The 144,179-nt window shown below is 37.7% G+C and overlaps 4 protein-coding genes and 1 long non-coding RNA gene across 5 annotated transcripts in view; 4 read left to right on the forward strand and 1 right to left on the reverse strand.

Annotated features, from left to right (window-relative positions):
* The first annotated feature begins 12,600 nt into the window (after positions 1–12,600).
* Positions 12,601–39,154, forward strand: LOC125283093 (UDP-glucuronosyltransferase 2B31). Its single transcript, XM_057308914.1, has 6 exons — positions 12,601–13,529; positions 17,791–17,939; positions 25,709–25,840; positions 27,678–27,765; positions 34,617–34,836; positions 38,645–39,154. The coding sequence occupies exons 1-6, from the start codon at positions 12,806–12,808 to the stop codon at positions 38,922–38,924; spliced, it is 1,593 nt and encodes a 530-aa protein (XP_057164897.1). The 5' UTR covers positions 12,601–12,805; the 3' UTR covers positions 38,925–39,154.
* LOC125283090 (uncharacterized) lies at positions 30,929–59,073 on the reverse strand. The gene is made up of 3 exons (XR_007190635.2): positions 58,804–59,073; positions 45,468–45,602; positions 30,929–41,904 (listed from the first exon to the last, which is right to left on the reverse strand). It is a non-coding gene; the product is annotated as an uncharacterized LOC125283090 (long non-coding RNA).
* Positions 53,283–74,310, forward strand: LOC125283091 (UDP-glucuronosyltransferase 2B31-like). The gene is made up of 6 exons (XM_048222071.2): positions 53,283–54,263; positions 57,242–57,390; positions 58,899–59,030; positions 60,893–60,980; positions 68,957–69,176; positions 73,068–74,310. Exons 1-6 carry the CDS (start codon positions 53,540–53,542, stop codon positions 73,345–73,347), a joined length of 1,593 nt encoding a protein of 530 aa, XP_048078028.1. The 5' UTR covers positions 53,283–53,539; the 3' UTR covers positions 73,348–74,310.
* Positions 74,311–87,705: 13,395 nt separating this feature from the next.
* Positions 87,706–115,147, forward strand: LOC125283092 (UDP-glucuronosyltransferase 2B31-like). The gene is made up of 6 exons (XM_048222072.2): positions 87,706–88,621; positions 93,131–93,279; positions 101,045–101,176; positions 103,001–103,088; positions 109,941–110,160; positions 114,004–115,147. Exons 1-6 carry the CDS (start codon positions 87,898–87,900, stop codon positions 114,281–114,283), a joined length of 1,593 nt encoding a protein of 530 aa, XP_048078029.1. The 5' UTR covers positions 87,706–87,897; the 3' UTR covers positions 114,284–115,147.
* A 19,159-nt stretch (positions 115,148–134,306) lies between these two features.
* The window catches only part of LOC113262548 (UDP-glucuronosyltransferase 2B31), a 26,515-nt gene continuing 16,642 nt past the window's right edge, over positions 134,307–144,179 (forward strand). The window contains exons 1-2 of the mRNA XM_048222075.2: positions 134,307–135,215; positions 139,477–139,625. Coding sequence (XP_048078032.1) covers positions 134,492–135,215; positions 139,477–139,625 — 873 coding nt within the window. The 5' untranslated portion in view covers positions 134,307–134,491. The remainder of the gene's footprint in view (positions 135,216–139,476; positions 139,626–144,179) is intronic.

The raw sequence follows: 144,179 nt of genomic DNA on the forward strand, positions 1-144,179 counted from the left end.
GCGTGTGTGTGTGTGTATCTCACATTTTTTTTTTGTAGTTTCTAGTTTTTATTTAAATTCCAGTTAGTGGGGCGCCTGAGTCACTCGGTCGTTAAGCGTCTGTCTTTGGCTCAGGGCGTGATCCCGGAGTTCTGGGATTGAGCCCCACGTCAGGCTCCTTGGCTATGAGCCTGCTTCTTCCTCTCCCACTCCCCCTGCTTGTGTTCCCTCTCTCACTGGCTGTCTCTCTCTCTGTCAAAAAAATAAATAAAATTTAAAAAAACATACAGATTCCTTGGGCCCCTCTCCAAGGAATTCTGCTTTAAAAAAAATAAATACATAAATTCCAGTTAGTTAACATACAGTGTAATATTAGGTTCAGGAGTAGAATTTAGTGATTGATCACTTACATACAACACCAGTTCTCATTACAACAAGTACACTCTTTAATACCCATTCCCCATTTAACCCCTTCATCCAGCCCCCTCCCCTCCAGCAACCCTTAGTTTGTTCTCTATCCTTAAGTCTGTTTTATGGTTAGCCCCTCTCTTTTTTCCCCTATGGTCATCTCTTTTGTTTCTTAAATTCCACATAAGAGTGTAATCATATGGTATTTACTTTCTCTGACTTATTTAGCTTAACATAATACTCTCTCACTCCATCTACATCATTGCAAATGGCAAGATTTCATTCCTTTTTATGGCTAAGATTCTGTGTGTGTGTGTGTGTGTGTGTGTGTGTGTGTCTGTCTGTCTGTCTGTGTGTGTGTCTGTGTGTGTGTGTCTGTATCTACCACTTCTCTTTATCCATTCTTCAGTAGATGCACACTGGGGCTGTTTCCATGATTGGGCTATTGTACATAATGCTGCTGTAGGTATCGGGGTGGATGTATCCCTTTGAATTAGCAATTTTTGTATTCTCTGGGTAAATACCCAGTAGGGTAAATGCTGGATTGTAGGATAGTTCTATTTTTAACTTCTTGAGGAACCTCCATACTGTTTTCCAGAGTGGCTGCACCAGCTTGCATTCTCACAAGCAGTGTAAGGAGATTCCCCTTTCTCCACATCCTCACCAAATTTTGTTGTTTCTGGTGTTGTTGATGTTAGCCATTCTGACAGGTGTGAGGTGATATCTCATTGTAGTTTTGAGCCCTATTTCCTTAATGATGATTGATGTTGAGCATCTCGTCATGTGTCTGTTGGCTATTCGTATGTCTTCTTTGGAAGAGTATCTATTCATGTCTTCTGCCCAGTTTGAATTGGAATATTCACTTTTGGGGTGTTGAGTTTTATAGGTTCTTTATATATTTTGGTTACTAACCCTTTATCAGATATGTCATTTGCAAATATCTTCTACCATTTCGTAGGTTGCCTTTTAGTTTTGTTGATTGTTTCCTTCATTGTACAGAAGCTTTTTATTCTGATGAAGTCCCAGTAGTTTATTTTTGCTTTTGTTTCCCTTGCCTCAGGAGACATATTTAGAAAGCAGTTGCTATGGTTGATGTCAAAGAGGTTACTGCCTGTGTTCTCCTCTAAGATTTTTATGGTTTCAGATTTCACATTTAGGTCTTTTATCCACTTTGAATTTATTTCTGTGTATGGTGTAAGAAAGTGGGCCAGTTAACTTCTTTTGCATGTTGCTGTTCAGTTTTCCCAACACCATTTCTTGAAGAGAGAGTCTTTTCCCATTCGATATCCTTTCCTGCTTTGTTGAAGATTAATTGACCAAATAGTTGTGGTTCATTTGGTGCTTTTTATGCTGTTCCATTGATTTATGTGTCTGTTTTTGTGCCAATACCATACTGTCTTGATGACTACAACTTTGACATATAAGCTGAAATCCAGAACTGTGGTTGCGGATACTAGAAAACAGTATGGAGGTTCCTCAAACAGTTACAAATAGAACTATAACCCAGCAATTGCACAAGTAGGTATTTAACCAAAGAATATGAAACAGTGATTCAAAGGGGCACATGCACCTCAACGTTTATAGCAGCAATGTCCACAATAGCCAAAATATAGAAAGAGCCCAGAGTCCATCAACAGATGAATGGATACAGAAGAACTGGTATATATCCCCAATGGAATATTACTCAGCCATCAAAAAGAATGAAATCTTGCCATTTGCAACAACGTGGGTGGAACTAGAGGGTATTATGCTAAACGAAATAAGTCAGTCAGAGAAAGGCAAATACCACATGACTTCACTCATATGCAGAGTTTAAGAAACAAAATGGATTAATATAAGGGAAGGGAAGCAAAAATAAAATAAGCTGAAAATTGAGAGGAAGACAAACCATAAGAGACACTGAACTCTAGGACACAAACAGGATTCCTGGAAGGGAAGCGGGTGGAGGGGAGGAAGGTTTGGGTGATAGTCATTAAGGTGGCTACTTGATGTAACAAGCATTGGGTGTTATATGCAACTGATGAATCATTAAATTCTACCTCTGAAACTAATAAAAAAAAAAGAATACATAGCCATTTTTAATACACTACAGCAAGAAACTTTATTAAATATATTTATGAACTCAAGTGAAGGTCTGTCACAAGGAAATATATTTTCCAAACCTGTTTCTGTAAGCAAGTATGACTACTTTGTATGAACTTTAAGTTTACTTGCCTTTACTATTGGACAGTTCTATAAGCTTATAGCTAAGGTTCCTTTCAGCTTTCAGAATCAGCATCTCTGATATCTCTCTTCTATATTCAAGTTTTCAGTTATTATATCTCTATTATGTCTTTGATCTAATCATCTGATATCTCCATTAGGAAGGAAAATTGCCTAGTTGTGGACGAGTTGTCTCTGGGCATGTTTAGTATTACTCCTTCCTTCTCAATGGATTAAACATCATCTGCTAGGTAAACCTAAAATATTGGGGATTACATTAGAATTATCAATATCTGTTTTCTGATGCTAGATTCACTACTTCCCCTTGGCTTGAAAAATGAAGCAAAATGTGAGTGTCCAGTATATTTTTCATATCCAAATGATTTCTAGCCATGATTCTGTGAGCACATTCCTTCAATAACAAAAATGTATTGAGCTTCCTCTATGTTTCCTTTTAAAAGGGAAATCAACAAACATTTCTTGAGAATTTACTCTCTGCCGGGAAATGTTTTAAGTCCTTTATATTTTTAACTCATGAAAAACACACGAATTCTTCGACAGGCACTATCATCCTTCCATTTTGTAGATGTGGAAACTAAAATACGGAATGTTCAGGTAGCTTACCCTAATCTCATGGAGAGAAAATGGTGGAGATGGAATTAAAACACAGCAGCCTGGCATCTGGACCTAACAAATTTGCATATTGCAATAAAAAAAAAGAGAGAGATATCAAAACCAAACATACTACTAGGAGAGACACTATTATATAGAAGACCAAGAAAGTTACTTTTTCTTAAACTGAGTGGTCTTTTTAACAGATGTTTTCCATTGTCAGCATAATTTACCAACTACCCAAATTTAGCTTTACCAGGAGAAGTGTTCTTTTATGACCATTTACTCATTTATAGAGAGAACATCTTTTTGTTGAGCAGTATTATAAAAATTTTGGAACCCTAAGAAAAATATCCTTTTCAAATGGAACTTAACTATCCTTAGCATAAATGGCATATTATTCTCAAAGGCTAAAAAGTATGTAAGATTAATTTAAGATTGCATAGAAAATAAGATCTGAGTTATAAAAACATTAACCTATGACTATATATTTTGTATGAGGTTATGGGAGGCAGCAGTATAGAGAATACAAGCAAGACTAAAATCTCTAAAATAAATCTGCTAAAAATTAAATAAGAATCACAGAAGGTCACAGAAAAGAAGCTCTTAGATGAGATTCCAAGGCAAATTCATGCAAGGTAATGTGAAGGAAAACAGGGCATCAAAAGACAAACAACCAAAACAGAAACCTGGATGGTGAGTGAGATGAGAAGGTGAGCAGATCCATGATCAAAACCCAAACCAAACTAAACAAACAAAAACACTAAACAGATCCTACAAAGACAAAATTACTAAGATAAATCTGTTAAAAATTAACCAAGAATCATAAGTCATAGAGAATAATCTCTTAAATAATGTTCTATAAAGGCTTGCACAATAATGTGAAAAACAGGACACCAAAGGGAAACAATCAAAGTAGAAAGATGGACAGTGAGTGAATGGGTGGGTGGGTTGGTGTGTCAATGGGAATAAAAGAGGAAATAAATAATTCAAAGTCACAAAGAAGCATACGAAATGGGTAAAGAAGAAATGGTATATTTATACAATGAAGTATTACTCAGCCCTCAATAAAGAAAGAAACCTTGCCATTTGCACTTAAATGGATGGAGCTAGAGTGTATGTTCAGTGTAATAAGTCAATCAGAGAAAGACAAATACCATATGATTTCACTCATGTGTAATTTAAGAAAAAAAACCAGATAAACATAGGGGAAGGGGGAAAAAAGAAAGGATCAAACCATAGGAGACTCTTAACGCTAGAGAACAAACTGAGAGTTGATGGAGGGAAGTGGGTAGGGGATGGGTAAATAAGTGATGGGTATTAAGGGCACCTGTTATGATGAGCACTGGGTGTTATATGTAAGTGATGATTCATCATGAACTATTCATTTCAAAAAGTCCAGGAATTTCGTCCTGCACTAACCTTTCTTCTGTAAAATATACAAGCAAGGTGTCTGCAAGCTATGGAAGGGAAGGCTTGTTGATTCGTGGTGAGGTCTGCATCATTAGGAAGGACCTTTGAGCCACTGGGGTTTTTCTGCTTGCCTTTCCCTACACCCCTAAAGGACATTCAGCTTCTAGCAAGTAACCTGCCTATGCTGTGGTAGCTGGCTGAGTACAACTGGAGACCAGAATGAGACAAGTGTGATCAATGCAAATTCTCCATGCTGCAGATCCATATTTAATGTGGAAGATCAGTATGAGCTTTAGAAAACAATTTCTTGTTCAACCACTGACATCAACCTTGGGGCATTTCATTTTCGGCGAGCAGCAAAGTGAGTTTCGGAGCTGGGCCCGTGTCCCATGTGAAACTCTGTCACATGAGTCTTCCCCAAAGGCTGAGGATCATCACAAAACAAAACATGCTTAAAATCCCATAGGAGTAAGTAAAAATATCACAAATATCATAGAACAGATAAAAACCAAATGCTGTGGAATGGAAAACAAGATGGCCATTTAGAATGTAATGTTAATCACCCTAATGATCACAGAGAAACATTGACTCAGAAATATAATGTACCAGTTATCTTGAATTTGTAATACATGAGAAGTGACTTTATTGACTATTTGAACCTACACAGGTGCACAGTTGAGAGTATTTTACTAGATATGTGACTCTCTCACATACACGGTTTTCTTTTTCTTTTTGTTGTTGCTTAATAGTTTGTTTAAACTTCAAAACACTGGTATACTTTGAACATCCTATCCTACAGAGACCTGAAATTTTATTACTATATCTGCTAAGAAAAAATAAACAAAAAATCACAAACATATATTTTCATTTCTCTACTTCCTTTCTCAGAAAGACCCATTAAATTATGTGAATTGATGGGGAAAGCTGGTATGTGGCTGATACAAAATATTGGGATTTTGAATTTCCTCACAGCCCCCCCCCCATTACCTAATTTCGAATTTGTTGGAGGATTCCACTGTAGACCTGTCAAAACCTTGTGTCTTGGAAAAAGTTTTCCATCTGCAGTTCAGACGTGTTTTGGGGAAAAAAAATCATGGGGCAATGCATAAAATTTCTTCACACCGTTCCCTCATATAGTAGTGTTTCAGATCTCATTATCACTGAAGATTCTGGGCTACATAATAGTTGTGAAAAGTATGAACGAAATGCAAGATCATGTGGATACAGACATTATAAAACAGTCTTTCGCTGTCCAACATGTAAGAAGGGATAATTTTTTCAACAAATGTATATTCTGTGTCCATTAGACATCAGATTTCACACTGCACTGAAGGACAGTGAATGAGATAGATGCAGTCCTTGCTCTTGGGGACTTATAGACTAGGCAGCTATGAAAACTACAGATGTTAAAGTGTATTTGCAGTTATTTGCAGTAAAGTACAAATAATACTATGATAAGTAAGACTGAGGTAGTATGGGAGCTCTATTCATATTTTATTCAAGTAACTTGCAATCAACTATTTAAAAGTATCACATACTAATAATGTTGTACTACCGTGAAAATATGTGACAGTATTCCATGTCTATGCTAGAGATAAAATGGAATCTGGTGTTTTAATACATGATATTATGATAGCCAGAAAACATACAAAGACCCTAATCCTGGCAGTAATACCTTTCCTATAAAATATGATGTACAAGAAAAAGAGAAAAATAGGAATGAATAAAGGGTTTTACTTACTTAACTCATTGGATTGGTGTGAGAAGAAAAACCTCAAAGACAATTATTCTTCATTATTCACAGATGCCATATTTTTAAACTTGTCTACTCACTAAAATTTATTTGTAACTTCAAAATCAATACTAATGGTGCATCATGGTCACTCATGGATATGCATAGAGCAGCAAAAAATTGACTCACCTAATAGGCATGTTCCCTGTTGAGACAGAGTATTGCCTTGTTGTTGCATCTCATACTGTAAACAAGTGTCCCTTTCCTAGTATATTTAATGACACTTTTTTTTTGCATTTTTATGTTTTTTCTTGGTGATTTCACTGTTTAGAATAGACCCTGAAGACAGTGCTGAAGTGCTTTCTAGTGTTCCTATCAAGAGACAAGAAGATGTGCATCACGGAGAAAATATGTTTGTTAGCTAAACTTCATTCACTGTTGGCTATGCGTTTAATGTAATGATCAACAGTATATATTAAATAAGGTGTCTTTAAACAGAAAAACACATGAAACAAGGTTATGTGTTTATCGACTGATGAAAATGTGAGGAGAAGTTTGCAGAAACCTAACTCTGTATTTCCCCTGGGAACAATGAGACAGTATTTGCTAACATGTTCTGTTTGAGAACATAAACACTGTGAATAATAAGAATTAACTAAATACATAAAGCCTTTACTCAGTGTCAAGAACATAGTGCTCAATAAATATTAGCTATTATTATTTCAATTTTTATTAGCGTTCCCTTGAACAAAAACAATTCATTTTTGAAACCAAAGTATAGGAGAAAATTGTTAAAATCTATTTGAAGTTTTAAGCAGTCTCACCTGTAATCTAAACTAGAAGAATCCCTTCTGATATACACATATGAGATAAAGAATTTCACAACACAAAGCAGCACAGATCATTGTAGCCTGATAATACAATTCATGGAAATAAGCCCCTCTCAGGAATTATTCAGTCAGGTGTATTAGAACTCCTTCAGTAGAGCATAAAGATAATTTTATTTCAATCATTTCAATTGCCTAGTATCACTAGCTAGGCTTGAGAACAAATAGAATAAGTAAAATATCAGGGCGGAAATATTCTGTTTAATATTAACTGACAAAACAAGCCAAAAATGAGAAATATAAATGAGCGTTTTCAATAACGTTATGCCATGGACTCCAATTGGTTTATATATAGATTGATTAGATGTCTTATCCATTAAATCACAGTCTCAAGGAGTAAAATCCACCCAAAATAAAATAGTTTATAAGCAAAATTTGTCACACTCATTATAAGTCATGGCTTTAGTTCCCTTAAAATATCTGGGCAAGGATCAGAAACAGAATCAAATTTATATTCAAGATTTAATCATTTTGTATAAAAATATGTTAACACAGATCATTGTAATTTCATTAGAACTCGTAGTAAAAAATAGGAAGAAACAAAGTTCAGAAAGTTGTGAAAAGTTATTTCCTTCATATGAAATGAGATTAATATACCATGCCAGATATTAGCAGAGCATGAAGCAGAAAGAAAAAGGACATAAAATCTTAAGAAAAGGAAAATTATTTTCATAAATCTGTCTCATCCAGTCAATTAACAAGTAACACCAGAAAAAAAGATTAATAGATAAATCTTAGCTGAAGCTTAAATGTAGGGAGCCTGTTAGTATTGGCAATTTGAAACACCAGAAAATGTTGTGGTTAATAATTTGAGGGTTCTTACTTATGTGCATATAGATGATTTAACAAAAGCACTTTCCTGCTTTTATATGTAATCTCATAATTATGTTTTTCTTATAATAATATTTTTTATATTATCATATGTAGCATTCACAATCAGGAAAACCTACATATCAAAAAAGCATTCATGAAAAATTCCCAGGAAGAAATAAGGGTCAATTTAATAACAACTACATTGGACACAGAGTGACATACAAATTCAAGAAGCTTAGTTACAGATTCCTTCACTTTATTCAAGGATTTGTGTTAGGAGCTCAGGGCTTTTTGAATATATAAGTCAACAGCCAACTCCTCAAAAGAATACCAAAAAAATTTAAAAGTTGATCAAGCAAAGCAGGGTTTATCTGATATAACAAGAAGGGAGACCAGCTCTTTGACAGGATTTTACTATGATTTGAGAAGGAAGTCAAGGGAAGATCATTCTAAGGTGTTGGCTCCTGGGTTGATGATCTCAAGGAAAGCTTTGAAAAGCATGAAAACTGTTGGGAATGGGCAAAGTTTATGACATAACTTTGGATTTCTGGACATAGAGAGGTGAGATCTTGAAATTTAGTCTTAGTGAGAAAGCTGTGTTTTAGTAAGTAAACTATGTTAGTTGGTCACAGTTTTTGTTTAACCAAACCTTGAGGACACGCTTGGGGCATAATATCTTTGATCTGCTTCAGAGATATGACTATAATTCTAACATCTCCTCCCCAGTGGTTTATCAACATATACTCCCCAGCCGCTAGAGCTATAAAAGCAGGTCTTATAGGAAGTGGGGTTGCACAGATCTATTTGCAGCCACCCAAGACATGTTTCTGTCCATAAGTCTCCTTAATAAACCATTTATTGTCAAGCTGGGTTTGTCAGCCTTTTTACTCTGTCTTATGGCTCCTCTGGCCTTTGGAGGTCACTTTGCAAATACCTCCCTTTCCCGGAACACGTGATATATTCAAAATACTGAAAGGAAAAAAACCTACAATCAAGAATACACTACCTGGCAAGGATATCATTCAGAATGGAAAAAGAGATAAAAAGTTTTCCAGAATAAAAAAAACTAGGAATAAATTTAACCAAGGAGATAAACGACCTACTCAAAAATGTGAAACATTGATGAAAGAAATTAAAAATGACACAATCAAATGGAAAAATATTCTAGGCTCACAGACTGGAACATGTAATATTGTTAAAATGTCCATAGTACTCAAAGCAATCTACAGATTCAATGCAATCTCTATTAAAACACCAATACCATTTTTCATAGAACCAAAAGAAATAATACTAAAATGTCTATGGAACCACAAAAGACCCCAAATAGCCAAAGCAATCTTGAGAAAGAAGAACAAAGCCGGACATATCACAATCCCACATTTCAAGATATACTACAAGCTATAGTAATCCAAACAGCACAGTACTGGCACAAAAAGAGACACACAGATAAGTGGAACAGAATAGAGAGCTCAGATATAAACCCACACTTATATGGTCAATTAATCTAATAGGAGGTAAGAATATACAATGGGGAAAAGACAGTCCCTTCAATTGATGGCGCTGAAAAAACTGTACAGCTACATGTAAAAGAATAAAACTGAACCACTTTCTTACACCATACACAAAAATAAACTCAAAATGGATTAAAGACCTAAATGTGAGACATGAAATCATAAAGCTCCTAGAAGAAAACATAGGCAGCAATTTCTCTGACATTGTTTGCAGCAACATTCTTCTAGCTATGTCTCCTCAAGAAAGGGAAACAAAAGCAAAAATAAACTATTGGGAGTACACCAAAATAAGTTTTTGCACAAGGTAGAAAACCATCAACATAACAAAAAAGCAACTAACAGAATGGGGAAAGATAACCACAAATGACATATCCAATATGGGGTTAATATCCAAAATATATAAAGAACTTATACAATCAACATCAAAAAATGAAATAATCCAATTAAAAAAATGGGCAGAGGGGCGCCTGGGTGGCACAGCGGTTAAGCGTCTGCCTTCGGCTCAGGGCGTGATCCCGGCGTTCTGGGATCGAGCCCCACATCAGGCTCCTCTGCTGGGAGCCTGCTTCTCCCTCTCCCACTCCCCCTGCTTGTGTTCCCTCTCTTGCTGGCTGTCTCTATCTCTGTCGAATAAATAAATAAAATCTTTAAAAAAAAAAAAAAAAGGGCAGAGGACCTGAATAGATATTTCCCAAAGAAGACAAATAGATGAAGGGATGCCTGACTGGCTCAGTCAGTAAATCATGTGACTCTTGACCTCAGGGTCATGAGTTCAAGCCCCAAACTCAGCATGGAACCCTCTTTAGATGAAGAAGAAAAGAAGAAGATGGAGAAGGAGAAGATAGGAAGAAGAAGAAGAAGAAGAAGAAGAAGAAGAAGAAGAAGGAGGAGGAGGAGGAGGAGGAGGAGGAGAGGGAGGAGGAGGAGGAGGAGGAGGAGGAGGAGAAGAAGGAGGAGAAGGGAAAGAAGAAGGAGGAGGAGAAGGAGAAGGAGAAGAAGAAGAAGAAGAAGAAGAAGGGAAAGGAGAAGGAGAAGGAGAAGGAGAAGGAGAAGGAGAAGGAGGAGGAGGAGGAAGAGGTAGAGAAGAATGAGGAGGCAGGGAAGGGGAAGAGGAAGAGGAGGAAAGGAGAAGGAGAAAAAGATGATAACAAATAGATGGCCTACAGACACATGAAAAGATGCTCAACATCACTAATCATCAGGGAAATGCAAATCAAAACCACTTGAGATAACACCTTACACCTGTCAGAATGGCTAGAATCAAAAGGACAAGAAAGAACAGTGTTGGCAAAAATGTGGAGAAAAATTAACTCTGTGCCCTGCTGCTGGTACGGCCACTATAGAAAACAGTATGGAGGTTCCTCAAATAAGTAAAAATAGAAGCAAACTGAAGGTTGCTGGAACAAAGGGGGGTGGGGTGTTAGATGAGTGATGGTTGTTGGGTGATGGACATTGGGGAGGGTATGTTTTGGTGATAAGTGCTGTGTATTTTGTAAGACTGGTGAATCACACACCGGTATCCATGAAACAAATCATGCATTATATGTTAATAAAGGAGGGCACATGAAAAAAAAACCACATATTTTGTGTATGTATTATATACTGTATTATTACAATAAAACTAGAGAAGAAAGAGAAGAAATTCCAGTAATTCCTCTATAGGGCATTTCCCCAAAGAAAACAAAAAACTGATTCAATAAGGTATATGCACTCTATGTTTACTGCAACATTATTTGCAATAGCCAGCATGTGGAAGCAACCCAATGTCCATCAATAAATGAATGGATAAAGAAGATGTAGTATATGTAGACAACGCAATATTACTCCACCATATAAATAAATGTTAACCTGCCATTGGTGATAACATGGGCAGACTGAGAGCATATTATGCTAAATGAAGTAAGTCAGAGGGAGAAAGACAAACACCATATGATTTCACTTATATGTGGAATCTAAAAAACAAAATGAATAAACAAAAGAAGAAAGACTCATAATACAGAGAAGTGATGGTTGCTAAAAAAGAAAGAAAAGGAGGAAGAGAGGGAAAGCAAAATGGGTGAAGGGGAGTGGGAGACAGGCTTTGAGTTATGAAATGAACATCAGGAGGATAAAAGGTACAACATAGGGAATATAGTCAAAGTTATTGTAATGGCGCTGTGTTGTGTAGTGACAAACGGAACCTACGTTTGTGGTGAGCATAACATAGCAGATAGACTTGCTGAGTCACTATGTTGTAACCTGAAACTAATGTAACGTCTGTGTCAACTATGCTTTAATAAAAAAGTAATAAAAAAAGATTTTAAAAAGTCCTCACTACAAATATATATATATATATATATATATATATATATATATATATATATATATATATATATATGGTGACGGATGTGTTTACTGATCTTGTGGTGTAAACATTTCACAGTATAAAACTGAATCAAGTAATCATATTGTACACCTTAAACCTGCACAATGTTCTATCAGTGATATCTCAATAAAGTCTGAAAACACATTTTTAACATAAAACATTATGCTAATTAAGGGAGCCAGTCACAAAAGACAACATGATGAATAATTTCATTTATATGAAATGCTCAGAACAGAAAATATATATGAAAAAGTAGATAAAATGGTGACTAGGGCTGACAGATGCAGAAAATGCAGTTTCATTAGAGGGCAAAGGTTTCCATCTGGGGTGATAAAAGTGCTCTAAAATTGATCATCAATGTGGTTGCACAATTCTGGGAATATACTAGGAACCACTGAATTATACGCTTTAAATCTGACATTTGTATAGCATGTGAATTACATGTCAACCACATTTTTACGAACAAAACAAAACACAATCTCTTAAATCATCATATCCTAGAAATATAATTCACCTGTATAATAACTTTAATTCTTGTGTCAAGCACACTACAGACAGTGACCTCTCGCCACTGTCCCTGACACCCTTCCAAAATATATTACATAAGACATGTGACTTGCACATGCTAGGTCATTGGCTCTTAGCTAAGATGATAGAACTTATAAGCATCAAACAAATATAAAACACATTTGTATACAAATGAAATCATCTGCCTTTGGCTTTTTCCACTTGACATCCCAATGCTCTGACTGCTCATATACTGTGTTTACTTTGAAATGTAAGAGTTACACTTTAACTTACTGATTGATTTCTCCTTGGAGATAAGTACAAGCAATGGGAGATGGAAACAGGAATTTGAAAAGAAGCACTGCATTCCACCAGGATGTCTATGAAATGGATTTCAGTTCTGCTGCTGCTACAGCTGAGCTGTTACTTCAGCTCTGGGAGTTGTGGAAAGGTGCTGGTGTGGCCCACAGAATACAGCCACTGGATCAATATAAAGACAATCCTGGATGAACTTGTCCAGAGAGGCCACGAAGTGACGGTTCTGACATCTTCAGCTTCCATTCTTGTTGATCCGAGCAAATCATCTGCTATTAAATATGAGGTTTATCCTGCACATTTACTTGGAAATGATTTCGAGGATTTTTTCGGAAAAATGCTCAACATATGGATATATGACTTGCCAAGAGATACATTTTGGGCATATTTTTCACAAATGCAAGAAATCTTCTGGGAATATTCTGACTGTATTCAAAAGTTCTGTAAAGATGTAGTTTTGAACAGGAAACTCATGACAAAACTACAAGAATCAAGGTTTGATGTCGTTCTTGCAGATACTGTTGGACCCTGTGGCGAGCTGCTGGCGGAGCTACTTAAAATACCTTTAGTGTACAGTCTCCGCTTCTCTCCTGGCTATGCGTTTGAAAAGCATAGTGGAGGACTTCCATTCCCTCCATCCTACGTGCCTGTTATTTTGTCAGAATTAAGTGATCAAATGACATTCATGGAGAGAGTAAAAAATATGATATATGTGCTTTATTTTGACTTTTGGTTCCAAACATTTAATGAGAAGAGTTGGGATCGCTTTTACAGCGAAGTACTAGGTAAGTCATGTTTTTAATTGGTAGCATGAGGTTGTAATTCTTAGCGCCTAGGAAGGTGAGTTTGTATAAATACAAAGTCAGAGGAATTTGTCTTTTATAAATGAAATGATGAAATATAAAATGATCTCTGAAACTCACAAATATTATGGAAAGACTTACATGACAGGGCCAGTTAGAACCCTGTGGTCCATTATTTAGTACCTTACACTCCAGGTAGTCAATGACCACAAATTAAAGCTCTGAGGATTTCTTGAATCAACTACATATCTATTCTTTGTGTTTTTCTTTGTAATACTTCAAAAAATTTTTTTACTTTTTTCTGGATAAAGTGTTTTAACCTTCCTTTGTTATTTATTAAATACAGGGTGAAAATGTTACTTTTGATGTGCTTTACTTTTTAGAGTAATTTTAAGTCACAGCATATTGAGTCAAGTTTTCCTACATAATCCTTGCCCACACACGTGCATAAGGTCCCCCATTACGAACATCCCCCACCAGAGTGGTACATTTACAACTGATGAACCTACATTGACACATTATTACCATCCAAAGTCCATAGCTTACATTACAGTTCACTCTTGGTGTTTTACATTCTATAAGTTTTAACAAATTTATAATGATACGAAAACACCACCATTACATCAAGGTAGTTTCACTGCCTTAAAAATCCTCTCTGCTGTGCCTATTTCCCTCATATCCATTTTACTTTACTTTTTCCTTTTAAAAAAAAAAGGCATTCAAGGACTGCCTGGGTGGCTCAGTTGGTTAAGCATCTGCCTTCAGCTCTGGTCATGATCAGGGTCATGGGATTGAGCCCCATGTCGGGTTCTCTGCTCACCAGGGAGCCTGCTTCTCCCTCTTGCTCTGCCTGCCACTTCCCTTGCTTGTGCTCTCTCTCTCTCTGTCTTACTTATCAAGTAAGATCCTTTTTTTTACAACACATTAGAAACTTCACTATCCTTATGAAGCAGACATGTTAAGTGAGGAGTCACGTATTTCTAGTACAACTGTCTATAGAGCATTGAGGATATTATTTTCACTTGTTTCCCTTCTTTAATTTAAAAATGTAAGTGTTGTGTCGTATTACCTGAAAGAGTCCTTCAAAATTGAAAGAAATGGTGGCTATATCCCAGACTCAGGAATCTATAATACGAAGTTTCTAATGATTACATATTCTTTCACCAGGGCTTATAAATCATGATGTAAAGGCCTAAAATCTTGTTGAAGGGTACACACACACATTAATAGTTCACATTTTTTAAAAACTATGTTACTCCATTAAAGAAAAATGACCCAAAACTAACAGTGCACATATGTATTTCCATACTTGATGAAAATATTCCAGTTGTTATTTGCAAATATTATTTAATACACAAATATTATTAGAGCTCCTAATGTGAACCAAGTGCAATGGTAAGTACAAAGAATCAAGGCATACCTTCAAAACCTCACAGTTTTCTTGGAAAATCTAGGATCAAGGGAATAACTTGCTAAATTATAAAAATGAGACTTAGTACTCTAGAGAAAGGTGTTTCCATTGGTTAATTGATTGGGGAGCTCAAATAATTGTTTACATTTGCATCTGTTACTTTTGCGGCATTTCAGAGTAAACAAATGCATGTTTAATTTGATACTGGCTTAGGTTTAATGATTGGTTATGATTGTGAATATACTACTGTGATGTTAGAAATGAGTCTCTTACACTTTGTCTTTCATATATACGTATGAATGATATATATATAAAGATGTAAATATATATTTGCCTCATTATACATGTTTGTACCATATATGTGTTCCATTATCAAACTGCAAATATTTTGAAACATTTTTGACTACATTATTCCAAACTCCTTTCAGAAAATCCCCTAGTATATTCACATTGCATTACTCTCATTTCCTCTACCTGTTGCTTTTTGTGGGGTTTTCTACTGATTTATTTACTCTTATTTTTCTATTAAGTTTTAATTTTAATTGCAGTATAGGTAAGAGAGAGTGTTATATTAGTTTTAGGTGTACAATATAGTGATTCAGCAATTCTGGACATCACTCCCTGCTCATCACAACTAGTGCCCTCCTTAATCCCTATCACCTATTTGACACATCCCCCCACCCGCTGCCCCTCCAGTAACCCTCAGTTTGTTCTCTACAGTTAAGAGTCTACTTCTTGGTTTGTTTCTCTCTCTCTTTTTGTCTTTTGCTTATTTCTTTGGTTTCTTAAATTGTACATATGAGTGAAATAATATGGTATTTGTCTTTGACTTATTTTACTTAGCATAATACTCTCTAGCTCCTTGCAAATTGCAAGATTTCATTTTTTTAAAGATTTTATTTCTTTATTTGAGAGAGACAGAGAAAGAGAGTGAGAGAGAGAGGGAGAGAGAATCTGAAGCATACTCCACACTGAGCGCAGAACCCCACTCAGGGCTCCATCCCATGACCATTAGATCATGACCTGAGCCAAAACCAAGAGTTGGAGGCTTAACCAACTGAGCCACCCAGGTACCCCAAGATCTCATTCTTTTTTATGGCTGAGTAATATTCATGATAAAAATATACCACTTCATTTTTAGCCATTCATCAGTTGATGGACACTTAGGCTGCTTCCATAATTTGGCTATTGTAGATAATGCTGCTGTAAACACTGGGGTACGTGCATCCCTTTGAACAATTATTTTTGTTTGCTTTGGGTAGATACCTAGCAGTGCAATTGCTGAATCATAGGGTACTTCTATTTTTAACTTCTTGAGAAACCTCCACACTTGTTTCTTGTGTCTGTTGGCCATCCGTATGCCTTCGTAGGAGAAATGTCTGTTCATGTCTTCTCTCCTTTTTTAAATTGGATTATTTGGTTTTGGAGTATTGAGTTGTAGAGTTATTGTTTTGGATACTAACCTTTTTTCAAAGGTCATTTGCAAATATCTTCTCCCATTCAGTACGTTGCCTTTTAGTTTTACTGATTGTTTCCTTCATTATGCAGAGGTTTGGTTGTTTTTCTTTCTTTTTTTTTTTTTTTAACTTTGATGTAGTACCAATAGGTTATTTTTGCTTTTACCTCCCTCCCCTCAGAAGATATATCTAGAAAAATGTTCCTATGGCCAATGTCAGAGATATTACTGCCTGTGCTCTCTTCAAGGATTTTTATGATTTCAGATTTCACATTTCGTTTTTTAATCCATTCTGAATGTATTTTTGTGCATGGTGTAAGAAAGTAGTCCAGTTTCATACCTTTGCATGTAGCTGTCCAATTTTCCCAACACCATTTATTGAATATGCTATCTTGTTTCCATTGGATATTCTTTCCTCCTTTGTCAAAAATTAATTGACCATATAAATGGGTTTTCTATGCTGTTCCATTGCTCTATGTGTCTGTTTTTGTGCCAGTACCACACTGCCTTGATGACTAGAGCTTTGTAGTATAACTTCAAGTCTGGAATTGGGATAGCTCCTGTTTTTTTCTTTCTCAAGATTGCTTTAGCTATTTGGGGTCTTTCGTGGTTCTATACAAATTTTATTGCATTAAATGTATAGATTGCTTTGGGTAGTATATACAGTTCAATATTTGTTCTTCTAATCCATGTGCACAGAATGCCTTTCCATTGCTTTGTATCCTCTTCAATTTCTTTCATCAATGTTTTATAATTTTCAGAGTATAGATCCATCACCTCTTTGGTTAAGTTTATTCCTATGTGCTTTATTATTTTTGATGCAATTACAAATGGAATTGTTTTCTTAATTTCTCTTTCTTCTGCTTCATTATAATTAGTATATAGAAATGTAACAGATTTCTGTACATCGATTTTGCATCCTGTGACTTTAATGAATTAATTTAACAGTTCTAGCACTTTTTTGGTAGGTCTTTAGGGTTTTCTACATATGGGATCATGTCATCTGCAAATAGTGAAAGTTTTGCTTCTTCCTTACCAATTTGGATAGCTTTTATTTCTTTTTGTTGTCTCATTGCTATAGCCAGGACTTCCAATATTATTTGGAATAAAAGTGGTAAGAGTGGATATCCTTGTCTTGCTCTTGACCTTAGGGCAAAAGCTCTCAGCTGTTCCCCATTGAGTAGGATGCGCACTATGGGTTTTCCGTGTAAGGTCCTTATTTTGTTGAGGTATGCTCCCTCTAAACCAACTTTGTTGAGACTTTTTATCATGAATGGATGTGTACTTTGTCAAATGCTTTTTCTGCATATATGGAAGTGATCATATGGTTTTTATCCTTTCTCTTATGGATGTGACGTTTGGTTTTATCCCTTCAGGAAGACCCACTACATTATCTGAGTTAATGGGGAAGGCTCAAATATGGCTCATTCGAACCTACTGGGATTTTGAATTTCCTCGCCCACTCCTACCCAATTTTGAATTTGTTGGAGGACTCCACTGCAAACCTGCCAAACCCCTGCCTAAGGTAACTGATTCCTGTTTCTTGTTTTATTTGCTCTGAGGCATTTCACTAGTATTCTAGCTTAAAAAGACCATTCCTCAACAATGTTTGTGTGTCCCAACGATATCTGCAGGCAAATCCAATGTTTACGTGCTGTCACTCCAACATTTACACCATTCCTCGTCTGAGATCCCAAGGTTTGACATTTTAAAGCATTAAATTGTTTGTGTAGCCTATGAGAACATGTGTTTTCTGCCACACACCTAAGCTGGACAAAATCTCAGTAAAGAACATTGGGGGAGCAGTGTTCTCATCCTTAGAGCTGACTGACAAAATGAGCACAGAGAAAACTACACTGTATATATAATAAGGACCATAAATTTTTTTTAATAATTTTTTTACTATATTATGTTAGTCACCATACAGTACACCCCTAGTTTTTGATATAAAGTTCCATGATTCATTACTTGCATATAATAACCAGTGCTCCATGCAATACATGCCCTCCTTAATACCCATCACCAGTCTATCCCATTCCCCCACCCCCCTCCCCTCTGACGCCCTCAGTTTGTTTCCCAGAGTCCACAGTCTTTCATGGTTCATTCCCCCTTCTGTTTAGCGCCCCCCTTCTTCTTCCCTTTCTTCTCCTACCGATCTCCCTACGTCTTATGTTCCATAAATGAGTGAAACCATATGATAATTGTCTTTCTCTGCTTGACTTATTTTGCTTAGCATTATCTCCTCCAGTCCCGTCCATGTTGCTGCAAATGTTGAGAAATCGTTCTTTCTGATGGCTGAGTAATATTCCATTGTATATATGGACCACATCTTCTTAATCCATTCATCTGTTGAAGGGCATCTCGGCTCCTTCCACGATTTAACTATTGTGGACAATGCTGCTATGAACATTGGGGTGCATATGGCCCTTCTCTTCACTACGTCTGTATCTTTGGGGTAAATACCCAGTATTGCAATTACTGGATCATAGGGTAGCTCAATTTCTAACTTTTTAACAGACCTCCACACTGTTTTCCAAAGTGGCTGTACCAACTTACATTCCCACCAACAATGTAGGAGGGATCCCCTTTCTCCACATTCTCTCCAACATTTGTTGTTTCCTGCCTTGCCAATTTTTGCCATTCTTCCTGGTGTAAGGTAGTATCTCAACGTGGTTTTGATTTGAATTTCCCTGATGGCTAATGATTTTGAATATTTTTTCATGTGTTTGTTAGCCATTTGTATGTCTTCTTTGGAAAAGTGTCTGTTCATATCTTCTGCCCATTTTTTGATTTGATTATTTGTTTCCCGTGTATTGAGTTTGAGAATTCTTTGTAGATCTTGGATACTGGTCTTTTATCTGTAGTGTCATTTGCAAATATCTTCTCCCATTCCATGGGCTGCCTCTTAGTTTTTCTGACTGTTTCCTTGGCTGTGCAGAAGTTTTTTATCTTGATGAAGCCCCACAGTTCATTTTTCCTTTTGTTTCTCTTCCCTTTGGAGATGTGTCATGAAAAAAGTTCCTGTGGCCAATGTCAAAGAAGTTGCAGCCTATGTTCTCCTCTAGGATTTTGATGGATTCCTGTCTCACATTGAGGTCTTTGATTAATTTGGTGTGAGAGAGTGGTCAAGTTTCACTCTTTTGCACGTAGCTGTCCAATTTTCCCAGCACCATTTATTGAAGAGACTGTCTTTTTTCCACTGGATGTTTTTTCCTGCTTTGATTGCTTTATCAAAGATTAGTTGCCCAAAAAGCCAAGGGTCCATTTCTGGGTTCTCTATTCTGTTCCTTTGGTCTATGTGTCTGTTTTTTGTGCCAGTACCATGCTGTCATTGTGATCAGAGCTTTGTAGTACAGCTTGAAATCTGGCAACGTGATGCCCCCAGCTTTGTGTTTCCTTTTCAACAATTCCTTGGCAATTCGGGGCCTTTTCTGGTTCCACACAAATTTTAAGGGCTCCTTGTTCTAGTTCCTTGAAAAACATCTTTATTATTTTGATTGGGATGGCGTTGAAAGTGTAGATTGCTCTGGGTAGCATAGACATTTTAACTATATTAATTCTTCCAATCCATGAGCATGGAATATTTTTCCATCTTTTTGTGTCTTCTTCAATGTCTTTCAGGAGTGATTTATAGTTTCTAGAACATAGATCCTTTACGTCTCTGGTTAAGTTAATTCTGAGATAACATATGATTTTTGGTGCTATTGTAAATGGGATAGATTCCTTAATTTCTCTTTCTTCAGTCTCATTGTTCATGTATAGAAATGCAACTGATTTCTCAGCATTGATTTTGTATGTAGCCACATTACTGAATTGCTCTATAACTTCTAGTAGTTTGGGCGTGGATTCTTTTGGGTTTTCCATATAGAGTATCATGTCATCTGTGAAGAGAGACGGTTTGACTTCTTCTTTGCCAATTTGGATGCGTTTTATCCCCTTTTGTTGTCTGATTGCTGTTGCAAGGACTTCTAGTACTATGTTGAATAATAATGGTGAGAGTGGGCATCCTTGTCGTGTTTCTGATCTTAAGGGAAAGGCTTCCAACTTTTCCCCATTGAGAATGATATTCGCTGTAGTCTTTTCATAGATGGTTTTTATGAAATTGAGGAATGTACCCTCTATCCCTACACTCTGAAGGGTTTTAATCAGGAAAGGATGCTCTATTTTGTCAAATGCTTTTTCTGCATCAGTTGAAAGGATCATATGGTTCTTGACTCTTTTCTTGTTGATGTGATCTATCACACTGATCAATTTGCGAATGTTGAACCACCCTTGCAAGCATCCCAGGGATGAATCCCACCTGGTCATGATGGATAATCCTTTTAATATACTGTTGGATCCTATTAGCTAGGATCTTGTTGAGAATTTTGGCATCCAACGTCATCAGGGATATCGGTCTGTAATTTTCCTTTTTGATGGGGTCTTTGCCTGGTGTGGGGATCAAGGTAATACTGGCCTCATAGAATGAGTTTGGTAGTTTTCCATCTGTTTCAATTTTTTGAAACAGTTTCAGGAGAATAGGTATTATTTTTCTTTGAATGTTTGGTAGAATTCCCCAGGGAATCCGTCAGGCCTTGGACTCTTGTTTTTCGGGAGGTTTTTGAGAACTGCTTGAATCTCTTCATAATTAATTGGTCTGTTTAAAAAAATCAATTTCTTCCTGTTCAGACTTGGTAGTTTATAGGTTTCCAGGAAGGCATCCATTTCTTCCAGGTTGTTTGATTTATTGGCATAAAGCTGTTGATAAAAGTTTCTAATGATCCTTCCCTATTTCATTGGTGTTGGTTGTGACCTCTCCCTTTCCATTCATAATTTTATTAATTTGGGTCCTTTCTCTATTCTTTTGAATAAGTCTGGCCAGTGGCTTATCGATCTTATTTATTCTTTCAAAGAACCAGCTTCTAGTTCTGTTGATCTGCTCTACTGTGCTCCTGCTTTCTAATTCATTGATCTCCGCTCTAATCTTGATCAACTGCTTTCTTGTGCGTGGGTTCTTCTGTTCCAGCTCCAGCTACTTGAGGTGAGAATATAAAAACTGCATTTTAGATTTTTCTATTCTTTTGAGTGAGGCTTGGATGGCTATGTATTTTCCCCTTAGGACTGCCTTTGCAGTGTCCCATAGATTTTGGACCATTGTGTTTTCATTCTCATTGGTCTCCATAAATTGTTTAAATTGATTTTTAATCTCCTGGTTCATCCAATCATTCTTGAGCAGGATGGTTCTTAGTTTCCAAGTGTTCAAGTTTCTTCTAAATTTTTTCCTTGTGATTGAGTTCCAATTTCAAAGCATTGCAGTCTGAGAATATGCAGGGAATAATTTCAGTCTTCTGGTATCAGTCGAGACCTGTTTTGTGACCCAAACTATGGTCTATTCTGGAGAACGTTCCATGTGCACTCGAAAAGAATGAGTATTCTGTTGTTCTGGGGTGTAGTGTTATATATATATATATCCGATCTAGTATATCATTCAAAGCTCTTGTTTCTTTGTTGATTTTCTGCTTAGATGATCTGTGTATTGCTGATAGTGGAGTGTTGAGGTCTCCTAGTATTAAGGTATTTTTATCTATATGTCTCTTTATTCTGGTTAAGAGTTGGCTTGTGTAAGTTGCTGCTCCCCAGTTGGGGGAGTAGATATTTATAATTGTCATATCCACTTGTTGGATACATCCTTTAAGAATAATATAGTGTCCTTCTGTATCTCTAACTACAGTCTTTAGTTTAAAATCTCATCTGATATGAGAAAGGGTACCCCAGCTTTCTTTTGAGGTCCATTGGCATGAAAATGGTTTTCCATCCCTTCACATTCAGTCTGGATGTATCTTTAGGTTCAAGATGAGTCTCTTATAGACAGCAAATGGATGGGTCGTGTCTTTTTATCCAATCTGCAACCCTGTGGTATTTTATGGGAGCATTTAAGCCGTTCACATTGAGAGTGATTATTGAGAGATATGATTTTAATGATGTCATGTTGCCTGTAAAGTCTTTGTTTCTATATATTGTCAATTTCTGTTCTGTATCACTCTTGGGGCCTTTTAACTTTTATAGAACCCCCCCTTAATATCTCCAGAAGGGCTGGCTTCGTGGTTACAAAATTGGTCAGTGACTGGCGATCTTGGAAGGTCCTTATTTCTCCATCAATTCTGAATGACAGCCTTGCTGGATAAAGGATCCTTGGCTGCATGTTTTTCTCAGATAGAGCTTTAAAAATGCCATGCCAATCCTTTCTCTCATTCCAGGTCTGTGTAGACAGGTCTGACATAATCCTGATACTTTTGCCTTTGTATGTGAGAGATTTCTTTGCCTGGCCGCTTTCAATACTGTACCTTGGATCTAATATTTGCAAATTACACCATGACATGACGTGGCGTAGGTTTGTTGTGGTTGAACTTGGGAGGGGTCCTTTCTGCCTCTTGGACACAAATGCTTGTTTCCTTTGCTAGATTAGGGAAGTATTCAGCTACAATTTGTTCAAATATCTCTTCTAGACCTCTCTCTTTCTCCACGCCCTGAGGGATGCCAATGATTCTGACATTGGAAAGTTTCATTGAGTCAGTAATCTCCTGTAACCTACATTCTTGAGATTGGATTTTTTTGAGCCAAGTTTCTGTTTTAACTTTCTCTTCTACCATCCCATCCTCCAATTCACTAATTCGTCCTTCTGCCTCATTTACCCTGACTCTCAGAGCATCTAGTTTTGACTGCATTTGATTCATACCATTCTATATTCTGCCAGATTCACTCTTATTTCCACCCTTAGAGATTCTATATTCTCGTTAATATTTTCATTAATATTTTTTTCAAGCCTACACATCATCTTGACCATTGTCACTCTGAACTCCATTTCTGACAATTTCCTTATATCCATATCCATCAGTTCTGTGGCAGAGGCCACAGACTCATTATATTTTCTTTGCTGGGGGGGATTTCTCGTTCTCGTCATTCTGATGAGGAGAGGTTGTGGGGTTGCCCAGAGCCCAAATTATTGACCAGGAGCCAGGCAGTGTGCATTGTTTTATAGGGACCTTAGGGATGTGGGCTTCTTGATTTTTCAGCCTGCCTTCTGGGGGAGGGGCCTGCCACGCTGATACTCAGGCAACCCTGTTTGGGTAGAGTCGCCCTGTCCCCTGTGAGGGGGGGAAGGGGATGGGCACAATGTAAGCCAGTATTCCCGGGCTTTTGTTCTCTGGCAGCTTGACCTGGTGGTTTTCCGTGGCTCTTCTGAGAATCAGAGCAGCAGTGGCCACATCCTAGCCTCTGTCTCAGAACAGAGAGATCACAGTCCACTTTCCACTGAGCTCTCTTGGCCACCTTAACTCTGTTTCTGTCAGTGCTGCTAAAAACCCTGCAGCGTTCTGGGTTGTGCACCCCACAGGCAGCATCGCAGCCCTCATTTCCAGGGCCCACACGTGTCTGTCCTTTGTGCTTCTAACCCTGCCAGCCACCCCCCCCGATCCCATGTGCGCTCCCGAGTTCTCTGTTTCAGTGTGGTTTGCACACACTCCGGAGCGCCAATTTTCAGTCTGGTCGCGTGAGCACTCCCAAACTCCCGGTTTCAGCCTAGTTCGAGTGCACGCTCCGGAGCTCCGGTTTTCAGTCTGGTCACATGCACATTCCCAGGCTCACATCTCAGTCTGCTCTCTCGCGGGTGCCAGTCCGTGAGTCCACCCGCTCCCCCCTGCAGGTGGCTACTGCTTCCCGGCACCCGAGCACGATGGCTCCCTTCCCCTTCTGTTTCTCTTCCGATATCTGTGAGAGGATTCACAGCTCCCCGCTTCGTACCTCAATACTCAGCGCTGGAGATGTTCATTTGTAGAGACCCAGATGTATCTTCCTGCATCTCAGGCTGATTCCGTGGGTGTTCAGGATGGTTTGGTACCTATCCAGCTCAACTTGGGACCGGCTGAGAAAGGGGACCCCTACTCCTCCGCCATCTTAACTCCTCCCCTCAGGACCATAAATTCTGCATAGTTAATAAGGACAAAATAATTTCAACCACTTATATCTGAAAAAAACCATAGTATAAAATTGCAAAAGAATTCTGTTAGCGTATAAGATGATATTCTTTACGAAAGAAAGCAATAATGTAATCCGTTTTAAGCTGATACCTTTAAGCCATAATTGAAAAACAATCATCTTTCATTGAATGATTTTATGATCTCTTCAACATTTTGTTTGTCTGCCTTCTTATTGGTAATAAGATGAAACTAAGATCTTATTTGATGGTTAACCTAATATCAATTTTGATTACAAATGTGTAGGTGTATATAGTAACTTTCTCAAGGTCTAAATCCTGAGGCAAAGCTAGCAAAAGTTCTGTTCAGTCTAACCCAAGTGTCCATCAACAGATAAATCCATATACAAAATGTATTTTATACACAATGGAATATTAGTCATAAAATAGAAGACAATTCTAACACATACTCCGACGTGGAAATATTTCAGGACATTATGCAAAGTGAAAGGGGGCAATCACAAAAAGACAAATACTGGGTCACCTGGCTGGCTCAGTTCTGAAGTGTCTTCCTTTGGCCCAGGGCGTGATCCTGGCATTCTGATATTGAGCCCCGCATCAGGCTCCTCCTCTGGGAGCCTGCTTCTTCCTCTCCCATTCCTCCTGCTTGTGTTTCCTCCCTCACTGGCTGTCTCTCTCTGTTAAGTAAATAAAATCGTTTTAAAAAAAAAGACAAATACTGAATGATTCCACTGATATGAGGTATGCAGATTAGTCAAATTCACAGAAATACAAAGTATAATGATGGTCACTAAAGATGGTGAAGGAGGGAATGGGGAATTGCTATATAATGGGTACAGAGCTCCAGTTTAGTGAGATGAAAAATTTCTGGTGATTGTTTACCCAACGGTCTAAATATACACGTTATGGAACTGCATACTCAGGAATAGTTAAATGGTAAATTTTTGTGTGTTTTATGACAATTTAAAGATAAAAACAGCCATTACTCTAATAACTCCGGATAATATTCGGTATCACTCTTTAGCTGTTTGTAGAAATTCTTTTTTTTTTTTTTTTTTTTTAAGATTTCTTTCTTTATTTGAGGGACAGCAGTGGGGCTGGGGGGAGGGGAGCAGAGGGAGAGGGAATACCCAGCAGATTCCCTGCTGAGTGTAGAGCCAGACTCAGGGCTCAGTCTCACAACCCTGAGATTATGACCTGAGATGAAATCAAGAGTCAGACGCTTAACTGACTGACCTACCCAGGCACCCCTGTAGAAATTCTTTTCATACTGTTTGCTGTGCTATTCCTCTGTTGTGATGGAGTAAATTCTTTCTTCACAGGAAATGGAAGAGTTTGTCCAGAGCTCTGGAGAAAACGGTATTGTGGTGTTTACTCTAGGGTCGATGATCAAAACCATGCCGGAGGAAAGAGCCAATACGATTGCATCAGCCCTTGCCCAGATTCCACAAAAGGTTACATAAAGTAACTTAGTCCTATACAATTACTTAATATGTTAAACTGTGTAAAGGATCTAATTACCCTTTCCTTCATGACACGGAAACCATTATGATAGTTCCAATTGATCTCAGACATAAGCAAAATATACATGCCAAGTGCTAAAGTCGTACAGAAGGTGTTTTGATGATAACTTTGGCATTAACACTGAGATCAGAAAGAAATATATTTAGTAGGTATATATTTAGCAGGGTGAGGGTAAAGTTTGCTATTATAATGTATCATAGGCAGATACAGAAATCACCAAATTCTGTCCTGTCATTCATTTCTTTTCCTATGGGATTTCCAAGGGCACTGAATATCTCATAGATGTTCTCAGAAAGGAGCTAAATTTCAAGTTGTGTTCAGCAGGAACCGATAAAAGTCTGAAAAGCATCATGCAGTTTACACTTGCCGGATGCTCCAGGTTCCTTTCCCTTCCCCTAAATTTTGGAGATAAGCCTATTCAGTATGTTGTTCAGAGAAAGGATGGTCAGGGCTCACCAAGCTATGTCTAGGCATCCATCCAGCCTAGATGATTTAGAGAAAGAGAAAAACTGACATGATTGGTGGAGTGGGCCCTATTAAGAGTAAAAGAGTAAGATAAATGAAAAGGGGGGAGATGGGTCCCTCCCTCAAGGTGACCCTGTGCTTAGTAATATGTGGTTCCAAAAGGACTTTAACTTATCAGAATAATATCTCCTCCTGATTAAGGAAGGAAATGGAAATATATTGAGTCAACCAGAAACAAGCCTAGCATGGCAAAGTTTTAGATGCCTCTTTCTACATGAAACAGAGAAGTAAATTATTTTCAATATATACAAAACACCTGCAGTATTTTGGTTTTTGTCAACTACTTTTTAGTTTACTGATATAGTTTCTCCTTATACTAATGTTTGCTTAATATCTAAAGTTACTTAAACATTCACATAGCAAATATATGTTAACCAATGTAAATTATTATCCAGTTTATGAGGATTGCTGGGGAACTCTAAAATCAATCTATTTTGGTACTGGGAATGGAAATTGTTTGGGTATAGATCTCATATTAATCAATTGTGTCAATGCTTTGTAGTCCACCATTGACGTGTTAACAATCAATTAAGTAAAATTTAGCAACATCACAGCTTTGGGTTTTTTTCAACAGCTACACTGTTATTTCTGAAGTGCTAACAGGCTCTTCTTTGTAACATTTAAAGAACTTCCAAACCAAGAAATAGTAATAATAATCTGGATTCATGTAAACATGTAATTATTTATATTAATAAATTACTAATAAAAAGAATTATGTATTTTGCACAAGCACCAGATGGCATATTTAGCTTTTTGTATATCAAAAGATGTAAAACTCTAATAAAATAACTCATGGAACAAGTGGATATAAGTGAACTCCGTTCTGTAACACATAAAAAGAAATAAATAGGTTAATATTACATTGGAAGATGAAAGCGATTATAATAGATAAAACAAAACACATGTGTATATCTTAGTAATTTCCCACTGGTTTGAGGTAGAATTATAATAACTGCCTAAAAATTTCTGAAATACTTGAATTTGTCACTGATAATCTCATTTGTCTAATCTCCACGTGTGAAACATCATGATTACATTCATACTTGATTGAATATAAAAAGAAGTAACAAAATGTGGGTATTTTATTATACCAGTGCTTTAGTAGCCTCATTTTTAATATCTTTTGTCCTTATTCTCACTCAGCTAAAGGGGTCTGACTAGATTATCTCTTAATTTCCTTAAAATTCTATCATGCTAGAACTTCAAAGTTCAACTCATGAAATAAGGTATTGTCTTTAACAGGTTCTATGGAGATTTGATGGCAAGAAACCAGACACCTTAGGGCCAAACACTCGGCTGTATAAGTGGATCCCCCAGAATGACCTTCTTGGTAAGAATCTGGAAGACACTGAATTGAAAGTAATTCTAAACAAAATGATAAGAGTTCCCAAGGGGCAAATTGATTGAACATTTATTACTGAAAACCTCAAAAACAAAACTTAACTTCCTTACATTTACTTTGCAGACTTACGGGTGGGGGGGGAGATAAGATACGGCATGTTATTATACACAGTACATTCCTTATGGCCAGAATCAAAGTATCTTTATTTCATGTGTAATTTCTTCTCAAAGGTCATTTTTTTATTTTTTAATTTAAATTCAAATAGCCAACATATAGTACATCATATAGTACATTCAATATAACAGTGCTCATCACGTCACGTGCCATCCTTAATGCCCATCACCCAGTTACCCCATCGCCCCATCCACCTCCCCTCCACAACCCTCAGTTTGTTCCCCATAATTTAGAGTCTCTCATGCTTTGGCTCCCTCTCTGATTTCTTTTCATCTCTTTTCCCTCCCTTCCCCGGGATCCTCTGTGCTATTTCTTATAGTCCACATATGAGTGAAACCGAAAGATAATTTTCTTTCTTTGATTGACTTCTTTCATTCAGCATATCCTCCAGTTCCATCCATGTCAATGTAAATTGGAAGTATTCATCCTTTCTGATGGCTGAATAATATTCCATTACATATATATACCACATCTTCTTTATCTAGTCATCTGACCATGGTATCTCAGCTCTTTCCACAGTTTGGCTATTGTGGACATTGTTGCAATAAGTATTAGGGTGCAGGTGCCCTTTCAGATCAATACATTTATATATTTGGGATAAATTCCTGGTAGTGCAATTGCTGGGTCATAGGGGAGCTCTATTTTCAACTTGTTGAGGAACCTTGAAACTGTTTCCCAGAGTGGCTGCACCAGCTTGCATTCCCACCAACATTGTAAGAGGGTTCCCCTTTCTCCACATCCTTGCCAACATTTATTGTTCCCTGTCTTAATTTTAGCCACTCTGACTTGTATAGGGTGGTATCTCATTGTGGTTTTGATTTGTATTTCCTGGAAGTCAGGGGTTGTTGAGCATTTTATCATGTGTCTGTTGGCCATTTACATGTCTCTTTGGAGAAATGTCTATTCATGTCTTCTGCCCATTTCTTGACTGAATTATTTGTTTTTTTGGGGGGGTGTTGAGATTGATAAGTTCTTTATAGATCTTGGATACTAGCCCTCTATCTGATTTGTCATTTGCAAATATCTTCTCCCATTCCCTAGGCTGCCTTTTAGTTTTGTTGACTGTTTCCTTTGCTGTGCAGAATCCTTTTGTCTGGAGGAAGTACCAAGAGGGCATTTTTGCTTTGTTTCCCTTGCCTTTGGAGACATGTCTAGCAAGAAGTTGCTGTGGCCTAGGTTGAAGAGGTTGCTGCCATGTTCTCCTCTAGGATTTTGATGGATTCCCATCTCACAGTTAGGCCTTTCATCCATTTTGAGTTTATCGTTGTGTATGGTGTAAGGAAATAGTCCAGTTTCATTCTTCTACATGTGGCTGTCCAATTTTCCCAGCACCATTTATGAAAGAGGCTGTCCTTTTTGCATTGGATATTCTTTCCTGCTTTGTGGAAGATCAGCTGATCATAGAGTTGAGGGTCCATTTCTGGGTTCTCTATTCTGTTCCACTGATCTATGTATCTGTTTTTGTGCCAGTACCACACTGTCTTGATGATTACAGCTTTGCAGTACAGCTTGAAGTCTGGCATTGTGATGCCCCCAGCTTTGGTTTTCTTTTTCAACATTCCTTGGGCTATTTGGGGTCCTTTCTGGTTCCATACAAATTTTAGGATTATTTGTTCCAGTTCTGTGAAAAATGTTGATGGTATTTTGATAAGGATTGCACTGAATGTGTACATTGCTCTGGGTACCATTGACATTTTACCAATATTTAGTCTTCCAATCCATGATCATGGAGTATTTTTTTTCCATTTCTTTGCATCTTTCTCAATTTCTTTCGTAAGTCTTCTCTAATTTTTAGAGTACAGTGCCTTTACCTCTTTGGTTAGGTTTATTCTTAGGTATCTTATGGTTTTTGCTACAATTGTAAATGGGATTGACTCCTTAATTTCTCTTTCTTCTGTCTCATTGATTCTGTCTCTCACTGATTTCTGTGCATTGATTTTATATCCTGCCATGTTGCTGAATTCCTGTGTGAGTTCTAGGAATTTTGGGGTGGAGTCTTTTGGGTTTTCCCCATAATGTATCATGTCATCTCTGAAGAGAGAGAGTTTGACCTCTTCTTTGTCTATTTGAATCCAGTTTATTTCTTTTTGTTGTTGTCTGATTGGTGAGACTAGGACTTCTACTACTGTGTTGAACAAAAATGGTGAGAGTGGGCATCCCCGTCATGTTTCTGACCTTAGAAGAAAAGCTCTCAGTTTTTCCCCATTGAGAATGATATTCGCTGTGGGCTTTTCATAAATGGCTTTTATGATATTGAGGTATGTTCCCTCTATCCCTACACTGTGGAGAGTTTTAATCGAGAAAAATACTGTATTTTCTCAAATGCTTTTTGTTCATCAATTAAGAGGATCATATATGGTTCTTGTCCTTTCTTTTATTAATGTGATGTATCACATTGATTGATTTGTGGATGTTGAACCAACTTTACAGCCCAGGAATAAATGCCACTTGGTCTTGGTGACTAATCCTTTTAATGCACTGTTGGATCCTATTGACTAGTATCTTGGGGAGAATTTTGCACTCATCTTCATCAGGGATATTGGTCTATAATTCTCCTTTTGGTGGGGTCTTTTTCTGGTTTGGGGATCAAGGTAATGCTGGCCTCACAGAATGAATTTGGAAGTTTTCCTTCCATTTCTATTTTTTGGAACAGCTTCAGAAGAATAGGTATTAGTTCTTTAAATGTCTGGTAGAATTCTCTCGGGAAGCCATCTGGCCCTGGACTCTTATATGTAGGGAGGTTTGTGATTACTACTTCAATTTCCTTGCTGGCTATGAGTCTGCTCAGATTTTTATTTCTTCCTCTCTCAGTTTAGGTAGTTTATAAGTTTCCAGGAGCACATTCATTTCTTCCAGATTGCCTAACTTGTTGCCATACATTTGCTCATAATATGTTCTTAAATTATTTGTATTTCCTTGGTGTTGGTCATAGTCTCTCCTCGTTTACTCATGATTTTATTAATTTGGGTCCTTTCTGTTTTCTTTTTGGTAAGTCTGGCAAGTGTTTATCAATCTAATTAATTCTTTGAAAGAAAAAGCTTTTAGTTTCATTGATCTGCTCTACTCTTATGGCATCTATTTCATTGAGTTGTGCTCTAATCTTTATTATTTTTCTTCTCCTGCTTGATTTAAACTTTATTTGCTGTTCTTTTTCCAGTTCCTTTAGGTGTAAGGTTAGCTTGTGTATTTGAGACTTTTCTAAAATTTTTTTAAAGAACTCTTGCAATGCTATGTACTTCCCTCTTAGGACTGCCTTTGCTGCATCCCAAAGGTTTTGAACTGTTGTGTTTTCATTTTCATTTGTTTCCTTGAAATTTTTAAATTCTTCTTTAATTTCCTGGTTGACTCATTCATCCTTTAGTAGGATGCTTTTTTATTTCCAAGTGTTTGAGTTCCTTCCAAATATCTTCTTGTAATTGAGTTCAAGTTCAAAAATTTTGGTCTGAAAATATGCAGGGTATAATCCCAAGGTTTTGGTAGCTGTTGAAACCCAATTTGTGACTATGTGATCCATTCTGGATAATGTTACATGTGCACTCAGAAGAATATGTTATCTGTTGCTTTAGGATGGAGTGCTCTGTATATATCTGTGAAATTCATCTGCTCCAGCGTTTCATTCAATGCCCTTGTTTCCTTGTTGATCTTCCGCTTTAATGATCTGTCCATTGCAGTGAGTGGGGTATTGAAGTCCCCTACTATCATTGTGTTATCATCAATGTGTTTCTTTAATTTGGTTATTAATTTGTATATAAAATTGGCTACTCCCAAGTTAGGAGCATAAATATTTATAATTGTTATATCTTCTTATGGTATAGACCCTTTAATTAGGATACAGTGTCCCTTTTCATCTCTTAGTACAGTCTTTGGGTTAAAATCAAATTTGTCTGATATAACGATTGCACCCCAGCTTTCTTTTGATGCCCATTAGATTGATAAATGGGTTTCCACCCCTCACTTTCAATCTGGAGGTGGCTTTGGGTCTAAAATGTGTCTCTTGCAGACAGCATATTGATGGATCTTGCTTTTTTATGCAATTGGATATTGGATGTCTTTTGATTAGGGCACTTATCCCATTTACATTCAGAATAACTACTGAAAGATATGAGTTTAGTGCTATTGTATTACCTGTAAAATCATCATTTCTGTAAATTGTCTCTGTTCCTTTCTGGTATATATTACCTTTGGACCTGCTTTTTTCCAGCCCACTTAGTAAATTTATAATCAGTATTCTGAATTCCAGCTCTGACATTTTACCTATATCGATATTGATTAGATCTATGGCAGAGAGTATTACCCCTGGTTCTTTCTTTTGTTGTGATTTCCTCCTTGTAGTCTTTTTGCCCAGAGAAGAATGGATGAATGAGATAACAAAATAAAAATTATCAACCATGACCCAAACGAAATACACACTAGACAAATGCAAAGAGGTCAGAAATGAAAAAAAGAAAAGAAACAGAAAACAAAGCTGGGGGGGGGGGGAGGGAGAGATTACAATCTCCCAGGTGGACAAACCACGGTGATCTACTTGGTCCTGGGTGTATTTTGGTCAGTTTGTTAGAAGACACTAAATCCCAAAATTGTAAAGAAAGCAAAACTTATATAAATACACAAATAAAATTCAAACAGTGAAAGGAAGCCAAAAACGAAGAATATATCTATAAAATATAAATTTAAAAATGAAAGTTAAAAAAAATACTTAAAAACAAAGAGTTGATAAAATTAGAAACCAATTGGGGTGCCTGGGTGGCTCAGTCAGTTAAGTGACTGCCTTTGGCTCAGGTCATGACCTCCAGGTTCTAGGATCCAGCCCTGCATTTGGCCCCTTCCTCTGCAGGGAGTCTGTTTCTCTCTCTCTCCCTCTGCTCCTTTCCCATGCTCGTTCTATCTCTCTCTCTCAAATAAGTAAGTAAAAATCTTAAAAAAATAAAATAAAATTAGAAACTACTTGAAAAGGAAAAAAAGAAAAAAGAAAAGGAAAATTCAAAATTGAAAGATAAATGAATCTTGAGAAAAAAACCTCGAATTCTATGTACTATTTTCCCCTAGCGCTGGAGTTTCGTAGTCCTGTGTGCTCCACAAACTTGGTGTTCCCCTGTTGTTTCAGCTGGTCTTCTGGGCGAGGGGCCTGCTTCACTGATTCTCAGGTGTCTTTGCCCGGGCACATTTGCACCACCCCTTGCCAGGGGGCCTGGATCAGTATAAGCTGATTCTGATTGTTCTATGTGGCTTTTGTTCCTTGAAGGCCCTCTGTGCCTCTTTAGAGGAAGAAAATAAAAGAGGCTGCACCCCATTTTCCAGCCCTGGAACTGAAAGATAGAAGCCCCCTCTCTTCAGTAAACCCTCAGGAATAAGCAGTCTTCACCTCTGTGTGTGCCAAACTCTGCAGACTCTTGAGGGGCATGCCCACACTGATCCTCCCTGGGAAGGTGGAGGGTTACCACGTTTCTGCCCTTTACAGGATCACACACACAGAGCGGTTGCCTGGTCCTGCACCCTCCCGCACAGCGCCTCCAGAGGGAACGTGGAGGGTCACCATGTTTCTGCCCTTTGGAGGACTGCCACACAGAGAGTGGTCACCCAATCATGCTGCAGTATATGGTTTATTGTGAACCGAGCTGAGAGTCCCCGCCTGGTCTCACTGAACATAACCAGTTTACTGCTCTAATGCTTGGGAATTCTGACAGCTCAGGAACCCCCATTCTGTGACCGTAGGAATCCTGACATCATGCTGTCCCACCTACGATTCTGCCCCACTTCACCACCTGAGCACCTTTCAGGCAGGGCTGTCTCTCCCTGGAGCAGACCTCGAAAGGTTCTGATTTTGCACTCGGGCGCTACATCACTTTCCGGTAGCCGGCTTGGGGAGGCTCCCTTCCCCTGCTGTTTACCTTCTGAATATACCCTCAGATTCATTTCTCTGCACCTCCTACCTTGCAAAAAGTGGTCACTTTTCTTTTTCTAGAATTCGAGCAATTCTTTTCTTACATCTGTGGTTGAATTCATAAGTGTTCAGAATCATTTGATAGTTCTCTAGCTAAATTCAGGGACAAGATGAAATGGGGTCCCCTACTCTTCCACCATTTTGCCTCCCCCGATAATTTTTCAACAATTACCTGGATCATCACTCTGTCTCCTAGTTCTCTCAACCTACTCCTATCCTTTCTCATTCTGCATGGGTATTCAGTGCCACTGAAAAATAACGGCCCCTCTTTAATTACCAGCAACTCTACATGTTCTCTAGGAAAACACCACGATCTTGTTCATGAAGTCATCACACACTTCATGATAAAGTGCAGTCTTTCCTTCCCCTGATTTGAGCCACCACCATCACCCCTACATGTTAAACTCGGTGACTTTACCGTGTAAGAGAATATGTTCTAATATGCCACCTCCTTTTTTCTTTTTTTGAACATGCTATTCTTTATCCAGAATGTTCTCTTTCAATTTGTCTGTCCAGCCATCTTGTATTCATTTTTCAAGTTACAAGTACCACACCAATCTTCATTTACCTCTCCAGCAGATTTATGTGCCTCTTGCTCTGAGATCTGAAAGCCATTTTGATGCTGTTTCACGTGTATAAAAATATATATGCCTTATGTTGCCCAACTCTCGTTTTAGTTCTAAGACTTATAATTAATAACATGCTGAGATTCATCCAATCCTAGGTCATCCAAAAACCAAAGCCTTCGTAACTCATGGTGGAACCAATGGCATCTATGAGGCGATCCACCACGGGATCCCCATGGTGGGCATTCCTTTGTTTGCGGATCAACCTGATAACATTGCTCACATGAAGGCCAAGGGAGCAGCTGTCAGTCTGGATTTCCACACGATGTCTAGTACAGATTTGCTCAATGCTTTGAGGATGGTCATTAATGACACTTCGTGAGTATTACAATTTTTTTCATTAATAGTATTGATAGATAAGTTCTTCTGTCCACGGTGACTATGAGCTTCATCCTCTATTTAAGAGGCTAATTTTAAAATTTTAATATGATTTAACTGATCTTATATCTACTTTTATTTTCAACCAGATATTTATTTCAAAGTTGCATTTTAACCCCATTGATTTAATGGGGAACCAATTACTGCAACAATATTCTACACGAATAAATGCAAATTATATAGGTAATTGTAAGAACACATTTTTAAAAATATGATGAATCCATAGAATTAAACAATGAAGAATTTGCAATTATGTAAAATAAGTTTCAATTCACTAGCAAAAATTTCCAAAACTACAAATCTCTTTCTGCTCAAAAATTTTTATTCTTATTTTAATATATTTAATTATCTGTAATTTATGTACCACAAAATTTAAAAGTATAAAAATCAAATATACGTATTATGTTACGGAATTATGAAACCATTATTATAATCTAAGTTTGGGACATTTGCATTAGCCCAAAAAGGAATCACATATGACTTAGAAGTCATTTCCCATTCCTCTTGCCTTAAGTAAACATTAACCTACTTTCTGTCTCTACAAATTGCTGTACCCTGGCTATTTCATAAAAATTGAATCATACAATTTATGGTCTTTTGCGTGTGGCTTCTTTTGCTTGGCATGTTTTTGAATTTTATTCATGTGGTATGGAAATGCTACAATCTATCCATTTATCAGTTCATGAACATTTTGGTTACTTCTACATTTAGGAATTATAAATATTGCTACACATGTAATCGTGTGAACAGAATGTTTCCTTTCTTTTGGGTAGACATCTAGGAGTAGAATTGCTGGTCAAATGTTAACTCTATTAGGAACTGCCAAATTGATGTCCAAATGAGACGCACCATTTTATATTTCCACCAGCCCAGTATGGGAGATCCAAGTTCTCCACATCATCACTTGTTATCATCTGTTTTATTACAGACATCCTAGTGGGTGTGAAGTGGGTGTGAAGTCTCTCCTTGTGGACTTGAATTGCATTTCCCTTATAGCCAAAGTTATTAAGCATCTTTTCATATACTAGTTGCCATTCATATATCCTCTTTAGAGAAATGTCTATTTCAATTCTTTGATACTTTTTAAATTTGATTATTTGTCTCACCTTATTAAAGAATTTGCTATGTGTTATGGATATAATACATTATCACATATACGATTTATAAATATTTTCTTTCATTCTGGTTGACTTGATTTTTCTCTTTCTTGATTTTGTCCTTTGAAGATAAAACTTTTTAAATATGATAAGATAAATAGTGAAGTTTTCTACATTACAGAGGAAAACAACGCAAGGGAATTTGTAGTGCCTAGCACAGCACCCATGAATTCAGTATCTATTACTACTATCAGTATTAACATTACAGTACGAGGGGATCATCGAAGAAATACCCAAAAAAGTATTACAGAGAAGAAAATAGTAGAACAATCAAATAATAAAAATACTTAAAATAGTCACGAAAGAAAAAGAAATATATGGCAGGTTGTACAAATAGCAAAGAAAATAGAGTAAGACAGTAGATGAAAATACAACCATGTCACTACTTACATTAAAGCTAAACAGACTAAGTAATTTAAAGACAAAGATTGTCAGAATGCGTTTTAGAAACTACATACTGTTCATGAGACATGTTCACATAGAAGTGTACAAGAAGAGAGTCAGTACAAAGGTAGGAAAGGATCTATTTTAGCAGTAACCATTTAAAGATGTTGTACCTGTGCTAATATCAGACACTGTAGTCCAGAATGACTACCAAAAATAAAGATATGTCTTTCATAATGATAAATAGATTGATCTTTCAAAACAATACAAATTGCTAATTGGTGACACCTACTATTAAAACATCAAAATGCAGCAGAAGTGGACAAAAGAACAAACACACAAATCCATAGTCATAACATTGTTATTAAACATCTTTCTCAGTAACAGAAAAAGAAGACAGACAGAGAGAAAGAAAGAAAGGAAGCAAAGAAAGGAGGGAGGGAGAGAGGAAGAAAAGAAAGAAAAAGAAAGAAAGAAAGAAAGAAAGAAAGAAAGAAAGAAAGAAAGAAAGAAAGAAAGAAAAGAAAGAAAAGAAAAGAAAGAGATGGATAAATACCTAAATGTTCTGAAGGACACAATTTAAAAATATAACCTGCCTGACATACATATACATCATTCTATATAAAACAACAGAGAATATACATTTTTCAGGAATGGAATAGATACTGGAATTAACCCTATGCTGGGCCATAAACCAAGAGTAAATTTGAAAAATCTAAATCGTCAAGAGTATATTGTCCAGCCTACTGGAAGTCACTTAGAAATTGTCAAACAGAAAGATAACTGAAATATCTCTAAATTTTGGAAATTAAGCAATATACTTCTACATAATTCAGTCAATAATGAAATCATAATCATAAATACTCCTTTTTCTCAGCAATTCCACTTCTATAATATATACAAACAAAACTGTATAAATATGTAAATCAAAAGAAATACACAAGATTTTTATGACAGCATTAGTGGTAATGGCCAAAAAATTGTTAACACAAATGTCCACTGCTTGTTAAATGAAGAAATAATCTGTGGTATTGCCAAACAATGGACTACTATACAGTGATAGCATTAACCAACAACTGTGACACAAAAGACAAAAGGAAATGAGTGCTACCTTATTATCCCAATATATAAATAATAAAAGCTAATCTATGATGACTAAAAGGCTCGGGGAAGATGGGGTGTTTCCGGGTAGCTTGTGATACTCTATATAAATATCTTAGTAGTAGGTATATTATTACATCCACTTCACAATAATATTCTAGCTAATTTTGAATTTATGACCTATTCAGTTAAGATTACGTGAATTTTTCATATGTAATAAATGTTATATGGAAAATATAACATGTTTTCAAATTCTAGGTTTCAAATAGCAACACACACACACACACACACACACACACACACACACAACAAATGTCTGACGATGCTTTGATAGTGTGGCCCAGAAGCCTTTCTGAGCTGGGACATCCATCAAGAGGTAGAAGCAGCCTTGGAGAGTTGCAGGGAAGAGTGTCCAGCAGAGAGACAGAAGGGACAGAAAGTACAAAGGTGCTGAGGTGAGGACCCGTATGGCAACTTCAGGGAACTGCTAGCAGGTCTCTGTGCCTACAACAGTGTACACGGGACAAAGTGACAGGAGAAGAGGTTGCCAGGGGTCTGTATCTGTAAGATCCTATAGTCCACAATGCATAGTTGGATTTTATTCTAAACGTAATGAGAAGCCAGATGGAAATTTTGAGCAGGGAAGCGTCATGATCTGATATCTGTTTCAAAAGTCACAGTGGCTACATGATGGAAAATAAAGAGTAGAGGGTAGAGGAGTGAAGACAAGGGACCAGTGAGGTGGCATTTTACTCACCATGACACAATTCCCTTTACCGCTTCACGAGGATCATTCTGTAGTTGCACTCCCACCATCTCATTTAGAGCTGTCACAATGGCCCATATCATTTTCTCTGTTAGAAAAGATTAAACTATCCTAACTTAACTTCCACTTTCACTTTTTAAAATATTCATTGATGGGAAACTTCCAATTTAAAAGCCAAATCTCCTAAGAGGACCGAAACAAAAAACATAGCACTTCTATAATTCTATGACATTTATCTTGAATCATTTGTATGACACTTTTCAAAAACCTTTCATGGGAATCACAGGATTAGGCAAACTAGCTTCCTTTCAATGTCACTGTCTTTATGTTTCTCCTTTAGATACAAAGAGAATGCCATGACATTATCAAGAATCCACCACGATCAGCCTATAAAGCCCTTGGATCGAGCAGTCTTCTGGATCGAGTTTGTCATGCGCCACAAAGGAGCCAAACACCTCAGGCCAGCCTCCCATGACCTCACCTGGGTCCAGTACCACTCTTTGGATGTGATTGGGTTCCTGCTGGCCTGTGTGGCAACTGCTGTATTTGTCACCACCCAATGTTGTCTCTTTTGTTACCGGAAGTGTGCAAAAAGAGGGAAGAAGGAAAAAAAGGAGTAGTTGTATCTGGGGCCTCAAGCGGGTATGCCTCAGAGATGGGACTCCTCCAGTTTATTCCAGCAAGAAGTTGTGACGTAAGGTTCCCTTCCTCCTCTGACAAAATGACTTTTCACAACTTAGCTTCTCAGATCAAACTCTGCTCTCAAGGGTTTACTGCCTGTTTGAGAGTTAGAAATATGTCATGCCAACAGAAAAACTGGCAATAATTAAATAAAATGAAAAGCAAACCGTATGGGTATTTATTGAAACTTATTATTCCAAATCAAAAGTCATCCCCCTCCAAAAATTATTGAGCTTAACTGTCTTTCAAACATTGGGCATGGACACAAGAACATTAAGAAGGCTAGTCACAATATCACTATTATTGTGCAAATATATTTTAACTTAATTTTGGTGCAGAATTTTGTAGTTTTGTGCTGTGCTAGCGAAACTACAGATAGTTGAAATTGTATAAAATGATTTACCCATCCATTTTGTTTTGGGAGACCACTAATTCTCCACAGTAAGATCCAGCCTCAGCCTCACTCCTTATCTAAGGACATGGCAAGTTGTTGGCCTTCATCCACTTGTCACTTTCCCGTGGAATGTATGTGAATTTAGAAATATAACAGCTATCTGTTTCCTATGATAAAACTGAGCTATTGGGGCACCTGGGTGGCTCAGGTGCCTAAGCTCTGACTCTTGGTTTCAGCAAAGGTCATGATCTCAGGGCTGTGGGATGGAGCCCTGAGTTGGGCTCTGGGCTCAGCATAGAATCTGCTGGAAGTTATCTCCCTCTCCCTCCCCTCCCCTTCTGCTCCTTCCCCTGCTCATGGGCATGCTCTCTCTCTAAAATCAATTAATAAAATCTTTTAAAAACTCCGAGCTATTTATGACAGATTTCCTTCATTAGCTTATTCTCTTTACCTCACAGTCCTTTAAAAAGATTCACCTGGGGGCTTTCACACTCATTTTACCCTTTTAGAATGGATATAAAGTCTCACTTGCAGGTTGAACAATATAGAACATGCCCCCTAAAGAACTCACTGAACTTTCACTCTCTCCCCTTGTGTGTGTACATATATATGCCTACTTCTTTCGAAACCAGGCACATCATCACTTAGCTATTACAGATATGGTGAGCAATTCCACGTCTTTGTTGAAAGCAATTGAAGTAATGATCATTCCCTAGAACCATGCTTAGTTGAGCATGCCTCATTCTTTCTCTTCCAAGAGCAGTCAGCTTGCTGTTCCATCCTTTCCATTAACATAATAAGGAAACCTTAAATCCTTTAGCATGAAAAAAAAGAATACAATCATTTCCTGAAACCTAGGTACAGGATGACTGACCATAATTAATAACAATGCAAAGAAAACAAAAATATGTAAATTTTATGGAAATAGGGGAATCAAACTACAAGCATTCTCAAGGCCCTCCTGAAACCTACATATCAGGGAATCCCTTTATGATCCAAGTCGTTCAGATGAGAGAAAAACACCTGTCTTTATTGGTCAACAAGACGATCACTGAAGTCTCACAACATTCTCCAGCCTTAGGCTTGAATTTGTTTGCAAAACAAGTTAAAACTTGGATGCGCGGAGGAATTCTCAGAAAAGTTTATCACCAAATTTTCCACACGACTCTTCTAGATAATTGACACATTTTTAACGAAACACACTATAGTGCCGCAGTAGATAAAATATTATTAAACCATGCACGTAGGCTTAATTAATTTTCCTCAAATCGATCCTGTAACACACGTAACAGATAAAGGTAGGGAATCACTGCAGAGCCAGAAATATGACAAATGAGAAACAAAAAAACAATAGAGGAAAATAAATGGAGGATACGAACAGGCAATTCACAGAAGTAAAAATGGCCAATAACATAAGAAAAGCAGTAAAAGGTACGAATTCTCAGGAAAATGTAAATTGAGTCAAGAAGTTGTTTCCCACAGAAGAGACCTCAAACAGAAGAATCTGAGAGGGAAGAGGCCGCCATGGCTACCAGGAGGAAGTACTCGCCTCGTAGGCCCAAGTGGCCCGTCAGGAGGAGCATCTGGCCTCTCTGAAGCAGAGGCTGGTGGCGGGGGTCTGACGACGGGTGCTTGCGGCCCAGAAGGACGCCCGGTGCGGAGGAGATTGTGGGCCCCAAGGCCCGCGGGAGCGCTGTCTCAGCCGGGTGCCCAGCAGCGGCACCTGGAGACGCCTCCGGGCTCCTTGCGGGCGGCCGTGCGCTTAGCCGTCCCTGACCCGATTCCAGGCCTCGGCAGCCCAGCCCAGGCCCCCTGGACCCTGTGCACTACGACGCAGTAGGCATGAACCACCTGGGCCGCCAAGTGCCACAGGGCTGGCACCCCACGGCCAAGCCAGTCTGCACAGCCCCAGCCTGGCTGGGCCACCTCGTTCGGCCAACGGTACACGCCCTGCACGGGCTGCTTCCGCCAGGTCGGCGCTAGAGCTAGTCCGCGCCTGGGACGTGAGGCCCATTGCACAGAGGACCCGCACATTCGCTACCTGGTGTACGTCTCCTGTGTGCTGGCCACGTGGCGTCTGCCGTGGGCCGCTGCCCTGCACTTAGAGGGTCACATCGCAGCACCACTCCTTCAGTGGGCCTTGCCTCTGCTTCGTATCCCCCCAACCACTCCAGCAAAGACGGTGATCAACCGTGCTGATCCATGTCTGGGGACTTGGAGTCATGCTGGGGTCCTCGGCAGTCCGCAAGCTCTGCAAGGGTTGGGGGATCACTGCAGGCCTGGGCCTCTCTTAACGTGGCAGCCTGTTCCTCGTTGATGCCTTCAGAGGACACGTCTGCTGTATTGAGCTGCGAAGCCGCAGTCCCACTATGCAGCTGGCAGGGAACAGCGCACTGTGACTGACTGGTGGCACTGTGAAGCAGTCTGTGGCGCTGGAGCCCTGGATCAGTTACACCTAAGGTGAGCTTGTTGTCCAGTAAGGCATTCTTTGGCTTCTGTTTCTACTTCGAGTGGTAGAATATATCCTACAGAAGTAAGTGTTTTAAATAATTAAAATTGTTTTAATTATCTGGGAGTTGGTCATTCCAGTAAATATTATGAATTAATGCCAAAGTGAGAGAATTACAGTTTAGCAAGATAAGGACATTGTTACCTTTATATTCTGTCAGTTTCTCTTATAAATGGCTGATTTTGTACCCCTAAAATTAGCTTCCGGGGCCACCTTATGTTGTACACCTATAACATTTTCTAAACTTTCAACTGTGGTTTGGATTGGTTTGGAATCTTCGAGTCCAAGTCCTACCCTTCTGCCCTCCCACTGCCCGATTTTTCCTACTCAATCCGTTGGGGTTTTTGGCTATACTTTATGGCCAGAACCCCAAATACAATATCGAATTGAAGTGAAATAGTGATCATTCTTATCTTCTTCCCAATCTCAGTGAAAAACTTGACTGTTTCACCAATATTGCATGTTATTGCCTTACTATACCTGAACACTCTATCAAATTAAAGAAATCGCCTTCTGCTAAAAAAGGAAAAAAGAATCTGAGAAAACAATTTCTATGATGGATAATGCAGAATGATGCTTTCAAATAAAATGTAAACATACTGTTTAACCTTGCAATTCTACATCGAGGAATCAGTCATGTAGAAATACACACGCACATATTTATGTACAGTATGTTCCCTGAAGTACCGAAATATCTATCAGGAAACACACCTCCAATGAAAGGCATAATGTGTACAGGAATTCTAGCGAAGATTTGGTTACAGGCACTACTGTTGCATGTTCCCCACATCACATTGCTAAATCAACAAGTTCCAGGAAAAAACATAAGCATGATACTCTTTTTTGGAAATAAAATAAAATACATATAAATCTGTAGAACACAAAGGATACGTTCTGAAAGTATGTAAAGTCAAATGATAGTAATTTAGACATTTATATATGTCCTCATTTTTTGACATTTCACAACCTGGTTTTTATGTATTAATTATACTGAACAAAAAATCTGTTAAAGAAATAAACATATTGGTTCAAGATAACAAGTTCCAAGATTTTGATAGTGTGCTATCAGTTCAGTAATGTCATTCAGAACACTTGAATGACCAAAATCTTATATACCATCTATTGTTACAAATTTAGGCCCTTTTCTCATGTTCAGCAATGGTGAACTGTTTGGTTTGAACAGAGAAGAGAAATTAGACTGAAAAGATACTCGGGATATAATTTATTAAAAAAACCAATGGGCGATATACTATGTATTTTTTATTTCAAATTTAAGATCAATGAAGGATCGATGTATAATTTTTAAACAGTAATGTTGATACAGCTTACCTTTTCATAAATACTGGCTATTGAATGTTTGGTATGGAGCAAGATTTAACACAGGGAAATGAGCTGAGATACAGTTGCAATAGTTCTTGCAAGAGATTATAGAGATCCAAAGTACAATATGATAGTAATTTTTGAGTAGAAGTGGAGAGATTTGAAAAGTACACTTCTAAAAAGTATTTGTCCTGTAAATATCTTCTGAATTTTGCTTTGCAAATTGCCTTTGTAATCCATGTAAATTGTTTTGTTTTTTTTTTTAAATCTTATCAGGAAGCCCCTTCAAATTAGAAGCAGAAAGGGGAAGACCTGTGTCATGGGATAGATTTGTTTTCCTGCTATCAATAATCTGTTGACTTGAAACGAGAGGAGACTATTTCGTTGCTGTTTTTTTTTAAGATTTTATTTATTCATTCGACAGAGAGAGAGAGAGCCAGCGAGAGAGGGAACACAAGCAGGGAGAGTGGGAGAGAAAGAAGCAGGCTCCCAGCGGAGGAGCCTGATGTGGGGCTCCATCCCAGAACACCAGGATCACGCCCTGAGCCAAAGGCAGACGCTTAACGATTGAGCCACCCAGGGGCCCCCTAGAGACTATTTCTTTAAAAAGGTATGGACAGAAGATTCAAAGCAAAGCATGGTCTACAGAGCTGCAATATCCTTTACTCTTGGTAACGCCCTCTGGTGGTTGTTTTGATGTGTTACCCCGATTCTCCTGTGAGGAATATAGAAATTACTCCCCAGCTGATGGGATTAGAAGCTGACACCTCTCCTCTACTAGCTTTCTTTGAGAGCTGCTTCTGCTGAAGAGAACCATGTAGTCTAAAGTCATGTTTTGTTTTGTTTTTCCCCCTAGAACACCCCGTATCCAATACATGGCCTTCTCATTTCAATTTGGGGTAACTCTTTAAGGTGATCTTCGCTTCACAGCTCCTAGACGGTTGGTTGAGACCTATGCTGAAACTTTATCACCACAGTCTTCCCCCCTGATCTGGGGGGATATGTTCTAAGACTCCCAGTGGATGCTTGAAATCTCAGATAGTACCAAACCTCATATAAGCCATTTTCCCCTATATATACATACCTGGGCAAAAGTTTAATTTATAAGCTAGGCAATAATAACTGATAAAAAATAGAATATTTATAAAAATATACTGTAATAAAAGTTATGTGAATGTGGCCTCCTTCTCTCTCAGAATAACTTACTGTACTGTGCTACCTTCTGGCGATGACATAAGACGATAAAACGCCTATGTGATGAGATGAAGTTAGGGAGTGATGCAGGCATTGTGATGTAGCACTAGGCTAGCATATGCCAGGGCAGTTCTAAAATAATACTGTTATCAGAGTAGTTTAGGTTTCTTGGAAGGAGTTCAGATCAGGCATGAGCCTGGATGTAGCTCAGAAGCAATGAGAACACTGATCTTATAATTTTAGAAAAACAAAAGATTTCAGAGAACGGGGACTTATTTATTTTTTCTAGGTTAGACATGATTCTGCTTTTTTTTTTTTTAACCAAGGGTATGCCTGTACACGCCTACTCCAGCTGAGAAAGTTCAAGTTGTTTACCTGATTATTCAGAACCAATTAGATTGATTGCATCACATTCTGAATGGGCAACTGAGGAGACATTAAATTCAGGAACCTAGGTCCCAACATTTCGGCTGTCATTTCCCACTTGAAACTAGAAAAAGGACTAGCCGTTTTGGACTGCTTTTTTGTTTTTCTCTTCTACTCCACAGAGTGTATGTGGATTCATGGTGGTCCATGAATCTCTCTCAGGAGATACAGTAAGTATCCTAATCCCAAATTTTACACTGTTTTTGGTTTGGGAAAAGAGAGAATATGAGCGAAGGCAGGATTTGGAGGTCATTTTATATCTGGAGTTAGAGCTTGTCCACTCAACCTTTTACCAATTCTACACTTGGTAAGAGGTAGTTGGAATGATAGAAAAGCTTCTCTCTGAAGCTATGTGCAGACTTCACACTTTATTTAAAAAACCCATTGGAATGAAGCCTGGTTGATGGATGAATTTAGAAATTCTCTCACTGCTAGTCATACCACCCAAGTTTCATCCTTAGTTTATAACATAAATAAAAATTTCTGAATGCAATCCTAAGCAAGATTTGCAGAATTTAAGCAAATGTGTACAAATAATGAAAAACGGGCATAAGAAGATCTGCCTACACATGCATTTTGAAATATTACCTCCTTTTGTAAAAAGCAATGTATAGACATGAAAAAGAGCTTAAAGTTTACCTGACTTTCCACAGCATCTGGATAAAGGCCACTGAGCATGTTTCTGTTTTCACCTGTGAGATTTTTGATCATTGATCTCAATGAAAACATCACAATACCATCTTCCCCAGAGGTCTGGGCAAATTCTTCCATTTCCTGTAAAGAAAGAATTTGCTTTTCTATGAGGGAAAGTCATCATAGGGATTTTTTAAAAAATGGGTGCATACACTTGTGAATGGAAATGAAGTATTAATACAGTGCTGCCTTCTAATATGCCAAACCATTAAATCTCTTCAGTTGAGATGGTTGATATAAAACCAAATCCCTTAAACTACAGATAAACAAGGCTAGTAGACAAGTTATGGAAATGGACCATATTCAGCAGGATTCATCAGGATTTATTTAATGTATTACTAAAGCATATAACGTACTTTTTATTAAGTATAATTCACTACATACAGTGCTATGTAAGTCTCAAGTGTACAACAATATTCAACAACTCTGTACATTACTCAGTGCTATCACAATAAGTGTAGTCTCCATCCGTCACCAAACAACCTTATTACAATATTATTGACTATAATCCCTGTGTTGTACTTTTCATCTCCGTGACTTATTCAATAACTGGGAGTTTGTACTTTTTCATCTCCTTTATCTATTTCACCCATCCCCCCCACCTCCCCTGTGGACACCAGTTTTTTCTCTGTGTGTAAGCATCTGGGTTTTGTTTGTTTTTTAGATTCCACATATAAAAGAAATCATACGGTATTTGTCTTTCTCTCTCTGACTTATTTCACCTAGCATAATACTCACTAGGTCCATCCATGTTGTTCTAAATGGCAAGATCTCTTTTTTTATGGCCAAGTAATATTAGTGTGTGTGTGTGTGTGTGTGTGTGTGTGTGTGTGTGTGTGTATCTCACATTTTTTTTTTTTTAGTTTCTAGTTTTTACTTAAATTCCAGTTAGTTAACATACAGTGTAATATTAGTTTCAGGAGTAGAATTTAGTGATTTATCACTTACATACAACACCAGTTCTCATTACAACAAGTACACTCTTTAATACCCATTCCCAATTTAACCCCTTCATCCACCCCTCTCCCCTCCAGCAACCCTTAGTTTGTTCTCTATCCTTAAGTCGGTTTCATGGTTAGCCCCTCTCTTTTTTCCCCTATGGTCATCTCTTTTTCTTCTTAAATTCCACATAGGAGTGTAATGATATGGTATTTGTCTTTCTCTGACTTATTTAGCTTAGCATAATATTCTCTAACTCCAAAAACATCATTGCAAATGGCAAGATTTCATTCCTTTTTATGGCTAAGATTTCATTTGTGTGTGTGTGTTTGTGTGTGTGTCTGTGTGTGTGTCTGTATTTACCACTTCTCTTTATCCATTCTTCAGTAGATGCACACTGGGGCTGTTTCCATGATTGGGCTATTGTACATAATGCTGCTGTAGGTATCGGGGTGGATGTATCCCTTTGAATTAGTATTTTTGTATTCTCTGGGTAAATACCCAGTAGAGTAAATGCTGGACTGTAGGATAGTTCTATTTTTAACTTCTTGAGGAACCTCCATACTGTTTTCCAGAGTGGCTGCACCAGCTTGCATTCCCACCAGCAGTGTAAGGGGATTCCCCTTTCTCCGCATCCTCACCAACTTTTGTTGTTTCTGGTGTCGTTGATGTTACCCATTCTGACAGGTGTGAGGTGATATCTCATTGTAGTTTTGAGCCCTATTTCCTTAATGATGAGTGATGTTGAGCATCTCGTCATGTGTCTGTTGGCCATTCGTATGTCTTCTTTGGAAAAGTATCTATTCATGTCTTCTGCCCAGTTTGAATTGGAATATTCACTTTTGGGGTGTTGAGTTTTATAAGTTCTTTATATATTTTGGTTACTAACCCTTTATCAGATATGTCATTTGCAAATATCTTCTACCATTTCATAAGCTGCCTTTTAGTTTTGTTGATTGTTTCCTTCATTGTACAGAAGCTTTTTATTCTGATGAAGTCCCAGTAGTTTATTTTTGCTTTTGTTTCCCTTGCCTCAGGAGACATATTTAGAAAGCTGTTGTTATGGTTGATGTCAAAGAGGTTACTGCCTGTGTTCTCCTCTAAGATTTTTATGGTTTCCGATTTCACATTTAGGTCTTTTATCCACTTTGAATTTATTTCTGTGTATGGTGTAAGAAAGTGGGCCATTTCCTTCTTTTGCATGTTGCTGTTCAGTTTTCCTAACACCATTTCTTAAAAAGAGTGCTTTACCCATTCAATATCCTTTCCTGCTTTGTTGAAGATTAATTGACCAAATAGTTGTGGTTCATTTGGTGCTTTTTATGCTGTTCCATTGATCTATGTGTCTGTTTTTGTGCCAATAACATACTGTCTTGATGACTACAGCTTTGACATATAAGTTGAAATCCAGAACTGTGGTTGCGGATACTAGAAAACAGTATGGAGGTTCCTCAAACAGTTACAAATAGAACTATAACCCAGCAATTGCACAACTAGGTATTTAACCAAAGGATATGAAACAGTGATTCAAAGGGGCACATGCACCTCAATGTTTATAGCAGCAATGTCCACAATAGCCAAAATATAGAAAGAGCCCAGAGTCCATCAACAGATGAATGGATACAGAAGAACTGGTGTATATCTACAATGGAATATTACTCAGCCATCAAAAAGAATGAAATCTTTCCATTGGCAACAAAGTGAATGGAACTAGAGGGTATTATGCTAAATGAAATAAGTCAGTCAGAGAAAGGCAAATACCACATGACTTCACTCATATGCAGAGTTTAAGAAACAGATGAATATAGGGGAAGGGAAAGAAAAACAGAATTAGATGAAAATTGAGAGGAAGGCAAACCACAAGAGATGCTGAACTCTAGGAAACAAACAGGATTCCTGGAGGGGAAGAGGGTGGGGGAAGGGATGTTTGGGTGACAGGTATTAAGGTGGGCACTTGATGTAACGAGCACTGGGTGTTTTATGCAACTGATGGACCACTAAATTCTACCTCTAAAACTAATAAAAAAAGAAAGAATACATAGCCATTTTTAGTACACTACAGCAAGAAACTTTATTAAATAAATTTATGAACTCAAGTGAAGGTCTGTCACAAGGAAACATATATTCCAAACCTGTTTCTGTAAGCAAGAATGACTACTTTGTATAAACTTTAAGTTTACTTGCCTTTACTATTAGACAATTCTATGAGCTTATAGCTAAGGTTCCTTTCAGCTTTCAGAATCAGCGTCTCTGATATCTCTCTTCTATATTCAAGTTTTCAGTTATTATATCTCTATTATGTCTTTGATTTAATCATCTGATATCTCCATTAGGAAAGAAAATTGCCTAGTTGTGGACGACTTGTCTCTGGGCATGTTTAGTATTACTCCTTCCTTCTCAATGGATTAAACATCATCTGCTAGGTAAACCTAAAATATTGGGGATTACATTAGAATTATCAATATCTGTTTTCTGATGCTAGATTCACTACTTCCCCTTGGCTTGAAAAATGAAGCAAAATGTGAGTGTCCAGTATATTTTTCATATCCAAATAATTTCTAACCATGATTCTGTGAGCACATTCCTTCAAAAACAAAAATGTATGGAGCTTCCTCTATGTTTCCTGTGTAAAGGGGAAATCAACAAATATTACTTGAGAATTTACTCTCTGCCAGGACAGGTTTTAAGTCCTTTATATTTTTAACTCATGAAAGACACAGGAATTCTTGTACAAGAAGAAATAAGGGTCAATTTAATAACAACTACATTTGGACACAGAGTGACATACAAATTCAAGAAGCTTAGTTACAGATTCCTTCACTTGATTCAAGGATTTCTGTTGGGAGTTCAGATCTTTTTGAATATATAAGTAAAAAGCCGAATCCTCAAAAGAATACCAAAAAAATTAAAATCTGATCAAGCAAAGGAGGGTTTATTTGATATAACAAGAAGGGAGACCAGCTCTTTGACAGGATTTTACTACGATTTGAGAAGGAAGTCAAGGGAAGATCATTCTAAGGTGTTGGCTCCTGGGTTGATGATCTCAAGGAAAGCTTTGAAAAGCATGAAAACTGTTGGGAATGGGCAAAGTTTATGACATAACTTTGGATTTCTGAACATAGAGAGGTGAGATCTTGAAATTTAGTCTTAGTGAGAAAGCTGTGTTTTAGTCAGTAAACTATGTTAGTTGGTCACAGTTTTTGTTTAACCAAACCTTGAGGACACGCTTGGGGCATAATATCTTTCATCAGCTTTAGAGATATGGCTATAATTCTAACATCTCCTCCCCAGTGGTCTATCAACATATACTCCCCAGCCACTAGAGCTATAAAAGCAGGTCTTATAGGAAGTGGGGTTGCACAGATCTATATGCAGCCACCCAAGACATGTTTCTGTCCATAAGTCCCCTTAATAAACCATTTATTGTCAAGCTGGGTTTGTCAGCCTTTTTACTCTGTCTTATGACTCCTCTGGCCTTTGGAGGTCATTTTGCAAATACCTCCCTTTCCCGGAACACGTGATATATTCAAAATACTGAAAGGAAAAAACCTACAATCAAGAATACTCTACCTGGAAAGGATATCATTCTGAATGGAAAAAGAGATAAAAAGTTTCCCAGAATAAAAAACACTAGGAATAAATTTAACCAAGGAGATGAACGACCTACTCAAAAATGTGAAACATTGATGAAAGAAATTAAAAATGACCCAATCATTTGATTGTGATCTTCTGTGCTCACAGACTGGAAGATGTAATATTGTTAAAATGTCCATACTACTCAAAGCAATCTACAGATTCAATGCAATCTCTATCAAAACACCAATAGCATTTTTCACAGAACCAAACTAAAATGTCTATGGAACCACAAAAGACCCCAAATAGCCAAAGCAATCTTGAGAAAGAAGAACAAAGCCAGACATATCACAATCCCACATTTCAAGATATACTACAAGCTACAGTAATCCAAACAGCACAGTATTGGCACAAAAACAGACACGCAGATAAGTGGAACAGAGTAGAGAGCTCAGATGTAAACCCACACTTATATGGTCAATTAATCTAATAGGAGGTAAGAATATACAATGGGGAAAAGACAGTCCCTTCAATTGATGGTGCTGAAAAAACTGTACAGCTACATGTAAAAGAATAAAACTGAACCACTTTCTTACACCATACACAAAAACAAACTCCAAATGGATTAAAGACATGAAATCATAAAGCTCCTAGAAGAAAACCTAGGCAGCAATTTCTCTGACATTGTTTGCAATGTCTAGCTATGTCTCCTCAACCAAGGGAAACAGAAGCAAAAATAAACTATTGGGACTACACCAAAATAAGTTTTTGCACAGGGTTGAAAACCATCAACAAAACAAAAAAGCAACTAACCGAATGGGAGAAGATAACCACAAGTGACTTATCCAATAAGGGGTTAATATCCAAAATATATAAAGAACTTACACAAACCAACACCGAAAAATGAAATAATCCAATTAAAAAATGGGCAGAGGATCTGAATAGATATTTCCCAAAGAAAACAAATAGATGAAGGGATGCCTGGCTGGCTTAGTCAGTAAATCATGTGACTCTTGACCTGAAGATCATGAGTTCAAGCCCCACACTGGGCATGGAACCTTCTTTAGAAGAAGAAGAAGAAGAAGAAAAGAAGAAGAAGAAGGAGGAGAAGGAGAAGAAGAAAAAAGGGAAGAAGAAGAAGAAGAAGAAGAAGAAGAAGAAGAAGAAGAAGAAGAAGAAGAAGAAGAGGAGGAGGAAGGAGGAGGAGGAGGAGGAGGAGGAGGAGGAGGAGAAGGAGAAGAAGAAGGAGGAGGAGGAGGAGGAGGGGGGGAGGGGGAGGAGGAGGAGGAGGAGGGGGCAGGGGGAGGAGGAGGAGCGGGGGAGGGGGAAGAGGAGGAGGAGGGGGAGGAGGAGGAGGACGAGGAGGAGGAGGAGAAGGAGGAAGAGGTGGAGAGGGATGAAAAGGCAGGGAAAGGGGAGAGGAAGAGGAGGAAAGGAGAAGGAGAAAAAGATGACGACAACAAATAGATGGCCTACAGACACACGAAAAGATGCTCAACATCACTAATTATCAGGGAAATGCAAATTAAAACCACTTGAGATATCACCTTACACCCATCAGAATGGCTAGAATTAAAAGGACAAGAAAGAAGTGTTGGCAAAGATGTGGAGAAAAAAAGAACTCTTTGCCCTGTTGGTGGTATAGCCACTATAGAAAACAGTATGGAGGTTCCTCAAAAAGGTAAAAATAGAAGCAAACTGAGGGTTGCTGGAGTGGAGGGGGGTAGGGGGGTTGGATGGGTGATGGTTGTTGGGAGATGGACATTGGGGAGGGTATGTGTGGTGATGAGTGCTGTGTATTGTGTAAAACTGATGAATCACAGACCTGTATCCATGAAACAAATAATAGATTATGTGTTAGTAAAGGAGGGCACATGAAAAAAACCCCACATATTTTGTGTATGTATTATATACTGTATTATTAGAATAAAACTAGAGAAAAAAGAAAAGAAAAACCAGTAATTCCACTATAGGGCATTTCCCCAAAGAAAACAAAAAACTGATTCAATAAGGTATATGCACTCTATGTTTACTGCAACATTATTTGCAATAGCCAGCATGTGGAAGCAACCCAATGTCCATCAATAAATGAATGGATAAAGAAGATGTAGTATATGTAGACAACGCAATATTACTCCACCATATAAATAAATGTTAACCTGCCATTGGTGATAACATGGGCAGACTGAGAGCATATTATGCTAAATGAAGTAAGTCAGAGGGAGAAAGACAAACACCATATGATTTCACTTATATGTGGAATCTAAAAAACAAAATGAATAAACAAAAGAAGAAAGACTCATAAATACAGAGAAGTGATGGTTGCTAAAAAAGAAAAAAAAGGAGGAAGAGAGGGAAAGCAAAATGGGTGAAGGGGAGTGGGAGACAGGCTTTGAGTTATGAAATGATCATCAGGAGGATAAAAGGTACAACTTAGGGAATATAGTCAAAGTTATTGTAATGGCGCTGTGTTGTGTAGTGACAAACGGAACCTACGTTTGTGGTGAGCATAACATAGCAGATAGACTTGCTGAGTCACTATGTTGTAACCTGAAACTAATGTAACGTCTGTGTCAACTATGTTTTAATAAAAAAGTAATAAAAAAAGATTTTAAAAAGTCCTCACTACAATATATATATATATGGTGATGGATGTGTTAACTAATCTTGTGGTGTAAACATTTCACAGCATAGACGTGAATCAGGTCATCATGTTGTACACCTTAAACCTGTTATATCAGTGATATCTCAATAAAGTCTGAAAACACAGTTTTAACATAAAACATTATGCTAATCAAAGGAGCCAGTCAGAAAAGACAACATGATGTATAATTTCATTTATATGAAATGCTCAGAACGGAAAATATATATGAAAAAGTAGATAAAATGGTGACTAGGGCTGACAGATGCAGAAAATGCAGTTTCATTAGAGGGCAAAGGTTTCCATCTGGGGTGATAAAAGTGCTCTAAAATTGATCATCAATGTGGTTGCACAATTCTGGGAATATACTAGGAACCACTGAATTATACACTTTAAATCTGACATTTGTATAGCATGTGAATTACATGTCAACCACTTTTTATGAACAAAACAAAACACAATCTCTTAAATCATCATATCCTAGAAATATAATTCACCTGTATAATAACTTTAATTCTTGTGTCAAGGACACTACAGACAGTGACCTCTCGCCACTGTCCCTGACACCCTTCCAAAATATATTACATAAGACATGTGACTTGCACAGCTAGGTCATTGGCTCTTAGCTAAGATGATAGAACTTATAAGCATCAAACAAATATTAAACACATTTGAATACAAATGAAATCATCTGCCTTTGGCTTTTTCCACTTGACATCCCAATGCTCTGACTGCTCATAAAATGTGTTTGCTTTGAAATATAAGAGTTACACTTTAACTTACTGATTGATTTCTCCTTGGAGATAAGTACAAGCAATGGGAGATGGAAACAGGAATTTGAAAAGAAGCACTGCATTCCACCAGGATGTCTATGAAATGGATTTCAGTTCTGCTGCTGCTACAGCTGAGCTGTTACTTCAGCTCTGGGAGTTGTGGAAAGGTGCTGGTGTGGCCCACAGAATACAGCCACTGGATCAATATAAAGACAATCCTGGATGAACTTGTCCAGAGAGGCCACGAAGTGACGGTTCTGACATCTTCAGCTTCCATTCTTGTTGATCCGAGCAAATCATCTGCTATTAAATATGAGGTTTATCCTGCACATTTACTTGGAAATGATTTCGAGGATTTTTTCAGAAAAATGCTCGACATATTGATTTATAATATACCAAGAGATACGTTTTGGGCATATTTTTCACAAATGCAAGAAATCTTCTGGGAATATTCTGACTGTATTCAAAAGTTCTGTAAAGATGTAGTTTTGAACAGGAAACTCATGACAAAACTACAAGAATCAAGGTTTGATGTCGTTCTTGCAGATACTATTGGACCCTGTGGCGAGCTGCTGGCGGAGCTACTTAAAATACCTTTAGTGTACAGTCTCCGCTTCTCTCCTGGCTATGCACTGGAAAAGCATAGTGGAGGACTTCCATTCCCTCCGTCCTACGTGCCTGTTATTTTGTCAGAATTAAGTGATCAAATGACATTCATGGAGAGAGTAAAAAATATGATATATGTGCTTTATTTTGACTTTTGGTTCCAAGCATTTAATGAGAAGAGTTGGGATCGGTTTTACAGCGAAATACTAGGTAAGTCATGTTTTTAATTGGTAGCATGAGGTTGTAATTCTTAGTGCCTTGGAAGGTGAGTTTGTATAAATACAAAGTCAGAGGAATTTGTCTTTTATAAGTGAAATGATGAAATATAAAATGATCTCTGAATCTCACAAATATTATGGAAAGACTTATATGACAGGGCCAGTTAGAACCCTGTGGTCCGTTATTTAGTACCTTACACTCCACGTAGTCAATAACCACAAATTAAAGCGCTGAGAATTTCTTGAAGCAACTACATATCTATTCTTTGTGTGTTTCTTTGTAATACTTTAAAAAAATTTTTTTTTAACTTTTTTCTGGATAAAGTGTTTTAACCTTCCTTTGTTATTTATTAAATACAGGGTGAAAATATTACTTTTGATGTGTTTTATTTTTAGAATAATTTTAAGTCACAGCATATTGAGTCAAGATTTCCTACATAACCCTTGCCCACACACGTGCATAACGTCCCCCATTACGAACATCCCCCACCAGAGTGGTACATTTGTTACAACTGATGAACCTACATTGACACATTATTATCATCCAAAGTCCATAGTTTACATTAGAGTTCACTCTTGGTGTTTTACATTCTATAGGTTTTAACAAATTTAGAATGATAAGAAAACACCACTATTATATCAGAGTAATTCCGCTGCTTTAAAAATCCTCTGCTGTGCCTATTTCCCACATATCCATTTTACTGTACTTTTTGCATTTTTAAAAAAAGGAGAGGGGCGCCTGCGTGGCTCAGTTGGTTAAGCTTCTGCCTTCAGCTTAGGTCATGATCCCAAAGTCCTATTTGTTTCGTTTTTTAAATTCCACATATGAGTGAAATAATATGGTATTTGTCTTTCTCTGACTAATTTTACTTACCATAATACCCTCTAGCTCCTTGCAAATTGCAAGATTTCATTTTCTTAAAGATTTTATTTCTTTATGTATGAGAGAGAGAGAGGGAAAGTGAATGAGAGAGAGAGGGAGAGAGAATCTGAATCATACTCCACACTGAGCGCAGAACCCCACTGGGGGCTCCATCCCATTACCACTAAATTGTGACCTGAGCCAAAACCAAGAGTTGGATGCTTAAACAACTGAGCCACCCAGGTGCCCAAAGATCTCAATCTTTTTTATGGCTGAGTAATGTTCATGGTATAAATATAGCACTTCATTTTTAGCCATTCATCAGTTCATGGACACTTAGGCTGTTTCCATAATTTTGCTATTGTAGATAATGCTGCTATAAACATTGGGGTACATGCATCCCTTTGAACAAATATTTTTGTATGCTTTCGGTAGATACCTAGTAGTGCAACTGCTGAAGCATAGGGTACTTCTATTTTTCACTTTTTGAGAAACCTCCACACTTGTTTCTTGTGGCTTTGATTTTAGCCATTCTGAAAGATGCGAGGTGATATCTCATGGTAGTTTTGATTTGCATTTCCCTGACGATGAGTCATGTTGAGCATCTTTTCCTGTGTCTGTTGGCCATCTGTAGGCCTTCGTGGGAGAAATGTCTGTTCCTATCTTCTCTCCTTTTTTTTTAATTGGATTATTTGGTTTCGGAGGATTGAGTTGTGTAAGTTTCTTATATATTTTGGATACTAACCTTTTCTCAAATGTCATTTGCAAATACCTTCTCCCATTTAGTACACTGTCTTTTGGTTTTATTGATAGTTTCCTTCATTATGCAGAGGTTTGGTTGTTTTTCTTTCTTTTTTTTTTTTTTAACTTTGATGTAGTCCCAATAGTTTATTTTTGCTTTTATTTCCCTCCCATAAAGAAGATATATATAGAAAAATGTTCCTATGGCTGATGTCAGAGATATTACTGTATGTGTTCTCTTCAAGGATTTTTATGATATCAGGTTTCACATTTCATTTTTTAATCCATTCTGAATTTATTTTTCTGTATGGTGTAAGAAAGTAGTCCAGTTTCAACTTTTGCATGTAGCTGTCCAATTTTCCCAACACCATTCATTGAAGATACTATCTTTTTTCCATTGGATATTAATTCTTCCTTTGTCAAAGATTAATTGACCATATAACTGGATTTTCTATGCTGTTGCATTGCTCTGTGTGTCTGTTTTTGGGCCGTACCATACTGTCTTGATGACTAAAGCTTTGTAGTATCACTTCAAGTCTAGAATTGTGATAGCTCCCATTTTTTTTCTTCTCAAGATTGCTTTAGCTATTTGGGGTCTTTTGTGGTCTATACAAATTTTATTGCATTAAATGTATAGATTGCTTTGGGTAGTATATACAGTTCAATATTTGTTCTTCTAATCCATGTGCACAGAATGCCTTTCCATTGCTTTGTATCCTCTTCCATTTCTTTCATCAATGTTTTATAATTTTCAGAGTATAGGTCCATCACCTCTTTGGTTAAGTTTATTCCTAGGTACTTTATTATTTTTGGTGCAATTATAAATGGGATTGTTTTCTTAATTTCTCTTTCTTCTGCATCATTATAATTATATAGAAATGTAACAGATTTCTGTACATCGATTTTGCATCCTGTGACTTTAATGAATTAACTTAAGAGTTCTAGTAGTTTTTTGGTAAGTCTTTAGGGTTTTCTACATATAGGATCATGACATCTGCAAATAGTGAAAGTATTGCTTCTTTCTTACCAATTTGGATAGCTTTTATTTCTTTTTGTTGTCTCATTGCTATAGCCAGGACTTCCAATATTATTTGGAATAAAAGTGGTAAGAGTGGATATCCTTGTCTTGCTCTTGACCTTAGGGCAAAAGCTCTCAGCTGTTCCCCATTGAGTAGGATGTGCACTATGGGTTTTCTGTATGAGGTCCTTATTTTGTTGAGGTATGTTCCCTCTAAACCAACTTTGTTGAGACTTTTTATCATGAATGGATGTGTACTTTGTCAAATGCTTTTTCTGCATATATGGAAGTGATCATATGGTTTTTATCCTTTCTCTTATGGATGTGACGTTTGGTTTTATCCCTTCAGGAAGACCCACTACATTATCTGAGTTAATGGGGAAGGCTCAAATATGGCTCATTCGAACCTACTGGGATTTTGAATTTCCTCGCCCACTCCTACCCAATTTTGAATTTGTTGGAGGACTCCACTGCAAACCTGCCAAACCCCTGCCTAAGGTAACTGATTCCTGTTTCTTGTTTTATTTGCTCTGAGGCATTTCACTAGTATTCTAGCTTAAAAAGACCATTCCTCAACAATGTTTGTGTGTCCCAACGATATCTGCAGGCAAATCCAATGTTTACTTGCTGTCACTCCAACATTTACACCATTCCTCATTTGAGATCCCAAGGTTTGATATCTTAGATATCAACATTAAAGTGTTTACTTGGCCTATAAGAACATGTGTTTTCTGCCAGACACAAAAGCTGGACAAAATCTCAGTAAGGAACATTGGGAGAACAGGGTTCTCAACCTTATAGCTGACTGACAAAATGAGCACAAAGAAAACTATCCCGTGTATATAATAAGGACCATAAATTCTGCATACTTAATAAGGACCAAATAATTTCAACCACTAATATCTGAAAAACATCCATAGTATTAAATTGCAAAAAAATAAAAAAATAAAATAAAATTGCAAAAAATTCTGTTAGTGTATGAGATGATATTCTTCATGAAAGAAAACAATAATGTAATATGTTTTAAATTGATACCTTTAAGACATAATTGAAAAACAATCATCTTTTACTGAATGATTTTATGGTCTCTTCAACATTTTGTTTGTCTGCCTTCTTATTGGTAATAAGATGAAACTAAGATCTTACTTGATGGTTAACCTAATATCAATATTAATTACAAATATGTAGTTATATATGGTAACTTTCTCAAGGTCTAAATCCTGAGGAAAAACTAGCAAAAGTTCTGTTCAGTATAACTCAAATGTCCATCAACAGATAAATACATAAACAAAATGTTTTTAGGCACAATGGAATATTAGTCATAAAATAGAAGAAAGTTCTAACACATACTCTGACGTGGAAATGTTTCAAGAGACTATGCAAAGTGAAAGGGGGCAATCACAAAAAGACAAATACTGAATGATTCCACTGATATGAGGTATGCAGGTTAGTCAAATTCATAGAAATACAAAATATAATGATGGTCACTAAAGACGGTGAAGGAGGGAATGGGGAATTGTTATATAATGGGTACAGAGCTCCAGTTTAGCGAGATGAAAAATTTCTGGTGATTGGGTACCAACAGTGTAAATATACACATTATGGAACTGCATACTCAGGAATAGTTAAATGGTAAATTTTTTGTGTATTTTATCACAATTTAAAGATAAAACTAGGCATTACTCTAATAACTCTTGATAATATTTGGTATCTATCTTTAGCTGTTTGTAGAAATTCTTTTTTTTTTTTTTTTAAGATTTCTTTATTTATTTGAGAGACAGCAGGGGGGCTGGGAGGAGAGGAGCAGAGGGAGAGGGAATACCCAGCAGATTCCCTGTTGAGTGTAGAGCCAGACACAGGGCTCAATCTCACAACCCTGACCTGAGATGAAATCAAGAGTCAGATGCTTACCTGACTGGGCCACCCAGGCACCCCTGTAGAAATTCTTTTCATAGTGTTTGCTGTGCTGTTCCTCTGTTGTGATGGAGTAAATTCTTTCTTCACAGGAAATGGAAGAGTTTGTCCAGAGCTCTGGAGAAAACGGTATTGTGGTGTTTACTCTAGGGTCGATGATCAAAACCATGCCAGAGGAAAGAGCCAATACGATTGCATCAGCCCTTGCCCAGATTCCACAAAAGGTTACATAAAGTAACTTAGTCCTATACAACTACTTAATGAGTCTATTAAACTGTGTAAAGGATCTAATTACCCTTTCCTTCATGACACGGAAACCATTATGATAGTTCTAATTGATCTCAGACATAAGCAAAATATACATGCCAAATGCTAAAGTCGTACAGAAGGTGTTTTGACGATAACTTTGGCATTAACATTGAGATCAGAAAGAAATATATTTAGTAGGTATATATTTAGCAGGGTGAGGGTAAAGTTTGCTATTATAATGTATCATGGACAGATACAGAAATCACCAAATTCTGTCCTGTCATTCACTTCTTTTCCTTACAGGATTTCCAAGGGCACTGAATATCTCATAGATGTTCTCAGAAAGGAGCTAAATTTCAAGTTGTGTTCAGTAGGAACCGATAAAAGTCTGAAAATCACCACACAGTTTACACCTGCCGGATACTCCAGGGTCCTTTTCCTTCCCCTAAATTTTGGAGATAACTCTATTCAGAATGCTGTTGAGAGAAAGGATGGTCAGGGCTCACCAAGCTATGGCTAGGTGTTCATCCAGCCTAAATGATTTAGAGAAAGAGAAAAACTGACATGACTGGTGGAGTGGGCCCTATTAAGAGTAAAAGAGTAAGATAAATGAAAAGGGGGGAGATGGGTCCATCCCTCAAGGTGACGCTGTGCTTAGTAATATGTGGTTCCAAAAGGACTTTAACTTATCAGAATAATAACTCTTCCTGATTAAGGAAGGAAATGGAAATATATTAACGAGTCAACCAGAAACAAGCCTAGCATGGGAAAGTTTTAGATGCCTCTTTCTACATGAAACAGAGAAGTAAAATATTTTCAATATATACATAACACCTACAGTATTTTGGTTTTTGTCAACTACTTTTTAGTTTACTGATATAGTTTCTCCTTATGCTAATGTTTGCTTAATATCCAAAGTTACTTGAACATTCACATAACAAATATATGTTAACCAAAGTAAACTATTATCCAGTTTGAGGATTGCTGGAGAATTCTAAAATCAATCTATTTTGGTACTGGGAATGAATTGTTTCGGTATAGATTGCATATTAATCCATGTTGTCAATGCTTCGTAGTCCATCATTGATGTGTTAACAATCAGTTAAATAAAATTGTGCATCATCACAGTTTTGGATATTTTTCAACAGCTACACTGTTATTTCTGAAGTGCCAACAGGCTCTTTGTAACATTTAAGGAACTTCCAAACCAAGAAATAGTAATAATAATCTGGATTCATGTAAATATGAAATTATTTATATTAATAAATTGCTAATAAGAATTATGTATTTTGCACAAGTAGCAGATGGCATATTTAGCTTTTTGTACATCAAAAGATGTAAAACTCTAATAAAATAACTCATGGAACAAGTGGATATAAGTGAACTCCCTTCTGTAACACATAAAAAGAAATAAATAGGTTAATATTACATTGGAAGATGAAAGTAATTATAATAGATAAAACAAAACACATGTGTAGATCTTAGTAATTTCCCACTGGTTTGAGGTAGAATTATAATAACTGCCTAAAAATTTCTTAAATACTTGAATTTGTCACTGATACTCTCATTTGTCTAATCTCCATGTGATTACATTACATTACATTACATAATCTCCATCATGATTATGTAAATTCATACTTGATTGAATATAAAAAGAAGTAACAAAATGTGGGTATTTTATTATACCAGTGTTTTAGTAGCCTCATTTTTAATATATTTTGTCCTCATCATCACTCAGCTAAAGGGGTCTCACTAGATTATCTCTTAATTTCCTTAAAATTCTATCATGCTAGAACTTCAAAGTTCAACTCATGAAATAAGGTATTGTCTTTACCAGGTTCTATGGAGATTTGATGGCAAGAAACCAGACACCTTAGGGCCAAATACTCAGCTGTATAAATGGATCCCCCAGAATGACCTTCTTGGTAAGAATCTGGAAGACACTGAATTGAAAGTAATTCTAAACAAAATGATAAGAGTTCCCAAGGGGCGAATTGATTGAATATTTATCACTGAAAAACTCAAAAACAAAACTTAACTTCCCTTACATTTATTTTGCAGTCTTCAGGGGGAAAAGATAAGATACAGCATGTTATTATACACGGTCACATTCCTTATGGCCAGAATCAAAGTATCTTTATTTTAGGTGTAATTTCTTCTCAAAAGTAATTTTTTTTTATTTTTTAAATGAAATTCAAATAGCCAACATGTAGTACATCATCAGTTTCAGACGGAGCATTCAATATAACAATGCTTATCAAATCACATGCCCTCCTTAATGCCCACAACCCAGTTACCCCAGCCCCCATCCACCTCCCCTCCACAACCCTCAGTTTGTTCCCCATAATTTAGAGTCTCTCGTGCTTTGGCTCCCTCTCTGATTTCTTTCCATCTGTTTTCTCTCCCTTCCCTGGGATCCTCTGTGCTATTTCTTATGTTCCACATATGAGTGAAACCGTATGATAATTGTCTTTCTCTGATTGACTTCTTGCATTCAGCATAATATCCTCCAGTTCCATCCATGTCAGTGTAAATGGGAAGTATTCATCCTTTCTGATGGCTGAATAATATTCCATTGCATATATATACCACTTCTTCTTTATCTAGTCATCTGTCCATGGATATCTTAACTCTTTCCATAGTTTGGCTATTGTGGACATTGTTGCTATAAATATTGGAGTGCAGGTGCCCTTTCAGATCACTACATTTATATCTTTGGGATAAATACTTAGTAGTGCAATTGCTAGGTCATAGGGGAGCTCTATTTTCAACTTGTTGAGGATCCTCAAACTTTTTTTCCAGAGTGGCTGCACCGGCTTGCATTCCCACCAACAGTGTAAGAGGGTTCCCCTTTCTCCACATCCTTGCCAACATTTGTTGTTCCCTGTCTTATTAATTTTAGCCACTCTGACTGGTGTGGGGTGGTATCTTATTGTGGTTTGCGTTTGTATTTCCCTGATGTCAAGGGATGTTGAGCATTTTATCATGTGTCTGTTGGCCATTTGCATGTCTTCTTTGGAGAAATGTCTGTTCATGTCTTCTGCCCATTTCTTGACTGAATTATTTGTTTTTTTTGGGGGGGGGTGTTGAGATTGATAAATTCTTTATAGATCTGGATACTAGCCCTCTATCTGATATGTCATTTGCAAATATCTTCTCCCATTCCCTAGGCTGCCTTTTAGTTTTGTTGACTGTTTCCTTTGCTGTGCAGAATCCTTTGGTCTGGAGGAAGTACCAAGAGGGCATTTTTGCTTTGTTTCCCTTGCCTTTGGAGACATGTCTAGCAAGAAGTTGCTGTGGCCTAGGTTGAAGAGGTTGCTGCCTTTGTTCTCCTCTAGGATTTTGATGGATTCCTATCTCACAATTAGGCCTTTCATCCATTTTGAGTTTATCTTTGTGTATGGTGTAAGGAAATAGTCCAGTTTCATTCTTCTACATGTGGCTGTCCAATTTTCCCAGCACCATTTATGAAAGAGGCTGTCCTTTTTGCATTGGATATTCTTTCCTGCTTTGTGGAAGATTAGCTGATCATAGAGTCGAGGGTCCATTTCTGTGTTCTCTATTCTGTTCCACTGATCTATGTATCTGTTTTTGTGCCAGTACCACACTGTTTTGATGATTACAGCTTTGCAGTATAGCTTGAAGTCTGGCATTATGATGCCCCCAGCTTTGGTTTTCTTTTTCAACATCCCTTTGGCTATTCGGGGTCCTTTCTGGTTCCATACAAATTTTAGGATTATTTGTTCAAGTTCTATGAAAAATGTTGATGTTATTTTGATAAGGATTGCACTGAATGTGTAGTTTGCTCTGGGTACCATAGACATTTTACCTACATTTATTATTCCAATCGATGAGCATGGAATATTTTTTTTCCATTTCATTGTGTCTTCCTCAATTACTTTCATAAGTCTTTTGTAATTTTTAGAATACAGATCCTTTACCTCTTTGGTTAGGTTTATTCCTAGGTATCTTATGGTTCTTGCTACAATTGTAAATGGAATTGACTCCTTAATTTCTCTTTCTTCTATCTCATTGATTCTGTCTCTCACTGATTACTGTGCATTGATTTTATATCCTGCCATGTTGCTAAATTCCTGTATGAGTTCTAACAATTTTGGGGTGGAGTCTTTCGAGTTTTCCACATAAAGTATTATGTCAACTTTGAAGAGAGAGAGTTTGACTTCTTCTTTGTCAATTTGAATGCCTTTTATTTCTTTTCATTGTCTGATTGGTGAGACTAGGACTTCTATTACTATATTGAACAAAAATGATGAGAGGGAGCATCCCCATCATGTATCTGACCTTAGAAGAAAAGCTCTCAGTTTTTCCCCATTGAGAATGATATTCAGTGTGGGCTTTTCATAGATGGCTTTTATGATATTGTGGTATGTTCCCTCTATCCCTACACCGTGGAGAGATTTAATCGAGAAAAATACTGTATTTTCTCAAATGCTTTTTCTGCATCAATTGAGAAGATCATTTATGGTTCTTGTCCTTTCTTTTATTAATGTGATGTATCACATTGATTGATTTGTGGATGTTGAACCAACTTTACAGCCCAGGAATAAATGCCACTTGGTCTTGGTGATTAATCCTTTTAATGCACTGTTGGATCCTATTGACTAGTATCTTGGGGAGAATTTTGCACCCATGTTCATCAGGGATATTGGTCTATAATTCTCCTTTTGGTGGGGTCTTTTTCTGGTTTGGGGATCAAGGTAATGCTGGCCTCACAGAATGAATTTGGAAGTTTTCCTTCCATTTCTACTTTTTGGAACAGCTTCAGAAGAATAGGTATTAGTTCTTCTTTAAATGTTTGGTAGGATTCTCTCGGGAAGCCATCTGGCCCTGGACTCTTATATGTAGGGAGGTTTGTGATTACTACTTCAATTTCCTTGCTGGCTATGGGTCTGTTCAGATTTTTTATTTCTTCCTGTTTCAGTTTAGGTAGTTTATAAGTTTCCAGGAGTACATTCATTTCTTCCAGATTGCCTAACTTGTTGCCATACATGTGCTCATAACATGTTCTTAAATTCTTTGTATTTCCTTGGTGTTGGTCATAATCTCTCCTCTTTTATTCGTGATTTTATTAATTTGGGTCCTTTCTGTTTTCTTTTTGGTAAGTCTGGCAAGTGTTTATCAATCTAATTAATTCTTTGAAAGAACAAGCTTTTAGTTTCATTGATCTGCTCTACTCTTATGGCATCTATTTCATTGAGGTGTGCTCTAATCTTTATTATTTTTCTTCTCCTGCTTGGTTTGAACTTTATTTGCTGTTCTTTTTCCAGTTCCTTTAGGTGTAAGGTTAGCTCGTGTATTTGAGACTTTTCTAATTTTTTTTTAAAGAACTCTTGCATTGCTATGTACTTCCCTCTTAGGACTGCCTTTGCTGCATCCCAAAGGTTTTGAACTGTTGTGTTTTCATTTTCATTTGTTTCCTTGAAATTTTTTAATTCCTCTTTAATTTCCTGGTTGGCCCAGTCATCCTCTAGTAGGATGTTCTTTTATTTCCAAGTGTTTGAGTTCCTTCCAAATATCTTCTTGTAATTGAGTTCAAGTTCAAAAATTATGGTCTCAAAATATGCAGGGGATAATCCCATTCTTTTGGTATGGGTTGAAACCCAATTTGTGACTATGTGATCTATTCTGGAGAATGTTCCAGATACACTCGAGAAGAATGTGTATTCTGTTGCTTTAGGATGGAGTGCTCTATATATCTCTGTGAAATTCATCTGCTCCAGTGTGTCATTTAATGCCCTTGTTTCCTTGCACTCTTCTGCTTCAATGATCTGTCCATTGCAGTGAGTGGGGTATTGAGGTCCCCTACTATCATTGTGTTATCATCAGTGTGTTTCCTTAATTTGGTTATTAATTTGTTTATAAAATTGGCTGCTCCCAAGTTAGAAGCATAAATATTTCTAACTGTTACATCTTCTTACTGGATAGACCCTTTAATTATGATATAGCGTCCCTTTTCATCCCTTACGACAGTCTTTGGGTTAAAATCGAATTTGTCTGATATAACGTTTGCCACCCCCAGCTGATGCCCATTAGCATGATAAATGGTTTTCCACCCCCTCACTTTCAATCTGGAGGTGCCTTTGGGTCTAAAATGTGTCTCTTGCAGACAGCATATTGTTGGATCTTGCTTTTTTATGCAATCTGATACCCTGTGTCCTTTGATTAGGGCTTTAGCCCATTTACATTCAGAATAACTACTGAAAGGTATGAGTTTAGTGCTATTGTATTAACCTGTAAAGTTACCGTTTCTGTAGATTGTCTCTGTTCCTTTCTGGTCTGTGTTACTTTTGGACTCTCTCTTCACTTAAATGATTCCCTTTAATTGTACTTGCAGGGCTGGTTTAGTGATCACAAAATCTTTTAGTTTCTGTTTGTCCTGGAAGCTTTTTATCTCTCCTTCTATTTTGAGTGAGAGCCTTGCGGGATAAAGTACTCTTGGTTGCATATTTTTCTCATTTAGCACCCTGAATGTATCATGTCAATTCTTTCTGGCTTGCCAGGTCTCTGTGGATTGGTCTGCTGTGAGTATAATGTTTCTACCCTTGTAGGTTACAGAATTTTTGTCACAAGCTGCTTTCAGGATTTTCTCTTTTTTGCCAAGATTTTCAAGTTTCATTTTTAGATGTTGAGGAGGTGACCTATTTTTATTGATTTTGAGGGGGGTTCTCTGTGCCTCCTGGACTTGCATGCCTGTTTCCTTCCCCAGACTAGGCATCTTCTCAGCTATGATTTGCTCAAATATACCTCATGGCCCTCTTTTTCTCTTCTTCTGAGACCCCAATAATTCTATTATTGTTTTGCTTTATGGTAGCACTGATTTCTCAAAGCCTCCCCTCATGGTCCATTAGCTGTTTTTCTTGCTTTTCTCTGGCTGCCTTCCTTTCCATCATCTTGTCTTCTATATCATTGACTCTCTTCTGCCTCATTTACCCTGCTGTAAGAGCATCCATTTTTTTTTTAAGATTTTATTTATTTATCTGACAGAGAGAGACAGCCAGCGAGAGATGGAACACAAGCAGGGGGAGTGGGAGAGGAAGAAGCAGGCACCCAGCGGAAGAGCCTGACGTGGGGCTCGATCCCAGAATGCTGGGATCACGCCCTGAGCCGAAGGCAGACGCTTAACGACTGCGCCACCCAGGTGCCCCAAGAGCATCCATTTTTACTGCACCTCAGTTAAAGCATCTTTAATTTTGGCTTGATTAGATTTTATTTCTGCACTAAGAGATTCTCTAGTGTGTTTTAGGCTTTTTTCCAGCCCACTTAGTAACTTTATAATCATTATTCTGAATTCCAGCTCTGACATTTTACTTATATCCATATTGATTAGATCTGTGGCAGATAGTATTACCTCTGGTTCTTTCTTTTGTTGTGATTTCCTCCTTGTAGTCATTTTGCCCAGAGAAAAATGGATGAATAAGATAACAAAATAAAAAATATCAACCATGACCCAAACAAAATACACACTAGACAAATGCAAAGAGATCAGAAATGAAAAAAAGAAAAAAAACAGAAAAAAAAGGGGGGAGAGAGATTGCAATCTCCCAGGTGGACAAGCCACGGTGATCTACTTGGTTCTGGGTGTATTTTGGTCAGTTTGTTAGAAGACACTAAATCCCAAAATTGTAAAGAAAGCAAAACTTATGTAAATACACAAATAAAATTCAAACAGTGAAAGGAAGCCAAAAACGAAGAATATATCTATAAAATATAAATTTAAAAATGAAAGTTAAAAAAAAAAATACTTAAAAACAAAGAGTTGAGGGGCACCTGGGTGGCACAGCAGTTAAGCGTCTGCCTTCTGCTCAGGGCGTGATCCCGGCGTTATGGGATCGAGCCCCACATCAGGCTCCTCTGCTATGAGCCTGCTTCTTCCTCTCCCACTCCCCCTGCTTGTGTTCCCTCTCTCGCTGGCTGTCTCTGTCTCTGTGGAATAAATAAATAAAATCTTTAAAAAAAAAAAAAAGAGTTGCTAAAATTAGAAACCAATTGGGGTGCCTGGGTGGCTCAGTGAGTTAAGTGACTGCCTTTGCCTCAGGTCATGACCTCCAGGTTCTAGGGTCCACCTTGCATTTGGCCACTTCCTCTGCAGGCAGTCTGTTTCTCTCTCTCTCCCTCTGCTCCTTTCCCATGCTCGTTCTATCTCTCTCTTTCAAATAAGTAAATAAAAATCTTAAAAAAATAAAATAAAATTAGAAACTACTTGAAAAGGAAAAAAAGAAAAAAGAAAAGGAAAATTCAAAACTGAAAGATAAATGAATCTTGAGAAAAAACTCGAATTCTATGTACTATTTTCCCCTAGCGCTGGAGTTTCGTAGTCCTGTGTGCTCCACAAACTTGGTGTTCCCCTGTTGTTTCAGCTGGTCTTCTGGGCGAGGGGCCTGCTTCACTGATTCTCAGGTGTCTTTGCCCAGGCACATTTGTACCACCCCTTGCCAGGGGGCCTGGATCAGTATAAGCTGATTCTGATTGTTCTCTGTGGCTTTTGTTCCCTGAAAGCCCTCTGTGCCTCTTTAGAGGAAGAAAATAAAAATGGCTGCAACCCAATTTCCAGCTCTAGAACTGAAAGATGGTAGCCCCCTCTCTTCAGTAAACCCTCAGGGATAAGCAGTCTTCACCTCTGTGTGTGCCAAACTCTGCAGACTCTCGCGGGGTGTGCCCACACTGATCCTCCCTGGGAAGGTGGAGGGTCACCACGTTTCTGCCCTTTACAGGACCCACATACACATACATGGACCTGCACCCTCCTACACAGCCCGTCCAGAGGAAACGTGGAGGGTCACCATGTTTCTGCCCTTTGGAGGGCTGCCACAGAGAGAGCGGTCACCCAATCATGCTGCCGTTGGCAGTTTATGGTGAACCGAGCGAGAGTCCCTGCCCGGTCTCACTGAACATAAGCAGTTTCCCTGCTCCAATGCTTGGAAATACTGCTGGCTCAGGAACTCCCGTTCTGTGATGGCAGGGATCCTGACACCATGCAATCCCACCTAGGATTCTGCCCCACTTCACCACCTGAGCACCTTTCAGGCAGGGTTCTGATTTTGCACTCTGGGACTACATTACTTTTCAGTAGCCGGCTTAGGGAGGCTCCCTTCCCCCGCCATTTATCTTCTGGATATACCCTCAGATTTTTTTCTCTGCACCTTCTACCTTGCAAAAAGTGGTCACTTTTCTATTTATAGAATTCAGGGAATTCTTTTCTTACATCTGTGGTTGAATTCATAAGTGTTCAGAATCATTTGATAGTTCTCTAGCTAAATTCAGGGACAAGATGAAATGGGGTCCCCTACTCTTCCACCATCTTGCCTCCCCCGATAATTTTTCAACAATTACCTGGATCATCACTCTGTCTCCTAGTTCTCTCAACCTACTCCTATCCTTTCTCATTCTGCATGGGTATTCAGTGCCACTGAAAAATAACGGCCCCTCTTTAATTACCAGCGACTCTACATGTTCTCTAGGAAAACACCACAATCTTGTTCATGAAGTCATCACACACTTCATGATAAAGTGCAGTCTTTCCTTCCCCTGATTTGAACCACCACCATCACTCCTACATGTTAAACTCGGTGACTTTACCATGTAAGAGAATATGTTCTAATATGCCACCTCCTTTTTTCTTTTTTTGAACATGCTATTCTTTATCCAGAATGTTCTCTTTCAATTTGTCTGTCCAGCCATCTTGTATTCATTTTTCAAGTTACAAGTACCACACCAATCTTCATTTACCTCTCCAGCAGATTTATGTGCCTCTTGCTCTGAGATCTGAAAGCCATTTTGATGCTGTTTCACGTGTATAATAATATATGCCTTATGTTGCCCAACTCTCGTTTTAGTTCTAAGACTTATGATTAATAACATGCTGAGATTCATCCAATCCTAGGTCATCCAAAAACCAAAGCCTTCATAACTCATGGTGGAGCCAATGGCATCTATGAGGCGATCTATCACGGGATCCCCATGGTGGGCATTCCTTTGTTTGCGGATCAACCTGATAACATTGCTCACATGAAGGCCAAGGGAGCAGCTGTCAGTCTGGATTTCCACACGATGTCTAGTACAGATTTGCTCAATGCTTTGAGGATGGTCATTAATGACACTTCGTGAGTATTATAATTTTTTTCATTAATAGTATTGATAGATAAGTTCTGTCCACGGTGACTATGAGTTTCATCCTATATTTAAGAGGCCAATTTTGAAATTTTAGTATGATTTAACTGATCTTAAAACTACTTTCATTTTCAACCATTTATTTCAAAGTTGCATTTTAACCCCATTGATTTAATGGGGAACCAATTACTGCAACAAATTTCTACATGAATAAATGCAAAAGTTATGTAGGTAATTATAAGAACACATTTTTTAAAATATGATAGAATCCATAGAATTAAAGAGTGAAGAATTTTTGGTTATGTAAAAGAAGTTTCAATTCAGTACCAAAAATTTCCAAAACTATAAGTCTCCTTTTGCTCAAAAATTAATTTTTATTCTTATTTTAATATATTTATAATATGTAATTTATGTACCACAAAATTTAAAGTATAAAAATCAAATATATGTATTATGTTACGGAATTATGAAACCATCATTATAATCTAAGTTTGGGACATTTGCGTTAGACCAAAAAGGAATCACATATGACTTAGAAGTCATTTCCCATTCCTCTTGCCTTCAGTAAACATTAATATACTTTCTGTCTCTACAAACTGCTGTATCCTGGATATTTCATACAAATGGAATCGTACAGTTTATGGTCTTTTGCGTGTAGTTTCTTTCACTTGGCATGTTTTTGAATATCATTCATGTAGTAGTTTTGTATTGCTGAATAATATTCTATGATATGGAAATGATACAATCTATTTATCCATTTATCAATTCATGAACCTTTTGGTTTTTTCCACATTTAGGAATTATACATATTGCTACACATGTAATCGTGTGAACAAAATTTTTCCTTTCTTTTGGGTAGACATCAAGGAGTAGAATTGCTGGTCATATGTTAACTCTGTGAGGAACTGCCAAATTGATGTCCAAATGAGATGCACCATTTTACATTTCCACCAGCCCAGTATGGGAGATCCAAGTTATCCACATCATTACCAACACTTGTTATCATCTGTTTTATTACAGACATCCTAGTGGGTGTGAAGTGGTCTCTCCTTGTGGTCTTGATTTGCATTTCCCTTACAGCCAAAGTTCTTAAGTATCTTTTCATATACTAGTTGCCATTCATATAGCCTCTTTAGGGAAATGTCTATTCCAATTCTTTGATACTTTTAAATTTGATTATTTGTCTCACCTTATTAAAGAATTTGTTATGTGTTATGGATACAATACATTATCAGATATATGATTTATAAATATTTTCTTTCTTTGATTTTTCTCTTTCTTGATTTTGTCCTTTGAAGATAAAACTTTTTAAATATGATAAGATAAATAGTGAAGTTTTCTACATTACAGAGGAAAACAACGCAAGGGAATTTGTAGTGCCTAGCACAGCACCCATGAATTCAGTATCTATTACTACTATCAGTATTAACATTACAGTACGAGGGGATCATCGAAGAAATACCAAAAAAAGTATTACAGAGAAGAAAATAGTAGAACAATCAAATAATAAAAATACTTAAAAATAGTCACGAAAGAAAAAGAAATATATGGCAGGTTGTACAAATAGCAAAGAAAATAGAGTAAGACAGTAGATGAAAATACAACTATGCCACTACTTCCATTGAAGCTAAACAGACTAATTTAAAGACAAAGATTGTCAGAATGCATTTTAGAAACTACATACTGTTCATGAGACATGTTCACATAGAAGTGTACAAGAAGAGAGTCAGTACAAAGGTAGGAAAGGATCTATTTTAGCAGTAACCATTTAGAAAGATGTTGTACCTGTGCTAATATCAGACACAGCAGTCCAGAATCACTACCAAAAATAAAGATATGTCTTTCATAATGATAAATAGATTGACCTTTCAAAACAATACAAATTACTAATTGGTGACACCTACTATTAAAACATCAAAATGCAGCAGAAGAGGACAAAGGAACAAACACACCCAAATCTATAGTCATAACATTGTTTTTAAACAACTTTCTCAGTAACGGAAAAAGAAGACAGACAGAGAGAAAGAAAGGAATGAAGGAAAGGAGGGAGGGAGTGAGGAGGAAAGGAAAGGAAAGGAAAGGAAAGGAAAGGAAAGGAAAGGAAGGAAGAAAAAGAAAGAAAGAAAGAAAGAAAGAAAGAAAGAAAGAAAGAAAGAAAGAAAGAAAAAAAGAAAGAAAGAAAGAAAGAAAGAAAGAAAGAAAGAAAGAAAGAAAGAAAGAAAGAAAGAAACACCTAAATGTTCTGAAGGACACAATTTAAAAATATAACCTGCCTGACATACATATACATCATTCTATATAAAACAACAGAGAATACACATTTTTCAGGAATGGAATAGATACTGGAATTAACCCTACGCTGGGCCAGAAACCAAGAGTAAATATGAAAAATATAAATTGTCAAGAGTATATTGTCCAGCCTACTGGAATTCACTTAGAAATTGTCAAAAAGAAAGATAACTGAAACATCTCTAAATTTTGGAAATTAAGCAATATACTTCTACATAATTCAGTCAATAATGAAATCATAATCATAAATACTCCTTCTTCTCAGCAATTCCACTTCTATAATATATACAAACAAAACTGTATAAATATGTAAATCAAAAGAAATACACAAGATTTTTATGACAGCATTAGTGGTAATGGCCAAAAAATTGTTAACACAAATGTCCACTGCTTGTTAAATGAAGAAATAATCTGTGGTATTGCCAAACAATGGACTACTATACAGTGATAGCATTAACCAACAACTGTGATACAAAAGACAAAAGGAAATGAGTGCTACCTTATTATTCCAATATATAAATAATAAAAGCTAATCTATGATGACTAAAAGGCTCGGGGAAGATGGGGTGCTTCCGGGTAGCTTGTGATACTCTATATAAATATCTTAGTAGTAGGTATATTATTACATCCACTTCACAATAATATTCTAGCTAATTTTGAATTTATGAGCTATTCAGTTAAGATTAAGTGAATTTTTCATACGTAATAAATGTTATATGGAAAATATAACATGTTTTCAAATTCTAGGTTTCAAATAGCAACACACACACACACACACACACACACACACACACACAACAAATGTCTGACGATGCTTTGATAGTGTGGCCCAGAAGCCTTTCTGAGCTGGGACATCCATCAAGAGGTAGAAGCAGCCTTGGAGAGTTGCAGGGAAGAGTGTCCAGCAGAGAGACAGAAGGGACAGAAAGTACAAAGGTGCTGAGGTGAGGACCCGTATGGCAACTTCAGGGAACTGCTAGCAGGTCTCTGTGCCTACAACAGTGTACATGGGACAAAGTGACAGGAGAAGAGGTTGCCAGTGGTCTGTATCTGTAAGATCCTATAGTCCACAATGCATAGTTGGATTTTATTCTAAACGTAATGAGAAGCCAGATGGAAATTTTGAGCAGGGAAGCGTCATGATCTGATATCTGTTTCAAAAGTCACAGTGGCTACATGATGGAAAATAAAGAGTAGAGGGTAGAGGAGTGAAGACAAGGGACCAGTGAGGTGGCATTTTACTCACCATGACACAATTCCCTTTACCGCTTCACGAGGATCATTCTGTAGTTGCACTCCCACCATCTCATTTAGAGCTGTCACAATGGCCCATATCATTTTCTCTGTTAGAAAAGATTAAACTATCCTAACTTAACTTCCACTTTCACTTTTTAAAATATTCATTGATGGGAAACTTCCAATTTAAAAGCCAAATCTCCTAAGAGGACCGAAACAAAAAACATAGCACTTCTATAATTCTATGACATTTATCTTGAATCATTTGTATGACACTTTTCAAAAACCTTTCATGGGAATCACAGGATTAGGCAAACTAGCTTCCTTTCAATGTCACTGTCTTTATGTTTCTCCTTTAGATACAAAGAGAATGCCATGACATTATCAAGAATCCACCACGATCAGCCTATAAAGCCCTTGGATCGAGCAGTCTTCTGGATCGAGTTTGTCATGCGCCACAAAGGAGCCAAACACCTCAGGCCAGCCTCCCATGACCTCACCTGGTTCCAGTACCACTCTTTGGATGTGATTGGGTTCCTGCTGGCCTGTGTGGCAACTGCTGTATTTGTCACCACCCAATGTTGTCTCTTTTGTTACCGGAAGTGTGCAAAAAGAGGGAAGAAGGAAAAAAAGGAGTAGTTGTATCTGGGGCCTCAAGCGGGTATGCCTCAGAGATGGGACTCCTCCAGTTTATTCCAGCAAGAAGTTGTGATGTAATATCAGACACAGCAGTCCAGAATTACTACCAAAAATAAAGATATGTCTTTCATAATGATAAATAGATTGAAGTTGTTCCAGCAAGAAGTTGTGACGTAAGGTTCCCTTCCTCCTCTGACAAAATGACTTTTCACAACTTAGCTTCTCAGATCAAACTCTGCTCTCAAGGGTTTACTGCCTGTTTGAGAGTTAGAAATATGTCATGCCAACAGAAAAACTGGCAATAATTAAATAAAATGAAAAGCAAACCGTATGGGTATTTATTGAAACTTATTATTCCAAATCAAAAGTCATCCCCCTCCAAAAATTATTGAGCTTAACTGTATTTCAAACATTGGGCATGGACACAAGAACATTAAGAAGGCTAGTCACAATATCACTATTATTGTGCAAATATATTTTAACTTAATTTTGGTGCAGAATTTTGTAGTTTTGTGCTGTGCTAGCGAAACTACAGATAGTTGAAATTGTATAAAATGATTTACCCATCCATTTTGTTTTGGGAGACCACTAATTCTCCACAGTAAGATCCAGCCTCAGCCTCACTCCTTATCTAAGGACATGGCAAGTTGTTGGCCTTCATCCACTTGTCACTTTCCCGCGGAATGTATGTGAATTTAGAAATATAACAGCTACCTGTTTCCTATGATAAAACTGAGCTATTGGGGCACCTGGGTGGCTCAGGTGCCTAAGCTCTGACTCTTGGTTTCAGCAAAGGTCATGATCTCAGGGCTGTGGGATGGAGCCCTGAGTTGGGCTCTGGGCTCAGCATAGAATCTGCTGGAAGTTATCTCCCTCTCCCTCCCCTCCCCTTCTGCTCCTCCCCCTGCTCATGGGCATGCTCTCTCTCTAAAATCAATTAATAAAATCTTTTAAAAACCCTGAGCTATTTATGACAGATTTCTTTCATTAGCTTATTCTCTTTACCTCACAGTCCTTTAAAAAGATTCACCTGGGGGCTTTCACACTCATTTTACCCTTTTAGAATGGATATAAAGTCTCACTTGCAGGTTGAACAATATAGAACATGCCCCCTAAAGAACTCACTGAACTTTCACTCTCTCCTCTTGTGTGTGTACATATATATGCCTACTTCTTTCGAAACCAGGCACATCATCACTTAGCTATTACAGATATGGTGAGCAATTCCACGTCTTTGTTGAAAGCAATTTGAAGTAATGATCATTCCCTAGAACCATGCTTAGTTGAGCATGCCTCATTCTTTCTCTTCCAAGAGCAGCCAGCTTGCTGTTCCATCATTTCCATTAACATAATAAGGAAACCTTAAATCCTTTAGCATGAAAAAAAAGAATACAATCATTTCCTGAAACCTAGGTACAGGATGACTGACCATAATTAATAACAATGCAAAGAAAACAAAAATATGTAAATTTTATGGAAATAGGGGAATCAAACTACAAGCATTCTCAAGGCCCTCCTGAAACCTACATATCAGGGAATCACTTTATGATCCGAGTCGTTCAGTTGAGAGAAAAACACCTGTCTTTATTGGTCAACAAGACGATCACTGAAGTCTCACAACATTCTCCAGCCTTAGGCTTGAATTTGTTTGCAAAACAAGTTAAAACTTGGATGCGCGGAGGAATTCTCAGAAAAGTTTATCACCAAATTTTCCACACGACTCTTCCAGATAATTGACACATTTTTAACGAAACACACTATAGTGCCGCAGTAGATAAAATATTGTTAAACCAAGCACGTAGGCTTAATTAACTTTCCTCAAATCGATCCTGTAACACACGTAACAGATAAAGGTAGGGAATCACTGCAGAGCCAGAAATATGACACATGAGAAACAAAAAAACAATAGAGGAAACTAAATGGAGGATACGAACGGGCAATTCACAGAAGTAAAAATGGCCAATAACATAAGAAAAGCAGTAAAAGGTACGAATTCTCAGGAAAATGTAAATTGAGTCAAGAAGTTGTTTCCCACAGAAGAGACCTCAAACAGAAGAATCTGAGAGGGAAGAGGCCGCCATGGCTACCAGGAGGAAGTACTCGCCTCGTAGGCCCAAGTGGCCCGTCAGGAGGAGCATCTGGCCTCTCTGAAGCAGAGGCTGGTGGCGGGGGTCTGACGACGGGTGCTTGCGGCCCAGAAGGACGCCCGGTGCGGAGGAGATTGTGGGCCCCAAGGCCCGCGGGAGCGCTGTCTCAGCCGGGTGCCCAGCAGCGGCACCTGGAGACGCCTCCGGGCTCCTTGCGGGCGGCCGTGCGCTTAGCCGCCCCTGACCCGATTCCGGGCCTCGGCAGCCCAGCCCAGGCCCCTGGACCCTGTGGACTACGACGCAGTAGGCATGAACCACCTGGGCCGCCAAGTGCCGCAGGGCTGGCACCCCACGGCCAAGCCAGTCTGCACAGCCCCAGCCTGGCTGGGCCACCTCGTTCGGCCAACGGTACACGCCCTGCACGGGCTGCTTCCGCCAGGTCGGCGCTAGAGCTAGTCCGCGCCTGGGACGTGAGGCCCATTGCACAGAGGACCCGCACATTCGCTACCTGGTGTACGTCTCCTGTGTGCTGGCCACGTGGCGTCTGCCGTGGGCCACTGCCCTGCGCTTAGAGGGTCACATCGCAGCCCACCACTCCTTCAGTGGGCCTTGCCTCTGCTTCGTATCCCCCCAACCATTCCAGCAAAGACGGTGACCAACCATGCTGATCCATGTCTGGGGACTTGGAGTCATGCTGGGGTCCTCGGCTGTCCGCAAGCTCTGCAAGGGTTGGGGGATCACTGCAGGCCTGGGCCTCTCTTAACGTGGCAGCCTGTTCCTCGTTGATGCCTTCAGAGGACACGTCTGCTGTATTGAGCTGCGAAGCCGCAGTCCCACTATGCAGCTGGCAGGGAGCAGCGCACTGTGACTGACTGGTGGCACTGTGAAGCTGTCTGTGGCTCCGGAGCCCTGGATCGGTTGCACCTAAGGTGAGCTTGTTGTCCAGTAAGGCATTCTTTGGCTTCTGTTTCTACTTTGAGTGGTAGAATATATCCTACAGTAGTAAGTGTTTAATTAGTTAAAATTGTTTTAATTACCTGGGAGGTGGTCATTCCAGTAAATACTATGATTTAATACAAAGTGAGAGAATTACAGTTTAGCAAGATAAGGACATTGTTACCTTTATATTCTGTCAGTTTCTCTTATAAATGGCTGATTTTGTACCCCTAAAATTAGCTTCCGGGGCCACCTTATGTTGTACACCTATAACATTTTCTAAACTTTCAACTGTGGTTTGGATTGGTTTGGAATCTTCGAGTCCAAGTCCTACCCTTCTGCCCTCCCACTGCCCGATTTTTCCTACTCAATCCGTTGGGGTTTTTGGCTTTACTTTATGGCCAGAACCCCAAATACAATATCGAATTGAAGTGAAATAGTGATCATTCTTATCTTCTTCCCAATCTCAGTGTAAAACTTGACTGTTTCACCAATATTGCATGTTATTGCCTTACTATAGCTGAACACTCTATCAAATTAAAGAAATTGCCTTCTGCTAAAAAAGGAAAAAAGAATCTGAGAAAACAATTTGTATGATGGATAATGCAGAATGATGCTTTCAAATAAAATGTAAACATACTGTTTAACCTTGCAATTCTACATCGAGGAATCAGTCATGTAGAAATACACATGCACATATTTATGTACAGTATGTTCCCTGAAGTACCGAAATATCTATCAGGTAACACACCTCCAATGAAAGGCATAATGTGTACAGGAATTCTAGCGAAGATTTGGTTACAGGCACTACTGTTGCATGTTCCCCACATCACATTGCTAAATCAACAAGTTCCAGGAAAAAACATAAGCATGATACTCTTTTTTGGAAATAAAATAAAATACATATAAATCTGTAGAACACAAAGGATACGTTCTGAAAGTATGTAAAGTCAAATGATAGTAATTTAGACATTTATATATGTCCTCATTTTTTGACATTTCACAACCTGGTTTTTATGTATTAATTATACTGAACAAAAAATCTGTTAAAGAAATAAACATATTGGTTCAAGATAACAAGTTCCAAGATTTTGATAGTGTGCTATCAGTTCAGTAATGTCATTCAGAACACTTGAATGACCAAAATCTTATATACCATCTATTGTTACAAATTTAGGCCCTTTTCTCATGTTCAGCAATGGTGAACTGTTTGGTTTGAACAGAGAAGAGAAATTAGACTGAAAAGATACTCGGGATATAATTTATTAAAAAAACCAATGGGCGATATACTATGTATTTTTTATTTCAAATTTAAGATCAATGAAGGATCGATGTATAATTTTTAAACAGTAATGTTGATACAGCTTACCTTTTCATAAATACTGGCTATTGAATGTTTGGTATGGAGCAAGATTTAACACAGGGAAATGAGCTGAGATACAGTTGCAATAGTTCTTGCAAGGGATTATAGAGATCCAAAGTACAATATGATAGTAATTTTTGAGTAGAAGTGGAGAGATTTGAAAAGTACACTTCTAAAAAGTATTTGTCCTGTAAATATCTTCTGAATTTTGCTTTGCAAATTGCCTTTGTAATCCATGTAAATTGTTTTTTTTTTTTTTTTAAATCTTATCAGGAAGCCCCTTCAAATTAGAAGTAGAAAGGGGAAGACCTGTGGCATGGGATAGATTTGTTTTCCTGCTATCAATAATCTGTTGACTTGTAACAAGAGGAGACTATTTCGTTGGTTTTTTTTTTTTTTTAAGATTTTATTTATTCATTCGACAGAGAGAGAGACGGCCAGCGAGAGAGGGAACACAAGCAGGGAGAGTGGGAGAGAAAGAAGCAGGCTCCCAGCGGAGGAGCCTGATGTGGGGCTCCATCCCAGAACACCAGGATCACGCCCTGAGCCAAAGGCCGACGCTTAACGACTGAGCCACCCAGGGGCCCTCTAGAGGAGACTATTTCTTAAAAAGGTTATGGACAGAAGATTCAAAGCAAAGCATGGTCTACAGAGCTGCAATATCCTTTAATCTTGGTAACGCCCTCTGGTGGTTGTTTTGATGTGTTACCCCGATTCTCCTGTGAGGAATATAGAAATTACTCCCCAGCTGATGGGATTAGAAGCTGACACCTCTCCTCTACTAGCTTTCTTTGAGAGCTGCTTCTGCTGAAGAGAGCCATATAGTCTAAAGTCATGTTTTGTTTTTTTTTCCCCCTAGAACACCCCGTATCCAATACATGGCCTTCTCATTTCAATTTGGGGTAACTCTTTAAGATGATCTTCGCTTCACAGCTCCTAGACGGTTGGTTGAGACCTATGCTGAAACTTTATCACCACAGTCTTCCCCCCTGATCTGGGGGGATATGTTCTAAGACCCCCAGGGGATGCTTGAAATCTCAGATAGTACCAAACCTCATATAAGCCATTTTCCCCTATATATACATACCTGTGCAAAAGTTTAATTTATAAGCTAGGCAATAATAACTGATAAAAAATAGAATATTTATAATAATATACTGTAATAAAAGTTATGTGAATGTGGCCTCCTTCTCTCTCAGAATAACTTACTGTACTGTGCTACCCTTCTGGCGATGACATAAGACGATAAAACGCCTATGTGATGAGATGAAGTTAGGGAGTGATGCAGGCATTGTGATGTAGCACTAGGCTAGCATATGCCAGGTCAGTTCTAAAATAATACTATTATCAGAGTAGTCTAGGTTTCTTGGAAGGAGTTCAGATCAGGCATGAGCCTGGATGTACCTCAAAAGCAATGAGAACACTGATCTTATAATTTTAGAAAAACAAAAGATTTCAGAGAAAGGGGACTTATTTATTTTTTCTAGGTTAGTCGTGATTCTGCCTTTTTTTTTTTTTTAACCAAGGGTATGCCTGTACACGCCTACTCCAGCTGAGAAAGTTCAAGTTGTTTACCTGATTATTCAGAACCAATTAGATTGATTGCAATGCATTCTGAATGGGCAACTGAGGAGACATTAAATTCAGGAACCTAGGTCCCAACATTTCGGCTGTCATTTCCCACTTGAACCTAGAAAAAGGACTAGCTGTTTTGGACTGCTTTTTTGTTTTTCTCTTCTACTCCACAGAGTGTATGTGGATTCATGGTGCTGCATGAGTCTCTCTCAGGAGATACAGAGTAAGTATCCTAATCCCAAATTTTACACTGTTTTTGGTTTGGGAAAAGAGAGAATATGAGCGAAGGCAGGATTTGGAGGTCATTTTATATCTGGAGTTAGAGCTTGTCCACTCAACCTTTTACCAATTCTACACTTGGTAACAGGTAGTTGGAATGATAGAAAAGCTTCCCTCTGAAGCTATGTGCAGACTTCACACTTTATTTAGAAAACCCATTGGAATGAAGCCTGGTTGATGGATGAATTTAGAAATTCTCTCACTGCTAGTCATACCACCCAAGTTTCATCCTTAGTTTATAACATAAATAAAAATTTCTGAAAGCAATCCTAAGCAAGATTTGCAGAATTTAAGCAAATGTGTACAAATAATGAGAAACGGGCATAAGAAGATCTGCCTACACATGCATTTTGAAATATTACCTCCTTTTGTAAAAAGCAATGTATAGACATGAAAAAGAGCTTAAAGTTTACCCGACTTTCCACAGCATCGGGATAAAGGCCACGGAGCATGTTTCTGTTTTCACCTGTGAGATTTTTGATCATTGATCTCAATGAAAACATCACAATACCATCTTCCCCAGAGGTCTGGGCAAATTCTTCCATTTCCTGTAAAGAAAGAATTTGCTTTTCTATGAGGGAAAGTCATCATAGAGATTTTTTAAAAAGAAATGGGTGCATACACTTGTGAATGGAAATGAAGTGTTAATACGGTGCTGCCTTCTAATATGCCAAACCATTAAATCTCTTCAGTTGAGATGGTTGATATAAAACCAAATCCCTTAAACTACAGATAAACAAGGCTAGTAGACAAGTTATGGAAATGGACCATATTCAGCAGGATTCATAAGGATTTATTTAATGTATTACTAAAGCATATAATTTACTTTTTATTAAGTATAATTCACTACATACAGTGCTATGTAAGTTTCAAGTGTAGAACATGATTCAACAACTCTGTACATTACTCAGTGCTATCACAATAAGTGTAGCCTCCATCCGTCACCAAACAACCTTATTACAATATTATTGACTATAATCCCTGTGTTGTACTTTTCATCTCCGTGACTTATTCAATAACTGGGAGTTTGTACTTTTTCATCTCCTTTATCTATTTCACCCATCCCCCCCACCTCCCCTGTGGACACCAGTTTTTTCTCTGTGTGTAAGCATCTGGGTTTTGTTTGTTTTTTAGATTCCACATATAAAAGAAATCATACGGTATTTGTCTTTCTCTCTCTGACTTATTTCACCTAGCATAATACTCACTAGGTCCATCCATGTTGTTCAAAATGGCAAGATCTCTTTTTTTATGGCCAAGTAATATTAGTGTGCGTGTGTGTATGTGTGTATCTCACATTTTTTTTTTTTTAGTTTCTAGTTTTTACTTAAATTCCAGTTAGTTAACATACAGTGTAATATTAGTTTCAGGAGTAGAATTTAGTGATTTATCACTTACATACAACACCAGTTCTCATTACAACAAGTACACTCTTTAATACCCATTCCCAATTTAACCCCTTCATCCACCCCTCTCCCCTCCAGCAACCCTTAGTTTGTTCTCTATCCTTAAGTCGGTTTCATGGTTAGCCCCTCTCTTTTTTCCCCTATGGTCATCTCTTTTTCTTCTTAAATTCCACATAGGAGTGTAATGATATGGTATTTGTCTTTCTCTGACTTATTTAGCTTAGCATAATATTCTCTAACTCCAAAACCATCATTGCAAATGGCAAGATTTCATTCCTTTTTATGGCTAAGATTCTGTGTGTGTGTGTGTGTGTGTGTGTGTGTCTGTGTGTGTGTGTCTGTATTTACCACTTCTCTTTATCCATTCTTCAGTAGATGCACACTGGGGCTGTTTCCATGATTGGGCTATTGTACGTAATGCTGCTGTAGGTATCGGGGTGGATGTATCCCTTTGAATTAGTATTTTTGTATTCTCTGGGTAAATACCCAGTAGAGTAAATGCTGGACTGTAGGATAGTTCTATTTTTAACTTCTTGAGGAACCTCCATACTGTTTTCCAGAGTGGCTGCACCAGCTTGCATTCCCACCAGCAGTGTAAGGGGATTCCCCTTTCTCCGCATCCTCACCAACTTTTGTTGTTTCTGGTGTCGTTGATGTTACCCATTCTGACAGGTGTGAGGTGATATCTCATTGTAGTTTTGAGCCCTATTTCCTTAATGATGAGTGATGTTGAGCATCTCGTCATGTGTCTATTGGCCATTCGTATGTCTTCTTTGGAAAAGTATCTATTCCTGTCTTCTGCCCAGTTTGAATTGGAATATTCACTTTTGGGGTGTTGAGTTTTATAAGTTCTTTATATATTTTGGTTACTAACCCTTTATCAGATATGTCATTTGCAAATATCTTCTACCATTTCATAAGCTGCCTTTTAGTTTTGTTGATTGTTTCCTTCATTGTACAGAAGCTTTTTATTCTGATGAAGTCCCAGTAGTTTATTTTTGCTTTTGTTTCCCTTGCCTCAGGAGACATATTTAGAAAGCTGTTGTTATGGTTGATGTCAAAGAGGTTACTGCCTGTGTTCTCCTCTAAGATTTTTATGGTTTCAGATTTCACATTTAGGTCTTTTATCCACTTTGAATTTACTTCTGTGTATGGTGTAAGAAAGTGGGCCATTTCCTTCTTTTGCATGTTGCTGTTCAGTTTTCCTAACACCATTTCTTAAAAAGAGTGCTTTTACCCATTCAATATCCTTTCCTGCTTTGTTGAAGATTAACTGACCAAATAGTTGTGGTTCATTTGGTGCTTTTTATGCTGTTCCATTGATCTGTGTGTCTGTTTTTGTGCCAATAACATACTGTCTTGATGACTACAGCTTTGACATATAAGTTGAAATCCAGAACTGTGGTTGCGGATACTAGAAAACAGTATGGAGGTTCCTCAAACAGTTACAAATAGAACTATAACCCAGCAATTGCACAACTAGGTATTTAACCAAAGGATATGAAACAGTGATTCAAAGGGGCACATGCACCTCAATGTTTATAGCAGCAATGTCCACAATAGCCAAAATATAGAAAGAGCCCAGAGTCCATCAACAGATGAATGGATACAGAAGAACTGGTGTATATCTACAATGGAATATTACTCAGCCATCAAAAAGAATGAAATCTTTCCATTGGCAACAAAGTGAATGGAACTAGAGGGTATTATGCTAAATGAAATAAGTCAGTCAGAGAAAGGCAAATACCACATGACTTCACTCATATGCAGAGTTTAAGAAACAGATGAATATAGGGGAAGGGAAAGAAAAACAGAATTAGATGAAAATTGAGAGGAAGGCAAACCACAAGAGATGCTGAACTCTAGGAAACAAACAGGATTCCTGGAGGGGAAGAGGGTGGGGGAAGGGATGTTTGGGTGACAGGTATTAAGGTGGGCACTTGATGTAACGAGCACTGGGTGTTTTATGCAACTGATGGACCACTAAATTCTACCTCTAAAACTAATAAAAAAAAAGAATACATAACCATTTTTAGTACACTACAGCAAGAAACTTTATTAAATAAATTTATGAACTCAAGTGAAGGTCTGTCACAAGGAAACATATATTCCAAACCTGTTTCTGTAAGCAAGAATGACTACTTTGTATAAACTTTAAGTTTACTTGCCTTTACTATTAGACAATTCTATGAGCTTATAGCTAAGGTTCCTTTCAGCTTTCAGAATCAGCGTCTCTGATATCTCTCTTCTATATTCAAGTTTTCAGTTATTATATCTCTATTATGTCTTTGATTTAATCATCTGATATCTCCATTAGGAAAGAAAATTGCCTAGTTGTGGACGACTTGTCTCTGGGCATGTTTAGTATTACTCCTTCCTTCTCAATGGATTAAACATCATCTGCTAGGTAAACCTAAAACATCGGGGATTACATTAGAATTACCAATATCTGTTTTCTGATGCTAGATTCACTACTTCCCCTTGGCTTGAAAAATGAAGCAAAATGTGAGTGTCCAGTATATTTTTCATATCCAAATAATTTCTAACCATGATTCTGTGAGCACATTCCTTCAAAAACAAAAATGTATGGAGCTTCCTCTATGTTTCCTGTGTAAAGGGGAAATCAACAAATATTACTTGAGAATTTACTCTCTGCCAGGACAGGTTTTAAGTCCTTTATATTTTTAACTCATGAAAGACACACGAATTCTTGTACAAGAAGAAATAAGGGTCAGTTTAATAACAACTACATTTGGACACAGAGTGACATACAAATTCAAGAAGCTTAGTTACATATTCCTTCACTTGATTCAAGGATTTCTGTTGGGAGTTCAGATCTTTTTGAATATATAAGTAAAAAGCCGAATCCTCAAAAGAATACCAAAAAAATTAAAATCTGATCAAGCAAAGGAGGGTTTATTTGATATAACAAGAAGGGAGACCAGCTCTTTGACAGGATTTTACTACGATTTGAGAAGGAAGTCAAGGGAAGATCATTCTAAGGTGTTGGCTCCTGGGTTGATGATCTCAAGGAAAGCTTTGAAAAGCATGAAAACTGTTGGGAATGGGCAAAGTTTATGACATAACTTTGGATTTCTGAACATAGAGAGGTGAGATCTTGAAATTTAGTCTTAGTGAGAAAGCTGTGTTTTCGTAAGTAAACTATGTTAGCTGGTCACAGTTTTTGTTTAACCAAACCTTGAGGACATGCTTGGGGCATAATATCTTTCATCTGCTTTAGACTATAATTCTAACATCTCCTCCCCAGTGGTCTATCAACATATACTCCCCAGCCGCTAGAACTATAAAAGCAGGTCTTATAGGAAGTGGGGTTGCACAGATCTATATGCAGCCACCCAAGACATGTTTCTGTCCATAAGTCCCCTTAATAAACCATTTATTGTCAAGCTGGGTTTGTCAGCCTTTTTACTCTGTCTTATGACTCCTCTGGCCTTTGGAGGTCATTTTGCAAATACCTCCCTTTCCCAGAACACGTGATATATTCAAAATACTGAAAGGAAAAAACCTACAATCAAGAATACTCTACCTGGAAAGGATATCATTCTGAATGGAAAAAGAGATAAAAAGTTTCCCAGAATAAAAAACACTAGGAATAAATTTAACCAAGGAGATGAACGACCTACTCAAAAATGTGAAACATTGATGAAAGAAATTAAAAATGACACAATCATTTGATTGTGATCTTCTGTGCTCACAGACTGGAAGATGTAATATTGTTAAAATGTCCATACTACTCAAAGCAATCTACAGATTCAATGCAATCTCTATCAAAACACCAATAGCATTTTTCACAGAACCAAACTAAAATGTCTATGGAACCACAAAAGACCCCAAATAGCCAAAGCAATCTTGAGAAAGAAGAACAAAGCCAGACATATCACAATCCCACATTTCAAGATATACTACAAGCTACAGTAATCCAAACAGCACAGTATTGGCACAAAAACAGACACACAGATAAGTGGAACAGAGTAGAGAGCTCAGATGTAAACCCACACTTATATGGTCAATTAATCTAATAGGAGGTAAGAATATACAATGGGGAAAAGACAGTCCCTTCAATTGATGGTGCTGAAAAAACTGTACAGCTACATGTAAAAGAATAAAACTGAACCACTTTCTTACACCATACACAAAAACAAACTCCAAATGGATTAAAGACATGAAATCATAAAGCTCCTAGAAGAAAACCTAGGCAGCAATTTCTCTGACATTGTTTGCAATGTCTAGCTATGTCTCCTCAACCAAGGGAAACAGAAGCAAAAATAAACTATTGGGACTACACCAAAATAAGTTTTTGCACAGGGTTGAAAACCATCAACAAAACAAAAAAGCAACTAACCGAATGGGAGAAGATAACCACAAGTGACTTATCCAATAAGGGGTTAATATCCAAAATATATAAAGAACTTACACAAACCAACACCGAAAAATGAAATAATCCAATTAAAAAATGGGCAGAGGATCTGAATAGATATTTCCCAAAGAAAACAAATAGATGAAGGGATGCCTGGCTGGCTTAGTCAGTAAATCATGTGACACTTGACCTGAAGATCATGAGTTCAAGCCCCACACTGGGCATGGAACCTTCTTTAGAAGAAGAAGAAGAAGAAAAGAAGAAGAAGAAGAAGGAGAAGGAGAAGAAAAAAGAAGAAGAAGAAGAAGAAGAAGAAGAAGAAGAAGAAGAAGAAGAAGGAGAAGAAGAAGGAGAAGAAGAAGGAGAAGAAGAAGGAGGAGGAGGAGGAGGGGGAGAAGGAGGAAGAGGTGGAGAGGGATGAAAAGGCAGGGAAATGGGAGAGGAAGAGGAGGAAAGGAGAAGGAGAAAAAGATGACGACAACAAATAGATGGCCTACAGACACACGAAAAGATGCTCAACATCACTAATCATCAGGGAAATGCAAATTAAAACCACTTGAGATATCACCTTACACCCATCAGAATGGCTAGAATTAAAAGGACAAGAAAGAAGTGTTGGCAAAGATGTGGAGAAAAAAAGAACTCTTTGCCCTGTTGGTGGTACAGCCACTATAGAAAACAGTATGGAGGTTCCTCAAAAAGGTAAAAATAGAAGCAAACTGAGGGTTGCTGGAGTGGAGGGGGGTAGGGGGGTTGGATGGGTGATGGTTGTTGGGAGATGGACATTGGGGAGGGTATGTGTGGTGATGAGTGCTGTGTATTGTGTAAAACTGATGAATCACAGACCTGTATCCATGAAACAAATAATAGATTATGTGTTAGTAAAGGAGGGCACATGAAAAAAACCCCACATATTTTGTGTGTGTATTATATACTGTATTATTAGAATAAAACTAGAGAAAAAAGAAAAGAAAAACCAGTAATTCCACTATAGGGCATTTCCCCAAAGAAAACAAAAAACTGATTCAATAAGGTATATGCACTCTGTGTTTACTGCAACATTATTTGCAATAGCCAGCATGTGGAAGCAACCCAATGTCCATCAATAAATGAATGGATAAAGAAGATGTACTATATGTAGACAACGCAATATTACTCCACCATATAAATAAATGTTAACCTGCCATTGGTGATAACATGGGCAGACTGAGAGCATATTATGCTAAATGAAGTAAGTCAGAGGGAGAAAGACAAACACCATATGATTTCACTTATATGTGGAATCTAAAAAACAAAATGAATAAACAAAAGAAGAAAGACTCATAATACAGAGAAGTGATGGTTGCTAAAAAAGAAAAAAAAAGGAGGAAGAGAGGGAAAGCAAAATGGGTGAAGGGGAGTGGGAGACAGGCTTTGAGTTATGAAATGAACATCAGGAGGATAAAAGGTACAACATAGGGAATATAGTCAAAGTTATTGTAATGGCGCTGTGTTGTGTAGTGACAAACGGAACCTACGTTTGTGGTGAGCATAACATAGCAGATAGACTTGCTGAGTCACTATGTTGTAACCTGAAACTAATGTAACGTCTGTGTCAACTATGCTTTAATAAAAAAGTAATAAAAAAAGATTTTAAAAAGTCCTCACTACAATATATATATATGGTGATGGATGTGTTAACTAATCTTGTGGTGTAAACATTTCACAGCATAGACGTGAATCAGGTCATCATGTTGTACACCTTAAACCTGTTATATCAGTGATATCTCAATAAAGTCTGAAAACACATTTTTAACATAAAACATTATGCTTATCAAAGGAGCCAGTCAGAAAAGACAACATGATGTATAATTTCATTTATATGAAATGCTCAGAATGGAAAATATATATGAAAAAGTAGATAAAATGGTGACTAGGGCTGACAAATGCAGAAAATGCAGTTTCATTAGAGGGCAAAGGTTTCCATCTGGGGTGATAAAAGTGCTCTAAAATTGATCATCAATGTGGTTGCACAATTCTGGGAATATACTAGGAACCACTGAATTATACACTTTAAATCTGACAATTGTATAGCATGTGAATTACATGTCAACCACATTTTTATGAACAAAACAAAACACAATCTCTTAAATCATCATATCCTAGAAATATAATTCACCTGTATAATAACTTTAATTCTTGTGTCAAGGACACTACAGACAGTGACCTCTCGCCACTGTCCCTGACACCCTTCCAAAATATATTACATAAGACATGTGACTTGCAGAGCTAGGTCATTGGCTCTTAGCTAAGATGATAGAACTTATAAGCATCAAACAAATATTAAACACATTTGTATACAAATGAAATCATCTGCCTTTGGCTTTTTCCACTTGACATCCCAATGCTCTGACTGCTCATAAAATGTGTTTGCTTTGAAATGTAAGAGTTACACTTTAACTTACTGATTGATTTCTCCTTGGAGATAAGTACAAGCAATGGGAGATGGAAACAGGAATTTGAAAAGAAGCACTGCATTCCACCAGGATGTCTATGAAATGGATTTCAGTTCTGCTGCTGCTACAGCTGAGCTGTTACTTCAGCTCTGGGAGTTGTGGAAAGGTGCTGGTGTGGCCCACAGAATACAGCCACTGGATCAATATAAAGACAATCCTGGATGAACTTGTCCAGAGAGGCCACGAAGTGACGGTTCTGACATCTTCAGCTTCCATTCTTGTTGATCCGAGCAAATCATCTGCTATTAAATATGAGGTTTATCCTGCACATTTACTTAGAAATGATTTCGAGGATGTTTTCAGAAAACTGCTCGACACATGGATATATAATCTGCCAAGAGATACGTTTTGGGCATATTTTTCACAAATGCAAGAAATGATGTGGGAATGTTCTGACTGTATTCAAAAGTTCTGTAAAGATGTAGTTTTGAACAGGAAACTCATGACAAAACTACAAGAATCAAGGTTTGATGTCGTTCTTGCAGATACTATTGGACCCTGTGGCGAGCTGCTGGCGGAGCTACTTAAAATACCTTTAGTGTACAGTCTCCGCTTCTCTCCTGGCTATGCGTTTGAAAAGCATAGTGGAGGACTTCCATTCCCTCCGTCCTACGTGCCTGTTATTCTGTCAGAATTAAGTGATCAAATGACATTCATGGAGAGAGTAAAAAATATGATATATGTGCTTTATTTTGACTTTTGGTTCCAAGCATTTAATGAGAGGAACTGGAATCAGTTTTACAGCGAAGTACTAGGTAAGTCATGTTTTTAATTGGTAGCATGAGGTTGTAATTCTTAGCGCCTTGGAAGGTGAGTTTGTATAAATACAAACCAGAGGAGTTTGTCTTTTATAAGTGAAATGATGTAAATACAAAATGATCTCTCAATCTCACAAATATTATGGAAAGACTTATATGACAGGGCCAGTTAGAACCCTGTGGTCCATTATTTAGTACCTTACACTCTACGTAGTCAATAACCACAAATTAAAGCTCTGAGAATTTCTTGAAGCAATTGCATATCTATTCTTTGTGTGTTTCTTTGTAATACTTAAAAAAAATTTTTTTTTACTTTTTTCTGGATAAAGTGTTTTAACCTTCTTTTGTTATTTATTAAATCCAGGGTGAAAGTATTACTTTTGATGTGCTTTACTTTTTAGAATAATTTTAAGTCACAGCATATTGAGTCAAGATTTCCTGCATAACCCTTGCCCACACACGTGCATAACGTCCCCCTTTACGAACATCCCCCACCAGAGTGGTACATTTGTTACAACTGATGAACCTACATTGACACATTATTACCATCCAAAGTCCATAGTTTACATTACAGTTCACTCTTGGTGTTTTACATTCTATAGGTTTTAACAAATTTAGAATGATACGAAAACACCACCATTACATCAGGGTAGTTTCACTGCCTTAAAAATCCTCTCTGCTGTGCCTATTCCTACATATCCATTTTATTTTACTTTTTCCATTTAAAAAAAAAAGGCATTCAAGGACTGCCTGGGTGGCTCAGTTGGTTAAGCGTCTGCCTTCAGCTCAGGTTATAGTCCCAAAATCATGGGATTGAGCCCCATGTCGGGTTCTCTGCTCAGCAGGGAGCCTGCTTCTCCCTCTTGCTCTGCCTGCCACTTCCCCTGCTGTGCGCTCCCTCGCGCGCTCTCTCTTTCTCTCTCTGTCAAGTAGATAAATAAGATCTTTTTTAAAAAACACATTAGATTCCCAGAGTCCACAGTCTCTCATGGTTCATTCCCACTTCTGTTTAGCCCCCCTTCATTCTTCCCTTCCTTCTTCTACCAATCTTCCTATTTCTTATGTTCCATAAATGAGTGAAACCAAAAACTAAGGATATACTGTATGGTGACTAACGTAACAAAATAAAAATTATTAGAAAAGAAAAGAAAAACTTTAAAAAAAATAAAAATAAAAAGACATTAGAAATTTCACTATCCTTATGAAGCAGACATGTTAATTGAGGAGTCACGTATTTCTAGTACAACTGTCTATAGAGCATTGAGGATATTATTTTCACTTGTTTCCCTTCTTTAATTTAAAAACGTAAGTGTTTTGTCGCATTACCTGAAAGAGTCCTTCAAAATTGGAAGAAATGGTGGCTATATCCCAGACTCAGGAATCTATAATACGAAGTTTCTAATGATTACATATTCTTTCACCAGGGCTTATAAATCATGATGTAAAGGCCTAAAATCTTGTTGAAGGGTACACACACACATTAATAGTTCACATTTTTTAAAAACTATGTTACTCCATTAAAGAAAAATGACCCAAAACTAACAGTGCACATATGTATTTCCATACTTGATGAAAATATTCCAGTTGTTATTTGCAAATATTATTTAATACACAAATATTATTAGAGCTCCTAATGTGAACCAAATGCAATGGTAAGTACAAAGAATCAAGGCATACCTTCAAAACCTCACAGTTTTCTTGGAAAATCTAGGATCAAGGGAATAACTTGCTAAATTATAAAAATGAGACTTAGTACTCTAGGGAAAGGTGTTTCCATTGGTTAATTGATTGGGGAGCTCAAATAATTGTTTACATTTGCATCTGTTACTTTTGCGGCATTTCAGAGTAAACAAATGCATGTTTAATTTGATACTGGCTTAGGTTTAATGATTGGTTATGATTGTGAATATACTACTGTGATGTTAGAAATGAGTCTCTTACACTTTGTCTTTCATATATACGTATGAATGATATATATATAAAGATGTAAATATATATTTGCCTCATTATACATGTTTGTATCATATATGTGTTCCATTATCAAACTGCAAATATTTTGAAACATTTTTGACTACATTATTCCAAACTCCTTTCAGAAAATCCCCTAGTATATTCACATTGCATTACTCTCATTTCCTCTACCTGTTGCTTTTTGTGGGGTTTTCTACTGATTTATTTATTTACTCTTATTTTTCTATTAAGTTTTAATTTTAATTGCAGTATAGGTAAGAGAGAGTGTTATATTAGTTTTAGGTGTACAATATAGTGATTCAGCAATTCTGGACATCACTCCCTGCTCATCACAACTAGTGCCCTCCTTAATCCCTATCACCTATTTGACACATCCCCCTACCCGCTGCCCCTCCAGTAAGCCTCAGTTTGTTCTCTACAGTTAAGAGTCTACTTCTTGGTTTGTTTCTCTCTCTTTTTGTCTTTTGCTTATTTCTTCGGGTTCTTAAATTGTACATATGAGTGAAATAATATGGTATTTGTCTTTGACTTATTTTACTTACCATAATACTCTCTAGTTCCTTGCAAATTGCAAGATTTCATTTTTTTAAAGATTTTATTTCTTTATTTGAGAGAGACAGAGAAAGAAAGAGAGTGAGAGAGAGAGGGAGAGAGAATCTGAAGCATACTCCACACTGAGCGCAGAACCCCACTCAGGGCTCCATCCCATGACCATTAGATCATGACCTGAGCCAAAACCAAGAGTTGGATGCTTAACCAACTGAGCCACCCAGGTACCCCAAGATCTCATTCTTTTTTATGGCTGAGTAATATTCATGATAAAAATATACCACTTCATTTTTAGCCATTCATCAGTTGATGGACACTTAGGCTGCTTCCATAATTTGGCTATTGTAGATAATGCTGCTATAAACACTGGGGTACGTGCATCCCTTTGAACAAGTATTTTTGTTTGCTTTGGGTAGATACCTAGCAGTGCAATTACTGAATCATAGGGTACTTCTATTTTTAACTTCTTGAGAAACCTCCACACTTGTTTCTTGTGTCTGTTGGCCATCCGTATGCCTTCGTAGGAGAAATGTCTGTTCATGTCTTCTCTCCTTTTTTAAATTGGATTATTTGGTTTTGGAGTATTGAGTTGTAGAGTTATTGTTTTGGATACTAACCTTTTTTCAAAGGTCATTTGCAAATATCTTCTCCCATTCAGTACGTTGCCTTTTAGTTTTACTGATTGTTTCCTTCATTATGCAGAGGTTTGGTTGTTTTTCTTTCTTTTTTTTTTTTTTTAACTTTGATGTAGTACCAATAGGTTATTTTTGCTTTTACCTCCCTCCCCTCAGAAGATATATCTAGAAAAATGTTCCTATGGCCGATGTCAGAGATATTACTGCCTGTGCTCTCTTCAAGGATTTTTATGATTTCAGATTTCACATTTCGTTTTTTAATCCATTCCGAATGTATTTTTGTGCATGGTGTAAGAAAGTAGTCCAGTTTCATACCTTTGCATGTAGCTGTCCAATTTTCCCAACACCATTTATTGAATATGCTATCTTGTTTCCATTGGATATTCTTTCCTCCTTTGTCAAAAATTAATTGACCATATAAATGGGTTTTCTATGCTGTTCCATTGCTCTATGTGTCTGTTTTTGTGCCAGTACCACACTGCCTTGATGACTTGAGCTTTGTAGTATAACTTCAAGTCTGGAATTGGGATAGCTCCTGTTTTTTTCTTTCTCAAGATTGCTTTAGCTATTTGGGGTCTTTCGTGGTTCTATACAAATTTTATTGCATTAAATGTATAGATTGCTTTGGGTAGTATATACAGTTCAATATTTGTTCTTCTAATCCATGTGCACAGAATGCCTTTCCATTGCTTTGTATCCTCTTCCATTTCTTTCATCAATGTTTTATAATTTTCAGAGTATAGGTCCATCACCTCTTTGGTTAAGTTTATTCCTAGGTACTTTATTATTTTTGATGCAATTACAAATGGAATTGTTTTCTTAATTTCTCTTTCTTCTGCTTCATTATAATTAGTATATAGAAATGTAACAGATTTCTGTACATCGATTTTGCATCCTGTGACTTTAATGAATTAATTTAACAGTTCTAGCACTTTTTTGGTAAGTCTTTAGGGTTTTCTACATATAGGATCATGTCATCTGCAAATAGTGAAAGTTTTGCTTCTTCCTTACCAATTTGGATAGCTCTTATTTCTTTTTGTTGTCTCATTGCTATAGCCAGGACTTCCAATATTATTTGGAATAAAAGTGGTAAGAGTGGATATCCTTGTCTTGCTCTTGACCTTAGGGCAAAAGCTCTCAGCTGTTCCCCATTGAGTAGGATGCGCACTATGGGTTTTCCGTGTAAGGTCCTTATTTTGTTGAGGTATGCTCCCTCTAAACCAACTTTGTTGAGACTTTTTATCATGAATGGATGTGTACTTTGTCAAATGCTTTTTCTGCATATATGGAAGTGATCATATGGTTTTTATCCTTTCTCTTATGGATGTGACGTTTGGTTTTATCCCTTCAGGAAGACCCACTACATTATCTGAGTTAATGGGGAAGGCTCAAATATGGCTCATTCGAACCTACTGGGATTTTGAATTTCCTCGCCCACTCCTACCCAATTTTGAATTTGTTGGAGGACTCCACTGCAAACCTGCCAAACCCCTGCCTAAGGTAACTGATTCCTGTTTCTTGTTTTATTTGCTCTGAGGCATTTCACTAGTATTCTAGCTTAAAAAGACCATTCCTCAACAATGTTTGTGTGTCCCAACGATATCTGCAGGCAAATCCAATGTTTACGTGCTGTCACTCCAACATTTACACCATTCCTCGTCTGAGATCCCAAGGTTTGACATTTTAAAGCATTAAATTGTTTGTGTAGCCTATGAGAACATGTGTTTTCTGCCACACACCTAAGCTGGACAAAATCTCAGTAAAGAACATTGGGGGAGCAGTGTTCTCATCCTTAGAGCTGACTGACAAAATGAGCACAGAGAAAACTACACTGTGTATATAATAAGGACCATAAATTTTTTTTAATAATTTTTTTACTATATTATGTTAGTCACCATACAGTACACCCCTAGTTTTTGATGTAAAGTTCCATGATTCATTACTTGCATATAACAACCAGTGCTCCATGCAATACATGCCCTCCTTAATACCCATCACCGGCCTATCCCATTCCCCACCCCCCTCCCTTCTGACGCCCTCAGTTTGTTTCCCAGAGTCCACAGTCTTTCATGGTTCATTCCCCCTTCTGTTTAGCGCCCCCCTTCTTCTTCCCTTTCTTCTCCTACTGATCTCCCTACGTCTTATGTTCCATAAATGAGTGAAACCATATGATAATTGTCTTTCTCTGCTTGACTTATTTTGCTTAGCATTATCTCCTCCAGTCCTGTCCATGTTGCTGCAAATGTTGAGAAATCGTTCTTTCCGATGGCTGAGTAATATTCCATTGTATATATGGACCACATCTTCTTAATCCATTCATCTGTTGAAGGGCATCTCGGCTCCTTCCATGATTTAACTATTGTGGACAATGCTGCTATGAACATTGGGGTGCATATGGCCCTTCTCTTCACTACGTCTGTATCTTTGGGGTAAATACCCAGTAGTGCAATTACTGGATCATAGGGTAGCTCAATTTCTACCTTTTTAACAGACCTCCACACTGTTTTCCAAAGTGGCTGTACCAACTTGCATTCCCACCACCAATGTAGGAGGGATCCCCTTTCTCCACATTCTCTCCAACATTTGTTGTTTCCTGCCTTGTCAATTTTTGCCATTCTTACTGGTATAAGGTAGTATCTCAACGTGGTTTTCATTTGAATTTCCCTGATGGCTAATGATTTTGAATATTTTTTCATGTGTTTGTTAGCCATTTGTATGTCTTCTTTGGAAAAGTGTCTGTTCATATCTTCTGCCCATTTTTTGATTTGATTATTTGTTTCCCGTGTATTGAGTTTGAGAAGTTCTTTGTAGATCTTGGATACTGGTCTTTTATCTGTAGTGTCATTTGCAAATATCTTCTCCCATTCCATGGGCTGCCTCTTAGTTTTTCTGACTGTTTCCTTGGCTGTGCAGAAGTTTTTTATCTTGATGAAGTCCCACAGTTCATTTTTCCTTTTGTTTCTTTTGCCTTTGGAGATGTGTCATGAAAAAAGTTCCTATGGCCAATGTCAAAGAAGTTGCAGCCTATGTTCTCCTCTAGGATTTTGATGGATTCCTGTCTCACATTGAGCTCTTTCATTAATTTGGTGTGAGAGAGTGGTCAAGTTTCACTCTTTTGCACGTAGCTGTCCAATTTTCCCAGCACCATTTATTGAAGAGACTGTCTTTTTTCCACTGGATGTTTTTTCCTGCTTTGATTGCTTTATCAAAGATTAGTTGCCCAAAAAGCCGAGGGTCCATTTCTGGGTTCTCTATTCTGTTCCTTTGGTCTATGTGTCTGTTTTTTGTGCCAGTACCATGCTGTCATTGTGATCAGAGCTTTGTAGTACAGCTTGAAATCTGGCAACGTGATGCCCCCAGCTTTGTGTTTCCTTTTCAACAATGCCTTGGCAATTCGGGGCCTTTTCTGGTTCCACACAAATTTTAAGGGCTCCTTGTTCTAGTTCCTTGAAAAACGTCTTTGTTATTTTGATTGGGATGGCGTTGAAAGTGTAGATTGCTCTGGGTAGCATAGACATTTTAACTATATTAATTCTTCCAATCCATGAGCATGGAATATTTTTCCATCTTTTTGTGTCTTCTTCAATGTCTTTCAGGAGTGATTTATAGTTTCTAGAACATAGATCCTTTACGTCTCTGGTTAAGTTAATTCTGAGATAACATATGATTTTTGGTGCTATTGTAAATGGGATAGATTCCTTAATTTCTCTTTCTTCAGTCTCATTGTTCATGTATAGAAATGCAACTGATTTCTCAGCATTGATTTTGTATGTAGCCACATTACTGAATTGCTCTATAACTTCTAGTAGTTTGGGCGTGGATTCTTTTGGGTTTTCCATATAGAGTATCATGTCATCTGTGAAGAGAGACAGTTTGACTTCTTCTTTGCCAATTTGGATGCGTTTTATCCCCTTTTGTTGTCTGATTGCTGTTGCAAGGACTTCTAGTACTATGTTGAATAATAATGGTGAGAGTGGGAATCCTTGTCGTGTTTCTGATCTTAAGGGAAAGGCTTCCAACTTTTCCCCATTGAGAATGATATTCGCTGTAGGCTTTTCATAGATGGTTTTTATGAAATTGAGGAATGTACCCTCTATCCCTACACTCTGAAGGGTTTTAATCAGGAAAGGATGCTCTATTTTGTCAAATGCTTTTTCTGCATCAATTGAAAGGATCATATGGTTCTTGACTCTTTTCTTGTTGACGTGATCTATCACACTGATCAATTTGCGAATGTTGAACCACCCTTGCAAGCATCCCAGGGATGAATCCCACCTGGTCATGATGGATAATCCTTTTAATATACTGTTGGATCCTATTAGCTAGGATCTTGTTGAGAATTTTGGCATCCAACGTCATCAGGGATATCGGTCTGTAATTTTCCTTTTTGATGGGGTCTTTGCCTGGTGTGGGGATCAAGGTAATACTGGCCTCATAGAATGAGTTTGGTAGTTTTCCATCTGTTTCAATTTTTTGAAACAGTTTCAGGAGAATAGGTATTATTTTTCTTTGAATGTTTGGTAGAATTCCCCAGGGAATCCGTCAGGCCTTGGACTCTTGTTTTTCGGGAGGTTTTTGAGAACTGCTTGAATCTCTTCATAATTAATCTGTCTGTTTAAAAAATCAATTTCTTCCTGTTCAGACTTGGTAGTTTATAGGTTTCCAGGAAGGCATCCATTTCTTCCACGTTGTTTGATTTATTGGCATAAAGCTGTTGATAAAAGTTTCTAATGATCCTTCCCTATTTTATTGGTGTTGGTTGTGACCTCTCCCTTTCCATTCATAATTTTATTAATTTGGGTCCTTTCTCTATTCTTTTGAATAAGTCTGGCCAGTGGCTTATCGATCTTATTTATTCTTTCAAAGAACCAGCTTCTAGTTCTGTTGATCTGCTCTACTGTGCTCCTGGTTTCTAATTCATTGATCTCCACTCTAATCTTGATCAACTGCTTTCTTGTGCATGGGTTCTTCTGTTCCAGCTCCAGCTACTTGAGGTGAGAATATAAAAACTGCATTTTAGATTTTTCTATTCTTCTGAGTGAGGCTTGGATGGCTATGTATTTTCCCCTTAGGACTGCCTTTGCAGTGTCCCATAGATTTTGGACCATTGTGTTTTCATTCTCATTGGTCTCCATAAATTGTTTAAATTGATTTTTAATCTCCTGGTTCATCCAATCATTCTTGAGCAGGATGGTTCTTAGTTTCCAAGTGTTCAAGTTTCTTCTAAATTTTTTCCTTGTGATTGAGTTCCAATTTCAAAGCATTGCAGTCTGAGAATATGCAGGGAATAATTTCAGTCTTTTGGTATCAGTCGAGACCTGTTTTGTGACCCAGACTATGGTCTATTCTGGAGAACGTTCCATGTGCACTCGAAAAGAATGAGTATTCTGTTGTTCTGGGGTGTAGTGTTCTATATATATATATGAGGTCCATCCGATCTAGTATATCATTCAAAGCTCTTGTTTCTTTGTTGATTTTCTGCTTAGATGATCTGTGTATTGCTGATAGTGGAGTGTTGAGGTCCCCTAGTATTAACGTATTTTTATCTATATGTCTCTTTATTCTGGTTAAGAGTTGGCTTGTGTAAGTTGCTGCTCGCCAGTTGGGGGAGTAGATATTTATAATTGTCATATCCACTTGTTGGATACATCCTTTAAGAATAATATAGTGTCCTTCTGTATCTCTAACTACAGTCTTTAGTTTAAAATCTCATCTGATATGAGAATTGGTACCCCAGCTTTCTTTTGAGGTCCATTGGCATGAAAATGGTTTTCCATCCTTCACATTCAATCTGGATATATCTTTAGGTTCAAGATGAGTCTCTTATAGACAGCAAATGGATGGGTCGTGTCTTTTTATCCAATCTGCAACCCTGTGGTATTTTATGGGAGCATTTAAGCCATTCACATTGAGAGTGATTATTGAGAGATATGATTTTAATGATGTCATGTTGCCTGTAAAGTCTTTGTTTCTATATATTGTCAATTTCTGTTCTGTATCACTCTTGGGGCCTTTCTACTTTTATAGAACCCCCCCTTAATATCTCCAGAAGGGCTGGTTTCGTGGTTACAAAATTGGTCAGTGACTGGTGATCTTGGAAGTTCCTTATTTCTCCATCAATTCTGAATGACAGCCTTGCTGGATAAAGAATCCTTGGCTGCATGTTTTTCTCAGATAGAGCTTTAAAAATGCCATGCCAATCCTTTCTCTCATTCCAGGTCTGTGTAGACAGGTCTGACGTAATCCTGATACTTTCGCCTTTGTATGTGAGAGATTTCTTTGCCTGGCCGCTTTCAATACTGTATCCTTGGATCTAATATTTGCAAATTACACCATGACATGACGTGGCATAGGTTTATTGTTGTTGAACTTGGGAGGGGTCCTTTCTGCCTCTTGGACACAAATGCTTGTTTCCTTTGCTAGATTAGGGAAGTATTCAGCTACAATTTGTTCAAATATCTCTTCTAGACCTCTCTCTTTCTCCACGACCTCAGGGATGCCGATGATTCTGACATTGGAAAGTTTCATTGAGTCAGTAATCTCCCGTAACCTACATTCTTGAGATTGGATTTTTTTGAGCCAAGTTTCTGTTTTAACTTTCTCTTCTACCATCCCATCCTCCAATTCACTAATTCGTCCTTCTGCCTCATTTACCCTGGCTGTCAGAGCATCTAGTTTTGACTGCATTTGATTCATAGCATTCTATATTCTTCCAGATTCACTCTCATTTCCACCCTTAGAGATTCTATATTCTCGTTAATATTTTCATTAATATTTTTTTCAAGCCTACACATCATCTTGACCATTGTTACTCTGAACTCCATTTCTGACAATTTGCTTATATCCATATCCATCAGTTCTGTGGCAGAGGCCACAGACTCATTATATTTTCTTTGCTGGGGGGGATTTCTCCTTCTCGTCATTCCGATGAGGAGAGGTTGTGGGGTTGCCCACCGCCCAAATTATTGACCAGGAGCCAGGCAGTGTGCATTGTTTTATAGGGACCTTAGGGATGTGGGCTTCTTGATTTTTCAGCCTGCCTTCTGGGGGAGGGGCCTGCCACGCTGATACTCAGGCAACCCTGTTTGGGAAGAGTTGCCCTGTCCCCTGTGAGTGGGGGAAGGGGAAGGGCACAATGTAAGCCAGTATTCCCAGGCTTTTGTTCTCTGGCAGCTTGACCTGGTGGTTTTCCGTGCCTCTTCTGAGAGTCAGAGCAGCAGTGGCTGTATTCTAGCCTCTGTCTCAGAACAGAGAGATCACAGTCCACTCTCCACTGAGCTCTCTTGGCCACCTTAACTCTGTTTCTGTCAGTGCTGCTAAAAACCCTGCAGCATTCTGGGTTGTGCACCCCACAGCCAGCATCGCAGCCCTCACTTCCAGGGCCCACACATCTCTGTCCTTTGTGCTTCTAACCTTGCCAGCCGCCCCCCGATCCCATGCGCGCTCCCGAGTTCTCTGTTTCAGTGTGGTTTGCACACACTCCAGAGCGCCAATTTTCAGTCTGGTCGCGTGAGCACTCCCAAACTCCCGGTTTCAGCCTAGTTTGAGTGCACGCTCTGGAGCTCCGGTTTTCGGTCTGGTCACATGCACATTCCCAGGCTCACATCTCAGTCTGCTCTCTCGCGGGTGCCAGTCCGTGAGTCCACCCACTCCCCCCTGCAGGTGGCTACTGCTTCCTGGCACCCGAGCACGGCGGCTCCCTTCCCCTTCTGTTTCTCTTCCGATATCTGTGAGAGGATTCACAGCTCCCCGCTTCGTACCTCAATACTCAGCGCTGGAGATGTTCATTTGTAGAGACCCAGATGTATCTTCCTGCATCTCAGGCTGATTCCGTGGGTGTTCAGGATGGTTTGGTACCTATCCAGCTCAACTTGGGACCGGCTGAGAAAGGGGACCCCTACTCCTCCGCCATCTTAACTCCTCCCCTCAGGACCATAAATTCTGCATAGTTAATAAGGACAAAATAATTTCAACCACTTATATCTGAAAAAAACCATAGTATAAAATTGCAAAAGAATTCTGTTAGCGTATAAGATGATATTCTTTACGAAAGAAAGCAATAATGTAATCCATTTTAAGCTGATACCTTTAAGACATAATTGAAAAACAATCATCTTTTATTGAATGATTTTATGATCTCTTCAACATTTTGTTTGTCTGCCTTCTTATTGGTAATAAGATGAAACTAAGATCTTATTTGATGGTTAACCTAATATCAATTTTGATTACAAATGTGTAGGTGTATATAGTAACTTTCTCAAGGTCTAAATCCTGAGGCAAAGCTAGCAAAGTTCTGTTCAGTCTAACCCAAGTGTCCATCAACAGATAAATCCATATACAAAATGTATTTTATACACAATGGAATATTAGTTATAAAATAGAAGAAAATTCTAACACATACTCCGACGTGGAAATATTTCAGGACATTATGCAAAGTGAAAGGGGGCAATCACAAAAAGACAAATACTGGGTCACCTGGCTGGCTCAGTTCTGAAGTGTCTGCCTTTGGCCCAGGGCGTGATCCTGGCATTCTGATATTGAGCCCCGCATCAGGCTCCTCCTCTGGGAGCCTGCTTCTTCCTCTCCCATTCCTCCTGCTTGTGTTTCCTCCCTCACTGGCTGTCTCTCTCTGTTAAGTAAATAAAATCGTTTTTAAAAAAAAAGACAAATACTGAATGATTCCACTGATATGAGGTATGCAGATTAGTCAAATTCACAGAAATACAAAGTATAATGATGGTCACTAAAGATGGTGAAGGAGGAATGGGGAATTGCTATGTAATGGGTACAGAGCTCCAGTTTAGCGAGATGAAAAATTTCTGGTGATTGTTTACGCAACAGTCTAAATATACACATTATGGAACTGCATACTCAGGAATAGTTAAATGGTAAATTTTTGTGTGTTTTATGACAATTTAAAGATAAAAACAGCCATTACTCTAATAACTCTTGATAATATTTGGTATCACCCTTTAGCTGTTTGTAGAAATTCTTTTTTTTTTTTTTTTAAGATTTCTTTATCTGAGGGACAGCAGTGGGGCTGGGGGGAGGGGAGCAGAGGGAGAGAGAATACCCAGCAGATTCCCTGCTGAGTGTAGAGCCAGACTCAGGGCTCAATCTCACAACCCTGAGATCATGACCTGAGATGAAATCAAGAGTCAGACGCTTTACTGACTGACCTACCCAGGCACCCCTGTAGAAATTCTTTTCATAGTGTTTGCTATGCTGTTTCTCTGTTGTGATGGAGTAAATTCTTTCTTCACAGGAAATGGAAGAGTTTGTCCAGAGCTCTGGAGAAAACGGTATTGTGGTGTTTACTCTAGGGTCGATGATCAAAACCATGCCGGAGGAAAGAGCCAATACGATTGCATCAGCCCTTGCCCAGATTCCACAAAAGGTTACATAAAGTAACTTAGTCCTATACAACTACTTAATGAGTCTATTAAACTGTGTAAAGGATCTAATTACCCTTTCCTTCATGACACGGAAACCATTATGATAGTTCCAATTGATCTCAGACGTAAGCAAAATATACATGCCAAATGCTAAAGTCGTACAGAAGGTGTTTTGACGATAACTTTGGCATTAACATTGAGATCAGAAAGAAATATATTTAGTAGGTATATATTTAGCAGGGTGAGGGTAAAGTTTGCTATTATAATGTATCATGGACAGATACAGAAATCACCAAATTCTGTCCTGTCATTCACTTCTTTTCCTTACAGGATTTCCAAGGGCACTGAATATCTCATAGATGTTCTCAGAAAGGAGCTAAATTTCAAGTTGTGTTCAGCAGGAACCGATAAAAGTCTGAAAAGCATCATGCAGTTTACACTTGCTGGATGCTCCAGGTTCCTTTCCCTTCCCCTAAATTTTGGAGATAAGCCTATTCAGTATGTTGTTCAGAGAAAGGATGGTCAGGGCTCACCAAGCTATGTCTAGGCATCCATCCAGCCTAGATGATTTAGAGAAAGAGAAAAACTGACATGATTGGTGGAGTGGGCCCTATTAAGAGTAAAAGAGTAAGATAAATGAAAAGGGGGGAGATGGGTCCCTCCCTCAAGGTGACCCTGTGCTTAGTAATATGTGGTTCCAAAAGGACTTTAACTTATCAGAATAATATCTCCTCCTGATTAAGGAAGGAAATGGAAATATATTGAGTCAACCAGAAACAAGCCTAGCATGGCAAAGTTTTAGATGCCTCTTTCTACATGAAACAGAGAAGTAAATTATTTTCAATATATACAAAACACCTGCAGTATTTTGGTTTTTGTCAACTACTTTTTAGTTTACTGATACAGTTTCTCCTTATACTAATGTTTGCTTAATATCTAAAGTTACTTGAACATTCACATAACAAATATATGTTAACCAATGTAAATTATTATCCAGTTTATGAGGATTGCTGGGGAACTCTAAAATCAATCTATTTTGGTACTGGGAATGGAAATTGTTTGGGTATAGATCTCATATTAATCAATTGTGTCAATGCTTTGTAGTCCACCATTGACGTGTTAACAATCAATTAAGTAAAATTTAGCAACATCACAGCTTTGGATTTTTTTCAACAGCTACACTGTTATTTCTGAAGTGCTAACAGGCTCTTCTTTGTAACATTTAAAGAACTTCCAAACCAAGAAATAGTAATAATAATCTGGATTCATGTAAACATGTAATTATTTATATTAATAAATTACTAATAAAAAGAATTATGTATTTTGCACAAGCACCAGATGGCATATTTAGCTTTTTGTATATCAAAAGATGTAAAACTCTAATAAAATAACTCATGGAACAAGTGGATATAAGTGAACTCCCTTCTGTAACACATAAAAAGAAATAAATAGGTTAATATTACATTGGAAGATGAAAGCGATTATAATAGATAAAACAAAACACATGTGTACATCTTAGTAATTTCCCACTGGTTTGAGGTGGGAAATTTCTTAAATACTTGAATTTGTCACTGATAATCTCATTTGTCTAATCTCCACGTGTGAAACATCATGATTACATTCATACTTGATTGAATATAAAAAGAAGTAACAAAATGTGGGTATTTTATTATACCAGTGCTTTAGTAGCCTCATTTTTAATATCTTTTGTCCTTATTCTCACTCAACTAAAGGGGTCTGACTAGATTATCTCTTAATTTCCTTAAAATTCTGTCATGCTAGAACTTCAAAGTTCAACTCATGAAATAAGGTATTGTCTTTAACAGGTTCTATGGAGATTTGATGGCAAGAAACCAGACACCTTAGGGCCAAATACTCGGCTGTATAAGTGGATCCCCCAGAATGACCTTCTTGGTAAGAATCTGGAAGACACTGAATTGAAAGTAATTCTAAACAAAATGATAAGAGTTCCCAAGGGGCAAATTAATTGAACATTTATTACTGAAAAACTCAAAAACAAAACTTAACTTCCTTACATTTACTTTGCAGACTTACGGGGGGGGGGGGGGAGATAAGATACGGCATGTTATTATACACAGTACATTCCTTATGGCCAGAATCAAAGTATCTTTATTTCATGTGTAATTTCTTCTCTAAGGTCATTTTTTTATTTTTTAATTTAAATTCAAATAGCCAACATATAGTACATCATATAGTACATTCAATATAACAGTGCTCATCACGTCACGTGCCATCCTTAATGCCCATCACCCAGTTACCCCATCGCCCCATCCACCTCCCCTCCACAACCCTCAGTTTGTTCCCCATAATTTAGAGTCTCTCATGCTTTGGCTCCCTCTCTGATTTCTTTTCATCTCTTTTCCCTCCCTTCCCCGGGATCCTCTGTGCTATTTCTTATAGTCCACATATGAGTGAAACCGAAAGATAATTTTCTTTCTTTGATTGACTTCTTTCATTCAGCATATCCTCCAGTTCCATCCATGTCAATGTAAATTGGAAGTATTCATCCTTTCTGATGGCTGAATAATATTCCATTACATATATATACCACATCTTCTTTATCTAGTCATCTGACCATGGTATCTCAGCTCTTTCCACAGTTTGGCTATTGTGGACATTGTTGCAATAAGTATTAGGGTGCAGGTGCCCTTTCAGATCAATACATTTATATATTTGGGATAAATTCCTGGTAGTGCAATTGCTGGGTCATAGGGGAGCTCTATTTTCAACTTGTTGAGGAACCTTGAAACTGTTTCCCAGAGTGGCTGCACCAGCTTGCATTCCCACCAACATTGTAAGAGGGTTCCTCTTTCTCCACATCCTTGCCAACATTTATTGTTCCCTGTCTTAATTTTAGCCACTCTGACTTGTATAGGGTGGTATCTCATTGTGGTTTTGATTTGTATTTCCTGGAAGTCAGGGGTTGTTGAGCATTTTATCATGTGTCTGTTGGCCATTTATATGTCTCTTTGGAGAAATGTCTATTCATGTCTTCTGCCCATTTCTTGACTGAATCGTTTGTTTTTTTGGGGGGGGTGTTGAGATTGATAAGTTCTTTATAGATCTTGGATACTAGCCCTCTATCTGATTTGTCATTTGCAAATATCTTCTCCCATTCCCTAGGCTGCCTTTTAGTTTTGTTGACTGTTTCCTTTGCTGTGCAGAATCCTTTGGTCTGGAGGAAGTACCAAGAGGGCATTTTTGCTTTGTTTCCCTTGCCTTTGGAGACATGTCTAGCAAGAAGTTGCTGTGGCCTAGGTTGAAGAGGTTGCTGCCATGTTCTCCTCTAGGATTTTGATGGATTCCCATCTCACAGTTAGGCCTTTCATCCATTTTGAGTTTATCGTTGTGTATGGTGTAAGGAAATAGTCCAGTTTCATTCTTCTACATGTGGCTGTCCAATTTTCCCAGCACCATTTATGAAAGAGGCTGTCCTTTTTGCATTGGATATTCTTTCCTGCTTTGTGGAAGATCAGCTGATCATAGAGTTGAGGGTCCATTTCTGGGTTCTCTATTCTGTTCCACTGATCTATGTATCTGTTTTTGTGCCAGTACCACACTGTCTTGATGATTACAGCTTTGCAGTATAGCTTGAAGTCTGGCATTGTGATGCCCCCAGCTTTGGTTTTCTTTTTCAACATTCCTTGGGCTATTCGGGGTCCTTTCGGGTCCATACAAATTTTAGAATTATTTGTTCCAGTTCTGTGAAAAATGTTGATGGTATTTTGATAAGGATTGCACTGAATGTGTACATTGCTCTGGGTACCATTGACATTTTACCAATATTTAGTCTTCCAATCCATGATCATGGAGTATTTTTTTTCCATTTCTTTGCGTCTTTCTCAATTTCTTTCATAAGTCTTCTCTAATTTTTAGAGTACAGTGCCTTTACCTCTTTGGTTAGGTTTATTCCTAGGAATCTTATGGTTTTTGCTACAATTGTAAATGGGATTGACTCCTTAATTTCTCTTTCTTCTGTCTCATTGAGTCTGTCTCTCACTGATTTCTGTGCATTGATTTTATATCCTGCCATGTTGCTGAATTCCTGTGTGAGTTCTAGCAATTTTGGGGTGGAGTCTTTTGGGTTTTCCCCATAATGTGTCATGTCATCTCTGAAGAGAGAGAGTTTGACCTCTTCTTTGTCTATTTGAATCCCGTTTATTTCTTTTTGTTGTTGTCTGATTGGTGAGACTAGGACTTCTACTACTGTGTTGAACAAAAATGGTGAGAGTGGGCATCCCCGTCATGTTTCTGACCTTAGAAGAAAAGCTCTCAGTTTTTTTCCATTGAGAATGATATTCGCTGTGGGCTTTTCATAAATGGCTTTTATGATATTGAGGTATGTTCCCTCTATCCCTACACTGTGGAGAGTTTTAATCGAGAAAAATACTGTATTTTCTCAAATGCTTTTTGTTCATCAATTAAGAGGATCATATATGGTTCTTGTTCTTTCTTTTATTAATGTGATGTATCACATTGATTGATTTGTGGATGTTGAACCAACTTTACAGCCCAGGAATAAATGCCACTTGGTCTTGGTGATTAATCCTTTTAATGCACTGTTGGATCCTATTGACTAGTATCTTGGGGAGAATTTTGCACCCATGTTCATCAGGGATATTGGTCTATAATTCTCCTTTTGGTGGGGTCTTTTTCTGGTTTGGGGATCAAGGTAATGCTGGCCTCACAGAATGAATTTGGAAGTTTTCCTTCCATTTCTATTTTTTGGAACAGCTTCAGAAGAATAGGTATTAGTTCTTCTTTAAATGTCTGGTAGAATTCTCTCGGGAAGCCATCTGGCCCTGGACTCTTATATGTAGGGAGGTTTGTGATTACTACTTCAATTTCCTTGCTGGACATGAGTCTGCTCAGATTTTTTATTTCTTCCTCTCTCAGTTTAGGTAGTTTATAAGTTTCCAGGAGCACATTCATTTCTTCCAGATTGCCTAACTTGTTGCCATACATTTGCTCATAATATGTTCTTAAATTATTTGTATTTCCTTGGTGTTGGTCATAGTCTCTCCTCGTTTACTCATGATTTTATTAATTTGGGTCCTTTCTGTTTTCTTTTTGGTAAGTCTGGCAAGTGTTTATCAATCTAATTAATTCTTTGAAAGAACAAGCTTTAGTTTCATTGATCTGCTCTACTCTTATGGCATCTATTTCATTGAGTTGTGCTCTAATCTTTATTATTTTTCTTCTCCTGCTTGGTTTAAACTTTATTTGCTGTTCTTTTTCCAGTTCCTTTAGGTGTAAGGTTAGCTTGTGTATTTGAGACTTTTCTAAATTTTTTTTAAAAAAACTCTTGCAATGCTATGTACTTCCCTCTTAGGACTGCCTTTGCTGCATCCCAAAGGTTTTGAACTGTTGTGTTTTCATTTTCATTTGTTTCCTTGAAATTTTTAAATTCTTCTTTAATTTCCTGGTTGACTCATTCATCCTTTAGTAGGATGCTTTTTTATTTCCAAGTGTTTGAGTTCCTTCCAAATATCTTCTTGTAATTGAGTTCAAGTTCAAAAATTTTGGTCTGAAAATATGCAGGGTATAATCCCAAACTTTTGGTAGGTGTTGAAACCCAATTTGTGACTATGTGATCCATTCTGGATAATGTTACATGTGCACTCAGAAGAATATGTTATCTGTTGCTTTAGGATGGAGTGCTCTGTATATATCTGTGAAATTCATCTGCTCCAGCGTTTCATTCAATGCCCTTGTTTCCTTGTTGATCTTCCGCTTTAATGATCTGTCCATTGCAGTGAGTGGGGTATTGAAGTCCCCTACTATCATTGTGTTATCATCAATGTGTTTCTTTAATTTGGTTATTAATTTGTATATAAAATTGGCTACTCCCAAGTTAGGAGCATAAATATTTATAATTGTTATATCTTCTTATGGTATAGACCCTTTAATTAGGATACAGTGTCCCTTTTCATCCCTTAGTACAGTCTTTGGGTTAAAATCAAATTTGTCTGATATAACGATTGCACCCCAGCTTTCTTTTGATGCCCATTAGATTGATAAATGGGTTTCCACCCCTCACTTTCAATCTGGAGGTGGCTTTGGGTCTAAAATGTGTCTCTTGCAGACAGCATATTGATGGATCTTGCTTTTTTATGCAATTGGATATTGGATGTCTTTTGATTAGGGCACTTATCCCATTTACATTCAGAATAACTACTGAAAGATATGAGTTTAGTGCTATTGTATTACCTGTAAAATCATCATTTCTGTAAATTGTCTCTGTTCCTTTCTGGTATATATTACCTTTGGACCTGCTTTTTTCCAGCCCACTTAGTAAATTTATAATCAGTATTCTGAATTCCAGCTCTGACATTTTACCTATATCGATATTGATTAGATCTGTGGCAGAGAGTATTACCCCTGGTTCTTTCTTTTGTTGTGATTTCCTCCTTGTAGTCTTTTTGCCCAGAGAAGAATGGATGAATGAGATAACAAAATAAAAATTATCAACCATGACCCAAACGAAATACACACTAGACAAATGCAAAGAGGTCAGAAATGAAAAAAAGAAAAGGAACAGAAAAAAAAGCTGGGGGGGGGGGAGGGAGAGATTACAATCTCCCAGGTGGACAAACCACGGTGATCTACTTGGTCCTGGGTGTATTTTGGTCAGTTTGTTAGAAGACACTAAATCCCAAAATTGTAAAGAAAGCAAAACTTATATAAATACACAAATAAAATTCAAACAGTGAAAGGAAGCCAAAAACGAAAAATATATCTATAAAATATAAATTTAAAAATGAAAGTTAAAAAAATACTTAAAAACAAAGAGTTGATAAAATTAGAAACCAATCGGGGTGCCTGGGTGGCTCAGTCAGTTAAGTGACTACCTTTGGCTCAGGTCATGACCTCCAGGTTCTAGGATCCAGCCCTGCATTTGGCCCCTTCCTCTGCAGGGAGTCTGCTTCTCTCTCTCTCCCTCTGCTCCTTTCCCATGCTCGTTCTATCTCTCTCTCTCAAATAAGTAAGTAAAAATCTTAAAAAAATAAAATAAAATTAGAAACTACTTGAAAAGGAAAAAAAGAAAAAAGAAAAGGAAAATTCAAAATTGAAAGATAAATGAATCTTGAGAAAAAACCTCGAATTCTATGTACTATTTTCCCCTAGCGCTGGAGTTTCGTAGTCCTGTGTGCTCCACAAACTTGGTGTTCCCCTGTTGTTTCAGCTGGTCTTCTGGGCGAGGGGTCTGCTTCACTGATTCTCAGGTGTCTTTGCCCGGGCACATTTGCACCACCCCTTGCCAGGGGGCCTGGATCAGTATAAGCTGATTCTGATTGTTCTATGTGGCTTTTGTTCCTTGAAGGCCCTCTGTGCCTCTTTAGAGGAAGAAAATAAAAGAGGCTGCACCCCATTTTCCAGCCCTGGAACTGAAAGATAGAAGCCCCCTCTCTTCAGTAAACCCTCAGGAATAAGCAGTCTTCACCTCTGTGTGTGCCAAACTCTGCAGACTCTTGAGGGGCATGCCCACACTGATCCTCCCTGGGAAGGTGGAGGGTTACAACGTTTCTGCCCTTTACAGGATCACACACACAGAGCGGTTGCCCGGTCCTGCACCCTCCCGCACAGCGCCTCCAGAGGGAATGTGGAGGGTCACCATGTTTCTGCCCTTTGGAGGACTGCCACACAGAGAGTGGTCACCCAATCATGCTGCAGTATATGGTTTATTGTGAACCGAGCTGAGAGTCCCCGCCTGGTCTCACTGAACATAACCAGTTTACTGCTCTAATGCTTGGGAATTCTGACAGCTCAGGAACCCCCATTCTGTGACCGTAGGAATCCTGACATCATGCTGTCCCACCTACGATTCTGCCCCACTTCACCACCTGAGCACCTTTCAGGCAGGGCTGTCTCTCCCTGGAGCAGACCTCGAAAGGTTCTGATTTTGCACTCGGGCGCTACATCACTTTCCGGTAGCCGGCTTGGGGAGGCTCCCTTCCCCTGCTGTTTACCTTCTGAATATACCCTCAGATTCATTTCTCTGCACCTCCTACCTTGCAAAAAGTGGTCACTTTTCTTTTTCTAGAATTCGAGCAATTCTTTTCTTACATCTGTGGTTGAATTCATAAGTGTTCAGAATCATTTGATAGTTCTCTAGCTAAATTCAGGGACAAGATGAAATGGGGTCCCCTACTCTTCCACCATCTTGCCTCCCCCGATAATTTTTCAACAATTACCTGGATCATCACTCTGTCTCCTAATTCTCTCAACCTACTCCTATCCTTTCTCATTCTGCATGGGTATTCAGTGCCACTGAAAAATAACGGCCCCTCTTTAATTACCAGCGACTCTACATGTTCTCTAGGAAAACACCACAATCTTGTTCATGAAGTCATCACACACTTCATGATAAAGTGCAGTCTTTCCTTCCCCTGATTTGAACCACCACCATCACTCCTACATGTTAAACTCGGTGACTTTACCGTGTAAGAGAATATGTTCTAATATGCCACCTCCTTTTTTCTTTTTTTGAACATGCTATTCTTTATCCAGAATGTTCTCTTTCAATTTGTCTGTCCAGCCATCTTGTATTCATTTTTCAAGTTACAAGTACCACACCAATCTTCATTTACCTCTCCAGCAGATTTATGTGCCTCTTGCTCTGAGATCTGAAAGCCATTTTGATGCTGTTTCACGTGTATAATAATATATGCCTTATGTTGCCCAACTCTCGTTTTAGTTCTAAGACTTATGATTAATAACGTGCTGAGATTCATCCAATCCTAGGTCATCCAAAAACCAAAGCCTTCATAACTCATGGTGGAGCCAATGGCATCTATGAGGCGATCTACCACGGGATCCCCATGGTGGGCATTCCTTTGTTTGCGGATCAACCTGATAACATTGCTCACATGAAGGCCAAGGGAGCAGCTGTCAGTCTGGATTTCCACACGATGTCTAGTACAGATTTGCTCAATGCTTTGAGGATGGTCATTAATGACACTTCGTGAGTATTATAATTTTTTTCATTAATAGTATTGATAGATAAGTTCTGTCCACGGTGACTATGAGTTTCATCCTATATTTAAGAGGCCAATTTTGAAATTTTAGTATGATTTAACTGATCTTAAAACTACTTTCATTTTCAACCATTTATTTCAAAGTTGCATTTTAACCCCATTGATTTAATGGGGAACCAATTACTGCAACAAATTTCTACATGAATAAATGCAAAAGTTATGTAGGTAATTATAAGAACACATTTTTTAAAATATGATAGAATCCATAGAATTAAAGAGTGAAGAATTTTTGGTTATGTAAAAGAAGTTTCAATTCAGTACCAAAAATTTCCAAAACTATAAATCTCCTTTTGCTCAAAAATTAATTTTTATTCTTATTTTAATATATTTATAATATGTAATTTATGTACCACAAAATTTAAAGTATAAAAATCAAATATACATATTATGTTACGGAATTATGAAACCATCATTATAATCTAAGTTTGCGTTAGACCAAAAAGGAATCACATGTGACTTAGAAGTCATTTCCCATTCCTCTTGCCTTCAGTAAACATTAATATACTTTCTGTCTCTACAAACTGCTGTATCCTGGATATTTCATACAAATGGAATCGTACAGTTTATGGTCTTTTGCGTGTAGTTTCTTTCACTTGGCATGTTTTTGAATATCATTCATGTGGTAGTTTTGTATTGCTGAATAATATTCTATGATATGGAAATGATACAATCTATTTATCCATTTATCAATTCATGAACCTTTTGGTTTTTTCCACATTTAGGAATTATACATATTGCTACACATGTAATCGTGTGAACAAAATTTTTCCTTTCTTTTGGGTAGACATCAAGGAGTAGAATTGCTGGTCATATGTTAACTCTGTGAGGAACTGCCAAATTGATGTCCAAATGAGATGCACCATTTTACATTTCCACCAGCCCAGTATGGGAGATCCAAGTTATCCACATCATTACCAACACTTGTTATCATCTGTTTTATTACAGACATCCTAGTGGGTGTGAAGTGGTCTCTCCTTGTGGTCTTGATTTGCATTTCCCTTACAGCCAAAGTTCTTAAGTATCTTTTCATATACTAATTGCCATTCATATAGCCTCTTTAGGGAAATGTCTATTCCAATTCTTTGATACTTTTTAAATTTGATTATTTGTCTCACCTTATTAAAGAATTTGTTATGTGTTATGGATACAATACATTATCAGATATATGATTTATAAATATTTTCTTTCTTTGATTTTTCTCTTTCTTGATTTTGTCCTTTGAAGATAAAACTTTTTAAATATGATAAGATAAATAGTGAAGTTTTCTACATTACAGAGGAAAACAACGCAAGGGAATTTGTAGTGCCTAGCACAGCACCCATGAATTCAGTATCTATTACTACTATCAGTATTAACATTACAGTACGAGGGGATCATCGAAGAAATACCAAAAAAAGTATTACAGAGAAGAAAATAGTAGAACAATCAAATAATAAAAATACTTAAAAATAGTCACGAAAGAAAAAGAAATATATGGCAGGTTGTACAAATAGCAAAGAAAATAGAGTAAGACAGTAGATGAAAATACAACTATGCCACTACTTCCATTGAAGCTAAACAGACTAATTTAAAGACAAAGATTGTCAGAATGCATTTTAGAAACTACATACTGTTCATGAGACATGTTCACATAGAAGTGTACAAGAAGAGAGTCAGTACAAAGGTAGGAAAGGATCTATTTTAGCAGTAACCATTTAGAAAGATGTTGTACCTGTGCTAATATCAGACACAGCAGTCCAGAATCACTACCAAAAATAAAGATATGTCTTTCATAATGATAAATAGATTGATCTTTCAAAACAATACAAATTACTAATTGGTGACACCTACTATTAAAAGATCAAAATGCAGCAGAAGAGGACAAAGGAACAAACACACCCAAATCTATAGTCATAACATTGTTTTTAAACAACTTTCTCAGTAACGGAAAAAGAAGACAGACAGAGAGAAAGAAAGGAATGAAGGAAAGGAGGGAGGGAGTGAGGAGGAAAGGAAAGGAAAGGAAAGGAAAGGAAAGGAAAGGAAAGGAAAGGAAAGGAAGAAAGGAAGGAAGGAAGGAAGGAAGGAAGGAAGGAAGGAAGGAAGGAAGAAAGAAAGAAAGAAAGAAACACCTAAATGTTCTGAAGGACACAATTTAAAAATATAACCTGCCTGACATACATATACATCATTCTATATAAAACAACAGAGAATACACATTTTTCAGGAATGGAATAGATACTGGAATTAACCCTACGCTGGGCCAGAAACCAAGAGTAAATATGAAAAATATAAATTGTCAAGAGTATATTGTCCAGCCTACTGGAATTCACTTAGAAATTGTCAAAAAGAAAGATAACTGAAACATCTCTAAATTTTGGAAATTAAGCAATATACTTCTACATAATTCAGTCAATAATGAAATCATAATCATAAATACTCCTTCTTCTCAGCAATTCCACTTTTATAATATATACAAACAAAACTGTATAAATATGTAAATCAAAAGAAATACACAAGATTTTTATGACAGCATTAGTGGTAATGGCCAAAAAATTGTTAACACAAATGTCCACTGCTTGTTAAATGAAGAAATAATCTGTGGTATTGCCAAACAATGGACTACTATACAGTGATAGCATTAACCAACAACTGTGACACAAAAGACAAAAGGAAATGAGTGCTACCTTATTATTCCAATATATAAATAATAAAAGCTAATCTATGATGACTAAAAGGCTCGGGGAAGATGGGGTGTTTCCGGGTAGCTTGTGATACTCTATATAAATATCTTAGTAGTAGGTATATTATTACATCCACTTCACAATAATATTCTAGCTAATTTTGAATTTATGAGCTATTCTGTTAAGATTACGTGAATTTTTCATATGTAATAAATGTTATATGGAAAATATAACATGTTTTCAAATTCTAGGTTTGAAATAGCAACACACACACACACACACACACACACACACACACACACGCACAGAACAAATGTCTGACGATGCTCTGATAGTGTGGCCCAGAAGCCTTTCTGAGCTGGGACATCCGTCAAGAGGTAGAAGCAGCCTTGGAGAGTTGCAGGGAAGAGTGTCCAGCAGAGAGACAGAAGGGACAGAAAGTACAAAGGTGCTGAGGTGAGGACCCGTATGGCAACTTCAGGGAACTGCTAGCAGGTCTCTGTGCCTACAACAGTGTACACGGGACAAAGTGACAGGAGAAGAGGTTGCCAGGGGTCTGTATCTGTAAGATCCTATAGTCCACAATGCATAGTTGGATTTTATTCTAAACGTAATGAGAAGCCAGATGGAAATTTTGAGCAGGGAAGCGTCATGATCTGATATCTGTTTCAAAAGTCACAGTGGCTACATGATGGAAAATAAAGAGTAGAGGGTAGAGGAGTGAAGACAAGGGACCAGTGAGGTGGCATTTTACTCACCATGACACAATTCCCTTTACCGCTTCACGAGGATCATTCTGTAGTTGCACTCCCACCATCTCATTTAGAGCTGTCACAATGGCCCATATCATTTTCTCTGTTAGAAAAGATTAAACTATCCTAACTTAACTTCCACTTTCACTTTTTAAAATATTCATTGATGGGAAACTTCCAATTTAAAAGCCAAATCTCCTAAGAGGACCGAAACAAAAAACATAGCACTTCTATAATTCTATGACATTTATCTTGAATCATTTGTATGACACTTTTCAAAAACCTTTCATGGGAATCACAGGATTAGGCAAACTAGCTTCCTTTCAATGTCACTGTCTTTATGTTTCTCCTTTAGATACAAAGAGAATGCCATGACATTATCAAGAATCCACCACGATCAGCCTATAAAGCCCTTGGATCGAGCAGTCTTCTGGATCGAGTTTGTCATGCGCCACAAAGGAGCCAAACACCTCAGGCCAGCCTCCCATGACCTCACCTGGGTCCAGTACCACTCTTTGGATGTGATTGGGTTCCTGCTGGCCTGTGTGGCAACTGCTGTATTTGTCACCACCCAATGTTGTCTCTTTTGTTACCGGAAGTGTGCAAAAAGAGGGAAGAAGGAAAAAAAGGAGTAGTTGTATCTGGGGCCTCAAGCAGGTATGCCTCAGAGATGGGACTCCTCCAGTTTATTCCAGCAAGAAGTTGTGACGTAAGGTTCCCTTCCTCCTCTGACAAAATGACTTTTCACAACTTAGCTTCTCAGATCAAACTCTGCTCTCAAGGGTTTACTGCCTGTTTGAGAGTTAGAAATATGTCATGCCAACAGAAAAACTGGCAATAATTAAATAAAATGAAAAGCAAACCGTATGGGTATTTATTGAAACTTATTATTCCAAATCAAAAGTCATCCCCCTCCAAAAATTATTGAGCTTAACTGTGTTTCAAACATTGGGCATGGACACAAGAACATTAAGAAGGCTAGTCACAATATCACTATTATTGTGCAAATATATTTTAACTTAATTTTGGTGCAGAATTTTGTAGTTTTGTGCTGTGCTAGCGAAACTACAGATAGTTGAAATTGTATAAAATGATTTACCCATCCATTTTGTTTTGGGAGACCACTAATTCTCCACAGTAAGATCCAGCCTCAGCCTCACTCCTTATCTAAGGACATGACAAGTTGTTGGCCTTCATCCACTTGTCACTTTCCCGTGGAATGTATGTGAATTTAGAAATATAACAGCTATCTGTTTCCTATGATAAAACTGAGCTATTGGGGCACCTGGGTGGCTCAGGTGCCTAAGCTCTGACTCTTGGTTTCAGCAAAGGTCATGATCTCAGGGCTGTGGGATGGAGCCCTGAGTTGGGCTCTGGGCTCAGCATAGAATCTGCTGGAAGTTATCTCCCTCTCCCTCCCCTCCCCTTCTGCTCCTCCCCCTGCTCATGGGCATGCTCTCTCTCTAAAATCAATTAATAAAATCTTTTAAAAACTCCGAGCTATTTATGACAGATTTCCTTCATTAGCTTATTCTCTTTACCTCACAGTCCTTTAAAAAGATTCACCTGGGGGCTTTCACACTCATTTTACCCTTTTAGAATGGATATAAAGTCTCACTTGCAGGTTGAACAATATAGAACATGCCCCCTAAAGAACTCACCGAACTTTCACTCTCTCCTCTTGTGTGTGTACATATATATGCCTACTTCTTTCGAAACCAGGCACATCATCTCTTAGCTATTACAGATATGGTGAGCAATTCCACGTCTTTGTTGAAAGCAATTGAAGTAATGATCATTCCCTAGAACCATGCTTAGTTGAGCATGCCTCATTCTTTCTCTTCCAAGAGCAGTCAGCTTGCTGTTCCATCCTTTCCATTAACATAATAAGGAAACCTTAAATCCTTTAGCATGAAAAAAAAGAATACAATCATTTCCTGAAACCTAGGTACAGGATGACTGACCATAATTAATAACAATGCAAAGAAAACAAAAATATGTAAATTTTATGGAAATAGGGGAATCAAACTACAAGCATTCTCAAGGCCCTCCTGAAACCCACATATCAGGGAATCACTTTATGATCCAAGTCGTTCAGATGAGAGAAAAACACCTGTCTTTATTGGTCAACAAGACGATCACTGAAGTCTCACAACATTCTCCAGCCTTAGGCTTGAATTTGTTTGCAAAACAAGTTAAAACTTGGATGCGCGGAGGAATTCTCAGAAAAGTTTATCACCAAATTTTCCACACGACTCTTCTAGATAATTGACACATTTTTAACGAAACACACTATAGTGCCGCAGTAGATAAAATATTGTTAAACCAAGCACGTAGGCTTAATTAACTTTCCTCAAATCGATCCTGTAACACACGTAACAGATAAAGGTAGGGAATCACTGCAGAGCCAGAAATATGACAAATGAGAAACAAAAAAACAATAGAGGAAACTAAATGGAGGATACGAACGGGCAATTCACAGAAGTAAAAAAGGCCAATAACATAAGAAAAGCAGTAAAAGGTACGAATTCTCAGGAAAATGTAAATTGAGTCAAGAAGTTGTTTCCCACAGAAGAGACCTCAAACAGAAGAATCTGAGAGGGAAGAGGCCGCCATGGCTACCAGGAGGAAGTACTCGCCTCGTAGGCCCAAGTGGCCCGTCAGGAGGAGCATCTGGCCTCTCTGAAGCAGAGGCTGGTGGCGGGGGTCTGACGACGGGTGCTTGCGGCCCAGAAGGACGCCCGGTGCGGAGGAGATTGTGGGCCCCAAGGCCCGCGGGAGCGCTGTCTCAGCCGGGTGCCCAGCAGCGGCACCTGGAGACCCTCCGGGCTCCTTGCGGGCGGCCGTGCGCTTAGCCGCCCCTGACCCGATTCCGGGCCTCGGCAGCCCAGCCCAGGCCCCCTGGACCCTGTGCACTACGACGCAGTAGGCATGAACCACCTGGGCCGCCAAGTGCCGCAGGGCTGGCACCCCACGGCCAAGCCAGTCTGCACAGCCCCAGCCTGGCTGGGCCACCTCGTTCGGCCAACGGTACACGCCCTGCACGGGCTGCTTCCGCCAGGTCGGCGCTAGAGCTAGTCCGCGCCTGGGACTTGAGGCCCATTGCACAGAGGACCCGCACATTCGCTACCTGGTGTACGTCTCCTGTGTGCTGGCCACGTGGCGTCTGCCGTGGGCCGCTGCCCTGCGCTTAGAGGGTCACATCGCAGCCCACCACTCCTTCAGTGGGCCTTGCCTCTGCTTCGTATCCCCCCAACCACTCCAGCAAAGACGGTGATCAACCGTGCTGATCCATGTCTGGGGACTTGGAATCATGCTGGGGTCCTCGGCTGTCCGCAAGCTCTGCAAGGGTTGGGGGATCACTGCAGGCCTGGGCCTCTCTTAACGTGGCAGCCTGTTCCTCGTTGATGCCTTCAGAGGACACGTCTGCTGTATTGAGCTGCGAAGCCGCAGTCCCACTATGCAGCTGGCAGGGAGCAGCGCACTGTGACTGACTGGTGGCACTGTGAAGCTTTCTGTGGCTCCGGAGCCCTGGATCAGTTACACCTAAGGTGAGCTTGTTGTCCAGTAAGGCATTCTTTGGCTTCTGTTTCTACTTCGAGTGGTAGAATATATCCTACAGATGTAAGTGTTTTAAATAATTAAAATTGTTTTAATTATCTGGGAGTTGGTCATTCCAGTAAATATTATGAATTAATGCCAAAGTGAGAGAATTACAGTTCAGCAAGATAAGGACATTGTTACCTTTATATTCTGTCAGTTTCTCTTATAAATGGCTGATTTTGTACCCCTAAAATTAGCTTCCGGGGCCACCTTATGTTGTACACCTATAACATTTTCTAAACTTTCAACTGTGGTTTGGATTGGTTTGGAATCTTCGAGTCCAAGTCCTACCCTTCTGCCCTCCCACTGCCCGATTTTTCCTACTCAATCCGTTGGGGTTTTTGGCTTTACTTTATGGCCAGAACCCCAAATACAATATCGAATTGAAGTGAAATAGTGATCATTCTTATCTTCTTCCCAATCTCAGTGAAAAACTTGACTGTTTCACCAATATTGCATGTTATTGCCTTACTATACCTGAACACTCTATCAAATTAAAGAAATCGCCTTCTGCCAAAAAAGGAAAAAAGAATCTGAGAAAACAATTTGTATGATGGATAATGCAGAATGATGCTTTCAAATAAAATGTAAACCTACTGTTTAACCTTGCAATTCTACATCGAGGAATCAGTCATGTAGAAATACACACGCACATATTTATGTACAGTATGTTCCCTGAAGTACCGAAATATCTATCAGGAAACACACCTCCAATGAAAGGCATGATGTGTACAGGAATTCTAGCGAAGATTTGGTTACAGGCACTACTGTTGCATGTTCCCCACATCACATTGCTAAATCAACGAGTTCCAGGAAAAAACATAAGCATGATACTCTTTTTTGGAAATAAAATAAAATACATATAAATCTGTAGAACACGAAGGATACATTCTGAAAGTATGTAAAGTCAAATGATGGTAATTTAGACATTTATATATGTCCTCATTTTTTGACATTTCACAACATGGTTTTTATGTATTAATTATACTGAACAAAAAATCTGTTAAAGAAATAAACATATTGGTTCAAGATAACAAGTTCCAAGATTTTGATAGTGTGCTATCAGTTCAGTAATGTCATTCAGAACACTTGAATGACCAAAATCTTATATACCATCTATTGTTACAAATTTAGGCCCTTTTCTCATGTTCAGCAATGGTGAACTGTTTGGTTTGAACAGAGAAGAAAATTAGACTGAAAAGATACTCGGGATATAATTTATTAAAAAAACCAATGGGCGATATACTATGTACTTTTTATTTCAAATTTAAGATCAATGAAAGATCGATGTATAATTTTTAAACAGTAATGTTGATACAGCTTACCTTTTCATAAATATTGGCTATTGAATGTTTGGTATGGAGCAAGATTTAACACAGGGAAATCAGCGGAGATACAGTTGCAATAGTTCTTGCAAGGGATTATAGAGATCCAAAGTACAATATGATAGTAATTTTTGAGTAGAAGTGGAGAGATTTGAAAAGTACACTTCTAAAAAGTATTTGTCCTGTAAATATCTTCTGAATTTTGCTTTGCAAATTGCCTTTGTAAAACATGTAAATTGTATTTTTTTTTTTTAAATCTTATCAGGAAGCCCCTTCAAATTAGAAGCAGAAAGGGGAAGACCTGTGTCATGGGATAGATTTGTTTTCCTGCTATCAATAATCTGTTGACTTGAAACGAGAGGAGACTATTTTGTTGGTTTTTTTTTTTTCTTTAAGATTTTATTTAATCATTCAACAGAGAGAGAGACAGCCAGCGAGAGAGGGAACACAAGCAGGGAGAGTGGGAGAGGAAGAAGCAGGCTCCCAGTGGAGGAGCCTGATGTGGGGCTCGATCCCATAACGCCAGGATCACGCTCTGAGCCAAAGGCAGATGCTTAACGACTGAGCCACCCAGGGGCCCCCTAGAGACTATTTCTTTAAAAAGGTATGGACAGAAGATTCTAAGCAAAGCATGGTCTACAGAGCTGCAATATCCTTTACTCTTCGTAACGCCCTCTGGTGGTTGTTTTGATGTGTTACCCCGATTCTCCTGTGAGGAATATAGAAATTACTCCCCAGCTGATGGGATTAGAAGCTGACACCTCTCCTCTACTAGCTTTCTTTGAGAGCTGCTTCTGCTGAAGAGAACCATGTAGTCTAAAGTCATGTTTTGTTTTGTTTTTCCCCCTAGAACACCCCGTATCCAATACCTGGCCTTCTCATTTCAATTTGGGGTAACTCTTTAAGGTGATCTTCGCTTCACAGCTCCTAGACGGTTGGTTGAGACCTATGCTGAAACTTTATCACCACAGTCTTCCCCCCTGATCTGGGGGGATATGTTCTAAGACTCCCAGTGGATGCTTAAAATCTCAGATAGCACCAAACCTCATATAAGCCATTTTCCCCTATATATACATACCTGTGCAAAAGTTTAATTTATAAGCTAGGCAATAATAACTGATAAAAAATAGAATATTTATAATAATATACTGTAATAAAAGTTATGTGAATGTGGCCTCCTTCTCTCTCAAAATAACTTACTGTACTGTGCTACCCTTCTGGCGATGACATAAGACGATAAAACGCCTATGTGATGAGATGAAGTTAGGGAGTGATGCAGGCATTGTGATGTAGCACTAGGCTAGCATATGCCAGGTCAGTTCTAAAATAATACTGTTATCGAAGTAGTTTAGGTTTCTTGGAAGGAGTTCAGATCAGGCATGAGCCTGGATGTAGCTCAAAAGCAATGAGAACACTGATCTTATAATTTTAGAAAAGCAAATGATTTCAGAGAAAGGGGGCTTATTTATTTTTTCTAGGTTAGACATGATTCTGCTTTTTTTTTTTTTTTAACCAAGGGTATGCCTGTACACGCCTACTCCAGCTGAGAAAGTTCAAGTTGTTTACCTGATTATTCAGAACCAATTAGATTGATTGCATCACATTCTGAATGGGCAACTGAGGAGACATTAAATTCAGGAACCTAGGTCCCAACATTTCGGCTGTCATTTCCCACTTGAAACTAGAAAAAGGACTAGCCGTTTTGGACTGCTTTTTTGTTTTTCTCTTCTACTCCACAGAGTGTATGTGGATTCATGGTGGTCCATGAATCTCTCTGAGGAGATACAGTAAGTATCCTAATCCCAAATTTTACACTGTTTTTGGTTTGGGAAAAGAGAGAATATGAGCGAAGGCAGGATTTGGAGGTCATTTTATATCTGGAGTTAGAGCTTGTCCACTCAACCTTTTACCAATTCTACACTTGGTAACAGGTAGTTGGAATGATAGAAAAGCTTCCCTCTGAAGCTATTTGCAGATTTCACACTTTATTTAGAAAACCCATTGGAATAAAGCCTGGTTGATGGATGAATTTAGGAATTCACTCACTCCTAGCCATACCACCCAAATTTCATCCTTAGTTTATAACATAAATAAAACTTTCTGAAAGCAATCCTAAGCAAGATTTGCAGAATTTAAGCAAATGTGTACAAATAATGAAAAACGGGCATAAGAAGATCTGCCTACACATGCATTTTGAAATATTACCTCCTTTTGTAAAAAGCAATGTATAGACATGAAAAAGAGCTTAAAGTTTACCTGACTTTCCACAGCATCTGGATAAAGGCCACTGAGCATGTTTCTGTTTTCACCTGTGAGATTTTTGATCATTGATCTCAATGAAAACATCACAATACCATCTTCCCCAGAGGTCTGGGCAAATTCTTCCATTTCCTGTAAAGAAAGAATTTGCTTTTCTATGAGGGAAAGTCATCATAGGGATTTTTTAAAAAGAAATGGGTGCATACACTTGTGAATGGAAATGAAGTATTAATACAGTGCTGCCTTCTAATATGCCAAACCATTAAATCTCTTCAGTTGAGATGGTTGATATAAAACCAAATCCCTTAAACTACAGATAAACAAGGCTAGTAGACAAGTTATGGAAATGGACCATATTCAGCAGGATTCATAAGGATTTATTTAATGTATTACTAAAGCATATAACTTACTTTTTATTAAGTATAATTCACTACATACAGTGCTATGTAAGTCTCAAGTGTAGAACATGATTCAACAACTCTGTACATTACTCAGTGCTATCACAATAAGTGTAGTCTCCATCCGTCACCAAACAACCTTATTACAATATTATTGACTATAATCCCTGTGTTGTACTTTTCATCTCCGTGACTTATTCAATAACTGGGAGTTTGTACTTTTTCATCTCCTTTATCTATTTCACCCATCCCCCCACCTCCCCTGTGGACACCAGTTTTTTCTCTGTGTGTAAGCATCTGGGTTTTGTTTGTTTTTTAGATTCCACATATAAAAGAAATCATACGGTATTTGTCTTTCTCTCTCTGACTTATTTCACCTAGCGTAATACTCCCTAGATCCATCTATGTTGTCGCAAATGGCAAGATCTCTTTTTTTATGGCCAAGTAATATTAGTGTGCGTGTGTGTGTGTGTATCTCACATTTTTTTTTTGTAGTTTCTAGTTTTTATTTAAATTCCAGTTAGTGGGGCGCCTGAGTCACTCGGTCGTTAAGCGTCTGTCTTTGGCTCAGGGCGTGATCCCGGAGTTCTGGGATTGAGCCCCACGTCAGGCTCCTTGGCTATGAGCCTGCTTCTTCCTCTCCCACTCCCCCTGCTTGTGTTCCCTCTCTCACTGGCTGTCTCTCTCTCTGTCAAAAAAATAAATAAAATTTAAAAAAACATACAGATTCCTTGGGCCCCTCTCCAAGGAATTCTGCTTTAAAAAAAATAAATACATAAATTCCAGTTAGTTAACATACAGTGTAATATTAGGTTCAGGAGTAGAATTTAGTGATTGATCACTTACATACAACACCAGTTCTCATTACAACAAGTACACTCTTTAATACCCATTCCCCATTTAACCCCTTCATCCAGCCCCCTCCCCTCCAGCAACCCTTAGTTTGTTCTCTATCCTTAAGTCTGTTTTATGGTTAGCCCCTCTCTTTTTTCCCCTATGGTCATCTCTTTTGTTTCTTAAATTCCACATAAGAGTGTAATCATATGGTATTTACTTTCTCTGACTTATTTAGCTTAACATAATACTCTCTCACTCCATCTACATCATTGCAAATGGCAAGATTTCATTCCTTTTTATGGCTAAGATTCTGTGTGTGTGTGTGTGTGTGTGTGTGTGTGTGTCTGTCTGTCTGTCTGTGTGTGTGTCTGTGTGTGTGTGTCTGTATCTACCACTTCTCTTTATCCATTCTTCAGTAGATGCACACTGGGGCTGTTTCCATGATTGGGCTATTGTACATAATGCTGCTGTAGGTATCGGGGTGGATGTATCCCTTTGAATTAGCAATTTTTGTATTCTCTGGGTAAATACCCAGTAGGGTAAATGCTGGATTGTAGGATAGTTCTATTTTTAACTTCTTGAGGAACCTCCATACTGTTTTCCAGAGTGGCTGCACCAGCTTGCATTCTCACAAGCAGTGTAAGGAGATTCCCCTTTCTCCACATCCTCACCAAATTTTGTTGTTTCTGGTGTTGTTGATGTTAGCCATTCTGACAGGTGTGAGGTGATATCTCATTGTAGTTTTGAGCCCTATTTCCTTAATGATGATTGATGTTGAGCATCTCGTCATGTGTCTGTTGGCTATTCGTATGTCTTCTTTGGAAGAGTATCTATTCATGTCTTCTGCCCAGTTTGAATTGGAATATTCACTTTTGGGGTGTTGAGTTTTATAGGTTCTTTATATATTTTGGTTACTAACCCTTTATCAGATATGTCATTTGCAAATATCTTCTACCATTTCGTAGGTTGCCTTTTAGTTTTGTTGATTGTTTCCTTCATTGTACAGAAGCTTTTTATTCTGATGAAGTCCCAGTAGTTTATTTTTGCTTTTGTTTCCCTTGCCTCAGGAGACATATTTAGAAAGCAGTTGCTATGGTTGATGTCAAAGAGGTTACTGCCTGTGTTCTCCTCTAAGATTTTTATGGTTTCAGATTTCACATTTAGGTCTTTTATCCACTTTGAATTTATTTCTGTGTATGGTGTAAGAAAGTGGGCCAGTTAACTTCTTTTGCATGTTGCTGTTCAGTTTTCCCAACACCATTTCTTGAAGAGAGAGTCTTTTCCCATTCGATATCCTTTCCTGCTTTGTTGAAGATTAATTGACCAAATAGTTGTGGTTCATTTGGTGCTTTTTATGCTGTTCCATTGATTTATGTGTCTGTTTTTGTGCCAATACCATACTGTCTTGATGACTACAACTTTGACATATAAGCTGAAATCCAGAACTGTGGTTGCGGATACTAGAAAACAGTATGGAGGTTCCTCAAACAGTTACAAATAGAACTATAACCCAGCAATTGCACAAGTAGGTATTTAACCAAAGAATATGAAACAGTGATTCAAAGGGGCACATGCACCTCAACGTTTATAGCAGCAATGTCCACAATAGCCAAAATATAGAAAGAGCCCAGAGTCCATCAACAGATGAATGGATACAGAAGAACTGGTATATATCCCCAATGGAATATTACTCAGCCATCAAAAAGAATGAAATCTTGCCATTTGCAACAACGTGGGTGGAACTAGAGGGTATTATGCTAAACGAAATAAGTCAGTCAGAGAAAGGCAAATACCACATGACTTCACTCATATGCAGAGTTTAAGAAACAAAATGGATTAATATAAGGGAAGGGAAGCAAAAATAAAATAAGCTGAAAATTGAGAGGAAGACAAACCATAAGAGACACTGAACTCTAGGACACAAACAGGATTCCTGGAAGGGAAGCGGGTGGAGGGGAGGAAGGTTTGGGTGATAGTCATTAAGGTGGCTACTTGATGTAACAAGCATTGGGTGTTATATGCAACTGATGAATCATTAAATTCTACCTCTGAAACTAATAAAAAAAAAAGAATACATAGCCATTTTTAATACACTACAGCAAGAAACTTTATTAAATATATTTATGAACTCAAGTGAAGGTCTGTCACAAGGAAATATATTTTCCAAACCTGTTTCTGTAAGCAAGTATGACTACTTTGTATGAACTTTAAGTTTACTTGCCTTTACTATTGGACAGTTCTATAAGCTTATAGCTAAGGTTCCTTTCAGCTTTCAGAATCAGCATCTCTGATATCTCTCTTCTATATTCAAGTTTTCAGTTATTATATCTCTATTATGTCTTTGATCTAATCATCTGATATCTCCATTAGGAAGGAAAATTGCCTAGTTGTGGACGAGTTGTCTCTGGGCATGTTTAGTATTACTCCTTCCTTCTCAATGGATTAAACATCATCTGCTAGGTAAACCTAAAATATTGGGGATTACATTAGAATTATCAATATCTGTTTTCTGATGCTAGATTCACTACTTCCCCTTGGCTTGAAAAATGAAGCAAAATGTGAGTGTCCAGTATATTTTTCATATCCAAATGATTTCTAGCCATGATTCTGTGAGCACATTCCTTCAATAACAAAAATGTATTGAGCTTCCTCTATGTTTCCTTTTAAAAGGGAAATCAACAAACATTTCTTGAGAATTTACTCTCTGCCGGGAAATGTTTTAAGTCCTTTATATTTTTAACTCATGAAAAACACACGAATTCTTCGACAGGCACTATCATCCTTCCATTTTGTAGATGTGGAAACTAAAATACGGAATGTTCAGGTAGCTTACCCTAATCTCATGGAGAGAAAATGGTGGAGATGGAATTAAAACACAGCAGCCTGGCATCTGGACCTAACAAATTTGCATATTGCAATAAAAAAAAAGAGAGAGATATCAAAACCAAACATACTACTAGGAGAGACACTATTATATAGAAGACCAAGAAAGTTACTTTTTCTTAAACTGAGTGGTCTTTTTAACAGATGTTTTCCATTGTCAGCATAATTTACCAACTACCCAAATTTAGCTTTACCAGGAGAAGTGTTCTTTTATGACCATTTACTCATTTATAGAGAGAACATCTTTTTGTTGAGCAGTATTATAAAAATTTTGGAACCCTAAGAAAAATATCCTTTTCAAATGGAACTTAACTATCCTTAGCATAAATGGCATATTATTCTCAAAGGCTAAAAAGTATGTAAGATTAATTTAAGATTGCATAGAAAATAAGATCTGAGTTATAAAAACATTAACCTATGACTATATATTTTGTATGAGGTTATGGGAGGCAGCAGTATAGAGAATACAAGCAAGACTAAAATCTCTAAAATAAATCTGCTAAAAATTAAATAAGAATCACAGAAGGTCACAGAAAAGAAGCTCTTAGATGAGATTCCAAGGCAAATTCATGCAAGGTAATGTGAAGGAAAACAGGGCATCAAAAGACAAACAACCAAAACAGAAACCTGGATGGTGAGTGAGATGAGAAGGTGAGCAGATCCATGATCAAAACCCAAACCAAACTAAACAAACAAAAACACTAAACAGATCCTACAAAGACAAAATTACTAAGATAAATCTGTTAAAAATTAACCAAGAATCATAAGTCATAGAGAATAATCTCTTAAATAATGTTCTATAAAGGCTTGCACAATAATGTGAAAAACAGGACACCAAAGGGAAACAATCAAAGTAGAAAGATGGACAGTGAGTGAATGGGTGGGTGGGTTGGTGTGTCAATGGGAATAAAAGAGGAAATAAATAATTCAAAGTCACAAAGAAGCATACGAAATGGGTAAAGAAGAAATGGTATATTTATACAATGAAGTATTACTCAGCCCTCAATAAAGAAAGAAACCTTGCCATTTGCACTTAAATGGATGGAGCTAGAGTGTATGTTCAGTGTAATAAGTCAATCAGAGAAAGACAAATACCATATGATTTCACTCATGTGTAATTTAAGAAAAAAAACCAGATAAACATAGGGGAAGGGGGAAAAAAGAAAGGATCAAACCATAGGAGACTCTTAACGCTAGAGAACAAACTGAGAGTTGATGGAGGGAAGTGGGTAGGGGATGGGTAAATAAGTGATGGGTATTAAGGGCACCTGTTATGATGAGCACTGGGTGTTATATGTAAGTGATGATTCATCATGAACTATTCATTTCAAAAAGTCCAGGAATTTCGTCCTGCACTAACCTTTCTTCTGTAAAATATACAAGCAAGGTGTCTGCAAGCTATGGAAGGGAAGGCTTGTTGATTCGTGGTGAGGTCTGCATCATTAGGAAGGACCTTTGAGCCACTGGGGTTTTTCTGCTTGCCTTTCCCTACACCCCTAAAGGACATTCAGCTTCTAGCAAGTAACCTGCCTATGCTGTGGTAGCTGGCTGAGTACAACTGGAGACCAGAATGAGACAAGTGTGATCAATGCAAATTCTCCATGCTGCAGATCCATATTTAATGTGGAAGATCAGTATGAGCTTTAGAAAACAATTTCTTGTTCAACCACTGACATCAACCTTGGGGCATTTCATTTTCGGCGAGCAGCAAAGTGAGTTTCGGAGCTGGGCCCGTGTCCCATGTGAAACTCTGTCACATGAGTCTTCCCCAAAGGCTGAGGATCATCACAAAACAAAACATGCTTAAAATCCCATAGGAGTAAGTAAAAATATCACAAATATCATAGAACAGATAAAAACCAAATGCTGTGGAATGGAAAACAAGATGGCCATTTAGAATGTAATGTTAATCACCCTAATGATCACAGAGAAACATTGACTCAGAAATATAATGTACCAGTTATCTTGAATTTGTAATACATGAGAAGTGACTTTATTGACTATTTGAACCTACACAGGTGCACAGTTGAGAGTATTTTACTAGATATGTGACTCTCTCACATACACGGTTTTCTTTTTCTTTTTGTTGTTGCTTAATAGTTTGTTTAAACTTCAAAACACTGGTATACTTTGAACATCCTATCCTACAGAGACCTGAAATTTTATTACTATATCTGCTAAGAAAAAATAAACAAAAAATCACAAACATATATTTTCATTTCTCTACTTCCTTTCTCAGAAAGACCCATTAAATTATGTGAATTGATGGGGAAAGCTGGTATGTGGCTGATACAAAATATTGGGATTTTGAATTTCCTCACAGCCCCCCCCCCATTACCTAATTTCGAATTTGTTGGAGGATTCCACTGTAGACCTGTCAAAACCTTGTGTCTTGGAAAAAGTTTTCCATCTGCAGTTCAGACGTGTTTTGGGGAAAAAAAATCATGGGGCAATGCATAAAATTTCTTCACACCGTTCCCTCATATAGTAGTGTTTCAGATCTCATTATCACTGAAGATTCTGGGCTACATAATAGTTGTGAAAAGTATGAACGAAATGCAAGATCATGTGGATACAGACATTATAAAACAGTCTTTCGCTGTCCAACATGTAAGAAGGGATAATTTTTTCAACAAATGTATATTCTGTGTCCATTAGACATCAGATTTCACACTGCACTGAAGGACAGTGAATGAGATAGATGCAGTCCTTGCTCTTGGGGACTTATAGACTAGGCAGCTATGAAAACTACAGATGTTAAAGTGTATTTGCAGTTATTTGCAGTAAAGTACAAATAATACTATGATAAGTAAGACTGAGGTAGTATGGGAGCTCTATTCATATTTTATTCAAGTAACTTGCAATCAACTATTTAAAAGTATCACATACTAATAATGTTGTACTACCGTGAAAATATGTGACAGTATTCCATGTCTATGCTAGAGATAAAATGGAATCTGGTGTTTTAATACATGATATTATGATAGCCAGAAAACATACAAAGACCCTAATCCTGGCAGTAATACCTTTCCTATAAAATATGATGTACAAGAAAAAGAGAAAAATAGGAATGAATAAAGGGTTTTACTTACTTAACTCATTGGATTGGTGTGAGAAGAAAAACCTCAAAGACAATTATTCTTCATTATTCACAGATGCCATATTTTTAAACTTGTCTACTCACTAAAATTTATTTGTAACTTCAAAATCAATACTAATGGTGCATCATGGTCACTCATGGATATGCATAGAGCAGCAAAAAATTGACTCACCTAATAGGCATGTTCCCTGTTGAGACAGAGTATTGCCTTGTTGTTGCATCTCATACTGTAAACAAGTGTCCCTTTCCTAGTATATTTAATGACACTTTTTTTTTGCATTTTTATGTTTTTTCTTGGTGATTTCACTGTTTAGAATAGACCCTGAAGACAGTGCTGAAGTGCTTTCTAGTGTTCCTATCAAGAGACAAGAAGATGTGCATCACGGAGAAAATATGTTTGTTAGCTAAACTTCATTCACTGTTGGCTATGCGTTTAATGTAATGATCAACAGTATATATTAAATAAGGTGTCTTTAAACAGAAAAACACATGAAACAAGGTTATGTGTTTATCGACTGATGAAAATGTGAGGAGAAGTTTGCAGAAACCTAACTCTGTATTTCCCCTGGGAACAATGAGACAGTATTTGCTAACATGTTCTGTTTGAGAACATAAACACTGTGAATAATAAGAATTAACTAAATACATAAAGCCTTTACTCAGTGTCAAGAACATAGTGCTCAATAAATATTAGCTATTATTATTTCAATTTTTATTAGCGTTCCCTTGAACAAAAACAATTCATTTTTGAAACCAAAGTATAGGAGAAAATTGTTAAAATCTATTTGAAGTTTTAAGCAGTCTCACCTGTAATCTAAACTAGAAGAATCCCTTCTGATATACACATATGAGATAAAGAATTTCACAACACAAAGCAGCACAGATCATTGTAGCCTGATAATACAATTCATGGAAATAAGCCCCTCTCAGGAATTATTCAGTCAGGTGTATTAGAACTCCTTCAGTAGAGCATAAAGATAATTTTATTTCAATCATTTCAATTGCCTAGTATCACTAGCTAGGCTTGAGAACAAATAGAATAAGTAAAATATCAGGGCGGAAATATTCTGTTTAATATTAACTGACAAAACAAGCCAAAAATGAGAAATATAAATGAGCGTTTTCAATAACGTTATGCCATGGACTCCAATTGGTTTATATATAGATTGATTAGATGTCTTATCCATTAAATCACAGTCTCAAGGAGTAAAATCCACCCAAAATAAAATAGTTTATAAGCAAAATTTGTCACACTCATTATAAGTCATGGCTTTAGTTCCCTTAAAATATCTGGGCAAGGATCAGAAACAGAATCAAATTTATATTCAAGATTTAATCATTTTGTATAAAAATATGTTAACACAGATCATTGTAATTTCATTAGAACTCGTAGTAAAAAATAGGAAGAAACAAAGTTCAGAAAGTTGTGAAAAGTTATTTCCTTCATATGAAATGAGATTAATATACCATGCCAGATATTAGCAGAGCATGAAGCAGAAAGAAAAAGGACATAAAATCTTAAGAAAAGGAAAATTATTTTCATAAATCTGTCTCATCCAGTCAATTAACAAGTAACACCAGAAAAAAAGATTAATAGATAAATCTTAGCTGAAGCTTAAATGTAGGGAGCCTGTTAGTATTGGCAATTTGAAACACCAGAAAATGTTGTGGTTAATAATTTGAGGGTTCTTACTTATGTGCATATAGATGATTTAACAAAAGCACTTTCCTGCTTTTATATGTAATCTCATAATTATGTTTTTCTTATAATAATATTTTTTATATTATCATATGTAGCATTCACAATCAGGAAAACCTACATATCAAAAAAGCATTCATGAAAAATTCCCAGGAAGAAATAAGGGTCAATTTAATAACAACTACATTGGACACAGAGTGACATACAAATTCAAGAAGCTTAGTTACAGATTCCTTCACTTTATTCAAGGATTTGTGTTAGGAGCTCAGGGCTTTTTGAATATATAAGTCAACAGCCAACTCCTCAAAAGAATACCAAAAAAATTTAAAAGTTGATCAAGCAAAGCAGGGTTTATCTGATATAACAAGAAGGGAGACCAGCTCTTTGACAGGATTTTACTATGATTTGAGAAGGAAGTCAAGGGAAGATCATTCTAAGGTGTTGGCTCCTGGGTTGATGATCTCAAGGAAAGCTTTGAAAAGCATGAAAACTGTTGGGAATGGGCAAAGTTTATGACATAACTTTGGATTTCTGGACATAGAGAGGTGAGATCTTGAAATTTAGTCTTAGTGAGAAAGCTGTGTTTTAGTAAGTAAACTATGTTAGTTGGTCACAGTTTTTGTTTAACCAAACCTTGAGGACACGCTTGGGGCATAATATCTTTGATCTGCTTCAGAGATATGACTATAATTCTAACATCTCCTCCCCAGTGGTTTATCAACATATACTCCCCAGCCGCTAGAGCTATAAAAGCAGGTCTTATAGGAAGTGGGGTTGCACAGATCTATTTGCAGCCACCCAAGACATGTTTCTGTCCATAAGTCTCCTTAATAAACCATTTATTGTCAAGCTGGGTTTGTCAGCCTTTTTACTCTGTCTTATGGCTCCTCTGGCCTTTGGAGGTCACTTTGCAAATACCTCCCTTTCCCGGAACACGTGATATATTCAAAATACTGAAAGGAAAAAAACCTACAATCAAGAATACACTACCTGGCAAGGATATCATTCAGAATGGAAAAAGAGATAAAAAGTTTTCCAGAATAAAAAAAACTAGGAATAAATTTAACCAAGGAGATAAACGACCTACTCAAAAATGTGAAACATTGATGAAAGAAATTAAAAATGACACAATCAAATGGAAAAATATTCTAGGCTCACAGACTGGAACATGTAATATTGTTAAAATGTCCATAGTACTCAAAGCAATCTACAGATTCAATGCAATCTCTATTAAAACACCAATACCATTTTTCATAGAACCAAAAGAAATAATACTAAAATGTCTATGGAACCACAAAAGACCCCAAATAGCCAAAGCAATCTTGAGAAAGAAGAACAAAGCCGGACATATCACAATCCCACATTTCAAGATATACTACAAGCTATAGTAATCCAAACAGCACAGTACTGGCACAAAAAGAGACACACAGATAAGTGGAACAGAATAGAGAGCTCAGATATAAACCCACACTTATATGGTCAATTAATCTAATAGGAGGTAAGAATATACAATGGGGAAAAGACAGTCCCTTCAATTGATGGCGCTGAAAAAACTGTACAGCTACATGTAAAAGAATAAAACTGAACCACTTTCTTACACCATACACAAAAATAAACTCAAAATGGATTAAAGACCTAAATGTGAGACATGAAATCATAAAGCTCCTAGAAGAAAACATAGGCAGCAATTTCTCTGACATTGTTTGCAGCAACATTCTTCTAGCTATGTCTCCTCAAGAAAGGGAAACAAAAGCAAAAATAAACTATTGGGAGTACACCAAAATAAGTTTTTGCACAAGGTAGAAAACCATCAACATAACAAAAAAGCAACTAACAGAATGGGGAAAGATAACCACAAATGACATATCCAATATGGGGTTAATATCCAAAATATATAAAGAACTTATACAATCAACATCAAAAAATGAAATAATCCAATTAAAAAAATGGGCAGAGGGGCGCCTGGGTGGCACAGCGGTTAAGCGTCTGCCTTCGGCTCAGGGCGTGATCCCGGCGTTCTGGGATCGAGCCCCACATCAGGCTCCTCTGCTGGGAGCCTGCTTCTCCCTCTCCCACTCCCCCTGCTTGTGTTCCCTCTCTTGCTGGCTGTCTCTATCTCTGTCGAATAAATAAATAAAATCTTTAAAAAAAAAAAAAAAAGGGCAGAGGACCTGAATAGATATTTCCCAAAGAAGACAAATAGATGAAGGGATGCCTGACTGGCTCAGTCAGTAAATCATGTGACTCTTGACCTCAGGGTCATGAGTTCAAGCCCCAAACTCAGCATGGAACCCTCTTTAGATGAAGAAGAAAAGAAGAAGATGGAGAAGGAGAAGATAGGAAGAAGAAGAAGAAGAAGAAGAAGAAGAAGAAGAAGAAGGAGGAGGAGGAGGAGGAGGAGGAGGAGAGGGAGGAGGAGGAGGAGGAGGAGGAGGAGGAGAAGAAGGAGGAGAAGGGAAAGAAGAAGGAGGAGGAGAAGGAGAAGGAGAAGAAGAAGAAGAAGAAGAAGAAGGGAAAGGAGAAGGAGAAGGAGAAGGAGAAGGAGAAGGAGAAGGAGAAGGAGGAGGAGGAGGAAGAGGTAGAGAAGAATGAGGAGGCAGGGAAGGGGAAGAGGAAGAGGAGGAAAGGAGAAGGAGAAAAAGATGATAACAAATAGATGGCCTACAGACACATGAAAAGATGCTCAACATCACTAATCATCAGGGAAATGCAAATCAAAACCACTTGAGATAACACCTTACACCTGTCAGAATGGCTAGAATCAAAAGGACAAGAAAGAACAGTGTTGGCAAAAATGTGGAGAAAAATTAACTCTGTGCCCTGCTGCTGGTACGGCCACTATAGAAAACAGTATGGAGGTTCCTCAAATAAGTAAAAATAGAAGCAAACTGAAGGTTGCTGGAACAAAGGGGGGTGGGGTGTTAGATGAGTGATGGTTGTTGGGTGATGGACATTGGGGAGGGTATGTTTTGGTGATAAGTGCTGTGTATTTTGTAAGACTGGTGAATCACACACCGGTATCCATGAAACAAATCATGCATTATATGTTAATAAAGGAGGGCACATGAAAAAAAAACCACATATTTTGTGTATGTATTATATACTGTATTATTACAATAAAACTAGAGAAGAAAGAGAAGAAATTCCAGTAATTCCTCTATAGGGCATTTCCCCAAAGAAAACAAAAAACTGATTCAATAAGGTATATGCACTCTATGTTTACTGCAACATTATTTGCAATAGCCAGCATGTGGAAGCAACCCAATGTCCATCAATAAATGAATGGATAAAGAAGATGTAGTATATGTAGACAACGCAATATTACTCCACCATATAAATAAATGTTAACCTGCCATTGGTGATAACATGGGCAGACTGAGAGCATATTATGCTAAATGAAGTAAGTCAGAGGGAGAAAGACAAACACCATATGATTTCACTTATATGTGGAATCTAAAAAACAAAATGAATAAACAAAAGAAGAAAGACTCATAATACAGAGAAGTGATGGTTGCTAAAAAAGAAAGAAAAGGAGGAAGAGAGGGAAAGCAAAATGGGTGAAGGGGAGTGGGAGACAGGCTTTGAGTTATGAAATGAACATCAGGAGGATAAAAGGTACAACATAGGGAATATAGTCAAAGTTATTGTAATGGCGCTGTGTTGTGTAGTGACAAACGGAACCTACGTTTGTGGTGAGCATAACATAGCAGATAGACTTGCTGAGTCACTATGTTGTAACCTGAAACTAATGTAACGTCTGTGTCAACTATGCTTTAATAAAAAAGTAATAAAAAAAGATTTTAAAAAGTCCTCACTACAAATATATATATATATATATATATATATATATATATATATATATATATATGGTGACGGATGTGTTTACTGATCTTGTGGTGTAAACATTTCACAGTATAAAACTGAATCAAGTAATCATATTGTACACCTTAAACCTGCACAATGTTCTATCAGTGATATCTCAATAAAGTCTGAAAACACATTTTTAACATAAAACATTATGCTAATTAAGGGAGCCAGTCACAAAAGACAACATGATGAATAATTTCATTTATATGAAATGCTCAGAACAGAAAATATATATGAAAAAGTAGATAAAATGGTGACTAGGGCTGACAGATGCAGAAAATGCAGTTTCATTAGAGGGCAAAGGTTTCCATCTGGGGTGATAAAAGTGCTCTAAAATTGATCATCAATGTGGTTGCACAATTCTGGGAATATACTAGGAACCACTGAATTATACGCTTTAAATCTGACATTTGTATAGCATGTGAATTACATGTCAACCACATTTTTACGAACAAAACAAAACACAATCTCTTAAATCATCATATCCTAGAAATATAATTCACCTGTATAATAACTTTAATTCTTGTGTCAAGCACACTACAGACAGTGACCTCTCGCCACTGTCCCTGACACCCTTCCAAAATATATTACATAAGACATGTGACTTGCACATGCTAGGTCATTGGCTCTTAGCTAAGATGATAGAACTTATAAGCATCAAACAAATATAAAACACATTTGAATACAAATGAAATCATCTGCCTTTGGCTTTTTCCACTTGACATCCCAATGCTCTGACTGCTCATATACTGTGTTTACTTTGAAATGTAAGAGTTACACTTTAACTTACTGATTGATTTCTCCTTGGAGATAAGTACAAGCAATGGGAGATGGAAACAGGAATTTGAAAAGAAGCACTGCATTCCACCAGGATGTCTATGAAATGGATTTCAGTTCTGCTGCTGCTACAGCTGAGCTGTTACTTCAGCTCTGGGAGTTGTGGAAAGGTGCTGGTGTGGCCCACAGAATACAGCCACTGGATCAATATAAAGACAATCCTGGATGAACTTGTCCAGAGAGGCCACGAAGTGACGGTTCTGACATCTTCAGCTTCCATTCTTGTTGATCCGAGCAAATCATCTGCTATTAAATATGAGGTTTATCCTGCACATTTACTTGGAAATGATTTCGAGGATTTTTTCGGAAAAATGCTCAACATATGGATATATGACTTGCCAAGAGATACATTTTGGGCATATTTTTCACAAATGCAAGAAATCTTCTGGGAATATTCTGACTGTATTCAAAAGTTCTGTAAAGATGTAGTTTTGAACAGGAAACTCATGACAAAACTACAAGAATCAAGGTTTGATGTCGTTCTTGCAGATACTGTTGGACCCTGTGGCGAGCTGCTGGCGGAGCTACTTAAAATACCTTTAGTGTACAGTCTCCGCTTCTCTCCTGGCTATGCGTTTGAAAAGCATAGTGGAGGACTTCCATTCCCTCCATCCTACGTGCCTGTTATTTTGTCAGAATTAAGTGATCAAATGACATTCATGGAGAGAGTAAAAAATATGATATATGTGCTTTATTTTGACTTTTGGTTCCAAACATTTAATGAGAAGAGTTGGGATCGCTTTTACAGCGAAGTACTAGGTAAGTCATGTTTTTAATTGGTAGCATGAGGTTGTAATTCTTAGCGCCTAGGAAGGTGAGTTTGTATAAATACAAAGTCAGAGGAATTTGTCTTTTATAAATGAAATGATGAAATATAAAATGATCTCTGAAACTCACAAATATTATGGAAAGACTTACATGACAGGGCCAGTTAGAACCCTGTGGTCCATTATTTAGTACCTTACACTCCAGGTAGTCAATGACCACAAATTAAAGCTCTGAGGATTTCTTGAATCAACTACATATCTATTCTTTGTGTTTTTCTTTGTAATACTTCAAAAAATTTTTTTACTTTTTTCTGGATAAAGTGTTTTAACCTTCCTTTGTTATTTATTAAATACAGGGTGAAAATGTTACTTTTGATGTGCTTTACTTTTTAGAGTAATTTTAAGTCACAGCATATTGAGTCAAGTTTTCCTACATAATCCTTGCCCACACACGTGCATAAGGTCCCCCATTACGAACATCCCCCACCAGAGTGGTACATTTACAACTGATGAACCTACATTGACACATTATTACCATCCAAAGTCCATAGCTTACATTACAGTTCACTCTTGGTGTTTTACATTCTATAAGTTTTAACAAATTTATAATGATACGAAAACACCACCATTACATCAAGGTAGTTTCACTGCCTTAAAAATCCTCTCTGCTGTGCCTATTTCCCTCATATCCATTTTACTTTACTTTTTCCTTTTAAAAAAAAAAGGCATTCAAGGACTGCCTGGGTGGCTCAGTTGGTTAAGCATCTGCCTTCAGCTCTGGTCATGATCAGGGTCATGGGATTGAGCCCCATGTCGGGTTCTCTGCTCACCAGGGAGCCTGCTTCTCCCTCTTGCTCTGCCTGCCACTTCCCTTGCTTGTGCTCTCTCTCTCTCTGTCTTACTTATCAAGTAAGATCCTTTTTTTTACAACACATTAGAAACTTCACTATCCTTATGAAGCAGACATGTTAAGTGAGGAGTCACGTATTTCTAGTACAACTGTCTATAGAGCATTGAGGATATTATTTTCACTTGTTTCCCTTCTTTAATTTAAAAATGTAAGTGTTGTGTCGTATTACCTGAAAGAGTCCTTCAAAATTGAAAGAAATGGTGGCTATATCCCAGACTCAGGAATCTATAATACGAAGTTTCTAATGATTACATATTCTTTCACCAGGGCTTATAAATCATGATGTAAAGGCCTAAAATCTTGTTGAAGGGTACACACACACATTAATAGTTCACATTTTTTAAAAACTATGTTACTCCATTAAAGAAAAATGACCCAAAACTAACAGTGCACATATGTATTTCCATACTTGATGAAAATATTCCAGTTGTTATTTGCAAATATTATTTAATACACAAATATTATTAGAGCTCCTAATGTGAACCAAGTGCAATGGTAAGTACAAAGAATCAAGGCATACCTTCAAAACCTCACAGTTTTCTTGGAAAATCTAGGATCAAGGGAATAACTTGCTAAATTATAAAAATGAGACTTAGTACTCTAGAGAAAGGTGTTTCCATTGGTTAATTGATTGGGGAGCTCAAATAATTGTTTACATTTGCATCTGTTACTTTTGCGGCATTTCAGAGTAAACAAATGCATGTTTAATTTGATACTGGCTTAGGTTTAATGATTGGTTATGATTGTGAATATACTACTGTGATGTTAGAAATGAGTCTCTTACACTTTGTCTTTCATATATACGTATGAATGATATATATATAAAGATGTAAATATATATTTGCCTCATTATACATGTTTGTACCATATATGTGTTCCATTATCAAACTGCAAATATTTTGAAACATTTTTGACTACATTATTCCAAACTCCTTTCAGAAAATCCCCTAGTATATTCACATTGCATTACTCTCATTTCCTCTACCTGTTGCTTTTTGTGGGGTTTTCTACTGATTTATTTACTCTTATTTTTCTATTAAGTTTTAATTTTAATTGCAGTATAGGTAAGAGAGAGTGTTATATTAGTTTTAGGTGTACAATATAGTGATTCAGCAATTCTGGACATCACTCCCTGCTCATCACAACTAGTGCCCTCCTTAATCCCTATCACCTATTTGACACATCCCCCCACCCGCTGCCCCTCCAGTAACCCTCAGTTTGTTCTCTACAGTTAAGAGTCTACTTCTTGGTTTGTTTCTCTCTCTCTTTTTGTCTTTTGCTTATTTCTTTGGTTTCTTAAATTGTACATATGAGTGAAATAATATGGTATTTGTCTTTGACTTATTTTACTTAGCATAATACTCTCTAGCTCCTTGCAAATTGCAAGATTTCATTTTTTTAAAGATTTTATTTCTTTATTTGAGAGAGACAGAGAAAGAGAGTGAGAGAGAGAGGGAGAGAGAATCTGAAGCATACTCCACACTGAGCGCAGAACCCCACTCAGGGCTCCATCCCATGACCATTAGATCATGACCTGAGCCAAAACCAAGAGTTGGAGGCTTAACCAACTGAGCCACCCAGGTACCCCAAGATCTCATTCTTTTTTATGGCTGAGTAATATTCATGATAAAAATATACCACTTCATTTTTAGCCATTCATCAGTTGATGGACACTTAGGCTGCTTCCATAATTTGGCTATTGTAGATAATGCTGCTGTAAACACTGGGGTACGTGCATCCCTTTGAACAATTATTTTTGTTTGCTTTGGGTAGATACCTAGCAGTGCAATTGCTGAATCATAGGGTACTTCTATTTTTAACTTCTTGAGAAACCTCCACACTTGTTTCTTGTGTCTGTTGGCCATCCGTATGCCTTCGTAGGAGAAATGTCTGTTCATGTCTTCTCTCCTTTTTTAAATTGGATTATTTGGTTTTGGAGTATTGAGTTGTAGAGTTATTGTTTTGGATACTAACCTTTTTTCAAAGGTCATTTGCAAATATCTTCTCCCATTCAGTACGTTGCCTTTTAGTTTTACTGATTGTTTCCTTCATTATGCAGAGGTTTGGTTGTTTTTCTTTCTTTTTTTTTTTTTTTAACTTTGATGTAGTACCAATAGGTTATTTTTGCTTTTACCTCCCTCCCCTCAGAAGATATATCTAGAAAAATGTTCCTATGGCCAATGTCAGAGATATTACTGCCTGTGCTCTCTTCAAGGATTTTTATGATTTCAGATTTCACATTTCGTTTTTTAATCCATTCTGAATGTATTTTTGTGCATGGTGTAAGAAAGTAGTCCAGTTTCATACCTTTGCATGTAGCTGTCCAATTTTCCCAACACCATTTATTGAATATGCTATCTTGTTTCCATTGGATATTCTTTCCTCCTTTGTCAAAAATTAATTGACCATATAAATGGGTTTTCTATGCTGTTCCATTGCTCTATGTGTCTGTTTTTGTGCCAGTACCACACTGCCTTGATGACTAGAGCTTTGTAGTATAACTTCAAGTCTGGAATTGGGATAGCTCCTGTTTTTTTCTTTCTCAAGATTGCTTTAGCTATTTGGGGTCTTTCGTGGTTCTATACAAATTTTATTGCATTAAATGTATAGATTGCTTTGGGTAGTATATACAGTTCAATATTTGTTCTTCTAATCCATGTGCACAGAATGCCTTTCCATTGCTTTGTATCCTCTTCAATTTCTTTCATCAATGTTTTATAATTTTCAGAGTATAGATCCATCACCTCTTTGGTTAAGTTTATTCCTATGTGCTTTATTATTTTTGATGCAATTACAAATGGAATTGTTTTCTTAATTTCTCTTTCTTCTGCTTCATTATAATTAGTATATAGAAATGTAACAGATTTCTGTACATCGATTTTGCATCCTGTGACTTTAATGAATTAATTTAACAGTTCTAGCACTTTTTTGGTAGGTCTTTAGGGTTTTCTACATATGGGATCATGTCATCTGCAAATAGTGAAAGTTTTGCTTCTTCCTTACCAATTTGGATAGCTTTTATTTCTTTTTGTTGTCTCATTGCTATAGCCAGGACTTCCAATATTATTTGGAATAAAAGTGGTAAGAGTGGATATCCTTGTCTTGCTCTTGACCTTAGGGCAAAAGCTCTCAGCTGTTCCCCATTGAGTAGGATGCGCACTATGGGTTTTCCGTGTAAGGTCCTTATTTTGTTGAGGTATGCTCCCTCTAAACCAACTTTGTTGAGACTTTTTATCATGAATGGATGTGTACTTTGTCAAATGCTTTTTCTGCATATATGGAAGTGATCATATGGTTTTTATCCTTTCTCTTATGGATGTGACGTTTGGTTTTATCCCTTCAGGAAGACCCACTACATTATCTGAGTTAATGGGGAAGGCTCAAATATGGCTCATTCGAACCTACTGGGATTTTGAATTTCCTCGCCCACTCCTACCCAATTTTGAATTTGTTGGAGGACTCCACTGCAAACCTGCCAAACCCCTGCCTAAGGTAACTGATTCCTGTTTCTTGTTTTATTTGCTCTGAGGCATTTCACTAGTATTCTAGCTTAAAAAGACCATTCCTCAACAATGTTTGTGTGTCCCAACGATATCTGCAGGCAAATCCAATGTTTACGTGCTGTCACTCCAACATTTACACCATTCCTCGTCTGAGATCCCAAGGTTTGACATTTTAAAGCATTAAATTGTTTGTGTAGCCTATGAGAACATGTGTTTTCTGCCACACACCTAAGCTGGACAAAATCTCAGTAAAGAACATTGGGGGAGCAGTGTTCTCATCCTTAGAGCTGACTGACAAAATGAGCACAGAGAAAACTACACTGTATATATAATAAGGACCATAAATTTTTTTTAATAATTTTTTTACTATATTATGTTAGTCACCATACAGTACACCCCTAGTTTTTGATATAAAGTTCCATGATTCATTACTTGCATATAATAACCAGTGCTCCATGCAATACATGCCCTCCTTAATACCCATCACCAGTCTATCCCATTCCCCCACCCCCCTCCCCTCTGACGCCCTCAGTTTGTTTCCCAGAGTCCACAGTCTTTCATGGTTCATTCCCCCTTCTGTTTAGCGCCCCCCTTCTTCTTCCCTTTCTTCTCCTACCGATCTCCCTACGTCTTATGTTCCATAAATGAGTGAAACCATATGATAATTGTCTTTCTCTGCTTGACTTATTTTGCTTAGCATTATCTCCTCCAGTCCCGTCCATGTTGCTGCAAATGTTGAGAAATCGTTCTTTCTGATGGCTGAGTAATATTCCATTGTATATATGGACCACATCTTCTTAATCCATTCATCTGTTGAAGGGCATCTCGGCTCCTTCCACGATTTAACTATTGTGGACAATGCTGCTATGAACATTGGGGTGCATATGGCCCTTCTCTTCACTACGTCTGTATCTTTGGGGTAAATACCCAGTATTGCAATTACTGGATCATAGGGTAGCTCAATTTCTAACTTTTTAACAGACCTCCACACTGTTTTCCAAAGTGGCTGTACCAACTTACATTCCCACCAACAATGTAGGAGGGATCCCCTTTCTCCACATTCTCTCCAACATTTGTTGTTTCCTGCCTTGCCAATTTTTGCCATTCTTCCTGGTGTAAGGTAGTATCTCAACGTGGTTTTGATTTGAATTTCCCTGATGGCTAATGATTTTGAATATTTTTTCATGTGTTTGTTAGCCATTTGTATGTCTTCTTTGGAAAAGTGTCTGTTCATATCTTCTGCCCATTTTTTGATTTGATTATTTGTTTCCCGTGTATTGAGTTTGAGAATTCTTTGTAGATCTTGGATACTGGTCTTTTATCTGTAGTGTCATTTGCAAATATCTTCTCCCATTCCATGGGCTGCCTCTTAGTTTTTCTGACTGTTTCCTTGGCTGTGCAGAAGTTTTTTATCTTGATGAAGCCCCACAGTTCATTTTTCCTTTTGTTTCTCTTCCCTTTGGAGATGTGTCATGAAAAAAGTTCCTGTGGCCAATGTCAAAGAAGTTGCAGCCTATGTTCTCCTCTAGGATTTTGATGGATTCCTGTCTCACATTGAGGTCTTTGATTAATTTGGTGTGAGAGAGTGGTCAAGTTTCACTCTTTTGCACGTAGCTGTCCAATTTTCCCAGCACCATTTATTGAAGAGACTGTCTTTTTTCCACTGGATGTTTTTTCCTGCTTTGATTGCTTTATCAAAGATTAGTTGCCCAAAAAGCCAAGGGTCCATTTCTGGGTTCTCTATTCTGTTCCTTTGGTCTATGTGTCTGTTTTTTGTGCCAGTACCATGCTGTCATTGTGATCAGAGCTTTGTAGTACAGCTTGAAATCTGGCAACGTGATGCCCCCAGCTTTGTGTTTCCTTTTCAACAATTCCTTGGCAATTCGGGGCCTTTTCTGGTTCCACACAAATTTTAAGGGCTCCTTGTTCTAGTTCCTTGAAAAACATCTTTATTATTTTGATTGGGATGGCGTTGAAAGTGTAGATTGCTCTGGGTAGCATAGACATTTTAACTATATTAATTCTTCCAATCCATGAGCATGGAATATTTTTCCATCTTTTTGTGTCTTCTTCAATGTCTTTCAGGAGTGATTTATAGTTTCTAGAACATAGATCCTTTACGTCTCTGGTTAAGTTAATTCTGAGATAACATATGATTTTTGGTGCTATTGTAAATGGGATAGATTCCTTAATTTCTCTTTCTTCAGTCTCATTGTTCATGTATAGAAATGCAACTGATTTCTCAGCATTGATTTTGTATGTAGCCACATTACTGAATTGCTCTATAACTTCTAGTAGTTTGGGCGTGGATTCTTTTGGGTTTTCCATATAGAGTATCATGTCATCTGTGAAGAGAGACGGTTTGACTTCTTCTTTGCCAATTTGGATGCGTTTTATCCCCTTTTGTTGTCTGATTGCTGTTGCAAGGACTTCTAGTACTATGTTGAATAATAATGGTGAGAGTGGGCATCCTTGTCGTGTTTCTGATCTTAAGGGAAAGGCTTCCAACTTTTCCCCATTGAGAATGATATTCGCTGTAGTCTTTTCATAGATGGTTTTTATGAAATTGAGGAATGTACCCTCTATCCCTACACTCTGAAGGGTTTTAATCAGGAAAGGATGCTCTATTTTGTCAAATGCTTTTTCTGCATCAGTTGAAAGGATCATATGGTTCTTGACTCTTTTCTTGTTGATGTGATCTATCACACTGATCAATTTGCGAATGTTGAACCACCCTTGCAAGCATCCCAGGGATGAATCCCACCTGGTCATGATGGATAATCCTTTTAATATACTGTTGGATCCTATTAGCTAGGATCTTGTTGAGAATTTTGGCATCCAACGTCATCAGGGATATCGGTCTGTAATTTTCCTTTTTGATGGGGTCTTTGCCTGGTGTGGGGATCAAGGTAATACTGGCCTCATAGAATGAGTTTGGTAGTTTTCCATCTGTTTCAATTTTTTGAAACAGTTTCAGGAGAATAGGTATTATTTTTCTTTGAATGTTTGGTAGAATTCCCCAGGGAATCCGTCAGGCCTTGGACTCTTGTTTTTCGGGAGGTTTTTGAGAACTGCTTGAATCTCTTCATAATTAATTGGTCTGTTTAAAAAAATCAATTTCTTCCTGTTCAGACTTGGTAGTTTATAGGTTTCCAGGAAGGCATCCATTTCTTCCAGGTTGTTTGATTTATTGGCATAAAGCTGTTGATAAAAGTTTCTAATGATCCTTCCCTATTTCATTGGTGTTGGTTGTGACCTCTCCCTTTCCATTCATAATTTTATTAATTTGGGTCCTTTCTCTATTCTTTTGAATAAGTCTGGCCAGTGGCTTATCGATCTTATTTATTCTTTCAAAGAACCAGCTTCTAGTTCTGTTGATCTGCTCTACTGTGCTCCTGCTTTCTAATTCATTGATCTCCGCTCTAATCTTGATCAACTGCTTTCTTGTGCGTGGGTTCTTCTGTTCCAGCTCCAGCTACTTGAGGTGAGAATATAAAAACTGCATTTTAGATTTTTCTATTCTTTTGAGTGAGGCTTGGATGGCTATGTATTTTCCCCTTAGGACTGCCTTTGCAGTGTCCCATAGATTTTGGACCATTGTGTTTTCATTCTCATTGGTCTCCATAAATTGTTTAAATTGATTTTTAATCTCCTGGTTCATCCAATCATTCTTGAGCAGGATGGTTCTTAGTTTCCAAGTGTTCAAGTTTCTTCTAAATTTTTTCCTTGTGATTGAGTTCCAATTTCAAAGCATTGCAGTCTGAGAATATGCAGGGAATAATTTCAGTCTTCTGGTATCAGTCGAGACCTGTTTTGTGACCCAAACTATGGTCTATTCTGGAGAACGTTCCATGTGCACTCGAAAAGAATGAGTATTCTGTTGTTCTGGGGTGTAGTGTTATATATATATATATCCGATCTAGTATATCATTCAAAGCTCTTGTTTCTTTGTTGATTTTCTGCTTAGATGATCTGTGTATTGCTGATAGTGGAGTGTTGAGGTCTCCTAGTATTAAGGTATTTTTATCTATATGTCTCTTTATTCTGGTTAAGAGTTGGCTTGTGTAAGTTGCTGCTCCCCAGTTGGGGGAGTAGATATTTATAATTGTCATATCCACTTGTTGGATACATCCTTTAAGAATAATATAGTGTCCTTCTGTATCTCTAACTACAGTCTTTAGTTTAAAATCTCATCTGATATGAGAAAGGGTACCCCAGCTTTCTTTTGAGGTCCATTGGCATGAAAATGGTTTTCCATCCCTTCACATTCAGTCTGGATGTATCTTTAGGTTCAAGATGAGTCTCTTATAGACAGCAAATGGATGGGTCGTGTCTTTTTATCCAATCTGCAACCCTGTGGTATTTTATGGGAGCATTTAAGCCGTTCACATTGAGAGTGATTATTGAGAGATATGATTTTAATGATGTCATGTTGCCTGTAAAGTCTTTGTTTCTATATATTGTCAATTTCTGTTCTGTATCACTCTTGGGGCCTTTTAACTTTTATAGAACCCCCCCTTAATATCTCCAGAAGGGCTGGCTT

Source organism: Ursus arctos, unplaced genomic scaffold (assembly GCF_023065955.2).
Source record: "Ursus arctos isolate Adak ecotype North America unplaced genomic scaffold, UrsArc2.0 scaffold_70, whole genome shotgun sequence".
Taxonomy (NCBI): Eukaryota; Metazoa; Chordata; class Mammalia; order Carnivora; family Ursidae; genus Ursus; species Ursus arctos.

What these genes read in the sequence shown, in the direction of transcription:
- LOC125283091 (XM_048222071.2), top strand. Translation starts at nt 53,540, where the DNA reads ATGTCTATGAAATGGATTTCAGTTCTGCTGCTGCTACAGCTGAGCTGT. An exon ending in GTTTTACAGCGAAATACTAG is followed by an intron (nt 54,264 to 57,241) that starts GTAAGTCATGTT and finishes TTATCCCTTCAG; the next exon opens with GAAGACCCACTACATTATCT. An exon ending in ATGGTCATTAATGACACTTC is followed by an intron (nt 69,177 to 73,067) that starts GTGAGTATTATA and finishes TTTCTCCTTTAG; the next exon opens with ATACAAAGAGAATGCCATGA.
- LOC125283093 (XM_057308914.1), top strand. Translation starts at nt 12,806, where the DNA reads ATGTCTATGAAATGGATTTCAGTTCTGCTGCTGCTACAGCTGAGCTGT. An exon ending in TTGCCCAGATTCCACAAAAG is followed by an intron (nt 25,841 to 27,677) that starts GTTACATAAAGT and finishes TGTCTTTAACAG; the next exon opens with GTTCTATGGAGATTTGATGG. An exon ending in ATGGTCATTAATGACACTTC is followed by an intron (nt 34,837 to 38,644) that starts GTGAGTATTACA and finishes TTTCTCCTTTAG; the next exon opens with ATACAAAGAGAATGCCATGA.
- LOC125283092 (XM_048222072.2), top strand. Translation starts at nt 87,898, where the DNA reads ATGTCTATGAAATGGATTTCAGTTCTGCTGCTGCTACAGCTGAGCTGT. An exon ending in CCCCCAGAATGACCTTCTTG is followed by an intron (nt 103,089 to 109,940) that starts GTAAGAATCTGG and finishes ATCCAATCCTAG; the next exon opens with GTCATCCAAAAACCAAAGCC. An exon ending in ATGGTCATTAATGACACTTC is followed by an intron (nt 110,161 to 114,003) that starts GTGAGTATTATA and finishes TTTCTCCTTTAG; the next exon opens with ATACAAAGAGAATGCCATGA.